At 40.3% G+C, this 121,896-nt stretch overlaps 2 protein-coding genes across 5 annotated transcripts; one reads left to right on the top strand and one right to left on the bottom strand.

Moving 5' to 3' along the window:
- Positions 1-56,836: 56,836 nt before the first annotated feature.
- fam49a (family with sequence similarity 49 member A) lies at positions 56,837-113,390 on the top strand. 4 transcript variants are annotated; one of them, XM_079255309.1, is made up of 13 exons: positions 56,837-56,932; positions 93,249-93,304; positions 99,217-99,296; positions 99,610-99,689; positions 102,769-102,890; positions 102,978-103,083; positions 103,329-103,465; positions 103,564-103,641; positions 103,912-104,028; positions 109,656-109,735; positions 110,519-110,645; positions 110,727-110,797; positions 110,872-113,390. In XM_079255309.1, exons 4-13 carry the CDS (start codon positions 99,617-99,619, stop codon positions 110,933-110,935), a joined length of 975 nt encoding a protein of 324 aa, XP_079111435.1. In that variant the 5' UTR covers positions 56,837-56,932; positions 93,249-93,304; positions 99,217-99,296; positions 99,610-99,616; the 3' UTR covers positions 110,936-113,390. The 4 variants fall into 4 exon arrangements, with proteins under 4 accessions (XP_079111435.1, XP_079111437.1, XP_079111436.1 ...); XM_079255311.1 differs by lacking the exon at positions 99,610-99,689; XM_079255310.1 differs by lacking the exon at positions 99,217-99,296.
- Positions 113,391-114,883: 1,493 nt separating this feature from the next.
- On the bottom strand, positions 114,884-120,841 carry fbxo16 (F-box protein 16; the record flags this gene model as incomplete). The annotated part of the gene is made up of 8 exons (XM_079255151.1): positions 114,884-114,993; positions 116,487-116,748; positions 117,022-117,124; positions 118,040-118,293; positions 118,363-118,527; positions 118,597-118,803; positions 118,887-118,922; positions 120,752-120,841. The coding sequence occupies 8 exons, from the start codon at positions 120,839-120,841 to the stop codon at positions 114,884-114,886; spliced, it is 1,227 nt and encodes a 408-aa protein (XP_079111277.1).
- Between the last annotated feature and the right edge of the window lie 1,055 nt (positions 120,842-121,896).

The following is a 121,896-nucleotide window of genomic DNA, read 5'->3' on the forward strand; positions in this document are numbered from 1 at the left end:
TCTTTGATATATAGTGGTGCCTGGTTGTGGAGGGCTTTATATGTAAGGAGAAGGATTTTAAATTCTATTCTAGATTCAACAGGCAGCCAATGAAGAGAGGCTAAAACTGGAGAAATATGATCTCTCCTGCTGGTTCTGGTCAGGACTCTGGCTGCAGAATTCTGGATCAGCTGAAGGCTTTTCAGGGCATATTTAGGACAGCCCAGTAATAGAGAGTTACAGTAATCTAGTCTCGAAGTAACAAAAGCGTGAACCAGTTTTTCTGCATCACTCTGAGACAGAATGTCCCTAATTTTGGCTATATTACGTAAATGAAAGAAGGCTGTTTTAGTAACCTGCTTAATATGTGGACAAAAGGACAGGTCAGGGTCAAATATTACTCCAAGGTTTCTCACTGTAGCACTGGAAGCTAAAGTAATGCCATCCAGGTTCATTACAAAACTGGAGAAACGGTCAGTAACTAATGTGCAGGTTTGTTTAAGAGAAAGGCGACTAAAGCTCAACCAAACTGATGCTGGTTAATTTTCTGCAACTGATTTCAGCTCTATAAAACATCAAGGAAAAATCTGCTGCAGACAAAATCCCATCCATCCATCAATCCATTCATCCATCCGCCCGTCCATCCATCCATCATTCATTCATCCATCCATCCATCCATCCATTCATCCGTCCGTCCGTCCGTCCTTCCATCCATGCATCCAACCATTCATCCATCTGTCCATCCATCCAGCCATCCATGCATCAATCCATCTATTCATCCATCCGTCCTTCCATCCTTCAACCATTCCATCCATCATACATCCATACTTCCACCCATTCATCCCTTCATCCATCCATCCAACCGTCCATCCATCCATCCATGCAGCCATCAACCGTTCCATCCATCATACATCCATACTTCCACCCATTCATCATCCATCCATGCATTTGTTCATCCATCCAGCCATTCATTCATCCATCCATCCATCCTCATTCATCCATCCCTCCGTCCAACCGTCCATCCATCCATTTGTTCATGCATCCATCCATCCATTTGTCCATCCAACCATAACTGCTTAGCTCAATCCAAGGTCAAGGGAAACTGATGCCTTTCCCACCAATCATTGGGCGAGACGCTTTGCTGTAGACAAAACCCCAACATACTGAAATACATTCAGTAAAAGCAAAAATGCAACTTACTACACTTAGTAAAGATGTGAATTTAAACCAGCTGCAGACAATGCCCCCAGAGAAAAAGGATGAGGAGGTACACACATCTGTGGTTGCTATGGTTACTAGCCTCATCAAATTGCTGGAACCATCCAAGCTGCTGGAAGTGGTTTATTCTTCCAACATGACACCCATTCCCCTATTCATATTATTGTTAGACCCATTTCTCATGCTCTACTTCTACTTGATTAAAACTAGTCAATGACTCTATGTCAAATATCAGGAGAACACTGACTCTCTCCCATGATTCAAATTCCAACTTAAAACTCATCTGTTTAAACTGGCCTATTCTCTCCAACCCTTTTAACTTTTTTGCCTTGCTAGTTTTTGGTTTTAATGTTTTTTATTATTGTGATCTGTTTCCTTTTCTTTTTGTAAGGTTTCCTGAAAGACACAGAGAAATAAAATGTATCATTCTTCTTCTTCTTCTTCTTCTTCTTCTTATTATTATTATTATTATTATTATTATTATTATTATTATTATTATTATTGTTAACATAGATAAAGCATCATTTAAGTTATCGCAATATTTGATAACACTGGATTTACTAAAAGTTTGAGTGTGTGCAGTCACTGCACATGCAAAAATACAGCATGAAAAAACTGATTTACCAACAGCACCTTTGTAGCTTTCAAAGGTGCAAAATAGTGTGTCTTCATCTAGTTAGTACTTTTGTCACAATTAATATGCATTGCATCTTTTGTAAGGAATGGGAATCCTGCCATAATATCAAACTGAAAAAAGGAAAAACATTTTGAAACCTTCAAAGTCTGTTTGAAAATAAAAAGCCTGAAATAAAGTTTTGAAACCTTGAAAAGTATTTTGGAAGTAATAAATAAAAATGAGAAGTGTCGTTCCTGGTTGGGAGAGTCTGATTTGCTAGTGGCCCCAGAGTGAGGAGGAGATAAGCATAGTGGTAATTATTCATAAGACAACATACACTGGTCGGGAAATATAGTTGAAAATGTCTACTCAATGCTTATACAAGCTAAATGAGCAAAACAAGGCACCTGAAACCAACTTTACCTCCACAGCTCAGATGCTCATATTATTTTTCCAAATTTTTTGGTCCAATTTATTGTCATAACTTCTGGTTTTCATACCAATAAAATGAACTAATTAACAACATAACACAACTGCATATGAGTTTTATAGGTTTAGGCATGTAAAGCCTTTGACAACTAGAAAAGCACTCGGAGCGCGCAAACCACCACCAAGGCCTTTAAAAAGTTCCCGGATCCAAACAGTGATCCGGATCACCACCAAAATTAAATCATTTCTTCCTTTTAACATTTCCAAGTACTCCTGAAAATTTCATGAAAATCCGTCCATAACTTTTTGAGTTATTTTGAACACAAACATACAAACAAACACTAAAACATAACCTCTTTGCCAGAGGAAAAAACTAGCTTTTCTCCCTGCTGGTAGCCTCTGTGCTAAGCAAAGCTAAGTATCTGGTATGTAAAGGGAACAGATTATAGCTATCCTTCTCTGAGCTAATTCATGGTAGCAACATCTGCAGTGATTTAGACCTTGACAACCTGGTTTGTGTCAGCTGAAGCAAAGCTTCCAGTGAGTTTGGGTGTAACTTCTCTTCTCTACCTTAAGTTGTGGATAATATCAGTTATGCTAAAAGAGCTTCTCCTCAAAAACTAGCATTCAAGTTTTTCTGCTTGTCTTTTGTCTGGTATTTTTTATAAATGATTCATCAGACAAGTTGTCGACAGTATGCTGCTTCAGGTATGTCTTGTATGTTAGCATAAAGAATGCTAATGTTCCTACATCTTTTGTCACGTCAAGTCTCCAGATGGTCAATACAAAACGAAAAAGCTGCTTTCTTGCTTTCTTTGATAAATACCAAATGCACTGCTGAGCATTCATCCTCGACATTACCAACATGCACTTCCATAAGACGGGAAGCCTGGCGACACCGTGACTCGTTAAACTGATTGAAGGGCTTTGAACCCAGTCTGATTTCTTGAGAAAATCTGATTGAAATCAGATCAGATAGACTTTATTGGTCCTGATGAGGGAACACGTTGTCATCATTCTTTTCTGCAAGCCATTTGCTGGGAAGCCATTACCCCATGATTACCTTCAAATACACCATTTTTTAAAATATATAAATAGTGTAAGAGGCTGATATGGCTGCAAAAGAAGAAATCTCTGTTCATATAAGGAATTAAAAATGTAAAAACATAGATATGCAGCATTTGTAATCAAAATAATTGATTGCAACGACTGATCTTTCTTCATAAACACAAGTACAATGTATTAAAATGCACTTTAAGGAAATTTAAATGTCTTTTGGTTCGGCAGTAAAGGCAGTGAGTGACTCAGACAAGGAATAATTTCACTTTAGCCGCTGCCTCGTATAAAATAATAAAATAATGCCATAAAACGCAAAGTGCTACTTCTTTTTGCTGTGTGTTGTGTCGGGTGTTCCCTTGTGAGTCCAGGCTCTCTGTCTGCTGGCGCTCCTCTATCTGTTGCCATCAGGGGCCGCAGCATCAATCCCGGTCGCTGCAGAGTAGCACACCGCCACAGCACACACATGCAGGGAGGAACACACTCTAATCAGAACACACACGCGGCGAGCTACGCGATACACCAGCAGGAGCAACGCTCCAACATGGGTGGGGAGGGAACCTGAGCCATCTGTCTCCATTACGTCTGTTTGAATGTACACTTGTATGCACAGACTGATGCACATATTTCCAGCTTATTGCAATTACAGAAATCTATTTATATGCAAATTCATGGATGAAGCATATATTTGCACATACAGCGTGACGCATTACAAGCATGCAAACATGGGTGAAAATGGGTTAAAGAAGAGCGGTTAAGCACATTCTGAGAGGAAATCTGCACTAATTTGCAGAAATTTACATAAAACTGGTCAAATCAACAACAAAATGTTTTGTAGGTTATAAATGAGGAGGAGATGCTGCGACATTCTGTGTAACTCAGTTAGATTAATTACCTGGTTTCTCTCTAGATATAGAGGAAGCAGCTGAAAACATGAGAACAGATTAAAAGCAGGTAAATAATAGATGAAATTAGATGAAACAGGCTCACATTTATTGGCATATCAATGCAACACAAAAAATAAATGTATGGAAAAACTTGGAGCTGGTCTCAGAAGAGCTAAGGTGTTCATGTGTTTTTGTACTATGTCGGTTTTCTGGTCTTAAGCTGAGACACTTCATAGGATAAAATTTACAACCAACATCTGACAACCTGAAACATTCCTGGTTTACTCCGTATATTCCGACCATTATTTTTTGTCTTGCAAGTTTTTTATTGTTGAAAATTTAATTTTTTTAATATGCAATCAGGTATTGAATAGTCAAACTTTTCCTCATTGCCTGAAGGGAGTCGTCGGATATAATAGTTCGGGAACCACTAGTTCCTAAACGCTTTTTATAGCTCAGTTAGATGTATGATATAGAAGATGTCTAAATATAAATTCATGTCAAGTAGTGTGTAACAGATGTAACAAAGCTCACAGCCTGGTTGGCTGTGGCTGTGTGGTTAAGTCGTCAGACGCTGGCATTGTTGCCCCTCAGTGATGTCATAATTACAGCTCAATAAATCAGCTTAAATATCTTCTATTACAACTTTTCTCCACAGTTCGATCAGACTCCTGATTTCAAGCTTGTCCTGATTGGATAGCAGGTACAAAACACAAGCACTTTGATTGCTTGCTTAAGTGTTTGATTGCAGGTGAAGTTCTTGGCTTTTGGCTGTTTCCAAGTTAGAATCAAGGTTTCATTTTTTTCAAAAACAGGCCTTTATAATCACAATATAAAACACCTAGAGGAACGGGCATTGTGTGAAAACACACTATTGAAGCTGGTGTCTTATATTACCCTCATCCCAGTTGTTAGATCCTAAGAAGTAATTTCTCTTCCCAGACTTTGACAGGACAAAAAGCAAATCAGAGCCATGTAGCTCTTAAGATTATTTCCTTGGCTGTGCATCTCTGATTCTTATTATCCAGTGACTGATGCAGATGAAAACAAAGTGTCTCCTTGTAGCTAGGGATGCACCGATACCGATATTGGTATCGGTATCAGCTCAATACCAAACATGTGTACTGTACTTGGTATTAATAAAAGTGTACCGATACCACACTAGTCAAGCCAGCACAGATGTGTTCCATGACACGCTTCGGACGTGTTTTAAAAGAAATAAATGCTTTGAAGGTTAAAATATGACATTTTTTGTTCCACTAAAAGCTGGATCTTTGTTTCAAAACCACACATTTATAGTTGTATTTAGGTAAAATGTGCCAAATCAAAATAAAACTCGTTGAAATTGTTAGATCTGTCATGTTATGTTTGTATTGGTGAGGTAAAGGATGGGTCATTTATTAACAACCTAATGAAATCTTATGCAGTTATAACAGCAATAATAACCATAGTCACAATAATGTTCACCTAAACAGAGTTGGTATCGGCAAATATCGGTATCGGCAGATATTCATATTTCAGATATCGGTATCGGATCGGAACTCCCAAAAAGTGGATCCATGCATCCCTACTTGCAGCTGAGTTCCTTTCCCTTTGCTTGTTACATAAAAACACATGCATGTGAACCTCAAGACACACATAAACACACAACATGAGGACACACCCGCAGTAACAACACACAGGAGTAGAGGCGAAAGCGTGTCTTCAATTATTGAGCCAAGCTGATAAAAATAGCCGTTCAAAAGAAACCCATTAAATATTCAGAGCCGTATCTTAAGCAACTTCAGGGCTGATAGCGGAGAGCTGTTTCCATGAATTGCTCTGCATGCTGCCTTGAATGAGAAACACCCCTGGGAGGGGCATAATTTACATTAAAAATGATGTTTCTTTAGACTTTAGCCAATAAAAGAAACTATTGCACTAAAATGTAAATTTAACCCCAGCCAAACATGTTGCGTTGCCTGCATGAAAAACACAGAGTTGATAAAGCATTTGATGATCAAACCACCATGTGACTTCATACGTAAAGGAGAGAAATTACATTCTTTAGTGGGAAATATGGTCATTTTGTGCAACTTTGTGCTTTTTACGCTAAATCCCAACACAAAGTATGGTAGCAGAGAATTTGTCAAAGAAAAGAGAAGAAAATGGGTAAAAAAAAACCCGTCTTTTCCCTCACCTGATGGAAAAACGTCATATTAACGCCACTAAATGCACGAGGGGGAATGTGTGAAGGGTGACATTATGATGTAGATCTGCTGCTCTGAAACTGTACCCTTACAGAAAAACCACATTTGGTCCACTTGGTCCAAATGCACATGTGATCTACATGTACAGACGGTTTTTTTTTACAACGATTTGATGTGATCCACAGGTAAAGAAAATGTGAATGAATCACATGTAGTTCTTAAATAATTTCTATAGGATATGTTCAGCGATTATACACCAAGCAGAGCTCCTAGATCCAAAGACTCTGGTCCACTAGTCCAGACCAGAGACCAGACCAGAGTACAGACCAGAGTCCAGGCTAGTGTCCAGATCAGAGTCCAGGCTAGAGTCCAGACCAGAGTCAAGACCAAAGTACAGACCAGAGTCCAAGTTATAGTCCAGACCAAAATCCAGACCAGAGTCCAGACTAAACATGGAGAAGCAACATTTAGTCGAACAAACTGCCAGTGGAGATAAAAACCCACCAAACTTTGACACTTCCAGCTAAAAACTTTTCTTTTCTCATGAACAATCTCCTCTACCAATCAGAAGAAAAGGCATTTCGAGGGTTAAGCAGAAGCTGAAAGTAATGTATTCATGCTGCTGGATGACTCAGGTCCTGACCTGATTATGTAGCCATTTCTTTACTGCAGGGCTGCATAGAAAGACTGAGTTTGAACAAAATGACCAATACCTTGGAATGTCAGATCAATTATGTAACATCTGCTCTCCTTTGGTTCCTTTAGAAAATGTCACACTGGGATGTTGTACACAGTGGACAGGACTTACCCTCAGGAAAATGTGACTGGATCAGCAGACATCAACATGCAGCTTGCCTGTTATAACTGAAGGTTGATACCCATAAACGCTGAGGGGCCTTTTACAGATGACGGATTCTCTGAATTCCTTTGCTTTTTATTGGAACTTGCATTTTCAGTGTCCTTTTAGTTACGTAATAACATCCATTTAGAGAGGATTTTACTCCAAACTGAGCTAGTTTTCTTGCATGTCAACCACTAAAGTCCACTTAATGTTTCACAGCTCTCGAAATGTAAAATCTGAGCTTTTATTTTCCAAATGGGGCTTCTGTCTCTCCAGCCTCCATTGTCAGTTGCTACGTTTACATGGGAGTTTTAATTCCTATTTAATTCAGAATAAAAGTTAATTTTGCTTTAAACTGATAAAAATTGACCATGTAAACAATTAATTCCTAATGCAAATTTTTATTCAGAATTAAACTAAATTCCAATGTAAGTGTCTGGTTTATTCTCATTTTAATTCTTATCTATTTAATTCCGCTGTCATGTAAACCTTAATTCCGCTCTAAGTTAATTCTGGTCGTTCTGAGCATGCTCGTTACCTTGTCCTGTCCTGATGACGCGCGTTGTTTTGCCTCCCGTGTTCGGTAGTCTGTCTTTCTTCTCCTTCTCAGTTACTGCAAAAAGTGAGATAGTATGCAGTGAAACTGGTTCTTATTATGTAGTTTTTACAAGTTACGACTGAAAAGACGAGAAGCAGGGAGCCAACTTTGTTTTTTTCTGATATACGTCATACGTCACGTCCAATCAGAAGCCTTCCCAACCTGCCGCTTTAAAGAAGAATTAAGTAAGGATGTGTTTCATGTAAACCTCCATTCACAATTATTATTTTGATGTAAACTCGTAGGAGAATACGTTAATTCTGAATTATTAATTCCCAATTAAAAAACATGATGTAAATGTAGCCATTTACTCATGAAAATTGCCAGAAGTTGGTGGTCACATATGCTTCCCAGCAGGAAAATCTTCTCTGGAGATGTGTTGTTGCAACTCTGGTGAGTCACTGAGGTGGGACACAACACAATGAGAACACTGGGAAGCCATTTCCTTTTGTTTGCATAGCCTCAAAAAGGGAGGACAAGACTCCCTGATTTATGTTGCCAATACTGCTTTGTTGATAACACCACATACAGCACTGGTCAAAAGTTTGGACACCAGTAAATGGGTAAAAGTTATTTCTGCTTAAAACTGTTGAAGAATTATCATGTAAACACCTAATTCTGAATGATTGTCAATTCAGAATTAAACTTGTTTAATTCCTTTGTCACGTAAATGTTAATTCCACTTCAAGTTATTTCCGATCGTTCTGCACATGCTCCTTACTTTGTCCCATCCCGATGACGCACATATTCCACACGTTGTTTTGCCTCCCATGTTCGGTAGTCTATTTTCTTTCTCCTTCTCAGGTGATTAAAAAAGTGAAGTAGTATGCCAGTGTCAAGCTGGTGCTTCAAAACCTATCATCAAAATAGCGGCAAAACTGGCATTAATTATGTGGTTTCCATGTTACCATTGAAATGACAACAAGCAGGAGGCAAACTTTGTTTACTTCAGGTAAGTACATCAACACTACCCCTGTCTAATCAGAACCCTTACCCTTGTATCAAAATAGGCATAATAGAGCAATCGATAAACTGGCAACTTTGTCTTTTGGCCCAGCTGTGTTTTCCTTGTAAGCAGCATCTGCAATACATCCATTTCACCACTGTTCATGACCAGACTCGTTTCCACCAGTGGGTGTGGGTGGGTTGGGATAAAGCGGAAACCTCGGGCACCTTTGGTGAAGCCAATGCAGAAGTGCCAAAGAATGCAGTTTCCTCCTCAAACATGTTTACAGCCTGGTACATAAAACATTGAAGGTTTAATCAGTCAGGTTTACAGGCACCCGATCTCCTACTGCACTAAGGCAAAGTGTAGCACAGCCACAGTTTTTAGCCGGTTAACAGTGTGATCTAGGTTACCTCAGTTAGCTGGTTAGCTCCCATTAGCTCCCATTAGTGCAGTTAGCTCTTAGCTATAGGCAGGTTGGAGTTGATAAACTTCAATTTTATACCCACAAACTCACAGCCCCCCTCTCAGCTCTAACTCTTTGCCTGTTTTTGTATTTTCCGGGAGAGACGGCATGCATGACACTCCCAAGATGGCCACTGCAGGAACCGCCCAATGAGCTTCAATTCAGTTGTTCAGAAAGCTACAGGTGACGTCACAGAGGCTCCATCCATCTATTATACTGTCTATGGGACAGTATAAACTGGTAAAGGTGCCAGAACATCCAGTTTGACCTGTTCTACTTTTTTGGGACCCTTCAGTCTTTAGTACCAGAATTAATGATCCGACCCAGAAGGACGGTACTTGATGATCTGCAGTCCACTGACTGGTCAAAAGTTTCAGCAGTTCCTGTGAAACTGTAACACTGAGAACAACAACAGTGCCGTGTATAAATGATACAAATTTTTTTTGTTGTTGTATAAAACCATGTGCAAAGAAGAAAGAACACATAACAGCTGTATGGCCACCATTCTCCTCCTTTGTGTGCTTTCTCCTTTGTTGTAATCACATCACCATGACATCACACCATTATGTAACCGATGCATCTATTGCTGTCCAACCAATGGGCTGCCGACCAGTTATAAGTATGGTTGCCTGTAGAAACACAAGAGAGATCAGATTTACCAAGCCAAACTGGCCCTCACTGACCCGAATCCATTGGTATAATGGGGTTTAAATCCCCTTTACCCCATTCTGATGCTTGCTTTGAACTTCAGCAAGTTAACTTGATTGTGTCTCATGCAGAAATGCATTGAGCTGCTGATAAACTATTTATGTTGACAAGCAACTGAACATGCATACCTAAAAAGTGTCCTGTGAGTCTGTAAGAGGAATTTAGTGTCAAACAAGCTTTAATAAAGGAAATGTTTTCATCAGTAGGTAGACAATTTTTTTTTAAAGAAGTTGTTATTGTCCGTGCATTGAACACAAGACACATTTGTATAAAAAAATACAGTCCATAAAGAAAGACGTTAGCCTGCAGGACAAAAAGGCAAGCTGAAACAGGGCAACAAAGGTGTCAGAAGAAAACAAACTGGCCATAAGGTGATGACATTCATAACATTGCAAGAGGAGCGTTTAGAAAGAAAAAGACAGGAGGGCAAGATGGAGAGTGGTGTAATGAGAGCATTAGAGGGAGCAAAGAGCAGGAGAACTCGAGAAGAGAAGATCATAAAACAGGACAAATGGAACGGTGACAAAAAGGGAGAGCGAGAAAAAGGTGAAAATGATACATAAGCAAAGAGAAAAGAAAACGGCAAAAGGAAATAATGAAAGAAAGAGCAGGCAATAAGTAGCATGATTGAAGGAGAGACAGATGAGCAGAGAGGCCATTTGTGTGGATTGCAGAGGAAAGAGACAGTGGCAGAGAGTGAGAGGGGGGAAGCCCGGCAGATCTTGTCTGGAGGGGAAATTGCATTGCTAAGGATTTATTGCTTCAAGTGTAATTGGGTTCAACCAGCGCCAAGAGAGAAAATCCATTGAAGTCTCTGCTCTGCTGCTGTGGAGAGCGGGTTGTTGATGCAGTGACTCTCACATGCCTGCTGCTGGGCTGCTGTTGAAGGATATTATTGCACGGATGAAGCAGACCCTGAAATTAACACACTTTACAGCTGGCGAGCTGAGGGGGGCTTATAAAAAAACCACCCATAATTTTATACGCTTTGCAGCTAACTTATAACATGACCGTGACGTGATAATATGTGGGCGGAGCAGTAAATCTAGGGCAGTCTTAAAACTAAGGACTGTCTTGGAGACGCTTGTTTGGATTTTGTCACATTCAAGTAAGTTACAAAGCGCCTGAAGCCCCATTTCCATCAACAGATGCAGAAAGAAACAGTTACCTGTAATGTCATTGCATTCCTAGAGATAACCATAACCTTACCTGAAAGGTGGAGCCGGTGATAGATGCCTAAGCTATATTACAGCAGGGTCTCGTCCAGGGGAGCCAAACTCCAGTCCAGGGCTGGAATCCAACAGGTTTTTGTTGTTTCCCTGCAACAACACACCTGATTCAAAGCAAATGTTCATTTAGGAAAAAACAGAGTTTGAAGCCTGTGGTGCAATCCAACTCTAACATGACTCGGAAGAAACAAATGGCGTTCATCCGACAGTTTGAGGTCTTTCTATTTGATGTGTGGCTGTTTATTGTAAAAGCTGCTTCTTAACACCATTTTAAACAGATTTAATCAACAAAAAGAACATCTGTAAAACAAGGAGCTGTTCCTGTTTTATTTTTATGCCAGGTTGAATGTGAAGTGATGGGTTTTTTTCCAGCCATTCAAAGGATTGCAGTGTGTCAAGCACCACCCTTTTTGGTAGGATTGGTTAGATTGGTACCCCAATGGAAGGAACCCAAAAATATGGTACAGGTCAGATTGGACTTGGCGTACCATTCCCAGTTTTGGATGTACAAAAATAAAACTGAGTCTGCCCTGCACCCATTGGCCGAAACGAGGCCCAAGTCTCCTAAATAAAGTCTTATGACCCAGTGTTCCCATCACCCCTAAATATCCCAGTAAAAAAAGCTGGTAATGGAAACAACCAAATTTGGAAAAACAATATCTTAAATATCAAACATAGCTAAAATGTTTTTATGCTCTCATGTGGACGTTTTTCCATTGTGTCTGTTTAGAAGTATAAGGCAAAAGTGTGATGGATATAATTTTGTTTTCAGATTTTCATAGAGCCGTACGTTAAGCTACATTATGTTACGTTACATTATGTTGGGCTATGTTATGTTAGGTAACGTTTTTTGAGTTTACATTACATTATCCTACATTACGTTACGTTATGTTACGTTACCTTATATTGGGCTATGTTATGTTGGGTAACCTTTTTTAGGTTACATTATGTTATGTTACGTTACATTACATTACGTTACGCTACATTACGTTACGCTACACTACGTTACGCTACATTACAGTACGCTACACTACGTGACATTATATTGGGCTATGTTATGTTGGGTAACTTTTTTTAGGTTACATTATCCTACATTACGTTATGTTACGTTACATTACATTACGCTACACTACGTTATGCTACACTACGTTACGCTACACTACGTTACGCTATACTACGTTACATTGGGCTATGTTATGTTGGGTAACGTTTTTTTAGGTTACATTACATTATCCTACATTACGTTACGTTACGTTACATTATGTTACATTACCTTACCTTACCTTACCTTACGTTACGTTACGCTACAATACATTACATTACATTACATTACATTGCGTTACGTTGCGTTACATTGGGCTATGTAAGTCGCTTTGGATAAAAGCGTCTGCTAAATGACTGTAGAATAGAATAGAATAGAATAGAATGTTATGTTGGGTAATGTTATTTTAGGTTATATTACATCATGTTACATTATGTTGGGGTACATTATGTACTGTAAGGCTACATTAAAGAAGACTAAGTTATGTAAGGCTAGACTTTGTTTGTCTATGTTATGTTAGGCTTGCTACATTATGTTACGCTACATTATGTCAGGCTACGTTATATCTACACCAGTGTTTCTCAAATCCAATCCTCAGCCACCCCTGCCCTGCATGTTTTAGACATGTTCCTCCGCAAAAGAACCACATGAGTCAAAGTAATGAACTTCCTTATTCAGTTCTTTGCAACCTGTTAATGAGCCCTTTATTTCATTCAGGTATGTTGAGGTGGGGTTGCCTATAAAACATGCAGGGCAGGAGGTCGTGTGGACCAGAAATGAGGAACACTGATCTAATCAAAGGCGTTTACCAACTTTTCCAAGGATTTTAGTACCTGAAATGTTTCTACTGGGAGAAAGGAATTCCTTACATGTTTGGTTATGGCAAAACTGATCCCAGATCATGGTTTTTGTAAGGATGAGCAAGTACCCCACCCGAGGCCAAGGGTCCACAGGGTCAGGTCCTGCCTCTCCCTCACTGTTTTGGTTCAAAGCAGGTGGTTCCCCAGGTGGATGAAAAAGATGGATTAAGTAATGGTACACTGTGTTGCATTATGTTTTCTCATACAATACTATAATGTGATTCTGTGTTTTACAATGTAATGCTGTGCTGCGTTACGCGGCATTGCATTGTATTAAGTCTGCAGATGGACTCATGGCTCAGCTGGAATTTGCCACTAGATAATGCAGACATCTCCTGAATCAACAGCCTGCTTCATTCATGCTGCAGCATACACAGTTTAGTATGTATACTTTTAGTATCAGTGTAATAAATCAATATTAATACATTAAAGCAGTGAAAAAGTTTTGTTTATTTCACATGTTTGTATACTGAAGCTGAAAACTTACTATTAAAATACAGTAATCGGTACATGCAGGTATACTCAGGGCTGGTATGTGCAATGAAAGAGTACCTGATCCTCAGTTTGATTGAGAAGCATGACTCAGGCAGTCAGAGAAAAAGGGGTTTCCTGGTGCACCAGAGGAGGGGTTTTTCATGGATATATGTGCATGTGCGTGTGTGTGAATGTTCACCCTGTCCTCCACTGCAGTGCGATTCCCCTCTCTCTCTCTCTCTCCCTGACATGCAGCGTTCACAAACGCACACTGCAGAACCGAGCAGGTCTGGTCCTGCATACCAATCAACAGGGAGAGACACTGAGAGAGCGAAAAAATAGTGCATGAGAGAGCGAGAGAGGCTGACAAAGAGCAAGAGATGAAAGAGGGGAAAACCAACTCGCTCTCCCTTCCTCTCCCCATCTCGCCTCATTTTCACCTCTGCAGTCAGCTTGTCATTCCGCCCGCCAGAGAGGGTGGCAGCTCTGCAGTTCATACAAAGGGATTCTCCTTCCCAGGTTTTCCCCGCGATGGGAGGAGGAGGAGGAGGAAGAGGAGGAGGAGGAAGAGGATGCCTGGCAGTCAGGTGGCACAGCAGAAGCTCTCTGCTTTCTCTTGATAACACTATTGACTGCCTCTAAAAATGGAAGAAGCATTGATTGAAGCTCGGGGAGCAGGCTGATGTTAACATCTGGAGATTAGGATTCAGAACACAAAGCCTTTTCAGAGCCAACCTGGAACAATCATTTGCTTAATTCACTTTGTTTGACCATTTGAGGGCTAAATCCTCTAATCTTGGGCGGTATCAAATACCTGTGAAACAGAAGTATTCTCCTAGCATGGCTACGGTGCAACGATCCGGGATGGGCAGGAGATAGATACTGACATTTGACAGCCAGCAGTTATTCATGCCTGGAAAGCACAGAACAATGATCAGTCATGGGTGAACTGCAGCGTGTGGGACATATTTCCTCATCTGTTGGTGGTATAAAAGCCAGAGGAGGCGGATGCACGTCCATCATGCTTAACTCAAAGACTGTTTTGACCACTGCTGTCAGAATCTTTCACCTGACAAGATGATTGGTTACAAAAACTGTTTCCACTGAATCAACAATGGAAGAGTGAATATAATCCGTTTACAGGCTGTGGTTTGCTGATGTACGGGACAAAAAGCATGATGTTACCCTCAATATGCTCTCACTGCACTGATCGCATGTCTCATAGAGCACTGATACACCTCAACTCAGTAGAAAAGGGACACTTGTGTTTGGTGGATTAGTTCTTTATCAGTGGATTAGTCTTTTAAAAATTTGTAAGGTAAATGCTTTAATGGGAGACATGGCTGAGCCAAATATGTGAGTTCTGCCAGGAAATAAAGAAAATATTGCCACATCTTCTCTGCCAAATCCAAGCAGTGAACTGGTCATTATGTTGAAGCAAGCAGGTGGAGATGATGTGAGCTTTTTGACATGGTGCATCATCCTGCTTAATTTCATTCATCCAGGAATGAATGAATGAAATTAAATAAAAAATACTTTATTTAACCTTTACTTTTCCTTAAAAAAAACTACCTTAAGGTGATGATGTTGCTCCCCCTACACTACAGAACTGTGGAAAACCTAAATATAATTTAAAAAAAACACACCAACACTTTGAAAAATCTATGATTTATTGTGTGTATTACAACTTTATACTGTTTAAGTTTCATTGTAATGGAATTTAATGTGTACTACTGTATTTTTCATGCTATAAAAATTTGATGGTGTCATTGATGAGGGTGTTTTTGGACTAGATAAGGGCCCAACTTCTTCCGAAACCCTTTTTCAAACTTAAGAAGCTTATTTTATTTGTTGTTTGTTGTAACCAATATTTGTTCTTTTAAAAGTCCTTTTTTTTGTTCAAAATAAATAAATAGATAAATAATAAAATGAATAAATAAATAACTTCTCAAATATCGCCAATGTTTAGAAATGTTTCCACAACCCTGCAGGCACGCTGTGGCTCCTTCTATGAAGTCACATACGGCCTTATAAAAACCCACATAGCTCGGCTCTGTACTTCTGGAGTCAGGAAGACGATGCAACGCGTTAAATAAGATGATTCTGTATGAATTAGGGACGATGGAAACACCCGAGATGATGTCAAACATGTTCACCTTCTGCCTTTTACAGCCCAGCAGCATTGCTCTCTGCAGGGTCTGTCTGATCATTTTCTACAGGAAAAACAGACTGTAGCTGCGTGTCAGGGTCACCCCTACCTTCACACACAGAACATTTAGAAATACAGGATATTGGTTCAAACATGTTCGATGCTCAGATATATTTATGCCATTTGTGTGCAGACCAAAACTTTTTTTTTTTTTTTTTTAAACTCCATGAAATGTCTTTTGTTCCCAGCAACAGAAACTAGATTCACACCCGACTTCAGACTCATTATTATTCATGCTGCACTGTGGAGCTCCCTGGCCCGGCACAGCTGGCCGTTTTAGACTTAACCTTGCGAGGGAGCGCAGGGACAATTTCAGAGACACATTTTTCCCAGAAAAAACTCGTAAGCGTTTAAAAGAAAGCTTGAAGTGTGCAGCATTAAAGCCACGGCACATTTCAGGAGAGAAAGAATCCTTCTGTTGGGACGTAGCAGGAGACTCCAAGAGACTCCTGCTGCCTGTTGGAACAGCGGTGTCATGATGAAACAGAGGACACTTTGTCCATTTCATTTCATGCCTTATTTTAAAGAAATTTTTGGATAAACAACCAGTGTATTAAACTAAAACTAACTTCATCATATATATATATATATATATATATATATATATATATATATATATATATACATATATATATATGTATATATATTTTTTTTTTAAATATATATATATATATATATATATATATATATATATATATATATATATATATATATATATATGGGGTTTTTTTTTTTTTTACATTATTGGAATTTTTATATTTAATATTTATTCATTTATATATTATTATCATTATTACCAATGTTTTTTTTTTTCTTTTTATGCCACTCACTCTTTATTCCCTCCATCCTAAATAAGTAAGAATGTGTATAGAGCCTTATTGTCTTCTATTTTCTGGGTTGGGACACTGTGAGAAATAACCAAAGAAAAAACTGAAGTGATTTGTAAATCTAAACTCATATTTTATTTTAACATATCAGATGTTGAAACTGAGACATTTTATCTTTTCCTGCTAAACATGAACTTGTTTTGAATCTGATGGCAGCAACACATCTGTGAAAAGATGGCAACAGGGTCAACAAAAGGCAGGAAATGTTACTGGTAGGAATCGATACTGAAGGAGAAACCAGTTTAAAGATGAACAGAATCACCAGTCTGAGACAGACTTTGGAACAATTTCAGAAAACTGTGAAGATTTTGCATTCATTCGATTAGTCTGTTATGGAATTGCATTGTAGACATCATACCTTGACTTGGAAGGACTTTCCTACGTTTAAATAGGAATAAAACTGTGTGTTTGTGTCTGGTGACACCAAGATGGATGCTTCTGGCTCCTCATGTCTGACCGTCAGCTCTGCTGTCAGAAATCCGGGAGTGAAATTTAATAGTCATTTATAAGCATATCCACGTTATCAAGACGAGTTTTTAACGGTTGCGAAACCATTGCCAAGATCTTGAGACAGCCATCCATAATTTAATCAGCTCAAGACTTGTCTTACCGTGACATCTTGTGTGCCGGTGTCTCTAAGTCAGGGGTGCCCAACTCCAGTCCTTGAGATCTACCATCCTGCAACCTTTAGATGTAAACCCTGTCCAGGACAGCTGAGTCAAACAGCTGAATTCCTCTTCTGCATATCATTCAGCTCTGCAGACGCCTGCTGATGAGCCACTTATTTGATTCAGGTGTGTTGGAGAAGGGTTGCACCTAAAAACAGCAGGATGGTAGATCTCCAGGAAGTCTTCCTTCAGCTGCTTTTATCTTGTGCAAAGTGCAGCTTTTAACGAAGACGACCATGCTAGAACTCATCGCACCCACCCGTTCCTCTCCTTACTGGCTTCTGGTTGAATGTAGGACAGAGTCTAAACTTCTGTTTGTAAATGCAGGCATGGCAGTGCTTTGAGGTTCCCCACCAGCAATACTGAATATACTCAGGTGTGGATATGAACTCGGAGAGACGCCAAGATCCAAAAACGGCAAACAGCATTAGCCGAATTGTCAACTGTTTGTGGACCTCTCACATCAGGGCTGCTCCTTAATGCATCTGCAAATTTAGCACCAAGCTAAAGTTTCAAGAAATCTCTGCACCCTCAGACAACACTGCATAAAAACCAGTCATGACTCTCTGCTAGGAATCCTGCACGGACTGAGGGATATAAATCTGTTTGTAAAAACAGTTCCCCCTGAAATCTATAAATGCTAGATAAAGCTCTGTTGTGCAACGAAGAAGCCATATGTGAACCGGATCGAGATATTTCCTCTTCTTCAGACCTTCTCTGTAAACCCTGGAGATGGTTGTGTGTGAAAATCCCAGCAGATCTGCAGTTTGTGACACACTCAGACCAACATCCATGTCACATTTAGAGCAACTGAAATCCCTTTTCTTCCTCATTCTGATGCTCAGATTGACCCTCAGCAAGCCACCTTCACCATGTCTACATGGCAGATGCATCCAGATGCCGCCATGTGATCCGTATTTTAGATATTTATCTGAAGAAGCAAAGAACACGCGGACCCAAAGAGGGGACCATTGAGTATAAAAACCATAATGAAAAGGTTTTTTTGTTTGATGTATTCCTGCAGGTAGAAATCGCTCCTGCTGTTTTAAATGACATGTTTAGAAAACAGCTGCGTTCAGATCATTAACACCCTTTCTCTCTGGGCTTCTTGAAAAGCACTTGGGAAATTCAGGAAATCAGGGAATAAAAAAAGAGGCACTCTAAACCAGAACAACTTAGGCAGACTTTCTTCCTTTCCTCAACGCTTTGCTGATTACTTTTCTTATAAATCAACAATAGGGAGTGACGGGATTCAATGTGAAAACTTGCTCATGGGGACAAACCCAGCATTTCCATCTGACTTCATCTGACAGATATTTCCCTGAGGAGCAGTGGAGTACCAGCGCTGACGGAGATGAATCCAGATGAGGCATGTGGCTCTGCAACTTGCTGCATTGTTAAAGGTGTAAAAATGTTCCTCAATTTAATTTAATTTAATTTAATTTAATTTAATTTAATTTAATTTAATTTAATTTAATTTAATTTAGTTCAATTCAATTCAATATAATTTAATTTGATTCAATTCAATTCAATTCAATATAATTTAATTCGATTTAATTCAATTCAATTCAGTTATACTTCATTCATCCACAAGCGGAAATTCAAAGTTCAAGACAGGTCAAATTTTTCACATATAGAAAGTGATATTCATATTCATAAACGTTACCCAACATCACATAGCCCAATATAACTCATATTTATGACACAGATAAACAGGTCTGAACTGAACTCAGGCCCTGCAGCCAGTTTTACCGGCGCCGCCTTACAACAGAGGTACATTAGGATCATAATGGTTGAGGGTAAAAATAAAAAAAACAGGTACCACCAGATGATGACAACTTCATCAGAAAGCCTTGTATTTACAGTACAGTACATCCTCTCTAACATATCTCACACGTAGGTCGCTTTGGGTGAAAATGTCTGCTAGAAAAGCTTCCTGACACATCTGAGAAGATGTAATGTGAAAGCTTCTACCAATCTGAACACATCCCTCTGAAAATATGACGATTATAAACAAATTATTGCTTTAGTCCTTATTAAAATGGGAATTTCGAAGTACAAGTACAACCCCATGTTGGGATGTTGTGTAGAACGTATATAAAAACATGATTAACAAATTGTTTTTAACTCATATTCAATTAAACACACGATAAAAAAAAAACGAGATTTAATGTTTAAACTTTATAAAATTTCATGTTTTTTGCAAATATTCACTCATGTTGAATTTGATGCCTGCAACACGTTCCAAAACATCTGGAACAGGAGCGACAAAAGACACTTGTTTCCATCATTCCAATGGCAAACAGGTTTTGTGGGTGTGACGGCCCCACCACTGTCTTTCTGTTGAGTGTTTTCAGGTGCCGTCATAACCAGTGGCATGAGCCACACCATGTGCTCTGCCACCAGTTAAACCAAGCCTGAGCTCAGTGTGGGAGATCACCCTGGGTTTGTGCAGGCATGGAACTGTTGTTTTACTTTGGTTTGGGTTGCTTTGGTTGTGTTGTGGTTAAGTTCCTGTTTTGGTTATGTTTCTTTAATAAAGTTTACTTTTGTAACCACCACTTCTTTGCCTGCCTCCCTTCTTGGTTGCAGCTTTGAGCTGGGCTGTAACAGTGGGTGTCATGATTGGGTATAAAAGGAGCATCCCTGGAAAGCTAAGTAGTTCACTAGCAAGTATGCCACAAAGTTTAACCCTTTTTGAAGAACTGTGTGAGTAAATAGTCCAACAGTTTAAGCACGTTTCTTCACCTACAATTGTAGGAATTTATGGATTTCATCATCTACAGTCCAGAAAATCATAAAAACTTTCAGAGAATCAGAATCACGTAAGTTTTTACAAAATGTAGGTATTTCCATTTGCATTTTTTTTTTTTTTTTATTGTGACATTTAGTTTTTGCGCAACTCTAGGTGTAATGGAAATGTAACTGTTTTGATGGGAACAGGCGTTACTTTTCAGCATTGATGGAGCTTCCCAGATGTGGAAGCTGCCCACGCCATCGGCACTAAGGCAACCCCATCCCATCAGAGATGCAGGCTGATAACAAGCTGGATGCTCCCTCTCCTCTTTAGTCTGCAGGACACGCCGTGCAGAAAGAATTTCACATTCTGATCCATCTGACCACAGAACAGTTTTCTGATTTCCATTAGACCATTTTAAAAAGTCCAGAGAAGATGGTGGTGTTTCTGGAGCTTCAACCTGCATTTGTGGATTTCAGGGTGAACTGTGTTTAAGGACAATGATTCTGTGGTTTTAACACCCACTACAGCCTAAACCTATTATTTTTATACTAGTTTATCTATTAGGAACAATGCAAGGGAAAACCGAGACATTAAGTACCACTGATGTTTTATATACTGTTAAGCTAATTAATTAAGCTAATTTGCAGCTCCTGTCCCTGGTTGGGCTTTAAGTAAAATCAGAAGCAAAAATATGTAAGGAAAGATACACAAACACAAATATAAAGATGAAAAAAAAGCCAAATTGTTGCACATGAAAAACATTGTAATACAATCCCTATCATTCAGCAGTATGCTATAATACAACTACAATTACAAAACATGTAAAATAAGCACCAACAATCGCTATCATCTAAAACTGCACGATCAATTTTGGATAATAGGGATCATATATCTTATCAAATTGATAGATGATCAATTTTTAGAGAAATTTTTTTTCTGATTAATGCGTTGGTGAGTGTGGAATTTTGTAAATAAGCCACTTACATAGTTTTGAACTTCAGCCTTGTCCCCTGCGCACAGAGATTCCTCCTGATTCTCTGAAAGTTTGGATTATGTTGTACATTACATACATTATAAATGGTGGGATCTTCAAAGTTATTATTTATGTTGTACAAAATGAGTTTTATGAGGAGCGCATTCTGTATTTATTCACATTTTGCACAGTGTCCTCTTGTAAGTAGGATTGGAAGAAAAAAAACTTGTAGTTGTGTTCATGTGTGTGTGTGTGTGTGTGTGTGTGTGTTCATGTGTGTGTAGTGAGACTTCTGCAAATTCTCCGTCTCTGTCATTCTCATTTTGCTGAGCAGCTCATGCACAAGTGGTAACGGCGGGCAAAGCCAAACTAGAGGCACATTTATCAGGTTTTTTTGTAACACACTAACAGCTGCTACTATTTAGAGCAGGAAGGAAGCAGTTTGTGTTAAGTAGAAATAATGATGTTGCCCCAAGGTCTTCTGACTTCCATCTTGAGTGTTACGTAACTCTGACTCTGGCTGGGATTGGAAGACGTTTGATCTACGGAGCCCTGCATTACATAATTCATGTACATGTAAATTTCAGAAAATATTCATTATTTACAAGAGGAAGTTGTCTTTCTCCTCCTTCCTTTCTGTCACGCTGCCTTTTTAGGAGATAATGAGGAGATTGTCGTCTCAGAAAGTGTGCAGAATTTCCCAGCAGCGTTACAGGAATGACTGATCGTTACTGTGGGAATCTCAGCTGTTGTCATGATGCTGTTCCAGCTGCAAACATCAAATCAGCAATGCAGGAATGTTGTAATGGGGAAAAAAACTCACAAATCGGTGAGATCGTCGTTACAAAACCGCTGCATATATGAGAGAAATCCATTTTCCAGACTGCCGTTGTCTTTGCAGCCAGTTTCACGCATGAGTTCTAATGTACTGTGAGGGAGGAGACAGGATCCTGGGGGGGCCAAATCCACTGATTAAATTTAGAGCCATGAAAGAGCGAAGGGGACAACAGACTGCAGAACGCATGTGAAACCGATTAAGAGGCTAAAGATTGAATACTGGACCAGGCTATGCAAGAAATCCAGTCGAGTGATCTTGTTTGTATGATGTCCTCTGACACAAATGTGACTTAATATGAACCACTAGCTACTTCATTAGGTCCACCTGCTCAATTGCATGTTATGCAAATAACTTACCAACCAATCACATGGCAGCAGCTTCATGCCTTTAGTCATTTACACCTGGATATAATAAAAGTTTGCACGTACTAAAACATATGAAAACTCACTGGACACGCAAGAAAATGTACAAACTGATTTACTAACGGTGTAAACTGAGGGTTGCATCCTTTAAAAGAGCAAAATAGCACATCTAAGTCAGTGAATATGGGACATTTACACACATGTGTTGGGAGGAAAATATGTAAATATATCAATTCAGCATGTGCAATGTGATCTATGAAACCTGAACAATGTTGTTGATAGAAACTTCGTCTATATTGAACACCTTTCAGAAGGACGTGCAAACAGTTTGTGTGTATTTGCGCATGTTGTTGCAGTTATTGTCACAAGAAGGAGAATTTGAGGCAAAGCAAGGAGACACAGAGATGCGGTTTTCACCCTCGTGTGAATATTTTTGGGATGAAACTTAGCTTTCCCAGCAGTTTGTAACTGTCGGAGGAAATCAGTATGGATTTGGAGAGGAGTCACGCATACATTCAAATTGCATGTCAAAGCTGGATGTTACTGGATGGTGACAGGTATTAGCTTTCCACACACAGTCTGCGGTTATTAGCCAAGACAAAACATTGGCTGGATTTCTTAGAGTAATAGGAGCAAAAGATTGCAACTGTTCTGCCCTTGGACTGATTAAACAGTTTTAAATGCCAGATATTATGCGCAAGATGTTTACAATATGGTATTTTTAAGTCATAATGTTTGTTAGTGGGAAAAGACTTTTCTCTGCCCCTGTTATATAATTCCGCTAGTAGTTTCAGCTAGCCAGTTATCTCCGTCATGTTATAAGGAGTTCCAAGTTACTTTTCCATCATCCTTCCCCAAGACAGCAACGTCTGTTATTTGTTTATTTCGGCTAATTAATATGTTTGCCGTAGACACAAACAATTAATGTGTCTGGTATATTCTGTCCTAAATGTTTATTTATTGTTAGGGAATGCTGGGTTAAACGTAGCTTCCTGTTAGAAGCTTAGCTGAATGTCATTTACCAGTCTCATAATTTATTTTCTGCTGTTTGTTTTACAGTTTTACTCACTTTTTCACATGCCAGCTTTTAAAGACAAGAAAATAAAAGAGCAAGACGCTCATCTTCCTGGCTTGGGAGACACGAGTTTGGCTCGCTGTTTAATCTGTGTTCATGCACTAGTTCAATACACAGACAGAACAGTACAACAACCTTGTGCAGAATATCTCGAGTCAGTGCATGACTCTTTTACTTTAAGTCTTTTGTTCTTTAAGTTGTGAGTTAGACAGTGTTCAGACAGCTCGGATGTAGCACAATTTGGCAGAAGGTCTATAAGCTGCTTGGCATCTGGAGTATGAGGATTACACTATACCATCCCCAAACAGATAGGTTTACAGAGCGCTTCAACCAAACTCTAAAACAAATTCTCTGTAAGTTTGTGGAAGACACTGGGTCTGACTGGGATCAATGGCTACCTTACCTGCTTTTTTGCTTACAGAGAAGTACCTCAAGCTTCCACTGGGTTCTCTCCTTTTGAGCTTCTCTATGGTCATGATGTGAGAGGCCCTCTGTCTTTGTTAAAGCAAACATGGGGAGGAGATCAAGGATAGGAGGAACCTGTTGATGTTATATCCTATGTTGTTCAGATGAGAGAGAAACTGCAAAAGATGAGTCAGTTGGCCCAGACATTGATGACAGAAGCCAAGAAATTGCTAAAAAGCCTGGTATAACCGTGCAGCCAAAGAGAGGAACTTTGATCCAGGCCAAAAAGTGCTGGTGACGTTGCCTACAACAGACAGAAAGCTGCTGGCAAAGTGGCAAGGTCCCTTTGAAGTCCAAAGAAAGGTAGGCACTACTACTTCCCAGGTTGCCATTCCAGGGCTTCAACGATCCAGCAGAGTTCTTCATGTGAACCTGCTCAACGTGTGGATTCCACCCACCGAGAAGGGGGCAGAAGTGCTGCTCATCCGTGTTGTGGAGGAGGAAGAGGAGGTGGATCAATATTTACAATTGCAGTCTACTGCTGACCTGGATTTGAGCCATCTCACCAGAGAACAACAGTCTGAGGTAAAATCTTTGATTAGTTCAGACATATTTCAGCTGTATCCTGGCCGCACAAATCTGGTCAAGCATAATATTGTGTTAAAAGCTCGAACACATTGGTGACACGTATGAGTTACAGGATACCTAAGCACCTCCTGGGGCCACTAAAGAAAGGAGTGGACATCGTGCTGTCCCTGAAAATCATTAAACCTTCAAAAAGTGAGTGGTGTAATCCAGTTGTCCTGGTGCCCAAGAAGGATGGGACAGTAAGATTCTGTATTGACTTCAGGTACCTTAACCCTTTTTCTAAATTCGATTCCTATCCAACACCATGAATGGATGAGCGAACTGACCATCTAGAAAAGGCTAAATATATCACAACCATTGACCTGTCTAACGGCTACTGGCAGGTCCCTCTCAGTGAGAAGTCTTGTGAGCTGACAGCCTTTCATACACCACGGGGCTTGTTTGAATTTACAGTTCTGACATTTAGTTTACATGAAGCCCCTGCTACTTTCCGGAGACTCATAGACCAGCTACTGGAGGAATTGTGGTATTACACATATGCATATTTCAATGACATTGTCATTTACAGTGACTCCTGGAGGGCACACATGGAACATATGACGGAGCGCCTGTCTCGCTTGGAGTCTACTGGCCTCACAGTCAATCCGGCAAAGTCTGTCCTAGCCAGGCCAGAGACACAGTACCTCAGTTTTACCATCGGGGGTGGGGTCATTAAGCCGCAAGTTGACAAGGTAAAAGCAAGTGAATCCAGTCTTCCACAGACAAAGAAACAGTTCAGTTCTTTCTGAGGAATGGCTGGCGTCTACCACCGTTTTATCACCAACTTCTCTGTAATAGCTGCAGCCCTGACAGGTATGACAAGCAAGTGTAGTAGGTTGGAAAAATGGCTAAAATACTTTGTGTAAACATCCCCCCCCAATTTTTTTGTTTATATTTATGAAGTATTCTAATAACTATTTCAATGTTCTCACTGTGTTTATACAATGCCAAATCAGCAGACAATGACCTTATGCCATGGTAGGCCGAGAGAGAGGCTTTAGTTATGTGCTTGCACATGCGTAGCTCAGAATAAAATGAGCTCTGGCCTGGGCAACATGTTATACTAGTGTCCTCTCTGTAATCCACAAGTATAAGTGTGTTATAATTGATTAAAATTGTCTTCCGAACATATTATGGTGAAGAAGTTATGAGATGTGTGTGATTCAAGTCATTGTGATGTTTAATATGGTTTATGTGGTCTGGTACATAATGTGCTTTCAGTATGAAGATACACAGTGATTAAGTGTAATCGACTGACAAGTTATCTTGGTTATTGTAAATACCCTTTTTTTTTTTGTAGGCTGTTGAAACTTTAACCAGCCTTAAAAATTGTTCCATTTGTGTGCTACTTTTTCTTGATATTTCCATCATTGGGGATGGATACATCAATCACAATGGCTTTCCTCTGCTGCTTATCCATGATCACTATGTCCACTTGGTTGGCCACCACCATTTTATCTGTCTGGATCTGGAAGTCCCAGAGGATCTTAGTCTTCTCATTCTCCACCACCTTGGGAGGAGTTTCCCACTGGGACTTCAGTCCATACTCTGCACAGATGTTCCTGTACACTATGCTGGCTACTTGGTTATGGCACTCCATGTATTCTTTGCTTTCCAGTATGTTGCACCCTGCTGTGAGGTGCTGGATTGTTTAATGGGCTCCTTTCTATAGTGTGCACCTGGAGTCCTGCCTGGTATGGTAGATGTGGGTCTCAATCGCTCTGGTGCTCAGGGCCTGCTCCTGTGCTGCATGAATCGTACCTTTGTACCGTCCTTCAGTCCAGCCCTCTCCAGCCATTAATAGGACTTGTTTTTATCGGCCACTTTTGTGATCTACCTGTAGTACATCCCATGTGGGGGCTTTTCCTCCCATGATTGTTCTTCCATCTTGTGTTCCTCCAAACCCCATTGTCTGAGACATTCACTAAGTCCTTCAATCCTTGGTGCCCTCTTCCAGATGTATTCATGGAGCTTGGATGTTTCATCTTGGATAGTGGCCTTGATTCTCACTAGTCCATGGCCCCCTTCTTTGCACTTAGTGTATAGTTGTTGGACACTGGACTTGGGGTGGAACCCTCCATGCCAGGTGAGCAGCTTCCTTGTTCTGACATCCGTGGTCTGAGCTTCCTCCTTTGGCCAGCTTATCCCAACTGGGTATCTGATCACTGGCAGACTGGCCATTGAGCCGACTTCTCAGTACTTGCCTCACTCATTGCAGATATGTAGCTGTGGCAGCTTTCCTTGTGCCTTCATGGTTGCCATTCGCCTGTGGTATGCCCAGGTACTTATAGCTTTCGTCCACATCTGTTATTCTGCCCTCCGTATGGACTATCTTCCCTCTTATCCGCTGACATTTCTTCAATCCAAATGACATTCCAATGTCCCTGCTGTAGATCAGTAATTAGATGTCCTGCCCACTTTTAGCATACAGCTTGACGTCATCCATGTCCAGGTGGTGGGTGATGGTGGCCCCATTCATGAGTCAGTATCCATAGCCAGTCTTGTTTAGTTAGCTGAGGGGGTTTAGACAAAACAGCAGCGGGGACGGGGCATCTCCTTGGTATATGCCACATTTGATGGAGACTTGTGCAATTGGCTGAAGTTGGCCTGCCACAGCATTGAGTTTGCAATAAAGGTCCTTATGCCTCTTGAATCCTAGTATGTTTGAGGCTGTGCAGGATCATCAGGCGACCATCACTGAAACCAATGATGCATGTTAAATTCATTTTTGAAAAATATGTACACAGTATAAATGTATACAGGATCAGTTTACAAAGTTTCTGTAATTTTCCCCCCCACACATGGACCTGCACATCTTTTATAGAGCTGAAATATGTCCAGTGTGACCTGCGCTGCTCATCTGGAAGTAGTTTCTACCCATTCTGAAAATTCACCTTTAAATGTTGGGATGGGAGGATAGATTTAGTATTGATCTGCACATTACTGTTATCAGATAACCTCTTAAGCTGGATCGGGGGCAGAAACTAAATTTTGCTTGGGGTCAAAGTGATCTCTTCAAAAGGTTTTATAGTTTATATTCAAATGGAATCTGAGTAAACACTGGTATTTTGTGTGATCCAAAAACAAGTCTACCTTTATAGGTTGAACATTGTGTTGACTCTGTCCTGTAAATTCCTTATTCCTCACCAAGTGTCCCATTTTGCACATTTCATTAACTTGACCAGTCCCAGTGACATTCTGCATGTTGTTGCCTCCAGTCTCTTAGCTGCTGGGAATAGTGTGCTTGTGTTGAGCTGCTGCTTCATCAAAACAGTGAAACTGGTTCTGCAGTTTCCCCATGTCACGTGGGCCAATCAGAACCCCTTGCAGTCCACTGATCAAAAGGACATGGTTTTGCACTCAGTAGCAAAAAACCCCACACACCTTAAAATCCCACATGAAGCATGCAGAGCCAAAATGTTGGTAAACTTGATTTTATCAACTTTCCTCACAATTAAGGGAATTCTGAATCGTGGCGTTGCCCACAGGGGAGGAGCCCTCGTCGGCCGTGGCGTTGCCCACAGGGGAGGAGCCCTCGTCGGCCGTGGCGTTGCCCACAGGGGAGGAGCCCTCGTCGGCCGTGGCGTTGCCCACAGGGGAGGAGCCCTCGTCGGCCGTGGCGTTGCCCACAGGGGAGGAGCCCTCGTCGGCCGTGGCGTTGCCCACAGGGGAGGAGCCCTCGTCGGCCGTGGCGTTGCCCACAGGGGAGGAGCCCTCGTCGGCCGTGGCGTTGCCCACAGGGGAGGAGCCCTCGTCGGCCGTGGCGTTGCCCACAGGGGAGGAGCCCTCGTCGGCCGTGGCGTTGCCCACAGGGGAGGAGCCCTCGTCGGCCGTGGCGTTGCCCACAGGGGAGGAGCCCTCGTCGGCCGTGGCGTTGCCCACAGGGGAGGAGCCCTCGTCGGCCGTGGCGTTGCCCACAGGGGAGGAGCCCTCGTCGGCCGTGGCGTTGCCCACAGGGGAGGAGCCCTCGTCGGCCGTGGCGTTGCCCACAGGGGAGGAGCCCTCGTCGGCCGTGGCGTTGCCCACAGGGGAGGAGCCCTCGTCGGCCGTGGCGTTGCCCACAGGGGAGGAGCCCTCGTCGGCCGTGGCGTTGCCCACAGGGGAGGAGCCCTCGTCGGCCGTGGCGTTGCCCACAGGGGAGGAGCCCTCGTCGGCCGTGGCGTTGCCCACAGGGGAGGAGCCCTCGTCGGCCGTGGCGTTGCCCACAGGGGAGGAGCCCTCGTCGGCCGTGGCGTTGCCCACAGGGGAGGAGCCCTCGTCGGCCGTGGCGTTGCCCACAGGGGAGGAGCCCTCGTCGGCCGTGGCGTTGCCCACAGGGGAGGAGCCCTCGTCGGCCGTGGCGTTGCCCACAGGGGAGGAGCCCTCGTCGGCCGTGGCGTTGCCCACAGGGGAGGAGCCCTCGTCGGCCGTGGCGTTGCCCACAGGGGAGGAGCCCTCGTCGGCCGTGGCGTTGCCCACAGGGGAGGAGCCCTCGTCGGCCGTGGCGTTGCCCACAGGGGAGGAGCCCTCGTCGGCCGTGGCGTTGCCCACAGGGGAGGAGCCCTCGTCGGCCGTGGCGTTGCCCACAGGGGAGGAGCCCTCGTCGGCCGTGGCGTTGCCCACAGGGGAGGAGCCCTCGTCGGCCGTGGCGTTGCCCACAGGGGAGGAGCCCTCGTCGGCCGTGGCGTTGCCCACAGGGGCGTCGTCCCATCTTGCAGCTCTTCCCAATGCAACATCATGGTCATTTGACCCAAATCCAAGCGCCATCTCAGCTTCCATTTCATTGGCTTCCAATTGCACTAAAAGAAAAATCTGATTAAGTTTCTGTGGTGCCAGTTAATTGCAGATCTTAACCAGGAGACTGACTGCTTACCCCTACTAGGTTCCTTCCACATGGAATTCAGTGACTGGAGGAATGAAATGGTCTTGAGAGAATTCTCATTTTGAGAAAGAGCTGCAATACAAAAGGCAGAAAGGTAATTTACAGAAACAATTTTTCCTTCTCTCATAGTCTGCATTCATTTACTCCATTTGACCACTCAGCATTTGTGACCTTGTAAACATTGCGAGGTCAGTAATGTTTTTGCAAGCCTTTGACCACTAGTCAACAAATACAAAGGAAGAAAAAGCCAAACAAGATACCAAACCTTGGCCAAGCTGACTGGTCAGGAAACACATAAGCAGAACCCAAACAACCCCCATTGTTCCAACTTCCAGCTAAAGGTGCAAAAGCTCAGCTGAAGTTTAAATACATGTCAGGCGTCAGGTGGCACAGCTGATGCTCATCAGCTTCAATCTTTTCCAAATGAGTGCTCACTGAGGTTTAGAACTTCCTCTAACAATCAAACTAATCAGCTTGCTACTTTTTAGATTTGCTTTTCACTGTACTTGTTTTCTTTCACACAGCGTGTCTTGCATGGAAATCATTTTATACATATATATATATTACATGTAGATGTTGAAATCATTTTCAGACATGAAATAAAAGCTATGAAATGAGAAGGAATTTTTTATTGATAATGAGTTTAATTAAGAAGGAGGAGGGCAGCTGCGAGAAATTTACAATGCCAGTTCTGAGAAACCTGAGAAATGAGACAATCTGTTGTGTTTTCCAGGTCTGGGAAACCACTTTATTTGGAAACTAGTGTAGTTCTTGTCTTCTGACAAGGTTACGTTACGGTCTGGACACATTCTGTAGCAAAGTTAAAAGCTTGATAAACCATAAAAGGTCAGTTAAGCTCTAACCCCTCTAGCTGAGAGGTGACCTCATTGTGACACTCATTTACGGTGGCAACACATCTCCACCTGAAACACATCTCGTACAACTTATTTAAAACCTCACAACTTCTTGGATTTGAAAAATTAACCTCTAAATATGAAGAAACTACAGCAGAGTATGATGAATGTTTTTAAACCTAATGTGCAGCCCATTTGGAAAACTGGCAGAGAGGAAGAATGACAGAGCTGATTATTTACATTTTCTGGTCAAACTGATGTGTGAATGTGAATTAATGATCAAACATTTTGGACGGACCCAGTTATTGGATGGACAACCCTATGAATATTATTTGCCTTATATGTTTTCTTTAAGCACCTCTTTGATGAACCATTCAGAGATACAAATGTATTTATTTGTATTCAAGTGCAGCTCAGAATAAAACAAGCTCTGGACTGAGCAACACATAATACTAGTGTCCTCTCTGTAATCCACAGTATATCTGGCTACACAGTGCTCACAAGCCTGTGTGCCCGTTACTGAAGATTCCCCAAGGTCTGGCGCTGATAACACAAGTGGCACCCTTACAAAGTTCAGTGGACTGAGGACGCAGTGGTCTGCATTCTGTTGCTTACATCAGCCATGAGTTATTTCCCAGAGTGCTATGCAACAGTGGAGAAAGAGGTTTTGGCGATCAAATGGGCTCTTGACTCATTCAAGCATTACCTGCTTGGGAGGGTGTTCATCTTGCAGACTGAACATAAGGCGCTACAGTGGCTGAACCAGATGAAGGACATGAATGGGAGGATTACTTGATGGTACATTGCCAGTCCATCACAGGCCTCTAAAACATAATTACTCACAATTTTGTGGGGTAAACCAGCTGTCTTTAAAGATCCATCTTTGGTATGTCGTACTTTGGATGATGACAATCTCCATGATGTGCCAAATGTCAGATTTGTACATATGAACACTTATTTGCGATTTAATGAAACATTCAACACTTTCACCTCAACTGGGATGTCAGATGCCTTAGCTTTCTCTGATTTTAACAGACTAAATTCTGTTTCTATTTTTTGATGTGGAAACAAATACATATTTATTTATTGCGTGACTGGTACAAAATAGGTGAAGGCAGACTTGTACAGGAAGAAAATCGGCCCATTTAAAGCCATGCACACAGACAGACTGGCCATCTGGCATACCAGCATTTTACTGGTGGCCTGACGTGTTTTGGGGGCCAACAGTGTATTCATTGGTCTCACTGGTTTATATAACTCCGTAGATCACTGGTGTTTCTTTACATAAAACTGATGAAAACATATTCCCCATTCACTTGACTTCTTTCCTCTGGACTGGAACAGTCCAGAGAAATATTTACAGATATGTCAGGATTCTGGCCCCAGTCATTACCTTGACCCAACATCCTTCTGGATATAACTCCAGATCATATCCAGAACCCGTATATGACAAAAGTCAGACCCACGTGGTATCCAGACAATATGTCCTCATGCAGTGTCCTGTTTCAACATATCACCAGATATGGCCATGTTGGCCATTCTGGATATTTACCAGAAATGGTCCAGATTCTTTCAAGACAGAAATATTCTCTACAGACATGTCAGGATTCTGTCACTTTTCAGTATCTTGACCCCAGATACTTCTGGATATGACCCCAGGTCATATGCAGAGCTCATATGTGACAAAAATCAGACACGCCTGGTAACCAGACACAATATATGTGTTCATACAGTATCTCTTGTCTGTATATCACCAGACATGAAATATGTCTCAATATGGACCAGAAATGGTCCGGATTCTTTAGGTATTGAGAGAAATATCCCCTACAGATATCTATAAATTTTGCCCCTTCCCGTGTGAAGTGATGAAAATGGTGCAATAAAGAGTCAAAAGCACTAGTTGCTGGTCAACGTTTTAACAACTTTCAAAATGTTAAGTTATTGCAGTCAAATTAAAATAAAGAGCTGTTTATTCTCCCAGATGTGTTGCAGCTACATGAAGAAGCCTATGACTGAACATTGATGTGAAGAATCCTCTGTCACCTTCAGCAGATTCAGCATTCTTCTCCAGGATCCAAACTCGTTCCAAGCACAGAACCTGAAAACACAACTAAGGTTTTTTCTTAACATGCCTGAGCTGAAAAGCAGTGCAGGACCACCTTTTTAGTCATCTCCAGGGGCGTCTCAGGCCTTTGAGGATGACCCGGGCTTAGCCTGGAGCAGATGTAAATTTATGGAGCCACACACATAAATGTAAAAACTCTCTCACCCACCCCTCCCATCTCTGGCATCCTGCCCTACCCTGAGGAGATGGGTGGCTCTTCATCTCTCAAGCTCTGGTTCTCTACCAGAGTCTGAGACCCCATTGTCTGAGACATTCACTAAGTCCTTCAATACTTGGTGCCCTCTTCCAGATGTATTCATGGAGCTTGGATGTTTCATCTTGGATAGTGGCCTTGATTCTCACTAGTCCCTGGCCCCCTTCTTTGCGCTTAGTGTATAGTTGTTGGACACTGGACTTGGGGTGGAACCCTTCATGCCAGGTGAGCAGCTTCCTTGTTTTGACATTCGTGGTCTGAGCTTCCTCCTTTGGCCAGCTGTTAATTGTCCAGATCTTGTTCTTGCCATTGAGCAGACTTCTCAGTACTTGCCTCACTCATTGCAGATTTGTAGCTGTGGCAGCTTTCCTTGTGCCTTCTTAATCGTTGCCAATCGCCTGTGGTATGCCCAGGTACTTGTAGCTTTCCTCCACATCTGTTATCCTGCCCTCTGGGAGCACAATGCCCTCCGTATGGACCATCTTCCCTCTGTTATCCGCTGACATTTCTCCAGTCTGAATGACATTCCAATGTCCCTGCTGTAGATCCTGGCGGTGTGGATCACTAAGAAGCAAGACACGCATGCCCCTGCCAAGATGGCGATGGTAGTGTGATAGAGTGGTAAGGCCTTAACAAATTTAACTGAACAACAAAAGGTAAAATGAAAAAGTTAACTTTTATTTAATAAAACCAGACAACGCCACCTGGGGCACAGGGCTCCAGGAAATAAATGCAGTGTCGCTCCTGTTGAATAAGACGTGAGAGGCAGTTTAAAGTATTTATTGAATACAAAAATTTAAGGCTAAAGTTAGTTGGGTATAAAACCCACTGTTAAGACCTATTTAAAAGCAAATAACTATATAAACTAAGGAAACCAGGTCAGCTGGGACCACCAGTGGAGGACAGCCTACAGGGAAGGAGTGTCCTGTTGTGTTGCTACCTCTTACCTTATGAATGCAACCACACTTCACTGCAAACTATAACTGGAGCCCTCCTATGCCTAGTGCATCAAAACAAACCAAACCAAACGCAAGGGTCCCCAACCACGAGTGCCTAGCCCATCCACCAAATGGTTCCCAGCTGCCTAAAGGAAACAATTCAAACAAAAGAAAACTAAGTCAACTTACAAAACTAAAGCAAAAGAAGCAAACAAGACTGATTAAAAGAAACACTACAATAAAATTATGCCAATAAAAACAGCAGAAGGTGGATCTATAAAACAGAAAACACAATTAGTAAAACTACTAAATTAGTTTTTCATTTCATTTCAAGTTCCTGTTTCTACTCACCACCCTTGGTGGTTTAAAACTTTTCTCACTATCGAATAAGCAGGAAAATTTCACTATGAACACTTTCCCTCTGATAATTCCTGTGGTTGAAGTTGTCTTTGTGCATGTTCAAACGGTGTGGGGGATTATGTGATGTAATTAGTTTCAGGAAACTCCTAAAAAATGGTGACACAAACAGTCAAACGGCGGGCAGATACAAAGTTTCTGTTAGAAACTCTAAAAGAGCATTGCTGAGCTTCTCCATGGTTGAAACACTTGAAACGAGTTTTTCATTTGAGTATTTGAAAAAGTCAAGGTAGCCAGAATCCATCGATCCTTAGATCAAATATAGAACCGCTGGAAAAGTCTGGAGATTTCTTCAGGTTCGCCTTGTGCAAGTCAGAAGTGTAACAGGGGCGGCTGTAGCTCAGGAGGAAGAGCAGTTGTCCTTCAACGGGTAAGTTGAGTGATCGATTCCAGGCTTCCCCTGAAATGCCGAAGTGTCTTAGGGCAAGACACTGAACCCCAAAACTGCCCCCCGATGTGCCTATCGGGGTAGAATGAATGAATGAGTGTGTGTGTGAATGTGACAAGTAGTGTAAAGCACTTTGAGTGGTCTGTATGACTAGAAAAGTGCTATAGAAGTACAAGTCCATTTAACAATCATATTAAACAGTTCCATGATGTAAACACTGTTTAGGAAACATTCACGTCACCCTTTTTGATTCAAATCTTAGTCTGTTTGCTCAGAAAGTCACTTCATTTGGGGGTAGCGTGAACGTGCCAACAAATTCTGATTCGGATCGAAGCAGACTCAGTACACCTACAATTTGCTGGTCTTGGCCCGTTTCAAGCAGACCAAATACCAAAAGCGGACTACAAAACAAAGTGCATTGTGGGTTTAGTGCACAATCTTCATGTGCATCAAGTAAACACAACCAAAACATACACAGATGGGACAATAAATGGCTCTGGACTGGAGACATCAAATGTGGAAGAATTTGGTAAAAGTTCTCGCCAATAAATTTGAAAATCTTCACTTTGGTCAGAGGTTTTTAATAATTTTTTAATGCCGTAAATCTGTGCTTTCATGTCATAGAAATTTATGTTCATTTTGAGAGATACCGTGCTACATGAGGACAAAGTGTATCCCAAACTGTCCCAACAACTCAGTAGGTGTCTTCTTAGCAACTCATCTGTCAAGGGAGCAAAGCGCTGTGATTACATTATAGCAATGCAAAAATAGTACATGTGATAAATAGGACTAGATAGATCAATCCAAATATCAATAGTATTGATACCAAGGCTATTAGTATTGTTCAATATGAGCTAGATAAGATTTACATTTTTGTGGAGGCCTTTTGGGGTAAAAAGCCATAAAATATTACTGAGAATTATTTTATAATTGTTTTATTGTGTTGATGCTGTTTTATTTCGTGTACAACCAAAAACCTTAAATTCTATATTTCACTCTCATTTAGGTCATTAATAAAATGTGTTGTTCGACAAAAATCTTTTTTTATTATGATCATAATCATAATCTGTAATTTTATAACAAAATCTTTAAATGATTGTAAAATTACAATACAAATACTAACTATTGGTATCGGTATCGGTATCGGTATCAGTATCAGTATCGGTATCGCGGTCAGTATCAGTATCCCGATCAGTATCTGTATCTGTATCGACAATACTTGACCTGGTTTTATTTGATGTCAGACATCAAAATTAGGAGGATCACCCAGCCCTAATGATAAATAATGTGTGAAATGAGATGTGATGATTTTTTTCTTCATCATCTTTATAGATGGCGAAGAATAAAAGCATCATCTATAAAGGGTTCTACGCTCCTTTCAACTTAATCTTACCATTCTGTGAAATGAAATGTGACCTTGGAGATGGAAAGCGATTTCATACACATATTTTAGTGATGCATTGGGTTTTGAAAGTATTTGTACATACTTGTATAATTAAACTGTAAACATATCTGTAAATTCTTATTTGTCGCAGTAAATATATATTATATTGCAATTTGTTGGCATTTTTTATTGAATCGCCTGCCTGTTTTTCCTTTCTTCATTTACCTGACCTTTGTTCATCCCTCTCTGTTTCATCTGCCAGCTCCTCTTTCTTCTTTCTTACGTCCTTCTGTCGCTCCACCCTCCCTGTCTTTACTTTCAGGCGTACGCAGGGAGCTATAAATAGTATTCACAGTGTCATTATCAGGCAGTGTGGCCGGACAACGTAGCAGCTGCAACACTGCTGAGATGATAAGACAAGAAAGAAGGACCTGAGAATAACGCCTTGTGAAGATGTCTGTGATGGATGACGTAAAGAAGATGACATCTTGCCTCGTGTGGGGAATCTGTGTCAGCCGTTTGAGCTCTGAACTCTGTTATAGACAAGAATCACAGTTTAGTCCTGGTCATTACGGCCCTGAATAGATAAAATTGGTTAAAACCTTGTTTTGTTTAAAAGTTTAATAAGGCTGTGAGTTTCTAGGTTTTTCTACAGATCAATCACAGCTTGGCTGACATGAGCGTTTAACCCCTCCCAGACACACTGTGGGTATCGAGGAAGCCTCTGCAGTGTGGTAGCTTCTCTCAAGGCAGCGCTGCGTGAGAAAGGATGCTGGAATGGTTCATTTTCTTCAGACAACTCAAGATGAAACTAAATCTTTAGGACTGAGCGGTAAATGATTTCACAACCAGATATTTTATTAGAATGATGATTCCTTTGCAGTGGAAAAGACCATTTTATATCTTGTAGCGCTCCTCCACAACAGGTTTCTAGAAGAAAACTAATTTTACGAAAACAGGCACCTAAATCTGTCCCTGAACTGGAGCTAAAACCAGTTATCAGTTGCTTGTAGTTACTGTGAGAAAATGGTAGAGCCGCAACGAGACAAAGCTAACTTATTAGCAACATCCAGAACACTCCCTGAATCTTTACTAGTAAGCTGTCATGTTTGGTACAAATCTACATCACCCATTACGGAGTACTGGAGTCTGGGAAGAGTCACGTCCTGCTGATGTTGCTTTCTGCTGCAGACCTCTAACAAACACCTGCAGGACCTCTGATAGTGCTAACAGGCAGAAAGAATTCACCAAGGAGACACATGATATCAGCGATGGGAGCATTTTGTGCATGCAGAATGAAAACCTGAAGACTGCAAAAGTGAGGATGTAACGTAATTCTATCGTGCACCCTGGACAGGCATCTGTTGCTAGAAGTGCATTTTTTTTTATTGTCATGTCAAATAAGACACTGTTTAACTAATTTTGAGATAATTCTCTTGTTCAAAGCAAAGCAGAATAGCCGAGACATGAGTTAAAAAATTAATAAGAAACACTTTGTAGAGTGAATATCTGTTGTAAATTTCCCAGGCATCAGGTGTGTTTTCCTGCTGGAACGGACAAAAAGAAGGATTGAAATGTGATGGGAAGAGAAGCCAGCAGATGCCAGTTTATGTGGGCGCAGCTGGCGTACATGGTCTCAATGGCTAAGATACACGAAGACAGTCATCACAACCCAGTACTGCCCTCCTGGTGTCTCTGCGTATGCAGAACTAGTGAGAAGCTGCATGAAGGTGTTGATTGTCTGCATTTATAATGCATTAAAGCTACTAAGATTAAGGTTATTTGGAGACTTTGTAGTGTCCCATTAGCAACACAAGAAAACACAGGTGTGCAGTCCTCAGTAACTCACCTGCTTCACAAATCTGTCCCACAAACTGGGTTTAAAACTACACAAAGCTGTCCTACAACCAGTTTAATTTTTATTTGTTTTCCATCCGTCCAGTCTTAATTAAAACTTTTGTCTGTTATTTTTTGCAGACCTGCCTGGGTGTGATCAGATGCAACTGATAGATAAATTATTGGCTCATAACGAAGCTGAGGAGATTATTTCTAACATCTGAAAATGCCATGAAAAGTGAATGCATAGTTGTCATAGCTGTCAAGTCTCCCGTTTGATGAATATTGTTAGCTTTTTATTGACTAATAATTAGCATGTTAGCAAGGAAGCTACCATGGCTTTTATCACCACATGAGTTTTAATGGTAACACTGACTAGGTACTCAGGTAAAATGTAACCCATGATGAACTAATGCAGTTATTAATGAAGACTTTATCATGAATTCCTGTTGCTCATCATGAACTAATGATGACCTCAGTGTTGATTCATGTGTTTACTTGATCCTGTATTGATCATCAATTAATGAACATTAGTTCACTGTTAATTCATCCACATGTTGACATATTTGTCAGTTTAAATAGAAACATATTTAATTCCCTGCTGCTGATTTTCTTTTCATTTTTATTTATGCGAGACATTCAATCGCTTTGGGTTACTATTAATAAAGGTTGATTGTAGGTTTATTTATTTATTTATCTAGCAGCTATGTATTTTATATAAAGCATTTTCATACATACCAGTGTCATATCTTTGTTAAATTTACTGCATTAAGGCAGCGATTTTAAAACCCTAATCATCCATCCAAGCACTTTTACACATCTATGTTCAGCTAAGTGAATTTTTTTTAAGTGTGTTTTGCTTTAAATAAAAACACATTTTAAAGTAGCAGGGAATTAAATTATATATTTGTATCTAAACTGGCAAATTTGTTGGCATATTGATGAATTAACAATGAACTAATGTTCATCATTTGATGATCAATTGGGGGTCAATAGTTCATGATGAGCAACAGGAATTTAAGATAAAGTCTTCATGAATTAATCCATTAGTTCATCATGAGTTACGCACTACTTAAGTATATGATTTGTATCACTATTGTGAAGTGTTACTGCTTTAATGTACCCCAAAATAGCAGAAGCTAACAGAGGACTAAACAACTAGAGGATTTACAAACTTATTTCTGGACCCAACAAAAAGGTTCCTCAGCCACTTTCCTTCATGTTTTACCACAAAATCCTCCTTCACTAACAACCCTAAAGTTACCTAAACTGGTTTCAGAATATATTTGGAACAAAAAACAAAAACAACACAAACAAAAGACATTTTCTATGGGTCAAAAAAACATTCGCCACACCCTCTGGTCTACGGTTACTAAGACCTCTTGTTATGCACAACAAATAAGGCAGATTTGATTCAAACAAGCTCTTAGCATACTCATACATCTCAATTCACTGATTAATGGTAGTCATATCCCAGATCTTTATAAAGCTTTTCTCATTATTACCTCCGGCTTGCAGTTTTTACTCATATTATCTCTCTGTATGTTTGTTTGCAACTTTACACAAAATCTACAGAACAGATTTTTTTTTTTTTTGTCAATGGGTCTTGGTCCAACTTAAATTTCATTACATTTGGAGAGAAGTTCCCAACAGGTTTTACAAGATATCAAACATAGATCTGGATCCCGGCAACATTCTGGAAACGACCATCCAGAACAGGATCTTTTAAATGTAATCAGTGCAAAAGAACGAATGAAGACATAAACATGCAACAGACACCAAAATATAGCCGAGACACTGTGGATTCATCACCACTGCATCTGGGAATCCAACAGTTAAACAGATAAAAGGAATGTAGGACGAGAACATCGGCTATGAGTGGAAATGAGCTGCTTGGCGGAGGTCTGCGCACTCTCAGAGCTTTTTAAACCCCTGATAAAGTTGGCCGTTTGTACATTACAGTCAACAGGTGAAGACGTAAATCCCAACTGGATGGAGGAAGACTGCTGTCTCCAGCTTTACAGCCTCACAGGCTCTTTGATTCTTTTTCTATGATGCATCTTTTTCTGGTTGCCTGTTTCTTCTCCTCCTACATCCTTATGTGTTGACTCTTAACCTTATTCTGTCTCATTCTTTCAGCCTCTGTTCCTATCACTGTTTAACACTCTTCCTCGCCTTCCCTCCCATCAGTCTCTTCCCGCGTCCACTCTTGCCTCTTCTCGCCAACATGGTGTTGACAGAAGTCTCTCTGACTTGTTTACCACACTGACCCCCCCTCCCTCAGCGTCCCTTTCCTGCCTTGTCGCTGTCTCCCGCTGTCCCTGGCGCCTCCTCGACGGTTACGCAGAAGAACACGGTGTCAAACGGCCGCTCACTCAGCACCAGTAGAGAAGGGTGGGGAAACACCAACACCACCCACAGGACAACAGTGCGCTGGTCTTCTTTGCCAGCATTCGTTGCTGATTCATGTTTGATGGAATGAAAAGCTTCCTACAGTGTTCCAGAGCCAGTTTTTATGCTTTTATTTGTGCTTTTGCTTCTTTATCCAACCATTTTTGAAGCAGCTAAAACTAAAAAAAAACTAGGATTTGCTGATTTGCTGCTCTTTTTTTTATGTTCATTAAGCATCAGGAATGGGAATACCGAAATGATGGAGTTCATACATTAATATCAGATGGTCAGTTTATCAGATTAGGAACTTAACAGAAGACAAAAGATAAAAAGATACAGAAGATCATTCCAGCCTGCAGCCATCAGCCTCCAGAACAAGACCTCCTCTAGTTAATTATCTGCTGCAATATTGAATTTGCCTTTGGGGATTAATAAAGTATTTTTCATTTCATTTCATTAATTTAATTTCCTTAATGGAATATGGAGATACCACTCTGCTGATACAAAAAAATATCATGTCTTTTCACTTCTATAGAGGCATTGTCAGTGCCGCCCAGCAACAGTGTGCTCCCTCTGTGTCACATGGTTATGGGAGCCTATCAGAGGTCGTATCATGATGCTGCTTTTTGAAGACTGCAAGGGTGGGAAAACTGAATCAGAAAATCAAAAATCTGGATTTTTTTGCGTCACAATTTTAAAATCGATTTTTTATTTTTTTTTTTGTTAAAAAAAATCGATGTTTTTTTTTCAAATAAATAAAATAATCCAATAAAAAAAATTTTTTTTAATTTTTATTGTTTTAATTGATATTTTTACTTGTCTTCTTTGGCATTATAGCAGCAGAATGATGGTCTAACTACTGATGTTTTTTTTTTCAAATTGAAATTAAGAAAAATGACAAGCCAAAAAAAAAAGTTTTATACTTTTTTTTTTGTTTTTAATCTACAAAACTCACCAACATTGACAAATTGTGAGAATCACAATATCAATCGAATCGGCACCCCAAAAAAATCGGAATCAAATAGAATTGGGACAAAAGCGTATGGTCACAACCCTACTGCGAGGTCATGGTCATGCAGTTGGGTCTCCACCTGAGGTTCAAAAAGAAAAGTCAAGATTATAAGTTATTAATAAATTGTAATATCCTTGTTTCTGCTTCTGCTAACGGGGTAATAAAATGGGTGTCCTCGGGGGGTTTTTGAATACTTAAAATATTAAAAATTTCTCTAAATCTGCTCAGTAACAGCTGCAGAACAGAAAGTTCAGCATTGTGTTCCCTGTATCAGAGAATTTAATGGGACAAAAAGCCTGTTGAAAGATAATTCATCTGTTTGACTTCAGCTAAAATGGACATTTTTACAAACTCAGCAGATTCAGAAAATGGATTTAAAATCTTTTCCTCACAGCCGCGGCTCTTAATGAGCAGAATCCATCATGTCTTTATACTGTAGTACGATTTCTTTGCCCATCAGAGCTCTTTGCTTTCAGACTGTGGGCTTACTTGTGGTTAGAGTTTCTAAAAGTAGAATGGGAGGCAGAGACCTCCCTCCCATCTGTCAAACTCCTCTCCTGTGGGACCAATGCCTGATTATGTTCAGGGGCAGACATGCTCTCTTCTTTTAGGAGAACAGTCCAAAAATGTCCTGTTTTTCTGAAGCACTTTTAGTTAGTTTAGTGCCCCTGCAGTCATGCTGCTCCAGGAATTAGCCTGTTCTCCCGGTGTCCATGTAGTTTTAATTTCGGCTCTACTATGAGCATGTCAGCTTCCGTGGTTGTTATTCTAAACATGGATGGTTTATTGTCTCTATGTTGAGACTGCAATATGAGGATAGAAAACATGTAGAAAAATGGACAAATGGTTTCAGATCTGTACATTTCTGATCTGTAATTAATGCCTCAATGAACATGCCCGCTATTTATCATTGCCTTTCTTCTTTGCTGTTTCTTTTATGATTCTCTCCTCACAACAGACTGATGGTGTCACCAAAGGACATGTTCACATCAACCTTTTTGATTTGAATCCGAGTCCGTTTGCTCAGAAAGTTGGGGAAACATGAATGCACCAAACGATTTCTGATTTGGATCTAAGGAGTGGACTCGGTCCACCTATAAATACAGGTCTCGGCCTGTTTCAAGTGGACCAAATACAGGAAGCGGACTACAAAGTCACAAAAAAGGCAATTCCTTTCATAGCATTGCATTGTGGGTAAATACATAGTGATGGCGTAGCGATCGTTTGACCAAAGTGCAGCATGAACGCGATGTCGGCCCACATGGATACACCACCCTACAACTAAGCTGAGTCCCCAATTGGACCAAGTCTAGTGAACTATCCAAGCATCTTGGTTAATCTATGACAGCAAGAAGCAAGGCTTTATACACTAGCAGTCAAAAGTTTGGACACACTTTTCCATTAAATCCAATAGGAAAGTGTGCCCAAACTTTTGACTGGTAGTGTTCTTACCAACTGATACATTTTAGTCCCTGTCTTTCAAGTAAGAAAGCTCTAGTAAATAGTTGTTTTTTTTTTTAATTCTCACACACTTATTACTATAAAGGCTCACGTCCACTGCTTTTCTTTCGTTACCATCCACCCCAAGCATATTACATACAAACTAGAACTTCCTCATGAGGGTGCAAGAGCAAAGAAAAAAGTTTTATTTAGACATTTCATTCTCCATTTGAAGCTTAATCAACAACAGGATGGGGATTACTGTGGGAGTGTCTGTTTTGTTGTACCAGGTGATTTTTTTATTCAACAGAAGATTTTGTCCGTAGCAGAGTGGGTTTGTGCACACCATTTCCCGTAGTTAAAGCTAATTTCACATAAACAGAAATGCAGAAGTGACAACTTTCCACTTCAAGCTTTTCCACTTTAACCACATCAACCAATCACACGATACTTCTCAGAGCCACACGAGAAGAAAGTTATGTTGCCCGATACGTTGAGAACAAACCCGAAGAAAATGTTCCCAGTCACATTTGTGAGGACTTTGAGAAAAAAGTTTTTGCAGCATCGATAACAGGTGTGATGGTCCAGTGTGGACACAAAACCAGATGCAAAAACTATCAATTATAATAAAATCACATTCAAAGAGCAACCTCTGCTAACGATATCCCAGCTGCATTTGGTGGATCAATACGCAAAAGGCAGACTAGAACGTAAAACAGAAAAAGGAAGAATTCAGTGGAGCCTGAGAGTCCATGAGAAGAGGAAGAAGAGGGTTACGACCCCGTTAATCAGTTTAAATGCCCAGAATATCCAACAAGAGATCCAAAATCTGGAGAGCCTGGCAGATCTGACAAAGGCCTGTTTATTGTTTAGTGTTAAGATGCCTGTTTGTGTGTGTGTGTGTGTGTGTGTGTGTGTGTGTGTTTGACAGCATGCTCAGAAAACAGAAGCCAATTAGTGTGATGCCACTGTGAGGCACATGGGTGCTGCAAAGCCGCTGCTTGTCTTAGCGCGATTCAAAGCACATTTTACTACAAATAGCTGAAAGCCTGTAGATGGATGTTGGGGGGCTTTTTTGTGCTGAGACCGACATCCTGGATATGAGGTCAGACTGACTCAAACCGTCAGCAAAGCAAACAAGTGGAACTCCAGTCAGTCCCCGAGGTTCCCCTGGGATCAGGGTCAGCTGTGATTCTCTCTTTGTTCAAGCCGCTGCAGCGTCATGTGATAAAGCAGAACTAAATGCCTGAACTTGCAGCCGACGAGTTGGACAGAAACGGAGGTCTGACATTTGGAGGGAAGTTGTGAGGAAGCAGAAATGACACTTCAATGCACCTGGTCCACTGGGCAGCTCTTTTCATCAGCTGCAGCGGTGACATTTAGGGAAAGCGCACGCTCACATCTGTTTGAGCAGCATTTAAATTCTGACCTGCAAAAATGGAAATTCTGACATATCACTTTACGTTTTCTGTCCCTCTGTTTTAAACCAAAGCTTTCGGAGAACCGGCAGGAAGCAATAATCAGCCTGAGGATGAGTTTAATGGATTCTCATGTCTTCATTATGAGCCAAGCGGACTCGTTCAGCCGTTAGCAACAGCGTCTCAGTATCCTGCCAAGGATGGACATCAGGAAATGTAACCGCATTGTTGTGCTCTGTTTGATGCCAAAGGCAAGCAAAGGCATGGTGCTTGCTCTTGTATTTGTACCCTCCTCCAGGGTCTGAATGTGGGGGGTTATGCACCTGAAGTCACTGCTCCCAAACAACACTCAAATCCATGATATCATCATATTAAGCTCATTTCAATCCCCCATCCTGGGAGTAGATTAGCACATGCAAAACAAGGTTTGGGTGTCCTTGCTCGGGGCCAAGCGATTGGCTCCAACTTCAGATTTTTTTTCTCTAATCTGCCAACCAACGCACTTGGATACATAATGATGACTGACTCAAGTGCATCTCTGTTTGCAGAAGAGGAGGCATGCTCTGTTCTGTCCAAAGAAACACCCTGCAATGACCTGAAACTTGTTTGTTTGCTTTATTTAGCTCAACATTTCCCAACACGGCATTTCAGATTGTAACACAGAGAGGTTTTGGTTTCCTTTCTTCCTTGTTTGTTTTAAATATACATCCTGAAAATGATGAGAAATGAACGACAAACAGACCAGACAGACTTTAGTGATTAAAAAAGTGTGGGCAAATTGTGCAACAATCTGTTTTCTTCACATGCAGCTGGATTTATTCACCCAGGAAACCGTTACAGTCCAAAGAGACGTTTTTGCCTTCAGCCCAGTGTTAAAAAAAAACTCGTTTAGAGACGGAAATGAACCTGTGGAAATAAAAAAAAAATCAGTTCAGATGAAAATCTACTGAAAGAAATTGTTTTATTTTCAAGAGCCGTAGTTTTATTTCCTGTTAAAGTTTTAAAATAAAAACAATAAAAATTTTGCAAAAAAGGAGAAAAGTACAGTATGGGATATGGATATTTTGGGAAACGTAAAAGCTTGTATTTTTCAGCCTAAAGAGAAGAAAAACAGACCTTGGTGTCACAATGTTGTGGAAATACAGCGAAATTATACCAACAAACAAACAAAAATACTGCTAAACCTCCTTTTTATTATTATATTTAAGAACTTTCTTTTTGTTTGGTGTGATGGTTGTGCCTACAGCCACACATAGGTGACACCAAAATGTCATGTTTGAGTCTGTGCAGGTTGCCATAGGGACTCAAGGCGGAGTCTGGAGCTTCAATTACAACCACCTGGAGCTCATCTTCCTGATTTATCCTGCTATTTAAGGACAAGCTGGAGCTCCAGTCTTCGCCAGATTGTCTCTCTTTACTGCGTGGTAATCAGGCCAGTTCTAGTGCTTACCTTGTGGCTCATCGCTAGAGATTTCATTTTGTTTTTCTTTGCCTCCTCAGCACGTCAAGACCAGTACAGACATCCTCCTGGATCAAGATCATTTTCCTCAGCCAACTGCTTATGCCTGCCTGCTTCTGCCTCAAACCAAGGCCAACCACCACAACCAGAGGCCACCCCCCCCCCCACCCCCCCCCCCCCCCCCCCCCCCCCACCCCCCCCCCCCCCAGCAACCTCCACTATCATCAGAATTCCAATTATCTGAGAAGTTCTTCCCTGGACCAGACCAACAGGATCTGAGTACTAAATAAATACTTCATTTACCTCTTCATCTGTATGTTCTGCTTTTGGGTCCACCCCTCCACCCCGGTCTCTGACCGTGACACAAAATGCACCACATATACACTTAGACTGATATTTTTTCAACTAGGATTTAATTTAGACACTATTTTTGTTAGACATTAGTTTACGTGAGTTTAATTTAGCATCGCGACTATTCTGAAATAATGCACATTTTAGTTTGTTGTGAAGGTATCATTTATTCATTTTCTTTTCCCTTTGAGTGGGTCAAATGTTAGGTCAGTTTGTTTCATTTTGTTTGCTTGAGTTACTTCTGTTACAAGTTCTTTTAGTACACTCAAAAATAGAGGTACAAGATAAGGACATTTCTGTACCTATAGGTACATTTTAAAGAAATGTTCTCTCAAAAGTACAATACTAGTCTTTAAGAGACCAGAAGCACACCTTCAGAGTACGAAAAAGGGTTCAAAGTGACAAAGTACAAATTTAGGTATAAATAAGAGTACCTGCAGCATTGAAAAATGTAATGTTAATGGCTGTAATGTTACAAACTGGAGCAGAGTTGAGTGATGACAGTAGTACTACTTAACAGTCATTTACTACACCAGACAATGAAGGTCAGATGCTGCAAACTACGTGTATGGCTGGTCAGTATTTTGAGTTTTTGAAGATTATTTCTAGATTAAAGATAAGATAATATTGCTAAGTGGAATGGACCAGGCCTAATCCTGTGAAAACATAAAAAACATAACTTGATAAGGTGAGGTAGAACTTGATAAGGTACAAAAATAGACCAGAACTGAAGGGTACAGAAATGTCTCTCAAGAGTACACCCCCAGCGACAAGCATTTGTACCTTTTTAGGTACAAGCTGGTACCTCTATTTTTGAGTGTGTACAGTTTTGTTACATTGAACACTTTTATGGTCCCAATTTATTCATTCAGGTTAAAATTGTTTGTTTTTTGGAAGTTATAATTTAAACCCTATTTTTGAACTTTGAACCTGTGCCTGACTGTTCTTCACTGCTCGGCCCATCACATTTGGATAAAACAAAGCAATGTCATAAAGAGCCATTGTGGGGGTCCAAAGAGCCTTTTCCGGCTCCGGAGCAGCAGGTTACAGGCTCATGAAATCACTAAAATGTGGGGGATTTCATGGCTCTGAAACCTGCAGTTCAGAATGACAACGTTTTGCCATTAACCCTTTCAAGCCTGTCGCCATAAATTCGCTACAAACCACCTTTTGTTTTGAAAATATTTTTATTCAACACTGAGTGAGCATGAAGTGGTTGTTTGTCTCCTAGTGTGGCCCTGCGATGGACTGGCAGCATGTCCAGATGTACTCGCCTCTCTCCTAACGATTGCTGGGATAGGCTCCAGCTTCCCCTTAATTCCTTAACAAGCAGGTAAGAAAATGACTGACTGAATGCTTTTCTAGTTTATTAATTGTTGTATTTATCTTGATTCTTATTCATTAATGTAATATTTAATTTAACGTTTTTCTTTTTGCCGTCTCTCATTTATTGAGGGGGTTTGGAATCTCAAGGAAGCCGAAGAAATCTCCATTTTACCTGAAAACAGCGTGACTGTTGTGCTCTTCACGCCTTCAGGCGGTGCTGCGTATAAGTCCTAAACTCAGCTTCGACTGAACCTCAGAAAACAAACGGCTGCTCATCAAAGTTTCATATTGAAACATTTCTCTTTCTCTGAAAGTAAAACGGCTTAAATGTAACACTTTACCTCATTTGGGATGCAGACCCATGAAAATGCACATCAGCCCTGACCAGTGGCGGATTTAGGAGATTTGGGGTCCCAGCCAAAGGCAGGCATGGAGCCCTATGGTAAATATTGCACTTTCTACTCCACTAATTTATAGTATTTGCGTTGCTGGTTACATATTTCTGCTCAGTGGAAACCAAGTATTCCCAAATAATGATAATATGTGGTAATATTTGTGATAATCTAAAGGGTTTTCATTTGAAGGGTGAATTCTGAAGCCAAAACTATAAGTATCATCCGGGCCCTGCTGGAAAATGCATCATGAAACAGATTGCATGTCACAGGAAAAACTAGTCATGCAAATATATAAGAAATGCTTAAACTGCCCAACAGCAAATTAATATATTTAGATAAACTCAACAATAAACATCTATAGCAGTAAATGAAAACACACACAAAAAAAAACAACATTAATACAAAGCTATAAGATTGATAGGAATCAGGAATGAGGTGTTAATAATGTTGTCAAACCGAGACAGATTTTTTTAGGCTGATGTTGATTATATTTGGCAGAAAAATATTTTAAATTGATTTAATCAAAAAATAATTTAAAGCAATATAATTAATGAATAAATGGCTGTGTGATGGGCTGGCGACCTGTCCAGGGTGTAACCTGCCTCTGACTCCCGTCTCTTGTCGCTTGGCTGCAGTCCTCCCCTCTCCCCCTCTGCAGATGCAGCAGTCTCTTCTTCTGCTCCAACGAGGGGAAAAGCCATTTTCACACATTTACTGCAGCTCTTCAGATTCTGCAGAGGTGAAAATGATGAAAATAATGAATGTATTAAAGCCAGACTTCTTCATGACATTTTCCAGTCATTTCTCTAGAAGAGGACGACTGATGCAGTCTGTGAATGTAACAGTTATCAGGTCAACTATCGGAGAGTTGCTGTTTCAAACACTTTTCTGCTGACCCGTGTGCTGCTTTATTATTGCAACTCAGGCATTTAGTCGTGGGGACATGGTGAAGGAAACCTAATGAAGTTCAAACTGAGCATCAGAATGAGCAAGAAAGGAGATTTTAGTGGCTTTGAATGTGACATGGTTGTTGTTGTTTTACAGAGAAGATCTGAAACAGAGAAAATATCCAGTTGTCTGAACTAAAACATCTTGTAGATGTCAGAGGGGACTGAACAGACTGGTTGGAGATAATAGAAAGGCAACAGAAAGTCAAATGAGCACCAAGCTATGTAGAATAGCATGTCTGAACACACAATCTTGAAGAAGATGGGGTGCAGCAGCAAAGGAAGAAGAAGGAAAACTTGTAAAGTCCTCACTGCAGCCACAGCACTGTGGCTTCTTCCAGCAGAACAATGCACCATGTCTCAAAGCTGACCTCATCTCCAGCTGCTTTCTTCATCATGATGATGAGTTCACTGTCCTCCAACGGCCTCCACAGTCACCAGATCTCAGTCCAGCAGAGCAGCTTTGGGATGTGGTGGAACGGGAGATTCTCATCATGATGTGCAGCAACTGTGTGATGTTTTGTGTCAAAATGGAGAAAATCTCTGAGAATTTTTTCAACAGCTTGTTGAATCCATGATACCAAGAATTGAGGAAGTTCTGAAACTAAAAAGAGTCCAACACAGGACTAGTAAAGTGGTTAGTCTGCTCAGTGGAGAGCCTCATCCATCATCAGTGAGGAAAGTCAAACTGATCCTGTACCAGCCGTACATGACCAGTTCAGATTGCTTCCTTTTGAGCGGAGATGCCTGTCGCTGAAGCGTAGAACTAACAATCTAAAAGATTCATTTATTCCTGCAGCAATCAGGTTGTTAAATGATTTGTTGTGATATGATGTTTGTATTACCTTTCCTCTCGCCCAGTGATTGCTGGGAAACTCCAGCTTCCCCACAAACAAGTGGTTAAGAAAATGGATGGATGGATGGATGGATGGATAGATGCATGGATGGATGGATGGACGCACTGATAGATGCACTAATAAACAGATGGATGCATGGATGGATGGATGGATGAACGAACAAACGGATGGATAGATGGATGAATGAACTAACAAATGGATGGATGGATGGATGGATGGATGGATAGATGGATAGATGCATTGATGAATGGATGGATGGATGGATGGACGCACTGATAGATGCACTAATAAACAGATGGATGGATAGATGCATGGATGGATGGATGGACGCACTGATAGATGCACTAATAAACAGATGGATGCATGGATGGATGGATGAATGAATGAACAAACGGATGGATAGATGGATGAATGAACTAACAAATGGATGGATGGATGGATAGATGGATGGATAGATGGATAGATGCATTGATGAATGGATGGATGGATGGATGGATGGATAGATGCATGGATGCATGGATGGATGGATGGACGCACTGATAGATGCACTAATAAACAGATGGATGCATGGATGGATGGATGGATGGATGCATGGATGAATGAACGAACAAACGGATGGATAGATGGATGAATGAACTAACAAATGGATGGATGGATGGATGGATAGATGCATTGATGAATGGATGGATGGATGGACGCACTGATAGATGGACTAATAAACAGATGGATGGATGGATGGATAGACGGATGGATGGATGCATGGATGAATGGATGAATGAACAAACGAATGGATGGATAGATGGATGAACGAACTAACAAATGGATGGATGGATGGATGGATGAACGAACGAACGGATGGACGGACGGATGGATGGATGCATGGATGGATGGACAGACAGTTGGATGGATGCATGGATGGATGGATGGATGGATGGATGGATGGAAGGATGGATGCATGGATGGATGGATGGACGCACTGATAGATGGACTAATAAACAGATGGATGGATGGATGGATGGATGGATGAATGAACAAATGGATGGATGGATGGACGGACGGACGGACGGATGCACGGATGGATGGATGAATGAACGAACGAATGAACAGATGGATGGATGGATGGATAGATGGATGGATGGATGGATGGACAGACAGTTGGATGGATGCATGGATGGCTGGATGGATGGATGGCTGGATGGATGCATGGATGGATGGATGGATGGATGGATGGATGGACAGACGGATGGATGGATGGATGGATGGATGGATGGATGGACGGACGGACGGACGAACGAACGAACGAACGAACGAACGAACGAACGGACGGACGGACGGACGGATGGATGGATGCACGGATGGATGGATGAATGAACGAACGAATGAACAGATGGATGGATGGATGGATGGATGGATGGACTGACAGTTGGATGGATGGATGGATGGATGGCTGGATGGATGCATGGATGGATGGATGGATGGATGGATGGATGGATGGATGGAGCTACTTCGGGAACGCTCTACTGAACTGATGAACACCACAAAGCAGTTTCTTTTACCAGGAGATGGAAATCCAGTTGCTGAACCAAACCAGAAGGTTTGAAACCTCCCCAGTGGATCTGTTTTAGTGGCCGTATGCCTGCTGGAAGCTTTCATTGTATTTGCGTCTCTAGACAAAGTGACTTACATGTGAAAAGTGATCAATTAACCATCGCAATTAATCATCAAGCATCAAATTGTTCTCACATGGGATGACTGATCTTCTCCTCACCTGTTCCACCATCACCTCCCAGTGAGCATATACTGTACTTTTTTTCTTCATACAACCTTTAACCCTTTAGACCAAACCTAACAACAATAACAGGGGAGAAAATCAATTTTTTTTTAAAAACTAAAGTTTTTATTTGACCTTCTACTAAAAAAAAGATTTGAAAAAACAGAGAATCTATTTTTTGGTATATTTTTACTATTTATTACCATGCAATAGATCAACATTATTGTCATGCAGTCCTCTGCTTGTTGGTGTCCACCAGGGTGCAGGGGACCAGTATTGTATGGCATACAGCAGGGTTTTGAGTAAAGTATCTACCATAAAGTGAGGCAAAATGGCTCAGAAACTGTATGTCTCATATATGATACGTTTATTAAATTAAAGATGTCCTCTCACATGTAGCCAGAGGATACAACATATTGGAACATTTCCATACGGAGGAATGTATTTCTCAAGCCTTTGAGGAGCCATAAAGTCCTGGATATGATGTGAGATCAGAACCATCAAATGTTTTACTTGTATTCCACATGATCATCACACATGGTGGATTCATGATGGAGTGTTTTCTTACTTATAACATTGTTTGCATCGTTAGCTGTCAAAGTGTGGGTATTTTACACCACTGATGCTGAATACAGAGGAATAAAACAGATATACAGGTTTTGGGGCAGCATACACCGCCATCCAGATGCATTTTAGGGATGTGTTTGTTCATTTGAACAACTTAGACATTAAACCTGAACTGCTGAGCATGAAAATAGCAGCGTTTTCCTCCTTTCTAAACAAAAGCAATCGGTCTTTTCAGCTCCCAACAGATTCAACCGTTACTTTGAGGCAAAGTGATGCAACACAGATGTAAACAAAGCCAACTTTCTGAAATAAGCTCCTGGCTTGAAATGTTATTATTTGTATTATTATTATTATTATTATTATTATTATTATTATTAATATTATTATTATTATTTGTATTATTATTGTTATTTGTATTATTGTTATTATTTTGCATTTGTTATTATTACAAATTCCCTGCTTAAAACATCATTTATTATGATGTATTTGAATTATTGGAATAAATATTATTAAAATGTGTTCTTCTTTTTCACTTTCTGTGACTAACGAAGTTTCTGTGTGTATTTGCCTTGTAGCTTACATAACAGGCAGGAAGAATCTGTAATCCAACAAAGCACGAAGAGACTGCCATCAATCTCCACCCAAACGTCTGCATGAAGCACGATTAGCACAGTGTAGGAGCACGCTTTGCTCTGACGTGAGGCATTTCAGAATATTTGGAGAGAAAATACCAAAAGACCAATGAAAATGCAACGATATACATAACATTTTGTTACTAAATGTAAAGTTGCTATGCAACAGTGATCTATCAACCTCAGACCCTCAGCTGGTTTGAAGAGCAGATAGAGTGGAGCCAGTGTGATGAGCTGCTGCCCTCCAGAGGGGAATCATATTAACTAAGCTGTAATTGTCTCCAGTGTGGAGGTAAACCTGGAGCTGTAAGCAGAGGTATCAGTCTGACATTTGTATTAGGACTTTAACTTTTTCTTTTGAGTCACAAAGACAAAATTTCTCAATGTATTTGGGGGAAAAAAGGGAATTAAATCCAAAGATGTATTGAAAGAAATGCAAACTTTAATGGAATTACAGGATATATCAAGCAAAAACCGAGTTTGTACAGTTTTAATTAGTTTAAAATTAATATTTGGAAAGATCACCTTTAATAGTCTTCAGGACTTTGTAATGCTCCACCTTTTCTTCTGTTCTTTGTCAAAGTTATTGGAATTCACATTTATTTACGTACAAAATCCTTTTCATGCCACAAAGCAACACAAACTGTTACATACTGAAAACTGTTTATGCATATTAAAATAATATTGAAGAAGTCTTAACTCGTATTTTCTGTCTCTGAACTAAATAAAAACATTTATAGAATTAAACAGAAACGTCTGGCTGGACGTTGCTATGAGGAAACAACATTTTGGGGATCTATTCACACTGGGAACCAGCCCACCCATGACCACAGCAGATGCCACATATCGCCCGATCCCTGCAGGTCAGGCTCCCCACCACAGCCATGAGGCTGCAGTGCAGATCCCTGCAGGTCAGGCTCCCCACCACAGCCACGAGGCTGCAGGGCAGATTCCTGCAGGTCAGGCTCCCCACCACAGCCGTGAGGCTGCAGGGCAGATCCCTGCAGGTCAGGCTCCCCACCACAGCCGTGAGGCTGCAGTGCAGATCCCTGCAGGTCAGGCTCCCCACCACAGCCGTGAGGCTGCAGTGCAGATCCCTGCAGGTCAGGCTCCCCACCACAGCCGTGAGGCTGCAGTGCAGATCCCTGCAGGTCAGGCTCCCCACCACAGCCGTGAGTCTGCAGTGCGGATCCCTGCAGGTCAGGCTCCCCAGGTCAGGCTCCCCACCACAGCCATGAGTCTGCAGTGCGGATCCCTGCAGGTCAGGCTCCCCAGGTCAGGCTCCCCACCACAGCCATGAGGCTGCAGGGCAGATCCCTGCAGGTCAGGCTCCCCACCACGGCCGTGAGGCTGCAGTGCGGATCCCTGCAGGTCAGGCTCCCCACCACAGCCGTGAGTCTGCAGTGCGGATCCCTGCAGGTCAGGCTCCCCAGGTCAGGCTCCCCACCACAGCCATGAGTCTGCAGTGCGGATCCCTGCAGGTCAGGCTCCCCAGGTCAGGCTCCCCACCACAGCCATGAGGCTGCAGGGCAGATCCCTGCAGGTCAGGCTCCCCACCACAGCCGTGAGGCTGCAGTGCAGATCCCTGCAGGTCAGGCTCCCCACCACAGCCGTGAGGCTGCAGTGCAGATCCCTGCAGGTCAGGCTTCCCACCACAGCCATGACGCTGCAGTGCAGGTCTGGATCCTCGTATCCAGACAGTCGCTGGGATCCAGGTCTAACTTTGGTATCATGTAAAACCTGTTGGGAACTTCTCCTGTATGTTTGGCCGAGAACGCTGAACATTTAGTCACACGCACATATACTAAAAATGTCCCTATCTTGCAAAAAATTCCTGGATCCAGGGGGTGATCTGGATCACTCCCACAACTTAAAAGAATCTAAGTTTGACCAACACCCGTTCTCAGACAAAAATCATGCAAATCTGTCCAGTGGTTTTTGCTTAAAGTCGCTAACAAACATCAGTAAAAACATAACCTCCTTGATGGAGGTAATAACAGATAAAAGCAGAAAAATGTAAAAAAAAAAAAAAAAAAAAAAAATCTAAAATAAGGCGGAAGCTGTAGATTAACTGAAGGTCCAGATGCATCTCTCAGGTTTGGAGTCAAGTCTTTTCTGGATGTCACATCCCTTTTAACGACACACCTCACATCATACAGAGGTGTGCCAGAATTTCTGCTAACAGCTGTTTGAGAATCATCTTCTTGGTTAAAAATAAATGTTCAATTTTCTGTCTTTATTGCAGTAAAATTGAAAGAAATTCATATTTTTTTTAAATGTGCAAATGTAAATTTGGTTCCTTGCTAGCGTTTCTGCTTCGTGTGAACACAACTAACAACATTCAACAAACACTCCTTTAAAAGGATGGACGGGGACATAAATTGGACTAAAAATAACAGAAAAAGTAGCCAAAGTCCAAAGAAGAAGCAGAAAACCATTTTAAGATATTACAAGTTTACAAAATAGAATAAGATGAGGACATTTTATGAACAACATGAACAATGAACAACATCAACAATGAACAACATCATTGGAACATATCAGAAATATTGTATAATATCTCTGCAAAACTAGCGTCTTAAAAATTAAATGGCATGTTTCTGTAAGCAGAAGGGAGATAAATGTGCACATGTGCTTGACAAAAACATACTGTTGACTATTTTTGGATCTATTTTCCACTTGATAGAACATCTTAACTCAGCTTTATGGACACATTTTCATGGGATTAGGTTTAAAAACAAGCTCATGTGGAGCACAGGGAGAGTATTTGTTCTCATGCCTGGTATATTTTCTTAAATCAATTACTGCTATGCAAACTGAGTTCTAAAAAAAGTTTTGTCTAATGGGAAGACGACGTGATCCTGTGCAACAAACAGTCCTGTGAGGGCAGTCTTTGTCTGACTCCTGAACCGATGCAGTGAACGTCCTGCTGCAGGAGAAACGACTGCATAACCAACAGTCACCACCAGGTGTTGTGTTTGGACAATGTTGCACAAATTCAGCATTTATTGAAGGCTTTCAAATATGCTGAATAATTCAAATTATTGTTGAGGGACAGATTGTGGTTAAGGTTGCACCTCTGGATGGCTTCCTTATGAACATCAGATGAGGGTTTTATTTTCACTGTCATAATTACATACGATATTAAATAACACATCATGGTAATTTTACAGCATTATATGACTGCTAACAGTACGCACTAACTGTCTTTTGATATGTGTGGGTGTGTGCAGAGTTACTCTGAAGGAAGTATGATTTCATGACCATGATCATTCTCAGGCTAGTGAAATATGTGGGTGTTCTGCGGGTCCCCTCCTCTCCTTATCATTGAACTGTGTTGGATCTTGAGTTTACCTTGCACATACCTTCAACCACACTTGTAAAAACAATGAGACTTCTCAAGGCCTGAGCATGCAGCAGGCAGCATGGTGAGGCTACACACAGCAGAATGTACCCAATACTGAAAGCAATGAATGTTGTGCAGCACGGCCTTGTCATTTTTCCTGTCTATGTAGGTGTTTATGTGTTTGTGTTTGAGGTCTTTTTGTTTTGCAGTTCATCTGTCCCTGTCTACGGAAGCTGCTGAAAACGCAAATATGTAAAATAAAAACATTAGGCTTTATCCATAAGCGCTTACTAAAACCACTTCCTACAATCGACTAATACCTCACAGCGGGGTTGTCCAGCTTTGGTCCTCAAGGGTTTTAATTGTTTCCCTGCTCCAACACACCTGCTTGATTATTCATCAAATTATTAAGTCATTGTGCAGATTTTTCATAGACTGCTCTTGCCATTTAATGTCAATTACGTGTGTTGGAGCAGGGTCACTTTGAAAACCTGCAGGGCAATTGACCACAACAACAAACTTTGGACATCCCTACTTTGTAATATGTGAGTACCTACTATAATATGAGGCAAAGGAATTTACTAAATATATATATATATATATATATATATATATATATATATATATATATATATATATATATATATATATATATATATATATATATATATATATATATATGTATATATATATATATGTATATATACACACACACACACACACACACACACATATATATATATATATATATATATATATATATATATATATATATATATATATATATATATATATATATATATATATATATATATATATATAGTAAATTATTAATGTGTATTTCTGACATGCTACATCATAAAGACCAGCACAGCAGGAATTCAGCTAATCTTATCAGACTTATCTTCACTTTATGCCCCATTTATGCCCACTTATTTCCATAATAATGACACTATGTTGTTTTTATAACTACAGAGTTCGCATATATTATAATTACGTGTCGATTTGTATTCATTCAATAATTCAACAGCACAGAAAAAGCCTCGTTTTATCATTTTATTTTACTTTTTTCTTGCTCTTTTGTTGGGACATTTATTTTAAACAAAACTTAAATGAAACCACAAAAAATACAAGTTATAAATGCAATATTGAGCAAAATAGGGACAATAAGTCAAAACAAGTAAGATAAACAAGGTTATATACAAATTAACTAGAATTCAGCTTGAAGTAAGAACAAAAACATGAGAGGATACAATTTTATGTGATAATAAAATGTAAAGTATAAGTTATGAAGAGGAGGGATCTACACAATTACAAATATTTTCATAAAAATTGAGAAGCCTCATATTCTTCATATTGTTTTTAAGGGACATAAAATCTTTACGTAGTACCATAGTGAAGACATGATTTACTGCGCAGTGATTGGTCAAGGAGAAATGAAAGATAGATTTAATTGGCTCATTTTGCACTGTCCCTAAAACTGACCAATCAAAAGTCGGGTGGGAGGGGCATGGCGCTATTTTTTTTTTTTTTTTTTTTTTTTTGTGCTTTTTTTTCGGTTTCCGGAGGGGTCGGTGTTCAGTGTTGTTGTCTGACTCTTGCTGCTGGAGAGGCGCAGAGCTGCCAAGGTCGCTGTGAGAACTCTTCAGACCAGATTTCACTTCTGACCGCTCACAAAGCACCAAACAAAGGAGACAAACCGGTGAGTTACGCCGCTTAAACAACTTAAAATCGCGCTCTGTTGCTGCTAAGTGGGACAAACTTCACCTGGTCTCGTGCCAGACTGTCTTATCTTCGTCCCATCAATGACTGTCAAACGAGTTCATTTGGAATGAGGTGCCGGGAGGAAGCGACAACTTGCTAACCAACTTTAACCACTTTTTTAGCGGGGGAAATAGTCATGCGTGGCGTTAAGTCGTGGAAAAAGCACGAGACGACTTTAATGTATCAGCGCTCATGACCTATTTGGACTCTTCAGAGCTTTTCCAGGACTGCTTGACAGCAGCAGGACACGCCAGCATGCACACTTAGCTTGTTGCTGATAGCCACAGGCACATTTCACTCAACTTTCCCCCGTTTTCCCACCATAAAGTAGCACCCTTATGCAGGGCCGGATTAAAAGTGCACAGGCCCCTGGGCCCGGAGTGGTCCAGGGACCCCCTTCCCAGGGGTGCCGCCAGGAAATCTGGGCCCTATGAAAGACAATGGCATAGACCCCACCACTGGATTGCAAATTTTAAATTTTTGTTTTTGCTTCAAGCTGATTTAAAAAAAAAAGAAAAAGAAAAAAAAAAAGCTTTTCATGGGAATAATAAAGATCTAGGGCTGTGTTTAATCCTTTATGGGGCAAGTTGTTTTTTTTTCATATTCAGCGTTAAACTATTTTTTAGTTAATGTAACAACAGAATAGAGGTCTTGGTTTATACCAGAAGGAAAATTTTAGGTTAAAATTTCTAATTTGACGGTATTTAATTGCGTGCCCCACAAAAGGGTTAAATCACAGTGCATACATCTAACTAGGTTATTTTAGTATAAATGGTTTATCAGTTTATATCACTGCTATGTTTTATAACAACCTTTGAAAACAGTATTTATTATTTATAATGAAGGTTTAATGATTTTCTTACATAGTTTATACATCTTTTTGGGCTCCTATCAAGTCGTGGGGCCCTTAGAATCTTCCTAATTTTTATTTTATGGTGCCTCTGCCTCTTCCCCACCGCAACATTATGAAAATTGTGAATGATACAGTGTGAAATGACATTTCTTACATCTCTCAACCAGTACTACCAATAGTAATACACTAAACACTGTGGTGTAACTATCTGGCTTTTATGTACATTTTGTTTAATGGCCGAACTGCCAGTGTATGCCCTACGTGGGTCCCACATGGGCATAAAAAGGGCCCCAAGTGGGCACGGGCCCCTGGGCCTATGCCCATAATGGCCATTGGATAATCCGGCCTTGCCCTTATGGCTTTATTCGGCCAAGTGAATGAAGAAATGTGGCAGAAATGCTTTAGGATCCCGATATTTAAAGCATTATAACCGCATACTAAAACTTTTTGTTCATTTTTATGACTGGTAGAGTCCAGGACAGTGTGACAGCATTGTTCTTCATTCACAGGCCAGTGGTTTCAATGACATACTTTTACTTTCTGCTGGTGTAACGTTCAAATACAGCCTTTCAATACCTCATATTCCTTTTATAATGGGGCTTTTTTTGGTAATCTTTTAACATGAGCTACCAGTTAATGTCTCTGTAATCCTCAGTGACTGCAGAGTTGCACCTTTGTAATTTTGTCAATTTTTTTTTCAGTCACTACAATGCAAGAATTTAAGTTGTTGTGTTGTAATTTACTATATATTTTTCAGAGATGTATTTGGACTTCATATTGTCCCAAAACAGGGCTTCATATTGGGCACATGGTGCCGCTGAACTGTTCATCAAGCTGTGGGAACATCCTTAAAACTAAATGTACCTTCTCAACATCTTAATAGTTATTACTGCCATCTTAAAATTGGACAGGTTTCCTAAGTTGTGTGAGGCCTCATTGCACTGAAATGGCGCTCTTTTGCACAAGAGAACATACAGCAACAGCTGCACGACTCAGCAACAGTGTGTGTGTGTGTGAGTGTTTGCACATGTGTGTGTATATGTTTGTCCTGTTTCGGTCAGTATGCCAGGGTGTAATTGTAGCATTTCTGGAATGCAGGCTGAATTTGTTCGCTCAGACTTGCAGGACAATGGCTTTTGTGTATGAACCCAAACTCTCTTTGCAGTATGTTTAAGTGCTTTGCATGTTCGTTGCATGTTGTGTCCCTCAGCGTTCAACTAAGTGGCTTTTATGAGGTAGTGAATGTAGATTTGCCTATCTACTAAAGGACAGTGCAAGGTCTTTACTGTAGTGGCAGTTTAGATGTTTAAAGATGAAAAAAGCTGCAAATATGGGGTCAACAATATGTTTGATAATAATCACAACATCCTCTTGGTAATGCTGGCTTTTTGTTTTCTTTTACAAGTGTGTGTATTTAGGTTGTATATACGCTCATCAGGGCTGAAACTCTGCTCAGCTAGTCGCTGTTCGAAGTTAAAAATCTCTCACTTTTGTTCTCACCCCATGCAACGTTTTCTTCTCTGACAGAAAAACAGGATATGGTCTCTCACACCCTCACACCCTGTTGATCTGTGGCATTTTTCTTTTTTCACAATGTGGTTTTAAACCTGCTATTGCTTTACAGTTTGCCCAAGGCAGACACCGAGCGAGGCCTTTTGTGTTATAGTGTATCGTTTTATGTTTTTAAACACAGATGGGCTGAAGCACTCAAAACAACCAGATATTGTCTTTACATTTGTTGCGTAATAATTGAACTATTAAAAAACATGTGATACAAGGTAAGCTAGCTGGTGGTGATGCTTCTCTCTGATGTGGGAAATGCATTGTGTGTAGCCATGTGGGTCATATTACAAAGAAGCATCCAGCTTCTGAAATTTTGCTGCTTTAAACATCCACCAGGCCAGATAAGGTAATGTGATCTTTGCATCTAACCGGTCCTTAACTCTGCCTGAAACTGCTTGCAAGAGCAGTTTTTCTCGTCCTGGATACCAGCAATGAATCACAGCTCGCTCTGCGATGCTACATCAGACATCCCAAATTGCTTCCTGGCAGCACTGAAGCTGCTTCACATAATTATTTTACTTTTGATGCCGGCTGAGCTTCAGTCTGCTCTGGATATTAATTTCAGTATCGATCTTGAACACGATTCAGTGTGATGCTGTAGCGACCTCGAGGGACATTGTGTCTTCGGCTATGAAACTAGAGATTGACGTGTCAACACTCAGGAATCAATACTTTGATTTCTGACAGGGAAAACATAGTATTGTGTACTTTTTTAGAAAAATATATTGCGATACCTTATTCACATTATTTTTCCTTTTAAAAGCAGCTCTTGTTTTGTTCTACTGTGTCACATGATGATGGTAGCCTATCAGGTGTTACGATGATGTCCATAGGTTAAGAATACCCACCATAGACTGTATATAAAAGAGGGGCGGAGCCTCCGTGACGACACCTGTAAGTTTCTGAAGAGCTGAACTGAAGCTCATTGGTCTGTTCCTACCAACGCCATCTTGGCAGGGGCATGTGTGTCGTCTCTCCCAGAACATACAAAAATGGGCAAAGAGGTAGAGCTGAGAGGGGGTGTGTGAGCGTGGAGGTGGATGATTGACATCTGTGAACTCTGACCTGCCTGTAGCTAAGCGCTAATTGAGCTAACGAACATAGGTGAGCTAAAGCTAAATCATGCTGTTAGCTGGCTAAAAAACACAGTTGTGCAACACTCGCCTGGCTATTGGGTAGCTGTCAATCAAAATGACACGCCCCTAATTAGGCTGAATTTCTAGGTGAAATTACTTTTAAACGGGCGAGTTAGAAAAAAAAATTACTCCCCCAACAGTTGTCATGAAGTTAAACCTGACCTATTAAACCTAAAATGGATTTTTGAACCAGGCTGTAAACATGTTTATTTCTGCTGGGAAGTTGGTCTTTTTAACATGGGAGTCTATGGGGATTTGCTCTGTTTTTGAGCCCCTAGTGGATGAAGGGGGAACTGCAGTTTTATACACTTCCGCATAGGCTTCACTTTTACCTTCCGGAGGTTGCCGCTTGGTACCCACTAAAATATTTAATTGTTTGAACATTTTGCCTACATGGAAACGGCGTTGTGGGGGCCTGAAAATCCTTTTCCTTTTAAAGCAGAATAAATCAGCAAACTCTCCTGTTTTGTTTCCATGTTTACTATTCAAACACTTGTTGCCTGAACCACTTAATCTGTCCCTGGACGTGCACGTGGAAAAAGGCCTTCACAAGTTTCTGTACATGCTTTTATGGTGATGCAGGAATACTGTTCAGGAAATGTGATTAGTTTTATATTCAGGTCTAATTTCTTTATTTTGATTTTAACAAGGTCTAAGTGTTTTTGTTAATTGCTCTTCCTTGCCATAAAAACATTAAAGCAGGCGCATATGAGACATGAAACTGCTGTCATCATCTCTTGGCTTCGTTTCGAAGGCTTTGCATGTGACGAGAGTGACATCTGCACTTGAAGAACTGGTGCACCGACATACGTAAGTGGCAGCGGTTGCACATTTTCTGGGGTGAATCCTTTTGCAGCGATTTTTGGCACATTTCCAATCGTAATAAACTGTTTGTTTTTTTTTAAATCTTTTTTCTGACTCCAAACTGCTTCCACGCTGCTGACATAGTGGGGCTTTTCTGGGAGGACAACATGACTTCAGTTTCAGTCTCACCCTGCTTTCATCACTCTCATTGGCTACACCCTTCCTCTGATGCCTTTTATGCTCCGTTTCATTCCTCGGTGTGATGACAGTTCTTGTTTTTATTTGTAATTTTCCATCTTTTAGATGCTTTTCGGGGCAGTTAGCAACAATCAAAGTGGTTCATTACCACCAACTAGTGGACTGGAATGTGCTGTCTCATCGACTGAGACAGCACATCATATTAATTCAAAATCTTATTTTGAGATCTACTTGGTGCATTTAACTTGCTCATTTAAAGCCTTTAAAAGCAAAAAAAAAAAACAAAAAAAAACCACCCTCTTGCAGTTCTTAAAGCCACAATTTGATTCCGACAGAACAAACTGGCCGAGGTGTCCCTGAGCTCCACAGCTCCAGGCTATTTGTACCGTCTCTCCTCCTCTTATCAGCAAATACTCATCCAGTTTACTGTGGCCCACCAGTCGGTGCTGACTCAGCCAATGCTGCCATCTGGGCTGGAACAGAAAACACAGCAGACTTCTCACTGGCTGCATCAGATGCTCAGCTAACAGATTTTCAGGGTGTGTGTGTGTGACAGACAGACAGCGAGGGAGGGAGGGAGACATTGAAAAGTGTGAAAGAAGATCAGGTCTTAAAGAGATCTTACCCACCTGTCTGGGGGTCCAGGTGGCTTCTAAGATATTTAACCACCATTAATAATCAGCTGTAGTTATGGGTTTGCGTGTCATTTTGGACCTGGTTTGTTCTGCTTGGACTTATTGAAATACTTTACCCAACATGTCTGCTGAATCAAAGTTCTGTCTCAGCTGTAACTGAGCGCTCAGTCACACAAAGACTCTTTTCAGGCTTACTACTCAGCTAAGGAGGATTAAAAAATCCTGGTTGTTAGAGCAGTTTATTGTCTTAAAGGCTTTAAATGTTTCTAACACTTAAGCCATCAGTGTTCAATGTTCCTTCACCTCGTGTTTTTACGACTGCTGGAAAAGCGGCCATTTGTGCGTAGTAGCCTGTAAAACGCCAAGTTCCTGTTTTACCTCGAACATACTGTCTGCCTGGCCCCCTTTTTTTTTTTTTGTGTGTGTGTGTGTGTGAGAACAAGTGTGTGTACAACTGCTGCCGTTATGACCCTGCACACTTCCCACTCACGTTTCACTTTTTCTGCTCGCATCCTGTCGGAGGGACAGCAGCGCTCTGTAAGTCTCTTGCTCTTCTGTTATATTATACTCTGACTGGCTGTTATTGTTGTGCTGGTCTGATCTGTTCGGTGTCTGACTGCAGCCGTATCACAGCTGCTGTGTTTGACTGCTTTGATTAGTTGTGATGATGAACAGCGTGTCTTAACTGTTCAGGATCTGCAGCATGTTTATGTTGAACCTGTTTTCTGTTACGCATTACCTGCTCAGAGAAGTGCTCTTGTTGTTATCTGTCCCATATGCCTGTATTGATTTCAGCAAATAGGCTTTTGTCTTTTCTGGATCTCCTGCAGGGAATTTGTTGCATTAAAAAAATGGAAATTCATCCAATCTGAGAGATCTTGAGATGAAACAATTGTTTGTAAATTTCACTTTTTTTTGTATCTTTTATTTATGTTTTTATGTGAGTACTATTGTAACTGTTTTATTCTCTGCAGTCTATTGTTGCCAGGACTTGCTTGCAAAAGATGTTCTTTATCTAAATTAAGGTTAAATGAACTCCTTCATGCATGACTTATTGAGAAGAGCACGTCTTTTACATGCAGTATTTTAATTTGCTGCCTTAGACATGTGCTTTTTATTTTTTATTTTTTTATTTATATTACTTGTCATTTACTTCATTTGTTTTCATATACTTAAAAAATATTGTCAAGTTTTCACATTTCTGTCTTATGGATATTCTATATCTTTTTCTTTTCTTGTCTATTCCTGAGGGAAACTTGGTAAATAAGTCAAATGTATGTGTGTGTGTGTGTGTATACAGTATGTATTTATTCTGCAGTGAGTGGTAGTTAATCGGATAACTCGCTGATGTCCACTGAAGCAGCAAAAGGCAAGTTTATCTGTACAGTATCATGTTAAAAAAACAAAAACAAATTTAAAGTGCTTTACATAAAAAACATTGAAAGATTGCAGGTGTTTTAAAGAGAAGACAGCAAAGATCACAATAGAATAATACATTAGATTAAAATAATTGAAAGCAAGATTAGGTAAAAGATGCCCTGCAGATTTCATGCCGGCTCATAAGAAAATAAAATATTTTAACCTGGATTTAAAAGTGTTAATGTTTGGTGAGACTTTAGTCTCCACTTGCAGTTTGTTGCTCCTGTTTGCAGCATAACAGCTAAATGGTGCTTTTCCATGTCTGGTCTGGACTCTGGTCTGGACTCTGGTCTGGACTCTGGTCTGGACTCTGGTCTGGTCTCTGGTCTGGTCTCTGGTCTGGACTCTGGTCTGGTCTCTGGTCTGGACTCTGGTCTGGTCTGGACTCTGGTCTGGTCTCTGGTCTGGACTCTGGTCTGGTCTCTGGTCTGGACTCTGGTCTGGTCTCTGGTCTGGTCTCTGGTCTGGTCTCTGGTCTGGACTCTGGTCAGGACTCTGGTCAGGACTCTGGTCTGGACTCTGGTCTGGTCTCTGGTCTGGTCTCTGGTCTGGACTCTGGTCTGGACTCTGGTCTGGACTCTGGTCTGGTCTCTGGTCTGGACTCTAGTCTGGTCTCTGGTCTGGACTCTGCCTGGTTTATATTCTCTGAACACATCACAGATGGATTCTGGTCCTAAACCATTTAAACAAAGTTTAAAATCATTCCTGTGACTGACTGGAAACCAGTGTCAAGACTTTAAGACCATTACAGTGATCCAGTCTACTGGTGATGAATGTATGGATGAGTTTCTACTGGTCTTCCTGGGAGACTAAACCTTTAATTCTGTTTCTGATGGTAAAAAGCTGTTTAAGTGACAGCTTTAATGTGTGAGTCTATCAACCAAGGTTACCGACTTCATTGGTAGCTTTAAGAGCTCGAGTCTCCAGGTTTTCACCAACGATGACTCTCTTCTCTTTGCAGAATAATCTCTTCTTTTTTTTTTCTTCATTTAATTATAATAAAATTTTCTCCCATCCAGGTGTTTATTTACGCCAAACACTGACAGAGTAAATCTATTGGACTGCAGTTATCTGGTGACACATACATATAGTTGTGTATCATCGGCATAACTGTGATAATTGATGTCAAAGTTCTGTAATATTTGACCCAAAGGGAGCAGATCAAGTTGGACAGAAGAAGTCCAAGGACTGACCAGGACCACAAGTCATAGCTGCTGATCGTAACAACATAACTCTGGCTTTTTAAATAGAGCCTGAACTAATTGAAGACCGCTCCAGAAAGTCCAACCCAGTTTTCCAGCCTGTGCAACAGGATTCTGTGATCTACAGTATCAAAAGCAGCACTGAGATCCAGCAGAACCAGGACTGATACTTGACCAGAATCAGTATTCAACCTAACGTCATTTAAGTGCAAATATACCATCCTGTCCATGAATAAACCAGTAAACAGCTGTTAAATAGATGTCTGCTCTAGTGGATAACAAACCATCCATTTTGAACACGGACTGTGGTAGATTAAGCAAGAATCACTAGAAGACGTTGTGGAAGAAAGGAAAAGAAAAACAGACGGAAGAAGAGAGAAGACAAGAGTCAGGATAAGACAGTCTTCTACTAGCTGAAAGAGCTAATGGTAAAGGTAGGAGGCAAGATTGATGCTGAATTAGCCGTTGATAAAGTTCTGCAGTGTGAGCGTGGTCTTAGCTATAGAAATTATCTCGGCCATTCAGAATTGGCCAAGTTGGTAGTTAACACAAATTTATTTCTCCATGTAAAATGAATGGTGGCCTGCTAAGCTTACAGGGCATTGAACAAAACGTTTACGAACACTAACAGGCTCGACGTGAAAGACTGGGATTTGTGGCTAGCATCCACCAACCACAGCAAAAAGAGGAATTTAGGTAAAACTCACGTCTTTGATTGGCTTTGAAGTTGAGCTTTTGTACCTGAAACATTTGTTTGTGTAGGCAGACACAGAAGATGGTGTATTAAATCCTTTTCTTTTTTAGTCAAATGCCAGTAAAACATAAAACCAGTTCATCATCCTCTGTTTTAGCGTTACAGGCGTTTACCTCGGCCATTTTTTTTCTCATTTCCTGTCTGCTAGTTGTGACGAGTTTCTGCCACTATTCTACCATTTTGTGTGTGTGTGTGTGTTTGTGTTTGTGTTTGTGTTTGTGTTTGTGTTTGTGTTTGTGTGTGTGTGTGTGTGTGTGTGTGTGTGTGTGTGTGTGTGTGTGTGTGTGTGTGTGTGTGTGTGTGTGTGTGTGTGGATGCCTGACTACATCGGTAAAGGAGTCGTGGTCATGCAAGAGATACACTGGTATAAAATAAAGGACATCTAATGGAATAAATAATATTAAAAAAGGTAAAAAAAAATCAAGTGTTTCCCAATGTAGCAGTGTTTTTCTTACTCTCCTCAAATTACCTTAAACCGCTGTATTTACTAAACCCAAAAAGTTAGTAGATTATGAGTAAATGTAGGTCATAACTACCTACTTCTGCAGACTAGTACCCTGCTGTTTCTGAAACATCAGTGTTAGCTGGATAGGTCGGCTAAAACACACAGTTGGGTTGTGCAAAAGGCTTTCATCAGCAAGCTTCCTTGCTTTGGTAATGTATGACACAAACGCGTAATGAAAATTGTAAAGCTGTGACTATATCCGCATACTTTCATCCTCTGTTTTTTGTGTCGCAGTTTTACACAATTTGTTGCTATTTAAATTGTAAAAAACTTTCACTTCTGCTGTGTGAGTTTCGTTTCCTGTTTTATTTGGTACAGTTACCTGCATGGCAGGTAGTTTCGCATGAGTGAAATCAAAGCACTTTCAGAGAGGGGGGAAAATGCAGAGCTTGATTTCTTCATCATGGTTCAGTATTAAAGGTCAACGGGCATCACGTGTCTTCCTCAGTTTCTTTTCACTTCTTTTAAAGTACAGTATTTTTTACAGGCTTATCTTAAATTGCAACCAGCGGTTGATACAACAGTGCATAGACGATAGCTTGTGTCGCTAAAGCTAACCAGTGTCAACTTCATTAGCCTATGATAGCATTAGCACCAGTTACTTAATGTTGTTTAGCATCTCGTTTGCTGTTCATCATCAATATCTTTTATTGGGATTTCTATTTAACCTGTAAAATCTTAGTATCAGCTACCTTTCTTCTCTTTAGACTCTGCATGCTGCGTTCATGTGCAGAGCTGAGGTCCGACAGCAGAGTAGCCTCCCGCTACTGTGCTTCTGGAGGTGGAAATAATGAGATTCTGTCATTGTTACTGTGAAACAGTTTCATTTTCAGCATTTTGAAGGCGCAGTGCGAATATTTTCCCACCACAACTGGGTCAGTGTAAGGGGAAAACACAGGGATTTATAAAGTAAACAATATTCTTATTATTTATTTTGCATTAGCGTGCATGATGAAGTGCATCACTAACTGAATGTAAAGCACATAATGCAAGAAAAAAAATCTCTGAGACGTGCTTTCCCACTTGTTTTTCTTCATCTTCACACCCTACAGAATGATATTCGTCTGTCTGGCTGTTTCCTACTCTGCTACGCCCTCGCTGATCACAGCAGGTGCACGAACTTTGAAACTTGCAGTTGTTTATTGTTCATTACACTCTAATCGTCTGTGATAGAGGAAATATTGGGCTGTTCAGGAAGACACCTGTTATGGTTTAACAATGAACTCCACATGGTGTTAAAAGAAAAATAAATGTTGTTACTTATTGCTGTTTTCATAGTGTGCAGCTTTGCATTATTAATTGGCCTAAATTAACTGCAGAGATTGTTGCTGCTGGTGTGAAATAATGAATGACAATATGAGTCCCATTTTAATTTGGGTAATATAAGCCTATTTGTTAAGTTAGTAGTCAGGTTTCCTTTTATTTAACACTGCGTTCTGTGAGCATTTTCTTATCTTGCCAGGCAGGGATGCAAATTTTGGCAATATTTCCAGAAAAATTGCCTAAAGAGTCAAACATACTTTAAAGTAAATGAAGGATATCTCCACAGTAATCAAGTGGATATTCACATTCTTAGTTTCTTAAGACATCACACGATCTCAGTTTATTCCCAAGGATTACTACATGCATACTGATCACCTTCAGCAAAGAAATAATTTATTCTTTAAAGACACACTACAGAACTTTTGCTATTTTCCCACTGATGCGCCTCCGATCGAGTAATTTGACATCCACCCACCTGACCTGTAAGATCACTCCAGGCAGCAAATGACAATCTCACAATGACTTTCGTGTTGTCTCTTTCTCTCTTTTAGTCTTCTTGCATTTCTTTGTTGAATCAGTGACAATGTGCGTTCAAAACAGCCAGTGTTTTTACATCCATTTTGTGAAGCGAAACTCTGCTGCAGCATCTCCAAGCAGCAACCTCTGGCGATTAAAAGTGAAGCCAATGTGGAAGTGCCAAACATGCAGTTCCTCCTTCATCCACTATAGGCTTGAAAACGGAGCGAATCCCCATAGACTCCCATGTTAAAAAGACCAACTTCAGAGCAGAAATAAACATGTTTACAGCCTGGTACAAAAAACATTTTGGATTAATAGGTCAGGTTTACCTTCATGACAACTGTGGGGGGAGTAAATTTTCTTCTAACTCACCCGTTTAAAAGTAATTTAAACTTAAAATTCTGCATATTTAGGGGTGTGTCCTTTTGATTGCCCATTTTTGCATTTTTGGGGAGAGATGACATACATGATGCTGACAAGATGACGACAGTAGGAAGCTCCCAATGAGCTTCAATTTAGCTCACAGTCTATGAGTGTCTCGAATGAAAATCTTGTATAGTGCGGTTTTTTAACCTTGGGATGCCACTGAGTGGCAGTGGCTCCAGAAATGCACATGATAGATGTCACTGTGTCTTCAAACGAGTCCGGAGTGCGGAGTTGTAAGGTCAGAAAGTTACTTAATGCATCTTTAATACACACAAACCACTTCTGGCCTTGTTTTGTGAACATTAGGCTCTAACCTATCAGCAACTGGTGAAAATCAACTGTTTTTTCAGCTCTTATCCGGAACAGTCAGGCTTTTAGGTTCAATAATGGAGACGGTTTCTCTTGATCTTTAACCACTTCAAGCCATCAGACATATCTGATGGCAGTAGATCAGACATTGGCTTTGTTAATAACACAAGGTTGTAATACTCCTCACTGCCGAGGCAGTGTTTATGGAAAGGTATTTATATAGTTGTTTAAATGAAGAACTACGCTCCAGTCATTATATTGATACAACCTGACCATTTAGTCTTCACTCAGAGCTGAAATCTTAATGTTTTCTGTCTTTTTGATAGGATTATGGTAGATATATGTTGATAAATCTGCATTTAACTAGAATCTAGCAGTTTCCAGCTTCATCACACTTTAACAATCAGTTCCTGGTGCAGAGCAGCTGAACAGTGTTTGACCTCCTGACTCTGCCATGATGCACCATCGCTCCTCTCCTGTCCTGGGCGTACACTCCTCCCTAAGATAAATACACTCCTGCCTGAGTCTTTTTCACCATTTTCCATTTGGTCAAACCAGTCTCATTACAGATGGCCTGTCCTCAGGTCTCAATGAAGCTGAGTGCAGTCAGTTATAGCTCAGCTCTTGGTACCTAAATGCATCGTGGCGCTCTTGCCTCAGCTGTCCCCTACATGCCTTGTGGTGGGCGGCTTCCCATTAATATTCTGATCAGTGTTTCAAAAATGTTTTTTTACATGCATATTTACAATATTGTGTTGCAGTATTGCACTTTTCATAAGTAACGGAGACCATTAGCGCCCCTCACGAGGCTTGTTTTAATAGAAATCATTCTGTAATTTGTGGTGGACTCTATTTTACATTTCTTTTCTTTTTTGAGTAAATGTATCCATCATCCCAAAACTGGGTTTGTTTAGTGGAATAAGATGTTGAACTGAAATGTGAGCTTTAGTATCCTCTAAATCAGGGGTGTCCAAAGTCGGTCCTCGAGGGCTGCTGTCCTGCAGGTTTCCCATGTATTCCTGTTCCAACACATCTAGCTTCCACTAAATGGATCAAATAGCCAATGACGTGCACAACTGATTAAGCTCTTCTACTAATTAATTTGAATCAGGTGTGTCTGAGCAGGGATACATAGAAAACCTGCAGGATTCTGGCCCTCGAGGACCGGAGCTGGACACCTCTGCTCTAAATGCTTAAAACGCCAAGCCAGTTTTTGGAGTTTTTGGTCTGCATGTTTAATATTTTTTTTGTTTTTATGTACAAATGCATATAGAAGCACAGCCCTGAAAATACCTGCCAACATCCAGACAGTTCAGGACAGATGACAGATTATGAGGCTAAAATGGTGTTCAATGAAGGTATCAATAGATAGAGAAAGGCAAACAAAAAGAACAATATAGCATTTACTACTTACAGTAATTTGTACAAATGACAGACAGGATAACAGTGACCAAGCCTCATATCATTCCCATAATTCATGGGTTTTAGGAGGAAAAATATCTGCATTGAAACGATCACACAACAGAAAAAGTTTACACCTAGTTTTTCCTTCATGGATTGTTATTTCCAGTTATTTATGCTACTATTTATCTACTATTGTCATAAAAACCCACCCAGCTGGTTTTTGGCATCTCTGTGCATCAAAAAGAACACAAGAACAATATTTCTGTTTTTTACTTACAGACGTAAAAGTTTCTGCTCACTTGTAGATCTTTGGCTGTTCCTGACTCAACTATACCATCGATTTAAGCTCTCTGATTGGTCGAAAGATTTCCGGCAACCTCTGGTGGTTAAAAATGAATCCAATGAGGAAAAGCCAAAAGTTGCAGTCCCCCCCCTCATCCACTAGGGGCTCCAAAACAGCAAATTCCCATAGAAGTAGAAGTAATTTAATCTCAAACGTGTCATAGAGCGAGGTACTTCTCAGTGCATCAGGTGACGTCCCCATTGCTACATAAGTAATGGATGGCTAGACTACCCATAACAATAAGAGCAAAGAGCAGAACCTGGACAGTTGGGTCCCGTACATGCAGACTCCAATTCAGGAGATGCTCATATCCTAACTATAAGAATCATGGAAAAGGAAGGTTTTCAGCTCGATCTTAAAGGTATGGAGGGAGTCTGCTTCCCGAACCCACGGTGGGGGCTGGTTCCATAAGAGAGGAGCCTGATAACTAAAGGCCCTTCCTCCCATAGTACTCTTTGAGACTCTGGGAACCACCAGTAAACCTGCAGTCTGAGAGCAAAGTGCTCTATTTGGAATATATGGAACTATAAGATCTTTTATGTACAATGGAGCTTGGTCACAGACTTGCACACCACTGTTCCTGAGAGATTATTTACAATATCACAGATAATCGAGTCTTCAGGGTTCACACAAAGATAAACTTCTATGCTGACAACAGGTCTTTACAGTGGCAGATTATTTATTGCATCACTTGTTTTATATAAGTTGATTTATGATGATTAAGCTTCAGCAATGCCAACCAACAAGTCAGAATTGACAGATCTGATCGCTGTCGGTTGTCTGTAGCAGTTGCAGGTTTTCTTACAAGACTTGAGGATAATCTCTTAGGACTCTGCTGCTCGAATAAGGCTAACTTGTCCACTTTCATCTAAGAAAAAGAGCCTGTATTGGCGAGGCCGGCTTAATGCAGTCACATACACACTTGTTAGCAGTAGTTTTACACAAGAGTCAGTCACACGCAGACATGGTTTCCTTTGTATCTGCAGTGCTGTTGACATGCCGAACTTGGCAGAACAGAAGTGGCATTGAACAGAGACGTAGGAGGAATTTTTACGCCTGGAGTCCCACTCTACGCACAGTAGCTTGTAGTAGCCAGACCGCCCCTCCTCCTCCTCCTCCTCCTCTCCAAATACCAGCCGCCTTCCTTCATTTCTTTTTTTTTTTTTCTTTAAACTTGTTTTTATGCCTTGATTTCATTTCTTCCACCTATTGTTCTCTGCTCGCACTCAGATGCTTTGGCAGTCTTTCTTTCTCCCACGTTCTCTCTCTCAGCATAGACTGAAGCCTCTCTTAGTTGTTTACTACATCCACAGGCAGAAAAAAAAAATGGCCACAGTGAGTTTTTTGTCTTTGTTGCCATCATCAGCTTCCCTTTCTCCCTCTGTCTGCACCAGAGGCCAGATGTGAAAAAGGCATAGTGGGGAGTTTGTATTTAGGTGTAAAAGTTAGCGAGCCAGCTGAGGGCACACAGTAATAGAGTTGAGGAAGAGTCAGTTCTTCGCTTCAGTGACACAAGCGTGTGTGTGTGTGGGGGGGGGGGGGGGGGGGGAGATATATGATGCACTGAGTTCTTCAGAAAGAACCAATGTGTGACACTACAGTGACTTCCAAAGAGTTCTTCAGTGTTCAGATCACGGGTTAGTGGACCAGAACAGTTCAGTCCAGAGCCGGTAAGTGAAGCAGAAAGGACTTGAAGTGTCAGTGATATGCTCGTGGCAAGCGAGGCTGCCATTGTGGTGGTGCTGGGCAGGTTTCCCCTTCTCCACCCAGCCCACCCTCTCTCCTACTACATCCCCCCCCCCCTAATTTGTGTCCATATTAGGGCAAAACTCAGCCAACCACCCCTTAAGCTGAGCTCTACCCCCCTTTGAACACACCCTGCTGTCACATTCGCTCCAGCAAAGCGAGCCTGAGGGAGACGCAGCTCCCCTAACCCAGTTTTAATGTCTGTTTTTCCTGGCCAGTCAAAACAGCGAAGGGATTTTAAATATGGATGCAAAACGGCGGGTTTTGTTGCTTCTATGTGAGACTCTGCTTTTTTTTTTTTTTTTTTTCATTTCTAAGTGCCTAATAAGGTTTTACATCCTCAATTGTAAAGATTATATCATGTATAAATGTTTTTATAGTTATATAAAGCATACATTTTCTGAAAAATATTTTATATAAATTATGAAATATTTTATTTGTAATTATTTAAAACAAATTGTTTTTAATATATTTTAGTATTTTACATCAAAATAATTTTTTTAATTAAGTAATACCTCATTTTTAAGTGTATTACATGGTATAAATATCAATTGTTCAATGTGTTTCAAAATCAAAATGCTGTAAAACACAAATATATTTAACAAATTATATAATTAATTTATATGGATTTTAAACTGGACTATATATCAAACCGTTTTTACAATTATATAAAATATACACTACAAAATTAAATATTTTATATAACATAAATGATATGAAATCATTATTTTTAATGATATGAGAAAAAATACTTGATTAAAAAAAAAAAAGATTATATAAAATATAAATATATCAGTTATATGGCATAAATTCTATAAAAAGTCTTACATAGATTTATATCATGTAAAATATTTTATTTTTTATATTTGTGAATGTAGGAGTAGCTGTTTTAAAAGAAATTATTATTTAATTGTATTTTCTGGAGGAAAGTGGCAGATGTCTTAGTGTTACAGCCACTTGAAGAAGCCTCTGTATGAACACACTGTTTCTTCACTGTGTTTGTAGAGGATATGAAACAGGATCAGCAGCCTTTGTTTCTTCTCTGTCTGTTAAGGCTGCAACGATTCGACAATAAAAATTAATTGACGCAAAATTTCATTGTTGACAAGCTGTGTTATAAACACTCACAACTGCTTTAGTAACTAAACATCACCAGGAAACTTAATGTCATTTACCAACCACGGCTTTTCAGGCAGTAAATTAACTATAAACACAAAGCAAATGACTGCAAAGCACCACAGGAAGTTCTGGGGGCAGTATTGTCATTTTAGCGTCTTTGTTCCTAAAACAACGAGGAACAAACCGATGGCGGCCAAACCTGAACAGAGTCAGACGACAGGATCAGGCCTTGTATTTCCAAAGTTTGGGGATATTTCACGTTACATAAAGTGTCAAAACAGGTGAAATGTGTCGTCTGCCATGCAGAGTTAGCGCACGACAGTCATGCACGAGCATCTGAAGCAAAAGCACCTCGGAGTCTGGTTGAGTTGACATTACAGATTAGTATTGTTGTTTACCTTACAAAACAGGCTTGTTCAAGATGTAAATAATCATTTTGGTGCAATTCTACAAAAATTAACGTGAAAATATTTTTTTTATGTTTTCTGTTTCTGAATAGTTTGGAAATTACACTAAAGCTAAGTTTGAATGTTTCAAAATAAATTAGTAGTAAGCTGTTAAGCTTAAATTTAATATTTAACTGGTTCAGGAGTCGTTCTCTTAACTTCCTAAAGGACATTATGTTGTGACTGACTGGGAATCAGGGGGACATTCATATGATGCAAATGAAGAGAGTGGGGTGAAACATACTGGAACCTGTAAAAAGAGCTGCGTCAACTGGAAGCACAGATGGTGGGCGTGGCAGAAATAGTCGTGACTAATAAAAAAATTAAAAAAAAACGATTTACAGATTAATTGACGATCAAAATATTCGTTAGTTGCAGCCCTACTGTCTGTGGACAATCATCTCCACGAGCTTTAGATCAGTTCTCAGCTCAGAACCTTCTTCATCTTGATGCTTGGAAGATAACATGGAGGAACTTCAAGCTTTCCAATAACCTTGTTGTCCTGATCTGTTTGTTTACTAAAGCGGCATATAAACAAATTATAGTCCAGGATGTATTCCTGCAGCCTTGTTACAGTGAAACACAGTACTTCATTCTCTCTTTTCCTTCTGTGTCCTTGTTTTTGTTTCAAACTTGTTCATTGTGTTTGTGGAAAGTTTCACATTTCCAGTCAGCAGTTGGGGGAAAAAAAATGTCCAGATTACCTCCTTCCTGGATCATCTTTGTTTCCTCATCAACTCATGGTGGTTATTTTACCCATTAATTTGGTTGTGGAGAAATTAGAAAGTAGTTTGATCAGAAGAAGAAAGAAAAAGTCTAAGAAGAAAGTCAACTGTATTTAAAAATAAAAAATATGATCAGATCTATAATTAATATGGGCGTTTCTACCTTTTCTTTCAGTGGCTGCATTTTTAAATATTATGAAAGTTATTTTGTGAGTTGGTTAATGCTTTTTCTGAGGTAGAAGAAAGCTGATGTGATGGGAATACCTGGATTCTGCCAGTCCAAACATGTCTGACACACTGTTTCAAGAATAATAAACCTGAACTTTGAGGTATGAATTCTCATCAAGAAACCCAGAAAACGGGTTGTACATCTTCACCGATGCTGTAAAGGTGCTTCGAATAACATCAGTGATGTGACACCAGTTAAACAAATGGTTCACGCTCACCTGTCATTTTCTTACTCATTCCCAAACAGAGGATATTTACGTCATTGGTGTTGATTTTGGTTTCCATCAGTTTATGCAGAGTCCTTTTCACAGAGACAGAAATGAGTGGGTGAGCTCACAGACAGGCTTAACATAAAACACAGTCACTTTTTCTTTGCAGCTGGCAGAAATTAATGTGGTTAGGACGTAAATGCACAGGTGGTGTGGAGAGTATTGTATGCAATTTCCCTCAATTTACCAAAAAAAAAGCAAGAAAACTTAGCTCAGGCAGGCAAACTGGACATAAGTGTTTCTGCTAACACATTGTGCACTTTGAAGTATGTGCAAGGACCAAGCCTCTAATTAGATCATGTTAAGTTACTTATCTGTAATTACTTGGTATAGTAAAGCATACCCCCATTTAAACACGTCCACTTTACTCCTGCTAAAAATATGATTAGCAAGTTAATCTTGTAGTTTCTAGATGGTTGTAACTGAGTGGGAAATCATTCATTTGTCTGCTGGGCTGTTTGGCTAAAATGTATTGAAATTCTCTGTTTACAACTGAGAAAAATATCTTACTGTCAGAACTTAAATCTGTAATCTGGTTTGTTTTTGGGGGTTTTTTTGTAAACAAGAAGTGATTGTCAGTTCTTTCCTGTTTAATTTGTACACTTTATCACATTTAAGCTGATGTCAGCAACACACTCAATAAAATGTTGAGAAAGAAGCAAATATTAAACAGCAAAGTTTATTGAACATTTGTGTAATTAGTCCTGAAGATAAGATCCATTTGTGAGTGGTGAGGGTGTCACGATGTGGTATAAAATGAACCTTTAAAAACAAGGATGACATGTGACTCAACACTTGTTCTGTTAGAAAATACATAACAAATTGATCAAATTAATATTAAAAAAATGATAAAAATGTAATTGCAAGATTGCAAAGAGCTTCAGTCTTTCAACATCTATAATAAATGGTATTTTAAAAGCATTCAAAGAACCAGGAACTAGTCTCTGATTCAAACAATCTTTTAAGCTATAATACTGCATGAAAAGCTCATTAGCTGCGTTTCCATTATTCCTTCAATTGAACAAAACATAAGTATTGCCATAAAAAAACGGATCATAAAATAATGGAAACATCATTTAAAAAAAAAAAAAAAACCCAAAAAAACTCTTAAATATTGCTCAAATGTTTTTACACTCCAATAAAGTGGATTTTCAGACATATATAGATATAGAAGTATATCGCAGAAACGTAATGGAAACTTTTTTTTTTTTTTTTTTGCATTTAGGCTCATCTGGACTTGGCATAGCGGGTCACACGGCCAGTTTATTTTAGATGAAGATGGAGCTGTATGAATGGATGGAGGAGGAGATTGGAATCTGTTTACAAATAATAACGAGGAAAATAAAACCTCCATCCTTTAAAGGGGCTTTATGATGCTATGTCTAGTTTTCTGAGCTTTCTACAGTGTTATAGTGTTGAATACTCATCAGAGTGGTGCCGTGTTTTTATCACCAAAATGCGTGTTTGAGTTTTTCAGCTCTGTAGATTTGGTTTCCATGGCGACGGAAACGATTGGTTTTAGAGGTTTTTTTTTTTTTTTCTTACTTCAAATTTCAGTGACATCCCAGGGGAGGGACTCAGTGATTGGTCATCTTCTCTAGGTTGTACACTTCCGCGAGAAGAAAGCCACGCCCACCTTCACTGCTCAGTATAACTACTCCTAGCAGTTGACCAATCAGATGCAAGACAGAGGGCGGAGCTTTCTCTGTACACTTGTTTCTGGCAAAAGCTGATCTGAGAGGATCAATACAAAATGAATGAAGGGGTTTGTGAACAATGCTTGATTATTTCTTTCCCTTCCGGACCTGCATATTAAAAGAAATTAGACTGACATGCATAATAGAGACACTTTAATAGCAAATAATGGCGAAATGCAGTTTTACAGATAGAAATGAAGGAGAGAGGCCTCGAAAAGCCGTGGAAAATCCTACTCAGAGCAAAACACTGAAAGAATGCTACATAGCTACGTGGCAACCTGTCGTAACATTTAACAGTGAAATTATGTCCGTAGGTGTGCAAGAAAACTTTACAATTCAGTCTGAAATCTCACGGTTTTCATGACATTTATAGCTGAAAATAAAACATTCAGAGTCGTCCAAACAAACTGAATGAAATGAGCGACCTAATATAACAGATCAGCATCACCAAGACTGACTGCGGGGGCGGTCGCCTGTTGCAGGGTCAACATCTGCTTCCTCTGCAGAAAGGGGTCCGTGGTGGATCTCTTCTTCGGACTATATGCATTTAATTTAAAATATTTTATTCAGGCAGTCAGACGGACAATAGGTTTTATTTTTGATATCTCAGTCTGCTAGTGCGTAGAAAGTAATGGACGAATTAGACTCAGTTTCATTTAAATGCCCGACGTGCTTCCTCTTTAAATGCTCATGCATCACCGACGTGCTGCCAAGATAAGCAAAGTCTGCTTTGCAAACTTGCTAGAGATCTTTTTGTTTCCCTTGTCCAAGCTTAAATGTTCACAAAGTTGAGACAGATTTCTGTGTACATAACTGCCCAGCAGAGACCCTATTGCGCATGTGTACGACTTGGCAGAGATTATAGTGAAGTGAGATGCCTCACTCCGTTGAAAAAATGTGTCTGGCAACAATAGTAGACAATAGAATTCATTGTCGACTATTTTCATTGTCCATTTTTGTCGACAACGCCGACGAATCGTTGCAACCTTACTCGGGTACCTTGGAAAATAATTTTCTCTTCCCACAGTTAAGAAAGGTAACCTGGAACTGATTCACTCAGTCAGAAATAATCTGAAACAAGCCTGTGCAGAAACACAGCCGAGTTCTCTGCGCGTTGTGCGCTCAGACGAGTGCATGTTTTGGCCGTTGTTTTGGGGAAGAAAAACTAATGCCTGCTTCTGTATGGCAAAGATGAAGTGGCCAACCAGGTTGAGGTAAATGCAAAAACCAGCATTTGTAATGCAGAGGCCTTTACTGGGAATTTTTGACACATCTTATACGACCAATGTTTTTCAGAAAGCCTTTACCAGACGTCATTATGTTCATCTTATAACAGATAAGCTTGACAGACAGTGTGAGTGTGCTTCACCTGCAGTCCACATTAATATATATGTATATGGTGCAGTTTGAGGGAATTATTCAGACAAAACCACACAACGTTGAGTAGCAGAAGTCTGATTTCTGATAGAATTTAAACAAGTTCCTCTTAAAAACAGCTGAAATAAACTATTTTCTTCCCTAAATTTAAAAATATACTGAAGTGAATGTGACGGGAATGTTGTAGTTTGCTTAAAAGCATCAAATTAAAATGTTATTCACACTCAAGTTGATGATTAAAGATACTGAAAATGTCTTTAGACTAAAACGTTGAATGAAATAAAGGTTTCCGTTCCACAACAGTGAGTGAAAGTGTTAGCTACTTGGTTATATAACACTCCTGCTTCATCTTTTATTCATAAGAGGACATGCTTTTTTACGTGTGTTTGAGTAAACTTAAACGCGCCTGGTTGGTTTTAACTGAAGACACGCACTGGAACCAGATTCCACGAGCTTCTGATCAGGTTCAGCCGGCTTCATGTATGCGACGGCACTTCCTGATGGAGTTGTGATTTAATCTGACTTTACAAAAGTAAATCTCTGATGTTTCTTAAACAATGTCAAAAAGAGGGGAGAAAATACCTGAACTTGAGTAACTGGAGTCTAGCAGACATTGCATAAAATGTTAGCAAAGAGGAACTGTAGCGTTTACAGGAATAATTTATGGTGAAGTGATTGTGCAGTGGCATACAGGAAGCTGAGCTCTACCTGCCTGAGAACAAAGGAACTGAGCTCACAGATCTCAGAAAGATGAGGTTTGTAGCATTGATGAATTACACTTACATGTATGTCTTCTGTTCAGACTGAGCTGGAATAGTAAAATAACAGCATAGTAACCTTTAACTAATAAAAGTCCTTATTTTTCCTCTTTTTATTTTAGCACAAGTACATGTAGGGATGTGAAAAGTAGGGGCTATTTTACAGATATGTAATATCAGATATCTTAATTTCCAATACTGACATCAATCGATACTGATATTTTGTGGAGAAAGTTGAACAAAACAGACAAATATATCTGGAAAACTACACATGACAACTCATATTTTGTAATTTTGAGTTAGGGGACACTTGGCTGTATCTGGTCCTGCCATGTTTATGGATCTACCTGTACATTTCGAACAGGTGTGTTTTTACTAACAGGCTTGTTTACCTGGTAATTAACTCTGCTCATTAAATTCAGCTGGTTTGGTGACTGGTCGGAACAGCTGCCAGACTGGACTTTTACTTTCTGGACCAGGAATTACCACCTCTGCTGAAGAGTTTAACATATAATATGCACATGTTATGTAAATGTTTTGTCATTGAAAAAGTAAAAACCTATACCGATTATTTCTGATATTGTATTTTAATGCTGGTATTGACCGATAATATTGGACGTCTCCAGTTAAAATGATGGTAGTGGAAATGCTGTGGGTATTAATCATGACCTCCTGAACTGACCCACCTCATAAAACACATTAAGGATCTTTTTGTAAGAAAGATGAGATGTAACAAGTTATCCCCCTGTCTTCATAAATTTATTTTACATTTAAAGAAAAAAATTACCTTTATGTGAACATATTTAGGAATTGTGGTTACTGTTATTTTCACTGAAACTAAAATGAGATTGTAGAGTCTGACAGGCTGATTTTGTTTAAAGTCATTTGTTTAGATCCTCTTATTTAAGAGAAGAACCTAAAACCTTTTATTTAACCTGTTGGTGCCAAAAAGATAACTTTACCATAACTTTATTTCACAATTAATCAAGATAACTTTACAATAACTTTAACAATTAATGGTGTTATTTAACTGCTTGATTAGTGTGTCATAAAGATTTTTCCACCAACCACTATGTCTGAAGCATATCAGCAGGTCTTCTGTACACAATACAAACAAAGTTACGTCTACGTGTTGCTGCTTGTGTTGCACTGATTTCCTTCTGAGGGAGTTGTGGAACGGGTGTCCCTCTGTGGGAAAGTACCAGAGTTATCCTTTCTGGACAAACAGGTTAAATCATCCCTGTCAGATCTTTTTCTTTTTATAGAAATATATGACCAAGGTGTCGTTTGAGGACGCTCGCCAGCCTGTGAAGCGTGATATAAAACATTGCAGAGAAAAGAGGAAATGTGTCAATTATGTAAATCCTCTATTGTTTGGTGATGTGACCTTTGTGTTTATGTTACACTGAAACTACATGTTATCGTGTTACTTGCAATTATAAGACTCGAGTCGGGTTTACAGCCCAACAGGACGAGTTCTCACCCTCATCACTGTGCAGTGGTCTGTAAAGAAACTGCATTTACTTGCAGATGTTTGGACTTTTTATTTCTTTTCTGTTTTTATTTATGTGTCAAACTGCAGCTGTTCTGCTACAGGACAGCTGGAAGTCAACGCTAGATGTCATCCGTCCATTTTCTCTACCGCTTAGTCCAATTCAGGGTCACGGGAAGCTGGAGTCTATCCCAGCAATCATTGGGTAAGAGGCAGATACTCTGAACAAGTCGCCAGTTCATTACAGGACCAACACAAAAAGATAAACAACCATTCACACTCACACACACCGCTAGGGACAGTTTATATCAGGGGTATTCAGCTTGGCCCTACGAGGTCCGCAATCCCGCAAGTTTAACCCGTTTCCATGTTTCCATGAGTCTTTGTGGAGAACTTGATAAGATTTTTGATCCATTTAATTTGATTCAGGTGTGTTGAAGTAGGAATAGATGGAAAGCCTGCAGGGTTGCAGACCAAGTTGAACCCCCCTGATTTAGAGTAACTAGTGAGTAGGGCTGTGACGATATGCTTTTGTCACGATTCGATTCCAATTTTTTGGATGCTGATTTGATTTAAAGTGCGATTCTCACAATTCTTTGAGATTGCTAATTTTTGTATATTAGAAAACAAAAAAAATGTGTAAAACTTTTTTTTTTAATCGTCATTTTTCTTGATTTCAGTTTGGAAAAAACAACCCAGTAGCCAGACCATCATTCTGCTGCTATAATGCCCAAGAAGAAGAGTAAATCAATAAAAATGACAAAAATGTTAGTGGATTCATTTTATTTGAAAAAAAAAAATATAGATATTTTTAACAAAAATATCCCAGTTTTCGATTTTTCGATACAATTTTCCCACCCCTACTAGTTAGCCTGACATACAAGTATTTGGACGGTGGGAGGAAGCTGGAGAACCCGGAGAGAACCCGCAGGAAGAACATGCAAAATGCCAACTAGATACGTTTTCTGGATTTCTAAACTCTCCACTTGTTTTCAGAAGAATTTAAAAACATATTTATAATGTAGTTTACAGTAATAACCAGTCACAAATGCAACGTATCGTTGAAGCCATACTGCACTCCGGTACCAGGGTCCAGTAAAAGCAGCAGAGGGAAATAGTTGTTTCACTACAAGAATTTTATCCAAAAAAACCTGCTTTCTGGATTTTAAAGTGGAACTATTATGTGCATTTCAGGCTAATTTATTTATTTTTTCTGAGCCCAGAAGGGTTGGGATTGATGGAGTTATTGTCACAAATGGCTTTATTTACTTCAGACCGACCCTCTCCGAAGGCTGTCACATCAGCCTGTGGGCAAAATGAGTGGATTGAGACTCTTCCGCAAATAAGCCCCGCCTCCCGCCACCGCACTACATCGGGAGCGCGCACCGCACCTGCTTTTGCCGTCATTGTAACATCTCATAAACAGAAGGATGTCTCTCTTTGGTAAACTCACCAGCCATCGTTGGAAATAACTTTATCCCACGTTTTCCACCCGCCTGATGTATTTGTACATGCCCTTGTTAACCAGTAGAAGGTAACCAATCACCGAACCTTATCCCCCGGGACGTCACAAGGATTTCCAAGTAGAAAAAACTCTCCAAAACGACGCATTTTTCGTCGCCATGGAAACCGAACGGAGAGAGTGCTGGAACTCAAAATCAAACTCAAACAAGCGTTTAGGTGATAAAAAAAAAAAAAACAGTGCCGTTCACATGTCTGATGAGGATTCAACACTGTAACACTGTAGAAAGCTCAGAAAACTCCAAATACCATAATAGGACTCCTTCAAGGGGTTAATTAGGAAGTTCTTTGACACTTTTGTGTCTTTTCTGAGTGAAAACAGGCCAAGAAGGCACGCTATAGCTGTCAACACATATAAACACAACACACACACACAAATCTTTAATAAAACGGCTGCAAAACACATAAAATCATCCTAAGAGTAGCATCTTTAGACTTGAGTTGAATGATTTAAATTTTAAATATCACCAAAAGTTAAATAAATTAAAACATGTTTTTAATGGAAATTAGCAAGAGGGATGATGAATGTCTACTTTCTATCACGCCATGCTGCCAAGTGTGTAATAATTAGTTATTTCCCTCCTAAAGCTCCCCAGTGCAGCTCACTGAGCTGTAATGAATCCATCATCCATTCATCGGTTGTTGCTGAGCAGATTAGAGCAAAGATTCATTTGCTTATGGGAAAGATGGCATCCTTCCAGCCCATTGAATTCCCTTTGAAGGTTAACCGTTGTCTAAACCCTTAAAGGGTATCACTAGGAGAAGGCAGCCTGCATGTGGCCAGGTGTGTCCCACCCTCATGCTCCCCCACCCTCTGTCATCTCCTCTCTCCATCTTTTCAGGCTGCTGAAAGGATATTTTCTTGCCATCGTAGACATTTGCGCCGTTATTTATGACATTTTTATGTCCATCTACGAGCTGGACATTGTGAGCCAGAGGTCGCCTCACCTGGGATCTGTGCATGCGCTTCCTAACAACAGCTGCATACCAACTGTTGTTGCGTGACCTGGAGTCACGCTGGAAAAGTGCATTTTCTAGTGATGGACACGATGCTCGTTCATGTAAATAATTGATTTATGCTTCAGTTCTGTGAACATCAGCAGCTGTCTCTCCATCCGCACCGTCTCTCCAGGACTCCTGTTGCCAGTTTTCTAATAAAACAAAAGAGGAATAACAGAATTTCCTGATTGAATATGGTGCATTCACTGGTCAGGATTTATGGGGGAAATGAGTGACTTTGACATAGAAGGTTATGTTTTCGCTTTAACTGCCTGAACTTTGTGGTAGTCATTGTAAAAACTAAATGATGAGTATTTACTGTAAACGTTAAACGTTTAGAAAACAATAGGTTTTGACTGAAAGTGGGTCACAGCCTGATCTTCCCTCAGGACAAGTGAATAACTTGAATGAGTGCAAAGGAGCGTTCACAGTGCATCTCTGTAAAATTAGAGGAGTTACTATGTGGTTTGCCTTTTCACCACGGCATTGTGTTTCCAAACTGATGACCGAGCTCAGAGCTGTAAGTACAGTCTCTCTTCTAAATACTTTTTGTGGATTTTGACGGGAGATGTCACGTCGGGGTAAAATGTTGAGGGAAATTCGATGAGAGTAGCAGCAGTGACACTAAGCTGGGATGTGGATCAGTAATAGTAAAACCACAGAATACTCCTCTAGTTTCATCTAAGTGTCTGTTTTTATGACAAATGGAACACAAATCTGAACATTAGGTAGATATGATCAGTGTCCTTTGACAGATTGATGACTTAAGTAGATTAATGATAACAAATGTTCTGCGGCTGCTTTTTTTCCTGCCTGGCTGCAAGCAAAATGAATAACTAAACAGGATTTAAGTGTGGTGTCAAATACTGGCAGATTTGGTCAACAAACAGGCTGAAAAGCAGCCAAGAACAGTTAAAACATGAACACAGTACTGTGTGAGTCTTCAGTCACCCTTATTTCTTCTTCCAGTGGTCAGTTTTTGAAAAACGATCTTGACTTTCAGTCATCCAGATGCTAAAGGACTTTCTCTTGCAGTACTTGTTGGGCATCGGTTGCTTCTCTTATTTCCAGTCACAGTTGGTCAACTCGAAATATTCCTGTTTTGACAGATTAGCCTAAAAGTTTGTGAATCTGTACGAGAAACAAAACAAGCAACTTGAGGAATGTATTAAAACTATCTTGAATTTCATCTCTAAGCAATTTGTTACCATCAGACTGGAGCAAAATCCTTTAATATGTTTCTCTTTCTTAATTTGTGTCTACAAAATGCCAAAGATAGTAGTTTGACAAGCATAAAATAATCATTTCTGCACTGAAAATGTGATTCTCAAAGGCTGATTAGACAAATAAAATCATTGTATGACTATTTAAAGCAGATAAACAGTGTCAGAAAGCAAGATGGAAAAGAAAAAAAATCAAATTGAAAGACCAGATCCAAGACCTGATAAATGCATGTTGACATTTTATGATTCTACTGCTGATCAAAAGCATGATGGTGGAGGTTGACTGGTGATAAGTCACTTTTAAGAATTGACTTGTTATTGAAGCAGTGTGGGATCATCTGGACATTGAATATAACTAAAGTCAGAGAACATCCAATAAAAAACTTTAGAAAGTCTTTCAAGAATTTTGGAGAATGATTCGTAGAGACTACTTAGAGAAACAACAAACTTTAAACATTTAGTGTAACTAAACAAAAGGTCAATGATGGGAACCTTTTTTTCACATTTAAAATGTATTTCAATTGGTTTGAATTTCCCCTCAGGGATGAATAAAGTATTTTTTATTTGATTTCCTAAGACAACTGTTGGGTTTTTACTCTCTACCTGTGAGTCCACATACAAGACAGCTGACATGTGCCATCACTTTTACTACGGTGTCTCTGAGTGGACACAAAACTCTGTGTGTAAAGTGACAACCCTCCGAACGTTTAAACTGCAGTGTTACAGAAACTAGAGCATTAAAAAACCTTTAAAAAAGGACCATAGAAGAAGACAACACACAGGTACACAGGTACACAATATTGAAGTAGCTACCTGCTAGGGATGGGAAAACCGAATTTTAAAAAAATTGAATATCTGGATTTTTTTGCATCACAATCTTAAAATCAATTTTTGTTTTTAGTTAAAAACTGATTTTTTTATTTAAAAAAAAAAAAAAAAAAAGTATTCAATTACAATTTTTTTGTCATTTTTATTGATCTTTTTACTTGTGTTCTTGGGCATTATAGCAGCAGAATGATGGTTAGGCTGCTGTGGTTTTTTTTCCCCCCGAATTGAAATCAAGAAAATGAAGAACAAAGAAAGTTTTGTACAGTTTTTTTGTTATTAATCTACAAAAATCAGCAATATCAAAGAATAGTGGGAATCGCAAATTAAATCATATCTGCACCCAACAAATCTGAATCAAATTCACAGCCCCACTACCTGCAGTCCACTCATCGCTGCACTGGATCCACTCACAGATGAAAACACATTCGGAAAGTTTTGGTCACTGACAGCCACCATCCGTTCACAACTCGCTATGCCCACTTTTACCACTAGATGTCAGTTATTCTTACACATTAGACCTTTAAAAGCCCATTTATGCTGCTTTTACGTATGTAAATGTGTACATTTGTCGTAACATGCCCTCATACTTCATGTGTCTCACAGCCAATACATGCACCATATGGCAGATCAGAGTTCACCTCCGAGTTCTGATGTCAGTTTCAGACAGTAAACATGGTGATGACGGAAGAGGTCATGATGATATACACTCATTAAGGGCATTAAAAACATCGCAGCCTCTTCTGTTTCTGTGTTCCTTTCTTTGGTCACACACATCAACTCCAGCAATCCCTGTAGTTGCCCCTGCAGTTTCCAGTTGTAATATGCTGTTTACTCAATCAGCACATGGCCCAAAAAACTGCTCAAATTATGCAGGTAAAGGACAAAGGATACGGATGAAATGCTCGTATCCGTTTAACGTAGAGAATAAATGGGAGGGTTCAGACTGTGTTGAAGAATAAAGCTGCTCAGACCAAATATTCAGTTTTAAGCTCCTTATAAGAGGATAAACTTTGCTTTTGCCTCTTATACTGTATTTCCAACCATGATTTAGCATGTTTTAATAAAACCTGCAGCCATTCCTCTCTTTTTTCTTTTTTAATGACAAATGAGACTTTCACATAGCCCTGTACTATAGATGGGTTGTACTGGTTTCCAGTGCTCTGTATGTTCAGGTTATTGTGAGACGCAGAGAAAAAAAGCAGATTTTAGATTCGGATAAAATAAGCTCACAAGTATCTGTTGTTATGGACCTTTTAATCCAGTGAACTGTGGGATATGGAGTCTATTGTTGTCTTTGACTTTAGTTGTTTCTAGCTGCATCCACTGGATCACGATAAATCCAAGTATTTAGTCTTTGCATGTCGAACACATGGATACGCCCAGAAGAGATGTGTATTTTTCTGTTTGCATGATCAGATTAATCAGATTAGAAAACAGTGTGTAGTTTGCATAAAGTCTCCATGGATTTGCTCCACTTTTGGTTAGTCACAGTTCTTCCCTTCAGCACTATCGGGGCTCTGAGTAACAGGACTCTCTTTCTTTAGACAGTTTCAATGCTAAGCTTTAGTTGCATATTTGTAAAAACTTGTCAGGACAAAAGGAAACTTGTTTACGTCTTGAATTTTTTAATCAATTTCTTACTAACATAAGGTATGAATTAATGTTGCTTATATAGAGATGATAGGTTTTAAAATGTATTTTTTGTTTATTTTGGTAATACTGGCTCTGCAGTCAGTTTTATCAATGTTATTCACATTTTCACTGAACTGGATGTCTCAGCAACCTTAAAATCAGCACTACTGAATTATGCATTCCTGAGCTGCTAGCCTATCCATCACCTCATGAAAGTGAGAATATCAGCCCTGATGATGACAAAATATTGAAAACATAATTTTTGCAGACTTTTTTTTCCATAAATGATTGAAACTCTAACAAGAACACCTGGAACCAAAACCAGTTTTAACTTCTGAAATGTCCTGATAAAATGAGTAAAGACTCTAAATATTCTTAAAGCTCTGATCTCATAACTTCCTAACAATAATGTAACCTCCAAATAATGGATCAATTTTAAGCTGCAATAAGCTTCAGAAATGAGGCTGCTACAGTCCCGGCATGACCCAACTTGTGCAGCTGTGCATGTTTCTGTGCTGGACATGAAGTTCTCTGTAAAACAAGGGTTTCCATCTTCATCTCCCTCAGACTGTTGAGAAAATTCTGATATTTTTGTCGGCTTTTCAAGGGGTTTATGTATATTTGATCTCTGTCCACTGGTGGGAGTGTGTTCAGCTGTATGCGTACATGTGGGTTGGGGATTTAATGCATTTAAAGGTCCATATTGTCTTAATTGTAGTCCTGAATCGATCATTCTACAGTAAGGGTGTCCAGTTCCAGTAGTGTATCACAAGGTAAAATATGAAGGCTTGTTTGCAGAATTTTTAGAATTAAATTTAACATTTTTACAGCCATGTTATTTAATAACTCAGCTTTTACAATGATGGGTCTGTATCTTTACTCTGAGGGGTTTGTATCTTTACAGTAGCTGTGTTTCCATTGTATGTTTACATAAAATAAAAGTAATATTTGTAAGTTTTGACAAACAACAGTTGCGATTTGCGGGTGTTTCCATTGAACAGTGTTTAGTGCATTACGCTCAAGTCTCATTAGATCTCATTACTCTCACAAGATTTTACAAAAATTACATCTGATGCAAGGTAGCTACTTAGTAATATTTTGGAGTTTTCTATTTGCTGCAGAGAATTGCCCCAAATTTTCAAAGCTTTTCTGCTTCATTTTCTTTTCAAAACTCTAAAATTCACTGCTGTCTGTTCCACACCACGCCATCTTTACCGGAAATGAACTGGTCTTGGCCTCCCACGTCACATCGGGGACAAGTAAATGATCAAAAAGTGTTTCCATTACACTTTTGCAATATGTTTCAAAATAAAAACGTCTGAAAAACCATCTCATGAGAGCGTGAAAATTTCTTACCGATATTTGAGACATTTTTCAAAATGTAGGTGTTTCCTTTAACGTTTTTTTACAGAGACATTTAGTTTTTGTGCAATTCTGGGTGGAAATGGAAACGCACCCTCTGATGGGTCTGTATCTTTATTCTGATGGCTGTGTATCTTTACTCCGATAGGTCTGTATCTTTACTCTGATAGGTCTGTATCTTTACTCTGATGGCTGTGTATCTTTACTCTAATGGCTGTGTATCTTTAGTCTGATGGCTGTGTATCTTTACTCTGATGGCTGTGTATCTTTACTCTGATGGCTGTGTATCTTTATTCTGATGGCTGTGTATCTTTACTCCGATAGGTCTGTATCTTTACTCTGATAGGTCTGTATCTTTACTCTGATGGCTGTGTATCTTTACTCTGATAGCTCTGTGGCTTTACTCTGGTGTGTATCTTTACTCTGATGGCTGTGTATCTTTACTCTGATGGCTCTGTTTCTTTACTCTGATAGGTCTGTATCTTTACCCTGATGGCTGTGTATCTTTACTCTGATAGGTCTGTATCTTTACTCTGATGGCTGTGTATCTTTACTCTGATGACTGTGTATCTGTACTCTGATAGGTCTGTATCTTTACTCTGATTGCTGTGTATCTTTACTCTGATAGGTCTGTATCTTTACTCTGATAGGTCTGTATCTTTACTCTGATGGCTCTGTATCTTTACTCTGATGGCTCTTTATCTTTACTCTGATGGCTGTGTATGTTTATTGTAATGGCTGTGTATCTTTACTCTGATGGCTCTGAATCTTTACTCTGATGACTTTGTGTCTTTACTGTGATGACTCTGTATCACTATGTGTGTTTGTCTTTTGGAGTCAGTGGAAAATTCCATTCTCCATTGATGCTTCCTGAAAAAACATGTTTATTTTTTAGATGTCTGCACGCATCTCCCTCCACACCGTCTGACTCCACCACCTGCCGGGATGATTGACAGATTTTCTGACTTAATACTGAGCTGAGTGGCTTTTTTACAGACTTTGGCTGACTTCCTTATTGTTTCACTGAAAGCTTTTCTTACTGTGGCAACTACCTGAGGGTGGATGGATGATCGCTGGCTGTCAAATCATGCATGCTGGTTAATTCTTGTTAATAGGCTGGGTAATTGGGATAATCGTATTCACTGAGCTGGGTGCCTGGTGACACCTGTCTGGTTGGAAAAATATGGAAAATCTTTCTCTGAGCTGCTGAGCTGAAGCAAGGGGAGACAAAGGAACGGGTGAGGATGGAAAAAGCCTTGGCGTGGGAGGGGGGTAAGAATAGGGTAGATGAAACTTACAGAAAGGGAAAAGTTGGATGTATATTAGGCAGAGTTGGTATGATTATAAAGTGTCTGCTCCCATCAACACACAGTCTGTACTGTCCACATGGTGTTTTTGGCAAATGTCAGGAGTTCCAGAGAGGACACATGAGGTGTGTGTGTGTGTGTGTGTGTGTGTGTGTGTGTGTGTGTGTGTGTGTGTGTGTGTGTGTGTGTGTGTGTGTGTGTGTGTGTGTGTGTGTGTGTGTGTGTGTGTGTGTGTGTGTGTGTGTGTGTGTGTGTGTGTGTGTGTGTGTGTGTATATGTGTGTGTGCACGGGTATAGCGTGATGTTTTGGCGAAAGCCACTCATGTGTCAAACCACAGGGAGCCACCACACACTATTCCCATAACAGGAGAGCATTTAGTGTCTCTGTGGATCTTCCATCCATCCATCCAATGCATCACAATCCTTTTTCCTGCACTCAGTTGATGGATGAAAGCCAAAACAGTCGGTTAAGCAAAGAGTTTAGCTGCAGCCTCTTACATTTGACGCCTGTTTATTGTTTTGGTTTGTTTTTGGTGTAACACAGAAAATGAATGTTATTCTTCTTCCTCAGAAGCTGTTATTCTGTTTAGGAAGAATGTGTCCTGGACAAATATCTCCCCAACTTGATATCTTTTGAATTTTAGACAAAATAAAACATTTGAAATGATAGAAAGCTGCAGACTTAATGATTTAATCGGCACATGGGTGCCACCTGATACATATTAAGTCGTTCTCTTATTCCAATGTAATGCAACAGTCTTAGATAAATAATAATGATTTAACTAATTTTATGTGATTCAGTCCAGTTTGATTTATTTTAGTAGCTTCAGCTGAAAATATTTTGCTACGATATTGTAAAAAACTGATGTTACGATTTTTTCTAACCTTCTCATTTATACTGCGATGCTGCATTCATGCCATCTTTACCATCATCCTATCATGTGCAAATGTGAATTGTTTCAGGACACGTTTGTTTATGACCGTTAGCCATACAAATGGCTGATGGCTAACTCAAACAATATATCTTGCTTCGCTAATTTAAATACGTACAAGTCTAAAAAAATAAATGAAATCTAATATAGATGTTTAGTAGGAAGTAACTACAACAGTGTTGTAGTTACTCGGACAATCCAGAAGAATCAGGAGTTGCCAAGAAAGATGTCATTATTGTGTAATTTCACAGTTAATCTCTGTATTAAATACAATTAATTGATTGTAATGATTCATAAATATCGCCACTTTCCAAAAAAGATCATGCCAGAATCAAAACAGGAGATCGGTGCAAGTTGTGCACAGACCAAAGGCGAAGTCATATTAAATGTCATCCTTAAATGTAAGCCTTAAAAACAATGCGAAACTTTGTTTAAAAAAAAAAAAAGAGGCTGAATTGGTTTTGGTGGATATGGTTCACCTCTTTTGTGTCCAGGCTCCTCTCGCTGGGACAATACATGATTTGGGTTTTTAATCTATCTAATAACTTAATGTAATGAATTAATGTGAAACAACAAGGAAATGCCTTAATTCCACAGATTAATGTCTTTGCAATGACGTGTTAATTTTCATTGGCTTATTAAAACTGAGATCAATGAGTTTGTGTGATTTTGTACATTTATGGTGTTTGGGCAACAAAATTATTCACAAACTGATCAGTATCAACATTGCTGTCTCCATCTGTTTTTTGTTGTTTTTCATAGCTGTAACTATTTCATAATATGAACTTGAGTCAGTTCAAAACAGCAACCAAATCCAGACACTGCTTTTACAGCTTTTTCACAGTTTAGCAGCATCTTGCTTTTTTTTTTTTTTTTTTTTTTTGTTTTTTTTTTTTTTGCCGGTTCAACAGTTGACCTCTGACCCGACTGTCCTGCCAGTTATTTTTGCTTTACTTGAAGATGTAGCAGGTTTTGATCGTAGTTGCAGACATTGTTGGTGCTGCAAAGCATGTTTATCAGTTAAGGCGGTGCAGAAAATCCCTCCTGTTTGCGCTGCGTCCATCGTCTTTTGCTCAACAGCATCTTTTGTAAAAAGCGTTTTGTTTCACGTCCAACATTTTTGACATCAAAGAAAATCCAGACAACAGATACGTCTCCTTTTTTCCACTTCACTGACTGCTAGATTCACTTTCAAACGTTTTTCATCTATTTTCACTGCTGAACATCTCTGATAACACAGCTGCTCTGCTGCATGGTTAGTGGTGCAGCAGTGAAAACACCAGTTTAAAGGCCTTCACTCACTGGGACGGCTGCGAATAAATGACAGGAAAATGCGAATAAGTTACTGACTGATTGACGTTTCTGTCTATGCCCACCAAGTGCGATGAAAAACTGTGAATAAATGATGGATTCCACAACAAGCCACGACAACAGTGTGCTGAAGCTGCAAAAGAAAAGACAAAAAGGGGCGCTGGGTTCATCCTGTTCTAGAAAAGAGGAGAACTTGGGGAGTTTAATCAGCTGTGTGTCCATAACGCGTAGAATTGCGCAAAAACTAAATATCGCCCAAAAAAAAAAAAAAAAGGATAATGAAAACGCTTACTTTTCTAAATAAGTCTCAAATATCGCAAAAAGTTTTTATGCTGTCATGAGGTGGTTTTTCAGACGTTTTGATATAGAAAATATCGCAAAAGTGTAATGGAAAAACTTTTTTCGCATTTACATGTCCCCGGACGTGACCATGGGGGTTCAGTTATTTTCCCGTAAAGATGTTACGTTGTGGAACAAACAGCGAATATCAGAGTTTTAGGAGAGAAAATGGTATCAAATTCCCCGTAGCAACCCCAAAATAAGGCTACGTTGCTACCTTGCATAAACCACAATTTTCTCTTTCCTCTCGCTAGATCTTACGAGAGTACGAGAGCGCTAAACACTGTTCAATGGAAACAGCAGCAAATCGCAATCGTCGTTTGTTGAAACTTACAAATACAGCTTTTATTTTGAAAAAATTTAATGGAAATGTAGCTATAGTTTAATCCAGGAGCTGAAGCTGGACCACGCCCGCTGCACGACGGACTTTAGGACGTCCGTGGGACAGTTCGAGGATCTCATTTAGTAGCTAGCTGCTTGTTTTAAGAAGCAGAGAAGAAAAAAATAAAGATGCTCAGATGTTGATATAAAGTTTGAAGGAAATGGCAGCGGCAAAGTGACTCCTGCTTAGCTAGCAACTGGTGATCTGTCAGTCAACAGGCCTTCTCTTATTGGTCAATTATAAATCTATCAGATGCAAATATTTATTAAAATCAACCTCAGTTCTAAAGATTAAATGATGTGGACGTCACCATTGACTTTACACTGATCCGATAAAAAATATAGCAGTGTGAACTATTCGGACAAAACAATCAAAGTCGATATGTAAAAGCCTTAAACTATTAATATTTACAACAAAGAGAAGTAAACCTGCTTTTACCAGCAATCCTGCACTGAAAGATTCAACGTCACAAAAGAAATGGTCGGACTAAACTCCGAGCTGCAGCAACCACAGTCTGCAGATTAATGTTGTTAAACATCCCCAGCAGCTTTATTGCCTCTACTTATTCCCTTCCAGACGGTCCACTCCATGATTCAGATTCATTTTGCTGTAGGCCAATGTGTCATAAAGCACTGATGCAAAGAGAAAGCTCGTCTAGACTTCTGCATTAGTTTGTGATGATTGTCTGCCTCCATAATTTTTTTTTTTTTTTTAAATAAATACTGCTTAATATTTCTTTGAAGGTTTTAGGCTGTAATCATGTCTGTCATTGAGTCACACTTTATCTGGACGACCTCTTTTTCTCCTCTTTATTTATTTTTCTCCTCTCATCTTGGAGGGACTTTCAGTTCAGAGCATCTGAGTGAACATTAGCAGCCGCCGCTTGTCACGGGATATTTAATACTCCAATAAACATCCAGCAGACAGAGGCTTCTTCGGCTTTCTGTGGATATGACAGACAAGGGTGTAGATTTCACTGAATAATTCAGTGCGTGTCACGGTGGGTGAGGGTTGTATTTGTTTGGTGAATGCCTGCATGTGTTGGCAGAAAGGAGGAAGTTGCTTAATTAGGAAGTTGATACTCCATCTGTCCAACGAGATGAGGGACAGGCATGGCAGGCAGACACCCGAACTCTGGCACAAAATTTAATAGTTTCCCTTCACACTATCATGAATTTCTACTTGGTTTAGATTGTTTTTAATCTGTTTTTATTTTGTTTAATTTCAGAGACAACAGCATATCGGATGATATAGACAAAAACCTGAGGTCCTCCACCTGAGAAGGTACGTCTCACACTCGCATGTTTGGTTTGGTTAAACCCCGTAAGCTGCTGTTGAGGAACATTAGCCTTTTAACAATGATGTGGTTTAGATGAGCATAGATGGGATTAGTCTGACGCTGTTACATTAAGCCCAAAATCTTTTTCCACGAAAGCGGTTGAAGAGTTCATCCTGTCAGCTTGTTAAAAAGAAACTAGCAAAGGATTTCCAAACTTTATGTGTCGGCTTAATAAAAGACACATCATACAGTTCAGTGTTTGTGTTCAGAGAGGTGAACTAAACTGCAAACCAGATTCCATAATCAGCATTAGGATCTGCTAAAATCCTGTCGTTTATGCCTTTTCAGTTGCTCAAAGCGTTTGATAAACCTGTTAAGCAGGAAAATAACAAGATGTAAACCCAAATTTCATCATATTACTTAGTCTGGGAAAAAAAAACTGCTGCAAAAATCTGGTCTTACTCCAAATGTGCAACATGGTTGGCATAAACATGGATAAAAGCTGTTTTACAATCAGTTTATCTCAGAACTAATTTGGTGTTAACGAACATGTTTAATTAATACTTCCTTCTGAAAAACAGATTTTAAACAGCTTCAGTATTTGCTCACCTATTGTCTGTGGGAAGATGTGTTTCTTGTGTTTTCACTGTCAGGTGTTGATGGTGCATAAAAATTTACACAATAGGCATTGTGTATAAATTAATAAATTAAGTCTATAATGTCAACATTTAAACATTTATGTAGGTTTTTGTCAAAGTTCAATAAAAATTTCTAGCAATAATGTCAAAACTGCTGAAATTATGGAGTTTTTTGCCTCATTACCTCAGGTTTATTCATTTGTTTGGTCAGAATGTGATTTATTTCCAAGTAGGCACAGAAAAAAGTCACTTTGATTTTAATATTAGATATCTTTAACACAATAACAACACATTTTTTATTTTAGTTTAAGGTTGCTGCTTATATGGGAAGTTTTTTCCCTCCCATTTCTGTCGCTCATGCCAACAAAATGCTGACGGACAAGGAAGTAAAAATGTCTGTTGTCACTTGAATCTGTTTTTTTTTAACTTGGTGTAGATATCTACTGAGGCTGGATGAATTTTTTCCTTTTTATTTTGTTATTTAAGTTTGTGATTTTTACTCTATTTTATATTTTTATTTTTGTATGATTATTGCTTTCATTTATTTAATTTATTTTATTATATATTTTGTTTAATTCCTTATTTAATTTTTTAATATTATTTATTTTTTCTGTTTGGTTTTCATTTATTTATTATTTAAATCTTATTTAAATCTTATTTGATTTATTTGATTGTATCTTGTTTTATATTATTTGAATAAACCAGGACTTTCTGTAAAAGGAAATATCTTTTTGTCCCAGATATATATTGCACCTAAATTCCCACCATTGGCATTTTCTCACCAAAGCTTTCTATGCAGCGTACTATTTGTGGTATTCCTCTTTAATTCAACCAGCTGATGATAAAAACTCTGAGAAAGAGGAAAGTTAAAGTTTCCACTGCCAGTCAAGGCCACGAAGACGAGCGGCTGTGAAATAGGAACTGAGTAGACCAGAGAATTCCCAGAGTATTTTCACCATCTGCAATAATGAGAAGAAAGACTGAAGTGGAGAAAGTCTCATGTAGCAAAGCAGACATTCAGCCTTGTCTCAGTTAAATGTGTAAAATAGAAACACATTTCACAACAATTATGCAACAACTAAACCTTTAAATGACTCTGTCATACATCACATCCCCCATCTTGCATGTGAGAATGTCACACATTCAGCAAAATACAGAACCGGAGTTTCACAAGTGCTTTGATGTGGTGCTAATTCGGCATAACTAATGCTCTAATACTTCATCATAGCCTTATGAGGAAAGATATTCCTGTTATATAACTAACACTCATTGATAAATACTCAGTCAGAAATAAACACAAAGCCAGGCATTGTCGTAGTAGCAACAATTTTGATGTGGCAAGGCTTTTTTCGTCCTTTGCTGCACATTCCTCTCGTTTCATTTCCATGTTGACTGCTTGAAAAACAAGAAATGGAGGATAAAACTGTCTGAGGTGATTTACGGAGAGGAAGAAACGCTTTAGTTGGATTAAACTTCTGCTAAAATTATGTGAAAATTGAGTTTCTGATGCTGTTTGTGTTTGTAACTAGAATAACCTGTAAGAGGAAGGAGACGCTGGAGACATGATTTTCATTCTCCTTGTCACCGATCTCCACTGTTTTACACCAGGAGTTCGTCTTCTTTTTAGTATTTTGTTAACAGAACGATGTAAGTTTAAGCAAGTAGTGACATGGAAACGCTAATACGTGTTCTGAATGTTATAAACAGTAGCCTAAGATCACCTTAATCATTAAATTTTCCCATCATTGATGAACCAATTAGCTTGCTAGCACTTTTAGCTTGCATAGAGGTGCACAGCATTCCCACAGTGTGACAATTTGTGTCCATTTTCTTGATTTTGAGAGATTGCTGGTAGAAATTCAGACAAGTAGTCAATTTTTTCAGTTCAATTCAACTTTATTTGTATAGCACCACTTCACAATAATGTTGCCACAGGGCACTTTACATACACATCATTTCAAGCCAATTCATACATATCCTATAATAGAAACCAACTGATTGCATCGAGTCAAGACTTCGATCCAATCCCCCATCCTGAGCTGCACGCGGCGACAGTGGGAAGGAAAAAACTCCCCTTTAACAGGAAGAAAACCTCCGGCAGAACCCGGCTCAGGGAGGGCAGCCATCTGCCTCGACTGGTTGGGGTGGAGAGGACAGGAAAGACAGATCAACATGTACAACTGCACTTAATCAGGAAGACCTGCGGAAAAAAGGAGAAATAAGTTAGAGACGGCAATATTGGCATATATTTATACATTAATATATTAGAGTAATAAAGCGAGGTACTTCTCAGTGCATCAGGTGACATCCCCATTGCTACATAAGTAATGAATGGCTAGACTACCCATAACTATAAGAGCAAAGAGCTGGACAGTTGGGTCCCGTACATGCAGACTCCAACTCAGGAGATGCTCATATCCTAACTATAACAATCATGAAAAAGGAAAGTTTTCAGCTCCATCTTAAAGGTGTGGAGGGAGTCTGCCTCCTGAACCCACGGTGGGAGCTGGTTCCATAGAAGAGGAGCCTGATAGCTAAAGGCCCTTCCTCCCATAGTACTCTTTGAGACTCTGGGAACCACCAGTAAACCTGCAGTCTGAGAGCGAAGTGCTCTATTTGGAATATATGGAACTATAAGATCTTTTATGTACAATGGAGCTTGGTCACGATGTTGGGCTGCTTTGCATGTCTGCACAAGCTAAGAGCGCTAGTAAGATCATAATTTGACAAATGAATAATTATGGTTACCTTGTTTATAAATGAAGGAAAGAATTCAGAGCAGCTGACTTGGTGTCGCCATGTCACAGTCTGGTTAAATGTACATTTTTCTATTAAAAAATATACAAAATAACAAGATATGCTGATGTAAAATAGCTGAGTTTAGAGGATAAAAAGACACATTTAGCCCAGAAATAACCCAGTTTTTATTGGATTTGATCTGCTTTGGTAACTCCTGTAAACATAGACCTTTATTTCTAGCAGAACTTTGATTTTTGGTTTTTTAAGGATAGTAAAACCAGCATTTGCTTAGAGATCTTGTAGATGCAGCTCAGGGTTTGCCATGTGCAACAGCACACGCTCCAACATGTTGCCTCTGCAGTGCAACTTCACTCCTGTAAAAGCAGCTCAACGCCGCCCCCTTCTGGTGCGTTTAACCCATACCCGATCAAAGCAGCATTTTAATGATAAATCAGACATATTTAAACATCTTTAACTGCAGCATTAAAGTGGCTGCTGCAGGATAAATATTCAGCCTGCTATCATCAGGACTGTGTTCTATCTGAATCTCTGAGTGGAAGATGAGGAATGAATGCCTCAGTGGAAAAAGTCGGCTTCTCGCTGGAGGCGATGCAGTGTGATTATCATGCGCACACTGCAGCACAGTGGCTCTTTTGTTGCAACACCACTCTGATTTAAACCGAGCGAAGGTGGAGCTCTGTACGCGAGATCAATTACTTTTTTTGTGTGTGTGTGAATTTGTCTTCTAAACATATTTTCATCTACAAAGTCTTAAAAATCAGTTTTATTATGTTTAGACTTCACATCTGTCCTCTTGCTTTTACTCAGCAGTGTTGTGCAGTTCCTCTCGGTGTGATGCAAAGTTCAACCTTTAATCGTGGCCACACATTATGCTACTGTAAGTTTAATGCCTGCTGTGATTACAGGGTTTATGAGCACCTTCCATGCCCGGGGAGGTGGACTTTTCTCCTGGAAATTACAGCCTACCTTCAGCTTTTTGCCTCCAATAAAAGCTTTATGGAGCGTGACTGTAATTTAGGGCCAGGCTTGTGTGTTTGGCTGCGTTTAGAAAGCTCCGCGTCTGCTTCAGAAGATCTGGGGTTTTGTGCAACAAGGAGGGAAGAACAGTTTTTTTGCTTTCTCAGTCTCTTTACCGACCAAGAAACTTATACAAATCAAACTTTATTTAAATATTATTATATACATAATCACAGCTGTCGAGGCAAAGAATTACATTCCATTTGTTCAAATAACTAAAGATGTTTTATTCACCATCAAAAGCCTGGAAAGAGTTTATATAGATATAATATCTAAGAATTAAATATGGACTATATATGAAATAAATACCTGTAATTCTCTGCTTTAGCTCCATATTTGCCACCATGTGTGTAACTCTTTAAGCTGTTGGTTAAAAATAATTAAAACTTTTGAAGTTTGCTTTGTTTGAAATAATTTTTTTAACATTTTGTTACCTGCGATATTAATCAGTTCATTGATAGTTGAACTTGAAGTTGTTTGTCTGTTCTCATTTTAATTTTTTTTTCTGTAACAGGTTGCAAAAGTAATATTGTGTAAAACTAGTCATGCAGGTTTTTCTTTTTTTCCCTTATACACTGTTTATGTTTATATATATATATATATATATATATATTATATATATATATATAATATATATATATATGATTAGATTTTTATCACCAGAAGAAGATACATTTTTGTTTTATGAATGAATTTATTCCAAAATAAAATAATTTTTTTGCCAGATCTTTTTCTGCAGTTAAGATATTTATTTTTTAAATTTTTCATTCATGCATTTTTTTTATGCTTTCATTTATTTTTTTTACTTGTTTATTTTGTTAATACTTTATTTAATTTCAACCATTTAATTTTTTTTAATCAGTTTTATTTTTATTTAGTTTTGAATTGGTTTATTTCCTCATTAAGTTTTGTTTTTATTTTATTTATTGATTCATTTATTTTTCTTTTATCTATATATTGATTGATTTATTTTTGTGTATTTATAATTTATAAATTTATTTATAATTTATTTATATAAGATCATTTATTACATATTACATCAGTCATAAACTAATATTTAGTTGAACAATCCTTTAAAGTTTCCGCTCCAGTCAGGTGTTTTCTGTTCCTCTCAGTCAGACTTCTGCACCTGTTGACAGGTATTTTGTCCCACTGTTCAACAGAAAAGTGCTCTAATTTGTCCAGGACCAAATTTTTTGTTTGTTTTTTTCTTTCTTCAACTCAATTAAATGAAAAAACCGCTAATATAACCGTGTCTTATATTACTAAATTATATTTTTGCACATTTTTAGTTATTGTTCCTTTAGTCTCCAGTTATTTGAGTGACTGTTGTAAATTCAGCCTTTTCTTTAATGAAAGGGGATGAATACATATGAGCACAACTATATATGTGTTTATCTGTGTGTGTGTGTGTGTGTGTGTGTGTGTGTGTGTGTGTGTGTGTGTGTGTGTGTGTGTTTTTATGTGGTTTTGATTTTTAACCACTGTATTCTGACCATTAGGTTTGCTGGGATGGGTAACCTGCTAAAAGTCCTAACAAGGGAAATAGAGAACTATCCACACTTTTTCCTGGACTTTGAAAGTAAGTTTGGCAGGCGAGTGGGGAGGGAAACACGGACAGGTGTGTGTGGGGAGGGAAACACGGACAGGTGTGTGTGGGGAGGGAAACACGGAGAGGTGTGTGTGGGGAGGGAAGGAGGTGCAGCCGTTCTGTCTCTTCTCTTCATGACGGAGCTGTGATGGAGTCTGCTTTCGCTCTGCTCTCTTCTCCTTCGCCGTTTCCTCGCCGTGGTTACGTCCGCCTGCTCTTTCAGCTCTGTTCAGATAACTTTTTATGACTTTTTAACACCACTTGTGCTCCTCTTCTTTCCCTTTCCTCCCTCTTTCTCTTGCAGAAACCAAATGGGGAATCTGTTAAAAGTGCTCACTTGCACAGAGCTTGAACAGGGGCCAAACTTTTTCCTTGACTTTGAAAGTGAGCTCAGCTACTGCCTGAATCTCCTGCTCCCCCCCTCCTCCTGTTCTCTGGTCATTTTCCCTTCAGCCTGGCTGGTCAGGGGTCACACCATTCAGCGACTGGATTGTCCACCTTTTGAATTCCTAATGTTGCCTCTGAAAGCTGTTTAATATAATTCATGATTGATTTCAGTCAGGTTTTCAGACGGCGTTCCCATTCTTTGTTCCGAGTTGAGGAATGAATGTGACCCCTGACCTCTGCTGTCTGCTTTGTCTGCGTGCTAGCCTCTGTGTGACTTATGACACACCGTTTCTCTGCCACCTTCTCATGCTTTAAGCCGTGTTTGCTGTGCAGGTTCTGCAGAATCAACATCCACAAAATCTTCCACATTTCAGCAGTTTTTGGCTGTGACCTCCTGCGAAAAGAAAAACACAATACACCTCCTCTGTGGCGTTCCAGCTGCTCTCCCACCGCAGCTAACCTAGCGCTTTGTTTATTCAGCAAAGAGGAAATGATGGGAGTGGAAGGTTTTTGAAATGCAAAACAGACACCAGACATAGTTTTAATGTCACTGGTGGTCTATATTTAGAGCTGTTGTAGTAAGACTGTGACTCTGCGGTCATGATAGCCAAAGCTTTAGCTTCATACAGACTGTATGATGATATAAACCTGCATAAAATCATGCAAAATAGAAAATTTACTAAATACAGTAACACACATGTCTCACATGAGGTTCTGCAGAAGCTGCATGTCCATTCTCAGAGATCTCTGCAGCTTTCACTATCAAATATTAAAACGTTGCTGTCAGTGTGCAGAATTCACAGTTTCTAAGCCTCAGAGCCTTTCAGTCCTCTGTAAACTTCATTTATGTGTGCATAATTTACTTTCAGAATACCATACTGTCAAAAATATGAACATTTGAAACGGCCATAATAGGAAAAAAAAAAAAAACTTTATAAACTGATATTACTATAAACACTTGTAAAATAGATCAGATTTGTTTTAAATTATTGTAATAAAAATACGCATTTACTTCACATAAAGGTGTAAAAGTGAACGGCAGCAACATTTAATATTTGGCTGTAGATGGATGTGGTAAAAACCCATTTGTTCGTCTCTCCATGTGTTCATTATGCTGAATGTTTCTGCTTTTTCTCAGCTGTTCTGCTCTTAAAGATGCATTTTCTAAATAAATTTATAAAGTAGCAAAAACATACAACACATTTTTCTGTTCTGAAGTAGCTTTTTGTCTTATAAACGGCACAGATTGTACGGAAATGAGTGTTTGGGGGATTATTTCTTTATTGTAAAGGTCAGTTTATGCTCTTCTGCACATCTTTTACGTTGCCATGGTGATAAAGTCAGTTCATCCACTAGGGGGCAGTGATGAGTTCAGAGTCAACCTCTGCGTTTTGTACACTGGTTGGTTGTGGTGATGAACTGCCAGAAGTAAAACTTATTTACTGTTCTCAACTTCTTCTTCTTCAGGTGCTTTTTATTTGACAGTTTGTGTCATGAGCCGTGTCCGAATGTCCACACTAGTCCCTAACCCTCATGTACTACACACGGCTGCCTATATAGTGCTCTCTTTTTGTTGGCGATTCACGCGCAAAGCTGGATATTTTATCCTCGTCGCAGATCACATGACTACCGGCTGTCGCTGCGGCAACTACAACGCGTCATTCCAAATCCAGTCCAGTCTCATGAAAATATTTTATTCCATATAAGTCCTGGTTTTGATGCTTACAACTCACTAAAACAGATTTTACTGCACCGCAAAGTTGGCTGAGAATGTAATTTATTTTCATGTATAAGGGATTTTATCATTGGATTACAGTAAAAGTACACAATAAAAGTACTCCATAGTCTTTGTAGAAGTAGTACATGAGGTACTTAGTAGAACTGTAAAGGTTTAGTGGAGTAACTATTGAAGAAATTAATTTCATTACACTTCAAAGTTGGATATGAATTTAATTTATTTCCATGTGTAAGGGATTTTTTGAATGAATTTCAGGGAAAGTATGCGGTAAAAGTACATCATAGTTTCTGTGGAAGTAGTATATGAGCTACTTAGTCCAACTGTACAGGTTTGGTGGACTAACTATGGAAGAAATTGATTTTACTGCACCGCAAAGTTGGTTGAGAATGTAATTTATTTCCACGTGTAAGGGATTTTATTAGTGGATGACAGGAAAAGTACACAATAAAAGTACTCCATAGTCTTTGTAGAAGTAGTATATAAGGTACTTTGTAGAACTGTAAAGGTTTAACAGACTAACTATTGAAGAAATGAATTTTATTACACTTATTGCACGTTTTTAGCAACAAATAGTTTTTATTCAGTTTTTATTATTATATCACTTTAACAAACTGTCTGCTGTTGCTCTATAAAAGCTGTTAGACGAGGATTAAATAAGAAAGACAGAGAGATGCTTTATTTTGAAATCCGAAGTAATTGTTGGTAGCGGTTGGCTTTATCATAAAGTTATAAAGTTGTAAGTGAACGCGTACTTAAAATAAAATCTTCTGGCTTGACTGCAGTCACTAGAGCACTACGTAAGGAACAGTGTGGACGTTCTTCTTCCTGTTGCTGTTTGTTTATTTTGCTAGCTGCACGTCGTCTGTACATCTCAACACCGCGCCCCCCCCCCCCAATTTCTAGTGGTATTGCTTCATTTTCTGCAGCTAAGCGCCTTGAAAATAGATTAAATTACATGCGTCACAGTCGTAAGAAACGTCCCAAACTTCTACGTCGTCTGCGTCGACCTTTAATGGACGTTAACAAAGTTTCTTGGTAATAAATGTTGCACAATTCCCAAGTCTGTTCAATTCCTTTTTAATTTGAGGCACATTTGTAAGGAAAGTGTGTGTGTGGGTTGAGCAGCAGAGTTGAGTTTGTGGGTTGTGACCATAAAAAAAAAACTTTAGATACTTGAAGCTTCAAACGAGGATCTATAGCAGAAAAGGACTAAAATAACCCACCAAACACTTATTTCCTGACTTTCTGTGCTACGTGTGATTACACGTTGCCGTTGATGCTCGCTTGTTTTTGCATTGATGACTTTGTGTATAAACAGATTTCTGTTTTTCATGTCAGATGCACAGCCGACAGACGGGGAGCGCGAGGTGTGGAACCAGGTGAACTTGGTCCTCCGGGACTCTGAGAGCATCCTGGCTGGTCTGCAGGCGTACAAAGGGGCGGGTCAGGAGATCAGAGATGTAGGAAAACACGCGCACGTGTCAGAAATAAATAAATAAAACGATGGAGGTCATCCTTCATCTGCTTGTTCTTCTTGTTCTTTCCAGGCGATTCAAAATCCCAATGACCTGATGCTGCAGGAGCGAGCCTGGAACTCCGTCTGCCCGCTGGTCATCAAGCTCAAGAAGTTCTACAGCTTCTCCATCAGACTAGGTTGGATCACACGGGAGATATGACCCCTGAAACATCTGTAACATTTACAAGTTTTACAACAAAAGAGCAAACTGTATTTTCATTTCAGTCCAAATAAATCAACAATAATCTGCTTGAAGTTTTATACTGATGCATTTTATCTGTTTAATAACTTTATATGGTGCAAAAATCATAAAATAGATTTAGTTACTCTTTTATTTATGTGTCACGTACATTTCTAAATGTGTGTGCGTGTGTGTGTGCAGAGGAGGCTCTGAAGAGTTTGCTGGAGTCTCTGACGTGCCCACCGCTTACACCCACTCAGCACCTGGAGAGGGAGCAGGCGTTGGCCAAACAGTTTGCTGAGATCCTCCACTTCACCCTGCGCTTTGATGAACTCAAGGTATGCTGGAAACACACACACACACACACATCCTGGCTGCTTGTCAGACCTGTTTAAGCTGATATTTTATTTGTTTTCTTGTGTTTTCGTGGCTTCAGATGAGAATCCCCGCCATCCAGAACGACTTCAGCTACTACAGGAGGACCATTAGCAGGAACCGGATAAACAACATGAACGTAAGGTTTAGAGAAGAAAAACGGTTTCCAGAAGCTGCAGAACAGCGGCGTGCAGCCTCCATCTGTGAGGTCTGCAGGTTTTATGTCTCTCTGCTCCAACACGCGCGATTCTAATCAAGCAGCTCCCATCGGCATCTTGTTGCCAAAACATGTTGATGCATTCATCTGATTGAAGTCGTGCTGCTGCGAGAAGCACCCAAAACCTGCAAGACGCTGCTATAGAACATCCCCCGTCAAACTAATGTGTTGAGTTTTCATCTTCGCCCTCAGCTGGACATTGAAAACGAAGTAAACAATGAGATGGCCAACCGGATGTCTCTGTTCTACGCCGAGGCAACCCCCATGCTGAAAACACTCAGCAATGCCACCACGAACTTTGTGACAGAGGTAAGAGCGTCAACACCACCGGTATGACGAGGAGTTTGATAAAAGAATGAAGAATAACCTGGTTATTTCATTGGTTTTGGACGTATTTTACATCAGATTTATTTGGTTTATTTGTTATAATCAGGAATGAAAAGAAATAAATTGTGATTGTACATAAAAAGATTGAGCTTGGTGTGGTTCAGGGAGCCTTCATCCTGGTCCTTGAGGGCCGTGTCCTGCAGAGTTTCCATGTGTCCCTGCTGCAACACACCTGACTCCGACTCAGACAAGCGCTGCACAAGTTTGCTAAATACACACTGATTTGAGTCAAGTGTGTTGCAGCAGTGCCACTTGGAAAGCCTGCAGGACATTGTCCCTCGAGGACCAGGACTGGGGATCCCTGGTGTTGTCGTTTCTTTAAGCATGCATTCTGTATAATAACCAGTAGGGGGAGACAAACATCTATAAAAATTATTCAACTTTTTGTTTATTTTATTCACAGCAGCAAAAGAAAGTTTAAATTAGAATAAAAATGAAACTATTAATAGTGAATATTTAATTGCAATTAAATATTTGATCGTTTCTTAATGAAATGCACATACAGGAAGCCCATGTGGGCTGTATGAGCTCTATAAGGGTTGTAGGTGGGCTATGTGGGCATGGTCAGAACCAAATTGTAACCCACATGGGCAAACACAGGTGAGGCCACTGTGGAAACTGCAGACCAACCCACATGAGTCCCAGGTTAACCCTACATGGACATACTGGCTGGACATTGGCTGCAGATTTACTGTAGCATGTGTGATGCTTCTTCCTGAACAAAGCCCAGCTCACTGAGGAGAGAAGGTTAGGTTACCAGTAAGCAACATGTAGAAGGAAAACCAGGAATGTAGTGATGGCGGAAAGAACGAGGCTGGATACGAGAAAAGAACCACTGAGATGGAGGTCGTTCCGGGTCACAAAGGCCAAAGCTTGTAAGCAAACACCAGGCTGAGTGGAGGGAGAATATCCATTCGTTAAATAAATTATAAGTTAGGATTACCCCTCCCTGAGCCGTCACCTTATCGTGGTGGAGGGGTTTGTGCGTCCCGAAGATCCTAGCAGCTATGTTGTCGGGGGCTTTATGCCCCTGGTAGGGTCACCCATGGCAAACAGGTGTCTAGGGGAGGGACCAGACCAAGCACGGCTCATCGACCTCTACGATGACGACCAACCTGGGCATGAATGTTCCCTTGCCCGGACGCGGGTTACCGGGACCCCCCTCTGGAGCCAGGCCTGGAGGCGGGGTACGAGAGCGAGCGTCTGGTGGCCGGGCCTTCGCCCATGGGGCCCGGTCGGGCTCAGCCCGAAAGGGTTACATGGGCCCCACCTCCCGTTGGCTCACCATCTGCGGGAGGAGCCGTAGGGGTCGGGTGCAGTGTGAGCTGGGCGGCAGCAAGGGGCGGGGACCCTGGCGGTCCGATCCCCGGCTGCAGAAGCTGGCTCTAGGGACGTGGAACGTCACCTCTCTGGTGGGGAAGGAGCCTGAGCTTGTGCGCGAGGTTGAGCGGTTCCGGCTAGATATAGTTGGACTCACCTCGACGCATGGCTTGGGGTCTGGAACCAGTACCCTCGAAAGGGGCTGGACCTTCTTCCACTCTGGAGTTGCTCATGGTGAGAGGCGCCGAGCAGGTGTGGGCATTCTCATCAGCCCCCATCTTGGTGCCTGCACGTTGGGGTTTACCCCGGTGGATGAAAGGGTAGTTTCCCTCTGCCTCCGGGTGGGGGGACGGGTCCTTACTGTTGTCTGTGCTTATGCACCGAACAGCAGTTCAGAGTACCCACCCTTTCTGGAGTCCTTGGAGGGAGTGCTGGAGGGTGCTCCTTCTGGGGACTCCATTGTTCTGCTGGGGGACTTCAATGCTCACATGGGCAATGACAGTGAGACCTGGAGGGGAGTGATTGGGAGGCATGGTCCCCCTCCTCTGAACCCAAATGGTGTTTTGTTATTGGACTTCTGTGCTCGTCATGGATTGTCCATAACGAACACCATGTTCCAACATAAGAGTGTCCATATGTACACCTGGCATCAGGATTCCCTGGGCCACAGTTCGATGATCGATTTTGTAGTCGTATCGTCGGACCTGCGGCCAAATGCCTTGGACACTCGGCTGAAGAGGGGGGCGGAGCTGTCAACTGATCACCACCTGGTGGTGAGTTGGCTCAGGTGGTGGGGGAGGAGGCCGGTCAGATCTGGCAGGCCCAAACGTGTTGTGAGGGTCTGCTGGGAACGCCTGGCTGAGTCCCCCGTCAGAGCGAGCTTCAACTCCCACCTTCAGCAGAGCTTCAACCATGTCCCGAGTGAGGCGGGGGACATTGAGTCCAAATGGGCTGTGTTCCGTGCCTCTATTGCTGAGGCGGCCGGCCAGAGCTGTGGCTGTAAGGTCGTTGGTGCCTGTCGTGGCGGTAATCCCAGGACTCGTTGGTGGACACCAACAGTGAGGGATGCCGTCAAGCTGAAGAAGGAGTCCTATCGGGCCTTCTTGGCCTGTGGGACTCTGGAGGCAGCTGATGGGTACCGGCGGGCTAAGCGGCATGCGGCTTCGGCTGTTGCCGAGGCAAAAACTCGGGCATGGGAGGAGTTCGGCGAGGCCATGGAGAAAGACTTCCGGATAGCTTCGAGGAGATTCTGGTCCACCATCCGGCGGCTCAGGAGGGGGAAGCAGTGCTCCATCAATACTGTGTACAGTGAAGATGGGGAGCTGCTGACTTCAACTCGGGACGTAGTGGGTCGGTGGAAGGAATACTTTGAAGACCTCCTCAATCCTACCAACACGTCTTCCGATGAGGAAGCAGAGCTGGCGGACTCAGGGGTGGACTCTCCTATCTCTGGGGCTGAAGTCGCTGAGGTGGTCAAAAAGCTCCTTGGCGGCAAGGCCCCGGGGGTGAATGAGATCCGCCCGGAGTTCCTTAAGGCTCTGGATGCTGTGGGGCTGTCCTGGCTGACACGCCTCTGCAGCATTGCGTGGACATCAGGGGCAGTACCGCTGGATTGGCAGACTGGGGTGGTGGCCCCCCTTTTTAAGAAGGGGGACCGGAGGGTGTGTTCCAATTACAGGGGAATCCCACTCCTCAGCCTCCCTGGTAAGGTCTATTCAGGGGTCCTGGAGAGGAGGGTCCGCCGGATAGTTGAATCCCAGATTGAGGAGGAGCAGTGTGGTTTTCGTCCTGGTCGCGGAACAGTGGACCAGCTCTATACCCTCTCTGGGGTCCTGGGGGGGGCATGGGAGTTTGACCAACCAGTCTACATGTGTTTTGTGGACCTGGAGAAGGCATTCGACCGTGTCCCCCGGGGGCTCCTGTGGGGGGTACTCCGGGAGTATGGGGTACCGGACCCCCTTGTAAGGGCTGTCCGGTCCCTGTACGACAGGTGTCAGAGCTTGGTCCGCATTGCCGGTAGTAAGTCGGATTCGTTTCCGGTGAGGGTTGGACTCCGCCAAGGCTGCCCTTTATCACCGATTCTGTTCATAACTTATATGGACAGAATTTCTAGGCGCAGCCGAGGTGTTGAGGGGATCCGACTTGGTGGCCTCAGGATTGGGTCCCTGCTTTTTGCGGATGACGTGGTCCTGTTGGCTTCATCTGGTCGTGATCTCCAGCTCTCGCTTGAGCGATTCGCGGCCGAGTGTGAAGCGGCTGGGATGAGAATCAGCACCTCCAAATCTGAGACCATGGTCCTAAGCCGGAATAGGGTGGTTTGCCCTCTCCGGGTCAGGAGTCAGGTCCTGCCTCAAGTGGAGGAGTTTAAATATCTCGGGGTCTTGTTCACGAGTGAGGGAAAGATGGAGCGCGAGATCGACAGATGGATCGGTGCGGCGTCTGCAGTAATGCGGGCTCTGCGCCGGTCTGTCGTGGTGAAGAAGGAGCTGAGCCAGAAGGCGAAGCTCTCGATTTACCAGTCGATCTACGTTCCTACCCTCACCTATGGTCATGAGCTGTGGGTCGTGACCGAAAGAACGAGATCTCGTATACAGGCGGCTGAAATGGGTTTCCTCCGCAGGGTGGCCAGGCTCACCCTTAGAGATAGGGTGAGGAGCTCGGTCATCCGGGAGGGGCTCAGAGTAGAGCCGCTGCTCCTCCGCATCGAGAGGAACCAGTTGAGGTGGCTCGGGCATCTGGTCAGGATGCCTCCTGGACCTCCCTGGTGAGGTGTTCCAGGCACGTCCCTCTGGGAGGAGACCCCGGGGAAGACCCAGGACATGCTGGAGGGATTATATCTCTCGGCTGGGCTGGGAACGCCTCGGGATCCCCCCCGCAGAGTTGGCAAATGTGGCTGGGGAGAGGGAAGTCTGGGCTCTGCCCCCACGACCCGACTCCGGATAAGCGGCAGAAGATGGATGGATGGATGGAAGTTAGGATTATTATTTAGTTCACTCTTTTTTCATTTTCTCAACGGCTAAGTGAAATTACGGAGAAGCTGGAGCCTATCCCAGCAATCACAGGATGGGAGGCAGGTAGCCCCTGGACAGGTCTCCAGTCCATCACAGCACCTTCTTTTAACTTCAGTTCATTTTTGACTTCTGTTAAATATTATTAAAGTTGTTTTACAAGGACCGCTTTTTTAAATTTTCTTTGTTTTTGTTGGTTTTGCAGGTAATAACGTATAAAGAAACTCCTCTAAGCTGAGGTTTAACCCCTTCAAACCGGACCCAAGAAACAATATATAGTCTTTATTTCTTCATTTCAAGTTTTTATTTGGCCCTTTTGACAAAATGTAGAATAATAAATAACAAATGTTTGTATATTCTTGCTTTATTACTGTGTGATAATTGTTGTGCATCACTGTATTATTATTGTATCCACCAGGGGTCAGAAGAAAACGGTCAGACTGCGTTAAACAGGGTTTTGTGATGCAAAAGGTCTCAAAATGTATCAGATACGATGCTTAAGGCATTAAAGGGTTAATGTCAGTCACAACAAAAATTCTCTTTCTAATATTGGGAAAAAACTTTTTAATAAAAACTATTTAAAGAAACACAACTAAGTGCATTTAAGTGGGGTTATAATCTGGATTATTTAGCCTGGAAAACATTTGGTTCAGCCTGATTTTAGCTACATTTGCTGCTGATCAGGTAAAATTGGTGGTGATGAAGTATGAGAGATTTTTCTACTTTCCTTTATTCAGCTTTATTTTTATGGAGAAGAGCTGCTGCACGCAGCTGTGTATTGTACTAAAGCAGCCACAACATTTAAAGTTTCGTTGCCAAAGCAGACGTTTGTGGCCTGAGAAGTATAGTTAGTGTTTAACCCTTTGATGCCTCTTGTCCACTGCTGAACTGTGAACTCCTATTTGCCAATGAGCCGCTTCGCTGGACATTAGTTTAGTTGTCACTGTCTCTTATTGTCAAATAAATAAATAATAAGACTTTACAGGGCAAGAAAATAGTTCTATATTTTTATAGAATGTTTATATAATATAAATATGACAACATATTGTATCGATTTTCTCATAGAATACATAAAAATAGAAATTAGTCTAATAATATTAAAAATTACAAGCTAATCATTTAAAAATATTTTGCCAGTTAAAAGTAAATAATTGAACGTGCGGCTTGTTTGAATCCTTCATGCATCAGAGGGTTAAATGTGAGGTTTTTTCTTTTCTGCAGAACAAGACTCTTCCACTGGAGAACACGACAGACTGTCTCAGCACCATGGCCAGTGTCTGCAAGGTCATGCTGGAGACGCCGTGAGTTCCTACATCTAAACACACACACACACACACACACACACACACGGCTTGTTCACATATGTCTACACAGCTGCTCAGAGATTATTTACCAGGAAGGTGAGACACTCTTCTTTTGACAGTTTGACCTGTTGGGTCAATCTTGACGGTTGACCTCATAAGGGTACATTCAGCCTCTCTGATCCGAATCCGAGTCCGTTTGCTCGGAAAGTTCGCTTCGTTTGGGGAAATGTGAACGCGCCAAACAAATTCTGATTCGGAACAAAGAAGCGGACTCAACAACGCAGGTCTCTGTCCATTTCTAGACGATTAAAAACATTATTTGTTTTAATATTTAATGTGATGAAAGACAAACTATCGAAGGCGGGATGGGGCACATTTACATTTATTAATGTGTTAGCATGCGGGTCGGGTTTTACATCAACAGGTCGGCGTTGGTCGTTCTAACAGCTCAGGGTCGACATGGGTCAATAAAACTGGACCTGTGCAGGACTTGTAATTTCATTATGTGCAAAACATGTGTTATCCTGAACACATGCTGCTGCCTTTGCTTTTCCTGCTCCTCAAACATTAATCCTCTTTCTTCTTCTTGATGCTTTGTTGCGGTTGATGCACTGTCTGAAGCGACTCGAGACCTCCAGCGGATCAGAGTTCGCATCTTTGGTCTGCATCAGAGCGTGTTTGGTGTCCGCGCTGAAGTCGCACTTCGCGTGGAAGCAGATCACGGTCCGTTTATCTCCAATCTTTCTGCTGCTCTGACGTCGTCTCTTCTTGTGTTTTCAGGGAATATTCGAGTCGCTTCAGCAGCGAGGACACACTCCTGTTCTGCATGAGGGTCATGGTGGGCGTCATCATTCTCTACGACCACGTCCACCCCAACGGCGCCTTCAACAAGTCCTCCAAGATAGACGTAAGAACCCCCCGCCGCTGCTCAGACCGATGCAGGTTTGGTTTGTCTTCCAGTCCTCATTCTGTCTCGGTTTGTCCTCAGATGAAAGGATGCATAAAAGTCCTGAAGGAGCAGCCGGCGGACAACGTCGAGGGTCTCCTGAATGCACTCAAGTAGGTGCCTTTACTCCTGTTCTTCCACAACCTGAAACTCGTCTCTTAGTCCACTTTGGTTCTCGTTTCCTCAGATTCACCACGAAGCACCTGAATGACGAGTCCACTCCGAAGAACATCCGGACGATGCTCCAGTAAAGCTCCTTCCGCTTTTGTTTTGTTTCTTCAGACATATATGAATAGATATGAAGAGGATCGTTGCGCTGACCTCAAATAAGATGTATATGTTTACATTATTTAAAAAGACTCGATGTTAATACTTGTGTGTATTCGGATAGTCATTCCCTCCAACTCGTTCAGACCAGCAGAACGCATCCTTTCTGCTCCCTGAAAACCATGAAAGCGTCACACGAACCGCCTTGAAGCACAATCGATGGAAACTTTCAGCCTTATGGAGACGACGGAGCTCTGTGAGCGGCGCATAGACGTGGTTAAAACCCAGCAGCAGAAGGAGCGGTGGATGTCTCCGTTGTGGAAAACGTGAAAACCAGATCAGGGATGAAGGTGGTCGGATATCGTGTCGAGAATGTTTGGGTTTTTTTTGTTCATTTTATTTTACGTCCACTCCTCTAACTCTTTAATGTTGAATTTGTCTCGCTGTGAGCTTCAGACAACCGGTTAGATCTAGTTTAAAAAAAAAAAAGGCGGCGATAACGAATGATTGATGGGAATCAATCGATCCATCTTGTTTTGTACAGCTGGTCTTTTTCTGCGGCTTTGCTGTCGGCTCTTTCTTTAAAAGAAAGAACAAAAATATTTAATGTTTTTCCTTGTCAAAAAAAAAGATCTTTTCTAATGAAGATTGCCACTCTCTTCTTTTTTTTTCTTTTCTTTTTTTAAATATTTTGGTTCATTTTCCTGAATGAATCACCTCGACTTGGCAGGAAAATGTGACCTTTTTTATGATTTTTGATGTTGTTTGACGTGTTTAAAACCATCACTTCCCTATGAGCCGTTGGGTTAACACGCAGCAGAGCCTCACCAATGATTTCTGACCTCGATGCTGCAACATTTGCCTTAAATCAAGAGGAAGAACTGGAGCTGGTAACCTGTCCAGCGGCCTGTCGCTGGCGCTAATCCCGACCTCGGGCTGCCTCTTTCAGGATAAAATCCTCGTAGTGATATGGCAGCATCGATGATCCTGATCGTCTCCCCAGTGAATCCAGCTCCTCACACACCCCGACTAGGTTGGACAATCTGTGAATGGTAAAACTGTGGCTCATTTTTTTACTGAAATCCAATTCATGTGTGAGAAAGTGTGTGTAACAGTGGGTGCAACAAATGTTTCTAGGGCAGTTTGAGGTGTTTTATTTCAGAAAAACCCATAAAAATGAACCCATCTTAGCGTGTAACATGTATGAACACCAATGAGATGTCCCACCATTCGTACCTCCGGCTTAGCCTTACATGCGCTGACAAGCATCAGGTTTTATTCTGTGAATCATCCAAAGACTTTCGACCCAAAGCTTCAGCGAGCCATGAACGGTTCAAAGTGCTCTGCATCCCGTCCGTTAACACATCCTTAGTTAAGTAAAATCACGTTAACACGTCCTCAGTTCAATAAAATCACATTAACACGTCCGCAGTTCAATAACATAACGTTAACACGTCCTCAGTTCAATAAAATCATGTTAACGTGTCCTCGGTTAAAGAAAATAACGTTAACGCATCCTCAGTTAAATAAAATGACATTATTGCATCCTCAGTTAAATAAAATCTCATTAACACCTCTGCAGTTAAATAACATCTCGTTATTGCGTCCTCAGTTAAATAAAATCACGCGTCCTCAGGTAAATAAAATCATGTTAACACGTCCTCATTTAAATAAAATCGCATTAACGTGTCCTTAGTTAAATAAAATCACGTTAATGCATCCTCATTTCAATAAAATCACGTTAATGTGTCCTCAGTTAAAGAAAGTCATGTTAACACGTCCTCATTTAAATAAAATCACATTAACGTGTCCTTAGTAAAATAAAATCACGTTAATGCATCCTCATTTTAATAAAATCACGTTAATGTGTCCTCAGTTAAAGAAATCACGTCAACACAGGCTCAGTTAAATAAAATCACGTTAACGTGTACTCAGTAAAAAAAAAAAAATCCCGTTAATGAGTCCTCAGTTAAATAAAATCACGTTAATGAGTCCCTAGTTACATAAAATCACGTTTACGCGTCCTCAGTTAAGAATAAAATCACGTTAACGCATCCCTAGTTACATAAAATCACGTTAACACGTCTTCTTTTTCATCTCTTAACCTGTTTGTTTTGTATTTAGAGATCTGTCCCAACGTGTATGAGCCATGCTCTAGATGAAGCGTGTGAAACTCAACATGCTGAGTTTTTTAAGCACGTGTGTGAAGTCTCATATCTGACTGAAGTGGTTTTTTTTGTTTGTTTTGTTTGTTTGTTTTTTTAAGTAAAAACTTGACCTTCTGTCAGGACTGATGTACACAGTTTTCCCTCTTTTCCCATGATGTGCTACTGTGTCTTACATGCACAATGTTGTGTTGAATGCTGAGACAAAATCTGCTTTTTTTTCCTTTTCATTCTTAAACTGACAATTTTTGTTTGATGTTTTGTCGGTGAAACTCACTGTTTATATAAATTGCTTTGCTTTGTTACTGCATACAGAATGGGATGTGTGGATTGGATAATAAAGGTGGTACATTTGTTTTAATAGGTTGTTTTATTCTTTATTATAAGTTTTCGATGCACAGCAAACAGACTTTTAGGGCAGTAAGATCGAGTTTATCTTGAAGCATAATAAGATTTGCAGATTGTGCAAAAATTTATTTGTTTATTCTTAAAATTAAACTTTGATACTAAAAAATACAATTTAGTTTCTGTAACTGGGAAATTGTAGCTTAAAAAAGTAAATGAAACCATTAAGAAATTTTATTTATTGGGATTTTTTAGGCAAATTATTTGTTTTCTAATTGAATGTTTATTTTATGTAGAGCCAAGCATTTAAAAATGGAGACTAAATTAAAAAGTATTTTATTTTTGGTCTTTTTTTTTTCCCTGCATTTTTCCATTTTGTTTATAATGGGAAAAATGTGAAAGATTTTTTAAAAATTTTAACACTTAAAATGTTGTAAATAGTCATTTTTTTTAGAAATGTTTATTTAAAACTTAATTATTACACTTAAAATAATTTTTCCAGCCATCAAATCATAAGAGACTAAGAGAAATTCAAACAATTAAAATTTGAAATGATTAACTTGTTCTAATGCAAATAAAATTTCCTTTTTCGATGTATAAGCAAATGTTAAAAGTGTTCAAAAAGTGGAATCAGTTCACATGAATCAGAAAAGTTACATACACAGTTATTTATTTTACTTTATTGAACAGCAGCATTGATCAGAGGAAAGTGTTTGCACTAGATTGTACTTCTGAGTTAATCTCCACCTGCAGCCCCAAAAACACAGAAATAAAAACTGCATATATAGATAAAAGTTTTATTTAAAAAGAGTACATCGTACAGTTTAAAAAAAAAAAAAAAAAAAGATAAATAAAAATATTGGTAATAAAGTAAACATAGAAATGTATTTCTTTTTTTTTTTTTTAACTTTGTCAAAAAAGAATTTGAAAACACATTAAAACTGAAATAGTGGGCAATTTTTTTAAATATATATTTTCTGAGATAAAATGCATCATCTTAATTTAATTTGAATAAGTGGATTTATTTCATAAAAATATTTTCTAATTTATTTTTGATACAATCGAGGCAAAGAAAAGGAAAATAAACGAATAAAGTTTCCTATTTTTGATTTTTTTGCTTTTTACCATTTTGTCAAAATATATATATATTTTTTAAAATAAACATTGAAAACGACTTTAAAGAAAAATTAATTAGTTAATAAAATAATTATTTAAAATAAAATCCATTGTTAAAAAATTGGAATATTACCCCCCTCCTCCGAGGATAAAATGCTCCTCTTCTGCATGAATCCTGGACAGGAGAGGTTTATCCATCAAAACCCTCAACATGTCTCAGATGTTTAATGATAAGTGTGAAATATTATATTAGTATAATATAATATATAATATAATATATGCCTACATTAAACAGCAGCTTGTGTTTCAGAAATGAGCTGATTCCTCTCCACATGATTGCTGTAGTGCCGTCTTCTGCCTGATGGGGGCGGTGTAGCTCACTTGTGTCCAGGTCTGAGCTTCAAACAGTCGAGAACCTGAGTTCAGTGAAAATGTTAGATTAGGAAAAGTTCTTCAGCAGTCGTCATGGTAACCCACTAGTGGATGGTCTCATCCCCCCGCAGCAGCGTTGCTGAAACAGCTTTTATTAGTTTTTAACTCCGTTTAAGCCGGTACGCAGTAGGTGTTACACCATGACGTCTATGGATACGCCGGTTCAGACGCACAACGGCTGCTGTAGCTCACAACGTCACGACGCACGTCACGTTGTTCACGTTGCTTCTGTGTTTAACATACAGTCTCTGGTGTTTATATGGAAGTGGACGTGCTTTGAATGAGAGGAAAGGTGGAGAAATAAAACTATGACGGCTGTAATGTTACAAACTGGAGCAGAGTTGAGTGATGACAGTAGTACTACTTAACAGTCATTTACTACACCAGACAATGAAGGTCAGATGCTGCAAACTACGTGTATGGCTGGTCAGTATTTTGAGTTTTTGAAGATTATTTCTAGATTAAAGATAAGATAATATTGCTAAGTGGCATGGACCAGGTCTAATGCTGTGAAAAAAAAAAAATTCACAGAGGAAAAGTGTAATATTAATACACTGTTAAATTAGCCTGGTAATAAGCTAGATAAGTCTAAATGTAGAACTTTGTTTTTGATCTTTTCGTGCATGGGCATCTATTTACAAGCTTTTTTCTTGCATATTCATGAATGAGGATGGTATTTTTGTAAATAAACCACTTCAGTGGATGTTAGTGAGTCATCCAATATGTTTCCACTCAGTGGAGAATAAATAAATATATGATACAACTGAACGTAATGTAATTACGTAACTTTGCCTTTGTGATAAATAGGAAAAGAAAATGATACAACTATTTTTGACAGCAGATTTACATAATAATGATTATATGTTATTCTATATTTTGTAGAATACATTAAAATAAATCATGAAAAATTCTAAATAACACTAATTAACAAAGTATCATTGCATATATGTAGAGGTAAACAACTGTTGTTTTTCTTTTTTTCATTTGCATTGTTTTGTTTTTTTTTAAATTCATGCATGAACTTTAAGTTTATGTATTTACTTTTCAGTGTTATTTTTAATGTCCAGCAAGGAGTCTTGAAGTTCATAAAAGTGTCTCCATGGCACTTTGAATTTGGCAAATGTGGATTTGATTTAGAGCTTACTGTGTGTGATTTTTTTCATTTCTGTGCTATAGCACTATTACTCTACAGATCAACTTATAGATCTACATGTAAGTATCAGCCATGTTTTTGTCTCATATCTGCATGACAAACTGACAGCAAGCCATTAAGGGAGTACCACCACTTATTCTGTTCCACTTAAAGCACTGCGTTTTAACCACAAAAAACAAAGACTGTTCCTTCAAATCGGGTCACAAACTACACACACTCACACACTTTCTAGCAGAATCAGACTTATCTGAGCTGGATGTATTTCTTACTGTGTGGTTACATCACCTTCAGCCCAGAGGAAGAGGAGGAGGTGTGATCACTCACCAGCAGCGCTCCTGACTGAGCGTCGGGATGCTCTGAGCGCCTCCGGACTCAGCTGAGGCACCGCCGTCCTCACTGGCCTCGGTCGGACTCCTGCATCCCACCGAGCCAGGCCGAGCAGAGTCGCAGCCGTCTCCTTGGTGATGGGGCGGTCTGGAGAACGAGATGCCCATGGGGGGCGGGACTGGTCCTGAGGATGTGGAGGATGATGCTGATCAGGAGGAGAGCGGTGGGATCTGCATTTGGAGTCGGAGCTGAGGAACATCTGAAAGAAGAAACAGTAAAAAACCTGAAGGCCACTGTGTCCGCTAGTTCACCTTTCCCTCAAACACCATCATCAGCATAATCCCCCCCCCACCCCCTTTTTTTTTTTTCTGTGCAGCTCATCATTAAGACAACGCTGCTCCATAATGCATGATGCCTGCTGGTTGCACCGTCTCCTGGGACTCCTCCATGTTTATCACACCCTTGAATCCAGACAAGGAGGTCGCAGGCGCTGCAGGGTTGTGGTGCTGGTGATGGATGAGGTGCAGTTTACCAGCGACTTGGCTTTGCGCAGCTTGTAAGTGGCCTCAGACACCGCTCTCCTCCTGCCGTCGTCCATCCTGGATGTGCAGGTAGATGTTCTGCTTCTTGTTTGCCTGAAGGGAGGATGAGAGGATGAAGCTGACGGGACCAGAATACACGGCTCACATGAGTCCTTTATTTAATCAGCATTAGGGCTGTGACGATATGCTTTTGTTCCGATTCGATTCCGATTTTTTTTTAGGTGCCGATTCGATTTAAATTGCGATTCTCACACTTCTCCGATATTGCTGATTTTTGTAGATTAAAAACCGAAAAAAATGTATAAAAATTTTTTTTGCTCGTCATTTTTCTTGATTTAAATGAGGAAAAAACAAGACAGCAGCCAGACCATCATTCTGCTGCTGTAATGCCCAAGAAGACAAATTAAAAGATCAATAAAAAAACAATAAAAATGAAAAAAAAATTTATAGTGCATTCATTTTGTTTATTTGAAAAAAATCTATTTTAAAATTGTGAAGAAAAAAAATCCTGATTTCAGATTTTTCAATTCGATTTCCCCACCCCTAATTAGCATCTTAATAATTCATATTACCAAAATGTCTTTTATAATTTAGGACATATTTTGTTAAATTGAAGTGTTATTGAGATTTTTCTCCCATCTAGAAACAGGCACCAGTCAGCAAATAACTGGAAACGATGTGGAATTTTGTAAAATGTCATTAAATCCTCCATACCTGTCATTTATTTGTTCATTTTAACAAAAACAAAATCTAAAGAAGTTATTGTATTGTCTTCACTAAAGCTGAATCTGAACTAAAGTCATAATCTGATGCCAGCAACACAGAAAAACCTGCCAAAGATCCAGCAGTGAAAATCCAGAACTGCAGAGCAGCTGGAATCCTCACTTCCCAGATGTTTACAGACAGATGTTAGGAGAAGAGATGCTTTTTTCCAGACGTGTTGCTGCCATCAGATGTAAAAAAAGAGCTCATGTTCTGCAGAGATGATGCTGCCTGCATCAGTCTCACGTTCTCAGCGCGTGCTCGATGGGATCCAGGTTGTCCAGGTAGTTGAATCGTATCGTGTCTTTGGGACGTCTGTCAGCGTCTCTCCACGGTGGTGGAGCAGCTGCTCGCTTCTTCTTAGATCCAGACCCAGAGCTGGACCCATGAGGCTGGGAGGTGGATGCTGGACTCTCCCCGCTGATGCAGGTGGACGTTTCTGGCTCTTTGTGTGCATTGATGCCCACTGAAGCCTCTGGAACCATCACCTGCTGCTGGGTCTGTTGGGAAACAGACTTTTTATTCTCCTCTGCAGGTTAATGACCCGTTTTCTGATGTGATCCTCTGACCTGCAGCAGGCTGCGCTGCAGCTCCTGGACAGTCTGGATGTAAAGTCTTTTCCAGACACCCTGCTCGAAGGGAGAAGAGGGGAAACTGATGCACCAGCCGAACTTCAGACACTTTGGCATCCAGAGCTGGTCCAGCTCCACGATGCTCCTCCAGTGCCAGCTCACCTTGCACAGAAACCAACATCTTTAATGTTAAACAAGTGTTGATCACGTGACAAAAGCATCCACGCCTACCTGCGCGCATCGGCAGAGGCTGCGTGGGTCCAGGAAGGAGAAGACGTAGAGGCAGAGGGCTCTGGGCAGCAGGCAGGTGAAGTCTGCAGCCTGCAGGGGGAGCTGTTTGCCCACGCTGAGGCTCAGGAACCGGAGCTGCTCCACGGAGCAGTTCAGCACAAAGTCCTGCAGCACCGCCCTCCTCTGACTGTCAGACCACCTGGAAAACTGCGCAACACAAGTCACAACTACAACACAACCCCCTCAGATCAGCCACTGGCTGATGAAGTGCATTGATCTGCTTTACGGACCCACTTGGCCAGAAGGCTGCGTCTCTCCTCAAACACCTGAAAAACAAAAGTTTACTGAAATATGAAGAATGTGGGACAACCTGCTGCAGCTGTTCAGGAGCCGAATAAAAGCCTCAGACACCTGCTGCTGCTGTTTTTATCACTTCATTACATGGACAGAATGGCTTTAAAACCTCTGGATTTCTCCTGTTTTTTAACCACAGTTTTCTTGGTACAAAAGTAAAAACACCTTGCAGGTACCGGGTTGGATCCCTTTTCCTTCAGAGCGGCACGGTGGTATAGTGGTCAACAGTATGGCCAGGTTTGAACAGCGGCCTTGCTTTGTGGACTTATGTTCTCCTCTCCAGGTACTCCGGGTTTCTCCCACCCACAGACATGCATGTTTAGTTAATTGATGACTTTGCAGATTTAAGCAGCATTTGATAGAAAAGAACTGCTTTAACTCTTTGTGTCTCAGATCCAACAAGGTGGAAACGTTCCTCAGAGATTTCCTCCATGTTGACATGAAGCATCACACAGTTGCTGCACATCATGATGAGAATCTCCCGTTCCACCACATCCTAAAGCTGCTCTGCTGGACTGAGATCTGGTGACTGTGGAGGCCGTTGGAGGACAGTGAACTCATCGTCATGGTGGAGATGATGTGAGCTTTGTGACATGGTGCATCATTCTGCTGGAAGTTTCCATCAGAAGATGCTACACTGTGCTCAGAAAGGGATGGACATGGTCAGCAGCAGGACTCAGGTAGGCTGTGCTGGTTAAACCAGGTCATGTTGGGACTAATGGGACCAAACTGGGACTAGAAACTATCCCCCATTACGCCAGCAGCAGCATGAGCTGCTGATACAAAGCAGGACCGAGTCGTGTTATCATGTTGTACCATTAGCTGACAGGAGGGAACCCGCTGTGGTCTTCTGCTGCTGGAGACCATCTGCTTCCAGGCTGGACGGGTTGTGTGTTCAGACATGATGTTCCTGTTCATACTGGTTGGAACCAGAGCTTACTGTGCTTCATGTTGTCTTTCTATCATCTCCACCCAGTCTGACCAGTCTCATCTGACATCAACCAGACATTCAGGTCCAGTGAACTCCTGGATATTTTCTCAACTTCAGACCTTCTCTGTAAACGCTGCAGATGGTTCTGCTACGCTCAAAGTCACTTCAATCTCCCTCCTTCCTCATTCTGGTGCTCAGTTTGAAGTCATCTTCACCGTGTCGACACGATCAACTGAATAAATATCTGTTTTCATAACAAACTAAACAGATTTGGTAGGTGTAAATATGATTATATAAAAGCAGTATCAGGTGGTATTCCTGCTGCATTATAAAAGCGTGCGACACCAGCGTCTTCTGAAAGATACAGAAGATCATTCCTGCCAGCAGCCATCAGCCTCCAGAACAAGACTTCCTCTAGTTAATTATTATTATCTACTACAATATTGAATTTCTCTTTGGGGATTAATAAAGTATTTTTAATTTCATTTCAGTGGCTTGTTGTTGCATTTTCCTTTCCAATTTCTCCACACATCATCCATGCAGACATGTAAAGTTTCTTTCCTCCTTCACACTAAAAATCCTCCAGATTCTTTGATTATTTTATAATTTGCATCAGAAGAAACAATCAAGTCCCTCTGATCTTTCTTACTGCTCACAATCACAAAAAAATAACATCATTTTCCTTTTATCTCCTTTTTTAGCCCAAATATTAAATGTTTCAGGCCTTAAAAGCAGGAATTCTGCGTCTGTTTCATCCTGCGAAACAAGTTACAGTAAAGTATGACGTGAAGAATCCCTGCTTCTCTGTTTCACACCGTCCTGTTTGTTTCCAGCTTTCAGCTGGTTGTTTCAGAAGGAACTGATCTGGACCTTGCTGTTGGCCAGAGGATGGTTCAGCGGGGTCCAGGCGCTCCGTTTGGTCTGCATCTTGGCACAGCTTGGCTTTGGTACGACTGGCATCTTGGAGCAGAAACAGAGAACAAAAATACACAAAAGTGTGTGTTATTCTTGTGTTCTAAAAAGAGATGTGACACTTTATAATAGGCGCCTGAAAAACTGTGTTGTTGATGTTGTGTAAAATGTAACACAATTTTTTTTAGTCTATATTCAGCTGGATTAACACAGACAAGATATTTAATGTTCAGATTTATAAACTTTATTGTTTTTTGTTTGTTTTTTGCAAATAGTCACTCAGTTTGAATTTAACACATTAGAAAACAGCGGAGACATGAGCTGGAAAGGATTGTAAAGTTGAGGAATGATCTTGGTCATTCCACGGATTGAACAGGTTCATTGGAAAAGGGTGGGTGTCATGATTGGTTATAAAAGGAGCATCTCTGAAAAGCTGAGTCGTTCACAAGCAAGGAACACAGCGAGGTGCAACACTTTGTGAACAACTGTGTGAACAATCAGTCCAACAGTCAAAGAAAAATGTTTCTCAGAGTACAATTGCAAGAATTTAGAGATTTCATCATCTACATGTCAGGGTTTGGACTCTTGGTGTGTCTTCATTTCTCGTTTCCTGTTTTATTTTGTAGTTTTTCTGTTTTGTTCACTTGTCTTGTTTCTTGTTAACATTTGTTTCTGTTCATTAGATCACCTGGTCCTCAGTTAAGTCATTACACCTGTGTCTCATTATGTTGGCTGTATATATTCTCCTGGTTTTCTGTTCCCAGTTGCTGTTGTTGTTTTAGTCCCCTGAGTTCCTGTGGAAAATAAATCTGTCTTGAACCCGCATCCCAGTTCCCTTGTCTCTGCATTTGGGTTCACATCCCCACCGCCCGTTCTGACATTACAGTCCGGAATAACGTCAAGATTCAGAGAATGTGGAGAAATCTCTGCATGTAAGCAGCAAGGCCAAAAGCCACCATGCCGGTGACCTTTAATCTCTCTGGAGATACTGCATTAGAAAGCACCATGAAGGGGGCTTTGGAAAGATTTCACAAAACTAATAGTTACATCAGTTTGTTGCTGCCAGTGTGAGTTAAAAATGGAAAAGCCTGCTGTAGTGGTCT

This window comes from Telmatherina bonti (assembly GCF_933228915.1).
Source record: "Telmatherina bonti genome assembly, chromosome: 16".
Classification (NCBI taxonomy): Eukaryota; Metazoa; Chordata; class Actinopteri; order Atheriniformes; family Telmatherinidae; genus Telmatherina; species Telmatherina bonti.

Coding starts and splice junctions, on each gene's coding strand:
- fam49a (XM_079255309.1), top strand. CDS start 99,617: ATGGGGAATCTGTTAAAAGTGCTCACTTGCACAGAGCTTGAACAGGGG. Junction 104,029..109,655: donor CCACGAACTTTGTGACAGAG/GTAAGAGCGTCA, acceptor TCTTTTCTGCAG/AACAAGACTCTTCCACTGGA. Junction 109,736..110,518: donor AAGGTCATGCTGGAGACGCC/GTGAGTTCCTAC, acceptor TTGTGTTTTCAG/GGAATATTCGAGTCGCTTCA.